Here is a 144179-nt window from a genome sequence, read left to right as displayed (position 1 = left end):
ATCTGAGAAACCCGAGTGTGAGAATGAAAACAGTCCCCTGACCCTGTTCAGGAAAGGATCACTGTGGCCACAATGTCAGTGCACAGTCTTGACTTCACCCCCATCCCCCGATCTGTTCCACTTTTCCTTTTTCATTCTCCAGTTATTGCCATGAACCAGAAACTTCCCACAGCATCTCACAGTGTTTTCTTGAAAATAACAATGCTATTAGAACACAGTAAATACATAAACAAATCAATGAAAGCAAAATGACAGAGTTTTGGATCATCGTGTCTAGGTGGCAGAAAAATTTCTCCTCATCCTTAAAAATATATAAAATGGAAGTTTATTGGAAGTTTGCAGGAAATTTTTTCAATTATGTGCTTTAAAACTCTTTTCAAGTAAAATTCTCTCTTAACAATGAAATTTATGAGAGATACTCACACACTTAGAGTAGACGAATGTGAAACTGGTAGGTCCTCATCATAGTTTGTCTTTACATCTGTGCATGTTTACATCTCATACCTAAATACTGATTTAAATTTTTCAACAAACGTAACACTTAAATTCCATTTATTATTTCTTGGAAATCTCAATATATAAACCAAATACAAGATGCACTCGGTTTATCTCTCATTTCTCTAATTACATATGCAATGGTGCCTATTTATCAGGCAGTGCCTGCTTGATCCGAACTTTCCAGTGGATTTTAGATCACTCTCAGTTACACAACCAGGCTAGTTCAAAGACAGCGAAAAGCGCTTGCATCCAAATGAAATCTATATTTGGTAATTCTTAAAATATCATTTTTCCATTGCTTTGTAGGGCATATTGCTTACTCAGATAATGTGCATGCCTTTCCAGTGAGGCAGTTTTTTGAAATGCGATCTTGGGTCACTTTATGTTAAACTTACTTACTCCACACATAGGATGAGTAATACCAGATAAAGTACTGTCATTAAAAGCATTTTTATTAAGGGGCTGGTAGAGAAAACCTTTAAGCAATGTTATCAAGCTCTTTGTTGAACCAGGTGGGACATCTATATGAATAGAATCTCTTCAGACCTAGACCTCAGCCACAGCACACCTGGCCTATGTTTGGAAAAGAAAGTCTCTCTTGTTTGGCTACATAGTCGGCTACAAAGAGCCAGGACAACTTTAATTTATCCGTTAAGAATGGAGGCCCATATTTAAGAGTCATCAGCAATAAAGGAAAATACACTGGATCATTTCAAGTGCATGCTAATCATTTAATGTAATAAATGGAGCAACTCTAATTATCTCCCGAGGAAATGATTTCACACTAAAAAAATGGGAATGAAGAGGTTACTTCAGGAGCATAATACCCAGCTGAAAATTACTCATATGAATCTGGAGATTTCTCTTGCATTTTGGGGGGAGGGGCTTTTCCCCCCATACCCCTAATTCTGTTGCCTCCTTAACGGGGTTAAAGATATTTAGCACCAACCCTGCCGTGTGCTTGTTTTGTAATCCCAAGCAAAGCTCTCACCGGGCTCAAGATCGGTGTCCTTCCTGACTGCTTTGAAAGCTGCTCCCTAATAAGAGGGTATCTGACTTCAATGCAGCAAAACAGATAAATTAGTCTAGAGACCACTGTAGCCTCCTCACTTCCTATTCCTTGCCTCCCCCAAAATGATCAATCTGCCACCTACACTAGCCATTGCAAAAGAATTTCCAGTGAAATGCTCGAAATCATTTTTCAAATGTTTCAATCTGTCGTGATCAATATTTTTAAAAATTTTAAGTACAGTTTTTTAAAGCTATTTCTGTTTACTTTTTGGCATCACAAAATTAAGGTTAAGAAATATAACGGAGGACTTGGGGAAGAATAAAATGTTTAATGATTTGGTTGCTACTCTTGCAAAAGACAGATTTCACCATGAGCTTAAAATGGTTTGCTAAATTCTATATCTCTGTTGCCTCATTGTTCTGTTTCTTTTGATGAAACACATAAAATGAACACTGTCTGTTTAGGCATTTTAAAAAACATATTCGCATTAAATAGAATAACTACAGTGGATGGGTACACAACCCCCTGAAAACTAGGTAGCAGAATCATTTTGACTTTTTCAAATCCTTCAAGTAAATCCAAATCTAAACAAACAAACAGACAGACAATACAGACGTGATTTTTGAATAGTTCTTCCCCCAATTTCTCATTGCTCTGGTTTTGGGAATAAGGAACACATTAGAAAAAGCTTTCTCTTCAGAAATAACAAAGAATTAGGAAATTGTGTCTGTTTAAGTTCTACATATAAGCTAAGACATTCTAAGTACATATTTATCGTTGTGAAAATAATAAATGTAAATAAATTCATAACTCTGTCTCTGTTTTGGTCATATTCAAAGGTATGTTGAATAAGGAATCAAATCCTCTTTAGATTGGAATTGATAAACACATTAGAGAACATGAAACAATTACATAAAATAGAAAACAACCCAATGCAAGACTGATTAATTCTCCAATTAGTGTAAAAACCATAAGCAGAAATCACAATTTTGAGGGAGAAGATTTGCATTTATTTAAAACCGACGTCCATATTTTATAAAAGGGAATGCTTTGACTTTCTTTTTACCTTAGTATCCCTGCTCTCTGTGTACATGAAAACAGCCAATATCAGATATGAAGTTAATTGGAATCAACTGTGCCCATCTTTACAGGAACACGCCGGAATGTGTACCATTCAGGCTCGGCTTACCATAATATTCTCTACGGAATAGTTGACCACAGGATTCTCATTCACAAACAGCCAGGTTAAACAGTTAAATGCTAGCAAATCCTGCATAGCCCTGTGGGAAATTTCACTTTAATCCCGAACTTATAAGAGGACAATCAAAGCCCAAAGCCTGGGTAACAAATCTGATCCTCTGTTGCAATCTGTGTCCTCATGGGAAGGAGAGAGGTGCTCTCTGTACAAGCCCTAGATGGATAAATACCTAAATGATGAGATAGATGGGGAATGCAGAAGAGGCGTCTGGCCTCAGCCATTCGCTTCCAATTCCATATTACACTGTGAGAGGCAATTCTTGTGCAGCTCAGGAGCAGCCAGTCCTGATTACTAGAAGTTGAAGTGTGGCTTAAGGAATGATTAATGACAGTGTCGGGAGGAAAACAAAGCACAATGAGAGTTATCTCTAATCCACCTGCTTGCAGATGCTATAGTAAGGGAATGAAAATGGCCCCGGTGAGCCATGATGATAAAAAAATCAAACTAGAAAGGTGCAAAGCTGTAGATGTGTATTAATCTGATATATAAAAACTAGGTCTTAGCTTGAATAAAGCATTAGGCATGAATGGAGCCCCATAGGTGATAGATACTAGGCCATAGTGGACTTCACATTGTCTGTATTTTTTAAATCAAACAGAACTGTTCCCTTCAGTATTGCCTTTGACATTAATAGGTTGGTATTTGAAAAGTCACAGTTCACTAGATGAGCAGGCTTGTGAGTGCAAGCTCATTAAACAAACCCCCTTTTCTTGTTGTTCTTAAAAAATATGATGACACCATACCACCACCTTGTGGTGTTGCTGTGCATGTACACACTACCCCCGGAGAGGTCTAAAATTCAACCACATTTTCCAAACATAGAAATCCAGGTGGAATGTAATTATAAGAGCAGTGGCGTACTTTATAAGCAAGTACGTTTATGAGTGGCTTTCACCTAAGACAACACGATGCCAATAAGATCACTGAAGTTTCATAATGTATTTTTGGATGTAATATGAGGTCTCAGCCTGGTCATTCCAATTATCTACTTTAATTTCAGGCCACCAATGCAATGAGATCAGAAGACATCAAATATCCATCCATGTGAAGAGAATGAACAAAAGTGTTTCACACACCTGTTCCCCGGCAAGTAGACACTGACTTCCAATATTCAACAAAGCCAAGTAACAACACTTTGAGCTTTTCATAATTTTTCTACGTGTGGAAAAGATTGTGAAGCAGTGAAATGTGTATGTGCTTTCTTCTAAAACAAAGAACATTTTACTCATGTCTCCATATCTATAGACAGAACTCTAAGCACCTTTAAGAGCTAAGTTTTTATGTTTGGGCATTTTGTTGATTTGTTGACTCGCTACACATTTGCCTTTTGATATGATCTTGATTCGATGGATGCAATAGCATTCCATAATTTCACCTGGTTAGCAATCATTCTTGCTAGGAGGTAGTGATGGACAATGATGCAGGCAGCCTCAGGATATTCACTTGTTCCCAGATTTGGGAAAGCTGCTTCTGCTTTTGTCCACAGTGCTAAGTGCCTATTGCATTCTCTCCCCTTTAATCTAGCTAGCAACAAGTTAGATGTTAATTCATATTTCATGCAAGATTTTTAATATTGAAAGTCTAATGAAGATTTAGCATTCCGTTTTTTAACAAGGCTGACGTTACTGTTGAAAGAAAGCAAATACATTATTTTAATTAATATCAATTCATAAGTGCTCCTGATTTATATATTAAACAAAGAGAGAAAGTGTCTTGTCATACACGACAATTGATTCTGTATTCACCCATCATTTGCTCAGAGCCCATTTCCCCCCTTCTTGCGTGGGAAATGCATGATGGAAGCCGCCATGTAGAATTGTGTGTCTCTCACACGCTGTTAATGCTGTGCTGTGATCACCTCACCCCTTATTTCCTTATGACGAGCTTCAAGTGAGTTCCAGCCAACTGCGCTTGTCTCCACCTGACATCTTCCCCTATCAAATAAGCAGCCTCTATTGTTTTAAGCTTAATGCCTTTGTGTATGGCACAGCCTTCCAATAATCGCAGAGGGCCTGACAATTCGTGTGCTATAAAGGCATAATGTTAGGCCAAAGGAGGTAATTAATAATAGCAGTTTAATGCAGCTGGGAGCAAGAATTGCCTTACAAACCAAAACATCTTCAGCCATTTAGCTAAGTACAGAATTAGCAAGATGGCAAAGACCTGAATGGAGAAACAAATGCCCTGCCTTATGTGTTACGACACAGTAGGCAGTTAAGAACATTCCAGAATTTTAGAAAATGCTCTGATCGCACCAGACCATTATTAAATTGAATATCAGCTATTAATTAAATTCTGGGGAATTTTCTTCTTTCTCCCTTTCATTCTTTCAATGGCAGCAAATTGTCTTCTTTTGAGTCAATGCCGTGATTTCCTCATGTGAAACCTCTACACCAAAGGAGGCAGTGTTCTGGTCCTGCTTCCCTACCTCTCTCCTCACACCCACCCCCACAGACATATACACTCTGTCAAGTAACTTATGTCAATTTCCAACAGCAGCAAAAAAGTAGACACTAGAGCACTTCACATTCTGTGCTTTAAATAAAAAATTTTTTCTCTGAGGTTTGTTGCTACATTCCTACCCCAGAAAGACCCCAGAGGTACAGGCAGAGCCCAGAAAGACATCCTGTGGGTGGGCCAGTGGGAAGGGGAGGAGCTGCAGTACTTATGTAGAATGTTTTCAAGCCAAAGAAAGGATTTTATTTCTCCTTAATTGTTAGGCTGTGTACAAGTTAGTAATTATTTTGTCGTCCTCCAGTACCATGACAAACACACACACACACAACACACACACACACAGGCACACTTAATGCTTCATGCCGGAATCACTCCAACCAATAATGCTGACTGGCTGCTGTTTGTGGGGAGAAAACATTCCAAAGCCCCAAGTCAAGATATTAATCCCACCCTGTTTTTAAGAGAAAAATAAATCATTTGTCAAGAGCAAGACAATTGGGACCACGAGAGAGGACCTGAGCTGGAAAGCCAGCCAGATTCCTGTCCAGTCTAACCCAGTCTCTTCATTCAATCAGTTTAAATCTAAAGGTATATTTGTCTTTCAGACTGTCTTTCTGGACTATATGGAGGCTCCATGCCCAGCAGTGGATGTGGCTTCGTCCTCCAACCTCCTGAGAAGTAGAAACGGCATGAGTGTTTCAGGCACACTTTATTACACTGCAGGGTCAGCTCGGACTTGGAAAGATGCTTTGGAAATCAACATGCGAAGGAACAGTCCACGCCAATAGGAATGAGAGTTACATTTATGCTCTATAAAATATCTCCCAATTTATTTACCCTGGCATGATTATTTATCTGGCATTATATTGCAGCAGTAATCCAGGGAGTTGCTGTGTAGTTACTCTGTTACTGCTCTTGTTTTGCAGTAACTCTGTAAATAACTTGTGTCACCCCTTCTATGTCCCAGTTCCAGACGGAAGATAAGACGTTATTTCTGCTTCAGTGCAAAATCTTAACAGCTGATGTAAGGAGGTGTTCAGATTCCTATCTAAATTACATGCCAGATATTCTGCATTAGCATTGTTAGGCGGGTTATTTGTCTACAACCTGAATATATTTCCAGGATATCAAATGATGACTTACAAGCTATCTCCTGTGATGTGATGTGCAAGCCTAGAGCAATGTAAGACAAATTTTAAAACCACCTCCACGGATGATCTTAGCTTAGAAAAACTGATTCAACGTTGTTCTATTTACCTTAATTAACACAAATCTTAGCCATATTTGTTTATAACACTGTGTGAGTAACTAAATAAAACCATTTTGAAGCTGCCTACAAGGCCACTGGGTATGCAAGGGAAACTACACAGTCATTACTACCCAGTAGAGGGCAAACACATTGTATTTTATTGCTGATTTGGACCAAATCCCTGTAATTTGGTGTTTAAAGATTGTGCATGGGTTATGAGCATACAGTTGTTGAATAAATGTACCATGGTATGTTTTTAATATCTATGGAGATTTTAATGGAATAATAGTCTCCTTTCTGTATGGCTTAATGTAATAAATTATGTATTTGGAAATTTGAGCAAGGTACACTGTTTGGAAAAGAAATCACAAAAGAAGATTTGCTTGTGCTGTCTAGAACTCCCTTACATTGCTAGAATCTAGAAAGGAAGAGCAGGATTGAAACAAAACAAAACAAAAAAACTACACTCAGGTGAAGAAATGTTTTTTCCACGTGATCTTTGGTTTCCCTTTGTTAGGAATAAAGCTCTTCATCTCTCCCCCACTCCAAGGTTGCTTTTCCTCCAAGTGGAAGGTAGTTTGGGCCAATATGTTGTGTTATTCCATTAGTTTATGTTTTAAGACTAAGAAGAGATACTTCTGTGTTATAAATTATTTATAGCACAAGAACAAAGGGAGGCCGTCAGGGCTGCTGCTACTTTGAGAAAATAAAACAGAAATGATGAATTTATGGAGAATCCAATTTAATAAAGAGGGAGGAGATGCAACTGCTAATTATTAACATCCATCTGCAGACAGAGACCTGAGAGTAAAGAATTAGATGGATACATTTACATCTGTCTGTCACCAAAAGAAATCTCACTAATGGTGTTCCACACTGTCACCAAACTCTCCCCATCCAGCTTCGAGAGCCTTGGAGACATGTGAAGATATTTTAATCAACAGCAGGGCATGGAAGACATGCAAAGAACTTTAGAAATGGGCACTGAAAAACACCACCACTTCCTCCTGCACTCTATTCCATTCTCAAAACACCAAATAATAAAATGTGGTGGGGACTTTATCTTTGTATCTAACTGACGTGGGGAGCAGTGAGTTTTGAAAACTTTTCTATTCAAGCAGTTGCAAGGCACCTCTCTGCTGACATCAGGCACAGTGTAGAGACTGAGGCATGAATGAATGAAGAATGTCCAGCAAAAAAGAGAAGAAATGGTTTATCGTGGGAGAATTTTTGTTGTTGTTGTTATTTTATTTTGATGCTGAACCTACCTCTTGTCTTCTGGACGTTGCTTTCATGAACGGGAGGGAATAGAAAATGGAATGCTTTGAAAACTCATGATCCTGAGCTGCTGCCTTCTTTTCTTAAAAGGAGCAGAAGAGAAGGATAAATATATTAAGAATTCGTCAAAGAAAAAGAAATGTTCCGTGGCTGTGTGAAGCTTGCTGATGGGGTGGGGGGCAGGGGGAAGCAGCCCTTCTCTCCTGAACATTAGTTTAAGTCTATAGACCCCTGAAAGGGGTCACAATTTCAACTTTGCCCTTGTCATCTTATTTTCAGTAGCAAGGTCATCTATACTTGGGAGGTTTCAAATCACCTTTGAAAAATTTAGGGCACTATTTTTATCTGTCACCCTTCTACACACAAGCCTTGGGCTGGTTCCCATATCTGCTATTCATAGATTTGGCAGTTTTTTAGCCTGAATTTTTGATGTGTTGTCCATCATGTGATTTTTCCCAGTTGGTCTGAATTAGCCAGACAGGGTATGGGAAGAGAGGTTTTTCCAATTCTCTGACTTTATCACATATTTTTAAATCAGGCAGAAGGAAAGAGTGGTGTGACTCTTTTCAAAATTTTGGAGATGCCACTTTATTTATAGTTTTCCGCGCTATCGACAAAGTAAGACTTTCTGACAAGATCACACAGCTATTAGTTCAAACCAGATTATTTTTCTTTAAACGTTCTTGTATATTTTGTTGAAATTTTCCCAGTTAATAAAACTGCCTTGCAAATTTTTATGAATGTATTTTAAAAGTTCAGGAAACATGGATTTAAAAAACTGGGAATAACTATCCAGTCCTAAGATTTCATAAATGTTTCATTCATTTAGTGTTTAGTGCAGGAAGTGTAATGACTATCCACAGGACACAATGACTAATGTCAGAGATGAAGACTAAATAAATAAGTAAATAAATAAATAAACCACAACCTTTGCTCTTTCTGGTTGGATACTACCCCCCAAAAAATGGGACAGGTAGAAAAACGGATAAATATTTCGCAATTATCTATGGGTTGATTTTGATCAAGTTATTTTCAAACATGTTATAATAATTTATGAAATGAAAATTTTAAAAAGTGTTTTCCCTCATTTTCACTTATCATTAAAGTCATTGGCTCTTACTGGGGAAATTAAATGCTGGAAATATGGCTGCAAATCTCTATAGAGTTCCATACAATGGAAAGCTGACCATGAATTTAATGGGGTCACATATGGTGAATTGGAATAGATGGGCCTGTTTTTAATAGCAATTTTGTTAGAAAGGTACAGAGAGGTCAGCCAATAAATCACTCTAAAATAAACTTTTGAGAATTGTTCATTTCTCATTTTTTTCCCAAATACTTTTCATTTATTATCTAGAATGTATAAGATGTACAGAAATTCCAGAAAAAGCTTTTCTAACATGGTTTACCAGATGTCAGGGTTACACTGGGAACCCTGGGGACTAGAGGCTCAGGAAATACTGTAGAGTGGATGGACCAGTGTGGGGACTCATGGCTAGAGAAGTGACACAAGATGGGGACCAATTAGTGTCTGGAGTATGACCCTTGCCTTCCAAAGGAACACACTCCCTGGTCTCTAAACCTGTAAAACTTCTACAGAGGAGAGGGAAATAATTGAGATTTGGGGGAGCTGTGAAAGAAAGGAAAGGAACAAAAGTAGATTAACAGAGAGCACTGAAAAGAAGGAACGATTATTCTGTGGGGTCTGTGCCCAAAAACATAGCAATTGAATCCAGCATCCCTTTATCTAGACAGCAGATGTCCAGAGGCCTATCTCAGGGACTCATTTTCACTTACACGTATCGCTTCTTGGCCTTTTGGCTAAGATCAATTGCACTTACATGTGAAATTCAGTTACTGAATTCTGATAAGTATGCCTCCCTGGGCTTAGAGAGAAGAAAGAAACCCTGGTCGGAAAGAAAGGATGTGACCAGAAAAGCAGAAATCCTGCCTCCACCACAAATTAGCTGGTGGATTGAGCAAACTACTTCCCATGAGTTTGGGCCTCTGTTTCTTCACCATCTATGTAAAGAACCTTGGTAACAGGCTTCTTGTAAGAAAGCTGATTACCGGGGGCTGAATTTAGGTGATGAAAGAAGAAGCTGGAAACAATTACCTCCTTTAGCTCTAGAAATTATATGTTCCTAGAATGTAGGCTAAGGATATTCTAATCTTATTCTCTCTCTCACCCATACATACACGCAAACACCTGAAGAATAACCTACATAGACTTCCTTTTGGTATAAATCATACCATGTATTACAGGAAGGTGAGCTTTCAACGTTTTTTTAATTTTCTTTTATCTAGATATATAAGTTTTACAAACTAAAAATAAAACCACAACCAAAGATTTACAAAGAACAAATTCTCCACTGTTTTCTTCATCTATTTTCAAGAGATCCAACCACCCATGCTTTTCTCAACAACGGAACTGTAGGCCTACAGAAGGCAGTGAGTTCTCAGTATGTCACACAGCACAATAAATGTTTGACGAAGGCACTTCAAGTCCAGAAGATGGGAATCATGGAGAGAGGAATGCACGCTCTTGTAAGAAATAACTCCAAATTTATAAGATTTGATCTTAAGATAGTAAGATAGATCAGTTAATCCTTTTATGCAAAACATTACTGAAAAAATTACTATGATTTAATCTTTATACTTACAGATTCTCCTCAACTTACGATGAGGCTATATCCCAATAAACCCATTGTACATTGAAAATGTCATCAAGTCAAAAATGTATTCAATACACTTAATCTACCAAACATCATAGCTTAGCCCTGCCTACCTTAAACGTGCTCGGAACACTTACATTAGCTGATAGTGGGTGAATCATTTGGCACAAGGCCTATTCTATAATAAAATGTTGACTATCTTATGTAATTTATTGAATACTGTGCTGAAAGTGAAAAACAGAATGGTTGTATTGTTACTTGAAGTATGGTTTCTACTGAACACACATCACTTTTGCACCATCGTAGTCAAAAAATCGTAAGTTGAACCATCCTAAGTTGAGGATGCCTGTACTTCTGTCTCATACCACACACCAAGCTTATCTGCTCCATACCTCCAGCACCCATTTCTTCACCTGCACTGTTCCTTGCCTCTACCAGTAGTGTTCCTTACTGATTCTCATTTTCCCCACACCCAGGTTCTATTCACTCCTCAAGACTTGGCTCCCATATACGGGGGTTCTATGTCTCTAGTTTCTCCCAAGACAGTTCTAGTGTACACTTAATGGCACCATATAAATATTAACAACTGTACCTTTTGCTTTCTGGTTTAGGGAGCAAATTATAGAGTTACTGTGCTAGTTATCAACTTACTGCTTCTCACTTCCTAATATTTCTTTGCTCAGCATTGTCATGGTACAGCTGGATCTTGTAAACTTTTTCCTTGCCAAATGGCACAATGCCAGGTTTTGTGTAGAGGATGCTGGAAGGACAAGACCAGGGGGCTTTTCTTCCTGGTTCTGTTTTTTATTTTATTTTATTTTTCTTGCCCAGACCATGCAGTGGCCAGCAGGTGGTTTCCTGGCCAGTGATGTGTAGGAACCCGGAAGTATACATCCTCCAACAAGTTCCACGGACACTCATGCATGTGGCATCTTGATGAGTTTTCATAGCATGCCAAGGCAGTTTCTTGCTCACCCACACCTCAGCAAACTTCACCATCAAGCTAAAAAAAGGAGAGTTTACAAACCCAGTTTCTGCCTTTTCCAAAAGAAGTATAAGACTGAGGCACTAGGCAGACACCTAACTGCCCCTATTCTGGGAAAATTGGTATGGGAGCTGACAAAGGTAAAGAAAAAACTTCAAGATACCATATTATGATGAGACAATGTTAACAAAATAACACCCCCTTGGAATAAGGAAATGTAATGTGACTTTTTTGTTTAATGAGTATTCCTGCATAATACAAAAACCTACAATTCAAAATCAAAACTATCTGGTGAACTCAGTGGGAAGAAGTTCTCCAGAGTGTGGAATTACAACATATATATGCTTGTATAGCTACCTAAATTTATGAGCCTTTAAACCATTGTAACTTTCCTTAAGCCAGGACTAGTACTTTAACTTGATTATTTTCTCCTAGTATGTGAGAAGAAAATATTGGTTGGAGAAGAGACATGCAAAATAGCACAGAAATCTTAGTAAGATGGGAATCTTTTTAATCTCAAACTATTTTTGTGAAGTCAACTACTAACTGATAAAGGGTAAGAAGTGAAAATTCCAATGGTCCTCTGAAGAAAGATGTGATCCCAACAAAATATTTCAGCTAAGTCTAAATTGCATTACTTTTTCATCGAATAGTCCACTTTTCCTCTTTGTGCCCTGATCCCTTGACCTCGTGGACATCATGCTTGGCCACGTAACTTTCTTGGGACATTGACAGGTAAGCAGTAATATGGGTCACTTCCAAGACAAATCTTTCAGAGCCAGGGTGTGGTTGGCCATTTCTCCTTTTACTGTTCCGTGAAATTCACCCCGTATCCACAAGGAATATGCCTCAGCCTGGGTCCCACAGCGACCACATGGAGCGGTCAACCCATGATGGACATACAAAACAATAAACGTTTGCAGTTGGAAGCCATGGAAAAGTTTAGGTTGTTACCAAAGCATAACCTGATTTATTCTAACTAATTTCAGACAGCAATTAATAACTGGAAATAAGGTAAAAAGGAAAAGGAAGACTCCAAGAAATGGGTTAGCAGCCTGAACGATAGGGAGAATACAGGAGCCTATGGAGATTGTAGTATTTTACTGAGAACATCTCCACAACATAACGCACATCCAGCCATCCTGTTCTGAGTGACTTTACTCTGGCTTCTAAATTGCTGTTTTTATTACAGATGTGGGAGCCCCTCCACACCTCCATCATTCTAATGAAGGCACAAAATATGTTAGATTCCACATATAAACCAAATATATGAGGGATAGATATGCATTAACAAGAGGACTGAGGCCAGGAAATACAAAAATTCAGTTAAAAATGTGCAAATGTGATGGTATGTTCATACCCTTAGATATCTACCCATGAAGGTAAGGTAAGGAACATCTTACTTTTCCCACAAAGTTTGTAGGGCTGTGTGTTAATAGGGGCTGATAGCTGAGTCTTAATAATGCTGGCAGACTGATCATATTGGACAAATTAGTATATCTACCTCAATCTTAAAGTGAGAAGAGTATTACACTCTAGCATACATAAAATATTATTGTAAATATGTATAAGAATACAAGAAACTCTCTATTATTTAGCACAATAAGGGGATTGGGTACTTAAGTTAATCAAATATTTCAGTCTTATATAGTTTGCCCATTTCTAAGCAATCAGAAAGCAAAAACCAGAAAAATATACTGAACACCCATACTATGTTGAACACAATTCTGTTTTGCAAAGATTCACATGACACCACAGGATCTTGCAATGCTTCATGATCATCATTTATTATGATCTTTAACAATGGGAAGATGCAGACATTGTATCCCATGAGACACTATAGAGTAATGAACAGAGTCAGGAGACCCAGAGACCAGTTCTCACTTTGTTGCTTATTAACAGGATGATCATACACTCTGATTTTCTCAGAACAGTCCTAGCTTGTGCTGTTGAACTGGCATGTTTATTAATGGTGTTCTCATTCACTCTCAAAACTATCCCCATTGAACAACAAATTATATGGTCACCCTACTTATATAAGACCTCAAAAGTCCATTTAAGATTTTAGAACTACAGCTTCCTCAATTATAGATCTGAGGATACAATTGAGATAATACACATAAAAGTGCTTTGTGAGCTTCTTAAGCACTACCTACATGTATGGTATCATTATCATCACTATTATTGGAAAAATTTAGTCAATAGAGCACCAAACAGTAAAGAGTTCTGTCTTAAAAATCACTGTGTCCTTTTCATTTCCATTATTCATTCAAAAAATATTTGTTAGCTTACTACTATGACCCAGAGACTGTTTAGTGCCAGGGATAGAGATGAAATAAACAAACAAATAAACAAAAAGTGACCCATACCCTCCCATTGCTTTTACACTAATGCCCCTGTGAAAATTAATCCTATTAGAAAAGACCAAATGAATAAGAGCAACTCTATTTTATCCATCTAATTGGGAGACAACTAAAGTGCAGAAAGGTGAGATTCTCAGGTCACTCTGCAACTCAGTCCATTTTGCACGAAGGCTAAAACTTGTGAATCCTAGTTCACATCCATGCTCTGGCCAGTTCATTATTTTGTTTTTAAAGGATTAATGGAAATTCTCACAGAGTCCTTGATCTTACCTCAAGAGATCTCCTAGATCATCCTGGCCTCTGGGCAGGATTGCCCTTAAAGGCAAAACAAGAATCCGGCTAATCCTCACAACTGTGCAGAGTTGGCCAGTCCTGTTTATACAAGCTCCACAAACCAACCTTCAGGATGTATTTTCAAGTTTAATGGCCCCATCCTCAGAACTTTACAAGCTGCCATAGTCCTATAGACCTCAAAACAATTCAACATTCTACACTGAGAATGGAGGACTTTGAAGAGAAATAAAAGGAAGGAGGGAAGTCTTCCATATTCAAATGTCCAAACAAATCACCACTGAACAGACCTTTGGCAAAGAGTCTACAAAGGTAAGTTTTCAGAGTGAATATAAATATTGGTCTTTTTCTGCAGTCATGAAGACAGCAGCTCCTCTTGACATTAGTATATCACTACTCTACAAATACACAGGGAATAAGATTATGATTCTCCAATATTAAATACACCTAAATAAATGCCTGTCTTCAGTTTCAGAAGGCCAAAGTCAGAGCCTAACAAACTGTGTCTTCAACATTCCTTCCAGGTTCCAAAACCATATTTTAATCAGATCTGTTCTATGGAAGTAGGAAAACATCCTTACAATCTGAGCCAAATGCCCTGCTCTCAACGCAGCTGTAACAGCTATTCAGAGAGCTCCAAGTGCCCTCTTTTGGCCAGTAGGGAGAATTGCAATCCCCTTCTGTTGTCAAAGAAGCCCTTTGGAAAAAGAATGTGTTTACAACAAAGCCCTTTACTTATGAGCAAACCACAATGATGACTAGACAAATGAAAGTTGCCTCTAGTCAAGGCACTTCTGCTTTCAGAAAGCCTCATTAAATGAGTTTCATTATACGTTATACGTTTCTCAATCCTGGTCGGCAAGCAAGGCTCATTCTTAACCCCCTCCAGTCGAACACTGAATTTTAAAAGCAATTCATCAGGGAGCACACGGCACTCCATGTTAGAAGCTGCCTCCGAGGATGAGTTGTGGCCAACAGTTACTGTCCTCTTCCTGTCTCTCCACTCGCATTTATTTCATCTTGTCCTATACCATATATATAGTTAGATATTTACAAAAGAGTTTGTCCATTCCTTGAGGGCATGAACTATATATTGTTTATTTTTACATCCCCAGAACCCGCCACAGTGCTTGGCATGTATTTGGGGCTCTCTGATGATTGAAAGAATCATGAGAGGCAGCAGAGCGCATTTGGAGAAAATATTCTGTTTCATCATTGTTGGAATAAATCTTCCTCCTTCAATCTATTTTGTTCTAATTTCCTGAAGAACCTTTCAGTAGCTTTCCTTTTAGGAACTTGAGCACAGCAATAAGAAGCCAATATGGCGGCAGAAATCTTCAAGGCAAATGGAGGAACTCAGTTTTATGGTCTCCTTAGTAGGTCACTACCTTTCAAAAATCTAATAAAATGTAGTAAAAAGTTAGTTGTAATTCTCAGACTTATACTTTGGCAAAGAGTTATACAGCTAGTTCTACTCAGGTAACAAGTTCAAAACCTGCTTGGTCAATATAAAACCTTATATTGTCATGGGAAATGTATCTTTCAGAAATATCCTCGAGCAACCATAACGTGTCTTTTTTTTTTTAAATAACATAATGTTAAGGGAAATTAAAAATTGGTAGTTTAGAAAGGGCTTCTATAAATTCAGTTTAATGCTGAAGTTATCATATAATTAACGGATCTGTTTTTTTTTCTTGAAAAGATAACTGATTTTATTTTTATTTTTTTTTATTATACTTTAAGTTATAGGGTAGATGTGCACAACATGCAGGTTTGTTACATATGTATACATGGAGCAACCATAATGTGTCTTAAGCAGTATCTTACAATAAACATTTTCTGAGGCAATCTGCATATCGGCTTCACCATTCTGATTAGCGCTACTGAGGGGTATAATGAATCGGTACTGGAGGTGCTTCCTTTACAAATTACAGTGAATTTTTAAAAATATAACATACACCTCAGATATTATATCATATCTTTATTGAATGTGAGTTTCTGAAATTCAAAACAATGAAGCAGAATATTCCTAAAATACATAGCACAATATAAGCTCCTAATGGCCACCTGCAAGACCAAATTAAGTTTCATCAGCAGTTGTCCCAAAAGAGTATTGAAGATTTACTGGGCATACTTGGATCAGACAGGTCCGTTCTTTGTCATGAGATAGCAATTAATGAAGAGCTGCCAAAGCCAAGATACCTTGGCAGCTGTCTCACTGTAAAGGCTAGCAAGGCAGTGGATGGTGCCAAGGACTATGGTTCCCACACAGTGGAACTCAGTCCACGTCAGTTGACAACAGAAAGTAGTTGAAACATGAGCCCAGTTAAAGGTACCCCAATATAAATGAGTAGAATAAAGCCTATTCCAGCACGATAGTAATGGATGACACATTCAAATCTACTTAATATCTGCCAGGATCATAGAAAACAAAATTAATCTTTTTAATGACATTTGTTGGAAGGGGTATGTAGAAGGTATAAACTACCTTCTCCTTTCCCTAGTTCAAGAAGGCTTTACAAAGTAGCTAAGACAGAAACATTGCTTCCAAGTAGGAGTTGTGGAAAAGGATCAAAAATAAAAGGTTAGTGGAGAGAAAGATACTTAGGGTAACACATAAATAGAACAGTATCTTTGCCAGTAACCAACAATTTGTTTTAAAAGTAAATTTTTAAAAATCCAAAGTTTTACCTCTTTTTTGTAATAATATTTGAGGAACTGATAAGTAAATTGCAATGTGACATAGAAAGACAATCTAATGAGATAAAAGTAATTAAATAGTGGATATTTTATACATTTTATAAATTATTTTTTAAAACACCGGTGGATAAGAGAGTGATTCATAAACAAGGAATACCAGTCTTTAAGGTAATGAGAAAATTTCATTTTAAGTCTTAGGTCTAAAGTATTAACATTAGTAACAATAGCTTAACTACACAACAGATAAAACCTTGATATCTATGTATTTCCATGTATGTATACATATAGAACTGTGTGTACAAATGTGTATGTGTGTGTGTGTGTGTGTGTGTATATATTCCCACATACATAATCATAAAACATAGTTGCTTGGAGAAATATTCAAATCAAGGGACAAAGTGATAAATCTCTTTTGCAGAAATTATTTGTTACCATTTCCTAAATACATACTGAATAAAGGAAATATGTTATTAAATACAATATGTTTATTAACATTTCCAAGATTGCTCCAGGTATAAATTCTCTCTCTGGGCTGAAGCATTTTGTAGTTGCTCATCATGAACAATCATTCAGTTATGCAGAAAAGAAGGTTTTGTGAAAAATATGCCCAGTCCTTTGTTATGGCTATAATCGTCAACAATTTCAGAGTATCCACTGTTGCTGGATCATCCTCTGCTTCATGAAAATAGGAGAGGCAAAGGAGGAAGTCTGTCTTTAAGGTGATAGTATCCATCTGTCTATGTATTTCTATTTATCTATCTATCTATTATTCTAGCTATAATTCCAAACATTACCTAATCCAGCATTCCTAAGCTTTTTTGTGCCGTAGACTCCTTTGACAGTCTGGTGAGATCTGTAGATAATTTCTGGGAAAAAATACGTTTAATGTATATAGTAAAATACAGATAATTACAAAGAAATCAATTATATCTAAATATATTTTAAATTTTCAAATTTGAAGGTATTGTTTACCTTTAAAATTTTAAAGATATTGTCCTATTATGTGTTACGCTATCTTTTTCTACCCTTTATTTTTGATCCTTTGGCACAATTCTTAAGTAAAATCTACATTTCTTTAACCTGTTACACATCAATATCTAGCAGTTGATTTAATAACTACCATAATTTAAAAATAGAGATGAGATGAGCATAAATGACATTTGTGAGATCTACAACACCTATAACGTGCTGTAAAAATGTCTGTGACTTCTATTGGTGACAAATTCCCAGGTATTGCTAAAACTAATGTGGTTTGTTGCCTTATTCCTAATTGAAAGAAATGTTCAATTTCAGTGACAGATTATTGAAAAGAAAGATGTAATTTTTTTCCCCATCAATGCTCATGGACTCCTGTATCTTAAAAATCTTTTAATGTGGTCTTACAGTACAGACATACAAGTCTTCAACGGTCTGATTTGGATAAAGCAATAGTGATATATATATTCCTTGTTTAGGAATAAAATGTGTCTACATCTCCTTCCCCTGTTATTGATACGACTTATGTAAATCTTTACAATGCTGAACTTAAACAGAAAAAGCAACGCTTAATGTTACACATTTTAAGATAATTCATGAAATTGTCAAGGGCAACAGTAAAGCAATGAATTGTAGACCTCGTGACACACAGGGAGAATATTAGAGAATTAAATGATAAAGGAATAAAAGAAAAGGGGCTTTGATATATATGGATATTTTAATGGAACAGGGAAGGCCAAATTAAATGATGATTATGCAGTGGTCTGGAGATTTCACATACAAAGATATTCACTACCCAGTTTCCAAATGTTGTTCTGTGGCTGCAGATCTGGAATTGTACAGCATGGACTACAGAATTAGATGTAGAAAGAGTCTGAAAAAGCTGGAGTGAAACAAATGTCTGAAAGAATAGAAGGAAAGCATTATTCAGGACCTTAGCTTGAGAGAAGAGTGGGAAGAATTAATAGAATCAAGTTGATGATGGTAAGGAGTGGAGTTCAGCATGAGAGAAAAAGAAGTCTGAAAACCTGAAACAAAATTGATGTTTCCCATTTCCTGGACATCAGTATCCACTGTCCTCTGGGTAGCAGTTGAGGCTTTATAATGCATTCCTTACTTCCAAGCAAAACTATTCATTATTTCCTAAATATATTCATGTACTTTCCCATCAGCATTACCTTTTTAATGCTCTTCGTTTAGTCTGGAATTTACTTTTCATTTCTACTTATAAAAACTTCACTTATTCTTCAAGGTGCAGCGGAAAAGTCAGCTTTTTGAAGTATCTTCTAATCAATAATGTTCAGTTAGAATAAATCTCTGCTCATCCAACTTTGGTCTTTCATCATAGGACTTACTATACTATGTCTTTTCATTGAGTTTGTCATATAAATAACTCATTAGAATGACTTGATCTTTATAGCAAATATCTTACATTCCTCATGCCTGGTGTTCTCTGCAGCAATGAGTATTATACGAAGACAATAGGTACCCAATAAATGTTTATGTACTATCAGTGACATCTCATCAACATGAACTGAATCAAATGATTCTGCACCATTCATAGAGCACTGTTGTTTCTGACAAATAGAAATGTCCAGGATAAAGACATAAACAGCTACTCATTAGATGTCAGCTCCGGAAATGACATTGCCAGCCATGTCTCCTTTGTTGTGTTTGTATGATGACAGAATTAGAGTTCAGAAAAATGTTCACTTGTTACCCAAGATCACAGAACCAAAACAATGATGCAGATTTCCCAATACCCAGTCCACTGATCTTTTTTGTTTCACCACAAAATCTATTAAGAAGAGAAGATAACAGAAAGTCTGGATTGAAATGCCATAATCTCTACCACATTAAATTTAGCTTTTAGGGAGTTTGAGTCATGCTCTTTTATTCAGTAGCTACAAATTTAAAGTAAGGGGAGCAATGAAGTACTATTCAGCCATAAAAAAGAATGAGATCCTGTCATTTGCAAGAGTGTGGATGGAACTGGAGGTCATTATGTTAAGTGAAATAAGCCAAGCACAGAAAAAAAACAGACTTTGCCTGTTTTCACTTGTTTTCAGGAGCTAAAAATGAAAACAATTGAACTTATGGAGATAGGGAACAGAATGATGGTTGCCAGAGGCTGGGAAGGGGATTGGGTTGGGGGAGGGGGAAGGAAGTGGAGATGGTTAATGGATACAAAAAAATAGTTAGAAAGAATGAATAAGATCTAGTATGTGATAGCACAACAGGGTGACTATAGTCAATAATAATTTAATTGTACATTAAAAAATAACTGAAGGAGTAGAATTGGATTGTTTATAGCACAGAGGGTAAATGTTTGAGACAATGGATACCCCCATTTACCCTGATGTAACTCTTATGTATTGTATGCCTGTATCAAAATATCTTATGTACCCCATAAGTATATACACGTACTATGTATGCACAAAAATTAAAAATAAAAAAATGGAAAAATAAACAAGATGGTAAATAATATGTTACAGGAAGAACTGGGACAATCTTGAGCTTGAAGGTGAAAGATACAAATGAACAAGTTATAAAGAGTTGAAGAAGGCAAAAGAAGCAATGTGAAGGCAGAAGCTAGAGAAAGGATGAAGAAAGGAGAAGCTGACATGTCTCTCTGATGTCTCCCATCATCACTGTGATTCTTTCATTTCCTCAGACCAAAAGCCTTGGAGTCATCCCTAATTCTTTCTTACCACCTCATCAGCAAATCTTGTTGGCTCTACCCTTAACATCCATTCAAATTTGACCATCTCTCACCATTCCCACAATCATCTCTTAACTAAATTATTGCAATATCCACCTAAATTATATGCAATTTTGTCTTTGCAATCTATTCTTATAGTAATTAAGGTGACCTATTAAATGTTTGTGAGATCACATAATTTCTCTGTTCAAAGCTCTCCAATGACTGTCCATCGGCATCAAGATAAGTCAATGTCCCTTTAACTCTCCAACCGCAACTCCTACTATCATGCTCATTCACTCAATTCCAGCCACATTGGCCTCCTCTCTATCCTCTCTAATCCAGATCCACTACTACCTCTAGTCCTTTGAATTTTCTCTTTTGAGGCAAGGAAGAGCCCGGCTGATTCCATATGGCTATTTCAAAATTTGAGTTCTCAGTGTGATCTTCCCTGGCCATGTTCTAGATTGAACGCCCCTTCTTCTCATGATTCATCTGCCTGCCCATGCTTTCTTTTTTCTCCTTAGGTTTTGGCACTAAATAATTTGCTCAGTTATCTTGTGCATAGTCTGATGCTCAAGTAAAATGTTAGCTCAATGAGAGATTTTTGCCTTTTCCTTTTCTTTTTTTTTTTTTTTTTTGGATCACTGATACATCCCCAGTGCCTGGAACACTGACTGATATGCAGTAGGTGCTGAACAAATATTTGTTGAATAAGTTAATGAATAAATGTGCAAATCACATTCTGCTTCCAAGGCCACCACCGAAATTTCTGTCCACACCTGTTTCCTTAGGGGCACTAATTTCTACCACCACATCTTCAAGTGGCCTTGCGCACTCTGTTTTGTGGATTTCTCCAATGCATACCCACCTACAGAGTGGTGAGATCATCAGACCAAGGGAAATACGATGCTTTTTACAAATAACAATTCAGTCTTTTCTTGACATATTCTTACTCATATCCTTGATATATTCTTACAGAGTGATTCCCAATGTTACATAGAGAAGGGCAGAGAAGCCCAGACTACCTGGTTGTCATCTGTCTCCATATGACTGTTTGGATAGGAACAGAAGAAGGATGTGTTAGGGGGAAACTCTCCATCTCTCTCCAGAACCACACTCTTCACCTAGAGTTGGCCCTCTTCCTGGACCAAGAGAAATTTCATTTTTGTAAAAATTTTATAAAATAGGTAAGATAATAAATTCACTGAAATAGTGATAACTAAACAGAATATTCTCATTAAGATTATGGGATTGAACTAAAGATGATAATTCACAATTGAAAATCAGAAACAGCCTCTCATAAGGAAGACATATTAAGTCTTGCTCCTAGATAAAGGAAAACTATACCCACACTCTAAACTCATTTAATACCAAGCAAATTCTCCAAAGGATAGTTGCAAATTTTTATTTTAGAGATAGATTGGACAACTTTCTACTGACTAAAGAACTACCTGCTTGGTCACTGGAATTTATCAAGCATACCAAATTACCAGATTATGCATAAAAAGAGGTATGTGTGCAAGAAAAAGGGACCAGAGTCACATATTTTGACTCTGAGAGAGGCCACTGTTCTTCAGACCAAAAGACTGCTAAAGCCATGATTGGCAGGTACCAAATCCTTTGGCTACCAAGAAACCAGAATAAAGGGTATGGCCAAAACTGGAGAATAAACTAAGGAAATCTCCAGAAAGGACAGAAACTACATCTAGAAGTCAGAAGTCATTCTTTTAAGCCTTTGGAACTTTCTGTATTTTATCTTTCCCCTAGTCTTTACTGCTTACTATGTCAGTATTTTCCATGATCATGAATTTTATTCATTTTGTCTATTTTATTATACAAATTCATACAGTTTTAAATCATATATGGAATAAGGCAAAAAAGATGGCTAGCTAAATATAGTAGATGTACATGTATAAAGACATATTATCCATATTTTACAGATGAGGAAACTGAAACTCAGAGAATTCAAATGAATATGTCCAAGGTAACATATCTCACAAAATTGTGGAGCTGAGACACATATAAGGATCATTCAACCCATGTCCCTTCTACCAAATCACACTTCCTTTCTGTGATATGCTATCAAACAAGTGTAATGCTTTGTCCAAAATGCTGATCTAGTATAAAACATATTACCTTGTATTGTGTTTGCTTGCACAAGGCTGTTCCCCCCAGCTATGGTACGAACTCTTCAAGTTTTCACATGTAAACATGGAGGGACCAGTCAGATTTGTCTCTCTGCACATAGCCCTGTGATAAGCCCAGTGCCAGCAAAGCAATATTCATCCTGGCTAGAAGCATGGTCATATGAGTGCACACACATTCACGTGAGCCTCAGTCTCTCCTAGTGCTCTGCCCTCTGCCCATTTCTGGCTCTCATCCAAGGTCGTTAATGTGCACACCAAGCTATTGTCCAAAGTAGTATGTTGGACATGAATGTAGGATTTGGGGCTGTCTCTCTTGTCATGTTGCAGTACCAATCATATAGTAGATTTTTAGTACGAGAAGTTGAATTACTTAAAATGATTACAATGTTAAACTGCGGGATCAATGAGTCGTACACGGACATTTATATTATATTCAATTTTTTTCTGGTCATAGTAACATTCTTAGCAACACTTAATCTATAATGACTGTGTGAACTCTCTTTAGAATCCATTTGCATCAGGAGGTTTCCCACCACAACCATTCAAGACAAGTGAGGGAGGTGTCAAGAAACCCCCTCAGAGACCTCAACATGCAACCCCTAGAATTTGGAGGGCACAGAGCCTGGAGACTGACTGCAGTCTGGAAAGAGTCCAAATGTGCAAGGCTTGCAGGAGTTATTGCCTTTTATGGTCAAGGAGAAGAGAAGGCTATGGTGAGAGCAGACGGCACTGCCAGAGTTTATGGGACAAAGAGCCAAATGGCTCCTTTTAGTCAGAATGGATGCCAGAAGGAAAGTAGCAGAACTCAAGTTGCCATCAAAGGGCCATGCCCAAGTGGCCATCCTTCAGAGTATGATGACTCCAACAGAAAGAATCAGGTCCTTGGGTCAGCCAGAGGGTGCATCTCCTCTGCCAGGGAACGAGGCTATAATAGGGGTCTCCAAGGAGCCCCCAAAATATCTCATCTGCCACCCAGAAGGCTGTGATATCATACGAATGACTGTTACTAATTAAGACTATTACTCCTCCTTCCCCTTCTCTCCCTCACCTCATCCTAACCTTGAAAAGTACGCAAAACAAGGTAAACACAGAAAGCAAAGACAGACTACACATCCTCTTTCCCCACTGCAGGTTTCTGAAACTGAGTGGGGCTGCGAGTTATGGGGCAGAGACAGGGAGAAGATCTAAACTGAATGAGAGGTTAAATATTTAACATTCCAGACACTGGCCTTCCAAGTTGTGTACTCTTTCTGCACATTGTGCTTACTCACAGCGGCTTCCTGTTTTTAGAAATACCTATTATACAGTATATATGTCGACCACACAGTACAGAGCTTAGGAGCTCTGGCTTATGGAAACAGAGGCCTGAACAAGTTACTTAACCTCTCTAAACCTCAGTTTCCTCGCATGCAGAAAAGAATAACAATAACAGTACTTGATAAGGTTATTGTGAAAAATGCATGTGATAAAACATGTGATGCAGTAAACAATTCATGCATTTAATTGATATTTATGGACTACATTAGTTTCCCAGGGCTGCTCTCACAGGTACCATAAGCTGGGTGGCTTAGAACAACAGCAATTTATTGTGTCATAGTTTTGGAGGTCAAAAGTCCAAAATCAAGGTATTGGCAGGGCCACGCTCCCTCTGAAAGTGATAGGGAAGGATGTGTTGACGCCTTTTTCCTAGCTCTTTACAATTTCTTGGCTTGGGGTGGCATAGCTCCCATCTTCACATGGCACCTTCCCTGTGTGTCTCTATCTTCACTTGGCCATCCTCTTATAAGGACACCAGTCACATTGGATTAGGAGCCCACCCTACTCCAGTATGCCTTCACCTTCACTAATTATATCTGCAACAACCCTATTTCCAAATGAGGTCACACTGTGAGGTACTAGGGATTAGTACCTCAATATATAAAATTCGGGGCTATGTAATTCAGCCCATAACACCTATTAGGCGTTAAACACTTCTAGTTACTGGCAGAACAGCAGTGAACAAACTGTACTTGGGGCATTTGTGTTCTAGTTGGGAAAGTCATACAGTAAACGCACACATAAATGAATAAGATAATTTCAGACATAGATAAGAACACTGAAGAAAGTAACATAATGGATTAGACCAGTGGTTCTGAAACTTTTTGGTCTCAGGATCCATTTACCTCTTGGACCCCAGGTTTGTGGCTATGTATAAAATGGTCAATATTTACCACTTTAGAAATATACCCCATTTTATTCGTTGCTTCAAATTTTAAAATTTGTGGTACGTGTTTAATGCTTCGCGTGGAAACACCAAGTTTAATACCAAAAAAGCTAAATAAATGTATGCTCATAAAAATCAAAAATTTAAGTGTGAACAGCTATAATTCAAAAAACATTTGTATACTGTTACAGAATGTTGGTTCCAGTGCTCACTCAAAAATCATGCTAGTCAAACCACACCTAGCTGAATACCTAAGCACTGTGTACATACTGGTAAGTAATTTATTGCCACTTACCTCTAAATTTGTAATTCTCAGGCTAGCTGCACCTTAGAATCACCTGGGCAGCTTAAACAAACTTGATGACTAGGCACCACCCCAAACCATTTAAATGTTTGGTCATGAGTTCTGCTGAGTATTAGTGTTACTTTTTTTATTTCATGATAGATATTTAAGCTACAATAGCTAGGAAGAATCGAAATCAAATGGACACAACTATTATACAGGTAGGTGACTCTAAGCCAGTATTGAGAACTACTGGTCTAGTTGAGATGAATATGAGCTCAGAGAGGCAGAGATTAGTAAAAATCAACCTCTCTCTCAAATATTTTAAGAGTCCTCAGCCTGACCTTGCTCTACTCCAGCTCCATTGAATCATTTGGATCCAACATAAATAGGATCAAGAATATGTACATTACATTAATTCCACCTGTATATAGATGGCCAAATAATTTCAATGCTGGAAGGAAAAGTTCAGCTCTTGCTACCTTGAAAAATGCCCAACAATCTGTCCTGCAAAAAGGTTGAAATGTCAAATTACCTTGCTTCCTACAAAAGTGAATTAGAGCGTGACCTCAAATGTTAATATATTCAGATCTTTCTTCTACCCTCAGAAGGTCAAGTATTCACAACAGCCATAAAATCTGCACTAATCTATCCTCTCAGGGTTTCTGAGTCTGTAGTAACAAATTATAAAACTAAAGAAAAAGAAATCGCTTATTGAAGGAAACTTATAGTCTAAGAAAAAGTAAGATTTTATGAAGATGCAGCTAACCAGAGAAAGATGTCATAATAACGGATTAATACCTAATTAATAAGTAATAATAGTTACATCAAGCTTTACAATTTATAAAACACTTTTGCACTTGTCACCTGATTCAATCCTTGTAATAGTTGTATTTGGTGACGATTACTTATATTTTCATTTTCTGTAAAGGGAAATAGAGATTATAAGAGTTTAAGTGACTCATCCAATGTTAATGGCATAGCTAAGACCCAAACTCGGGTCTTTTTCAGGAAATCTTGAGCCTTTCAACTGCCTTTTCCTATATGTGGGAAAGGGTCAGTGTTTCTTGAACATGTTTTCCTGTTAGATATTACTAGTAAAAACTTTCTTACCACACTAAGTAAATGCAAAAATCTATTTTAAATTTTATCAATACATTATACCACTTATGAATCAGAAAGATTTAATTCATTCACTGAAAGAATGTTTTTCACCAGAGATTACTGGGCATTTTCTATTCTTCATTATTATTAACAACAGTTAAAAACCAATAGTTACACAACAGAATCAGTTTGGGACAGAGTCCTTAAATACTAGATAGAATTCTTTTAAAACTTTTTTTTTGTCTCAATATTCTCTAAAGCAAGTCAAATACACTGTAATAACTCTGACAACTAACCAAATATACATGAATGCAATCATCTCCAGGAGGCAGTTCTAACTCAAGTAAAGAAACACAAGGCTAAAATAAAGAGCTCTCTAGCTTTTCACCTAAAAATCCAATTTAGCAAAGAACGTAGTAATGGTAACTCACATAAAAGGCAAAAGTTTGAGTAATAGTGATGAATATGAGACCCCGTCAATGTCTCATTTTAAATAACATCTGTGGCTCTTTGTAATCAATAAAAATAATAGTATGATTCTCTTTACTCTGTGTTACTGTGTAGAGGCTAAAGGAGAAATAGCTGTCAGCATAACAAGGTACCAGGGAGACCGTCCTCAGATTTTACAAAATCAAACAGCCAAAGCAAGGCTGGACGGAACAAGAGGCCAGGGGCCACAGAAAAACAGATGCCTTGGCATGAAGGCAGCCTATGAATGTGCGTTTCCCGGGATTTTGATAGCAGGAGTGTTTATCTTATTGAAAGCAGAGTCTAATTGAATAAAAGAGTTTTTTTAAATAGTGAGCCATTAATTAGGCGGCATGGGGTAAAGCACAGGCTTTAGTAATGTACAAGGCTTCTGGGAGCCACAGACTATGCTCATCAATTCTGTCAGAGTGCCAGAGGAATAAGAGAGCCGAATGTTTTGCCCCTTCTGGAAACCTACCTGATACATTTGGAAGTGGCTTCCTCATGCATTGCCTCTGTTCAAATCATCCCATAATTACTCTGGCACTGTAAGCTGCGAACTTGGCGGGCTCTGAGAGATATCAGATGTTTTTCTCATGCTTGCTGAACCTCTCTTAGACAAATTTTGCATTGTTTTTTGTGTCAGTTTTATCGTGGAACATCGTGTTGCCATCTGGGAAGAAAAACAACATGGCAGAGGAGCAGCTGGTGAATGGCAATGGCCAAATAAACATTGGCAGGCGCCTGCCATTAGGTGAGATAAGAGGGACGGGCAGCCGCCAACACCAACGAGCCCTCACCATTGGAACATCTCTCACTGTCTTCTTGTCTTGTCTTCATTCAAATTCACGGCAATTTTTTATTCTGAGGCTTAAGCTCTCCAAGTGTCAGGTGTCGGGCCTTCCCTCCTCTGTCCTGGAGGAAGAAGATAGATCTGTAAAGTCCTGGCTGATTGAATTTCTCTCCCTGGGCAGGACAATGGGCAAGGGGAAGCATCTGATACCTTAACAGAAGGACTCCCTTTTGGGATGAGAAGATACCAAACCTTTACCAAGCTTTCCAACCAATTTGTTGATCTTTTATTTTTCTCCCTCATACCTAACACCATCAGTATTCATGGATTTTAAACTCTTAAATCTTTTAAGGACTCCATGTGTTAAACACATAAAAATAATATAAACTTGCCATTGATAGCAGGGCAACAAGAGAAGGTAAATTACGTCAGATTAACAAAATTATACCCCATACCTTTTTGTTTCTAAGATATAATTTTTCCATCGTAACATTTCTAAAAGTGAGTTGCTCAGAATATATGTCTAAAAAAAAATTTGACAACATTCAGACAGCGGAATGAATTGTGACGTGCCAACAGTCCTTATTGCCTGCACGTGTGCAAACTAGTGAACATTTAAAGGTGAACATTTGCTCAACTACCTCTATTGCATTAATTCTATTGGTGGAGCCAACATAGTTGAGTTTTTAACTTAAGTTTGGATCCCAAGTTTAGGCTTAAAATATCAAAAAAGATTACACTGTGATATAGTATTAATTTCTTTAAATCGTTCAGTTTATAGAAATTTGCTTCATAATAGGCCATGTAATCAGAGACAATAAGAATTGCTGAATCAATCAAAATAATTCAAAACTTTCTATGTTAGTAGGCATTGGCATGATGAGTACATGTGTCCTGGAGACTGACCCTCGACGTAAAACATCTGTCTGACAAAGCCTTCCAACTGATTTTCAACATATAATTCAATTAAGGGGAAAATTCTCTCTCCCTGCCCCACTGCCTGTGTGTGCGTGTATGTGTGTGTGTGCGTGTGTGCGTGTGTGTGAATTTAACCAAAACAGAAATGGAAAAAAATGAAGTTACAAGCAAGAGGAGCAGTACTGTATACTACCATGTCATTTATAAAGGCCAGTGGCTGAGAACCTTTGAATGCTAAAGTGTAAAAAGCTTAAACACATATTTTGACTATGATCATTACAAAAATGACATCAAATTATATGCATTATTAGTTATTTTTTAAATGCACAAAACTGACGTACAGATAATAGATTGTTTCTTTCATGACCAAAAAAAATCATTGATGATGTTACAGGAATTATGCTAACTTTCAGAGTGGTTGAGAACCATCTAATTCATTCCTTTATTTTAAAAACTAAGAAACCTGGTCCTAAGATTCCACACCTCATTCAGGACAGAACTCATACAGAATTTATCAGCAAAGCAAGGGGACTTCTGAAAAAGGAGAATGTGAAATCATAAAATTGAATGCCTTGTCTCAGGGACAGGTCAAATTGGGACCAGGCAGTAACTCTCCTTAAACAACATTAGAACAAAAAAATCCCTGGAACTGAATCAATCCTCCTTTATACATCTATGATTAAACACAATCAAGACAATTGTTGGGGAAAATCTAAGAGAAACTAAATCATAAAGAAAACTTTTTAAAAGCCTTTTTAGATTCATTTCAACATTACTCATGAAAAAGTCAATCACTCTGAATGTTTCAATAAATTATAATTAATGTGCAGCAAACTTCTTACATCAATATTCTATTCATTCTTTTGACATCTGTCAGGTAAGTGCATGACAATGGTTCTTGCCTTGATTTGATCTCCAGTGAGATTAATCGTATTAGTCTCTTGTTATATTTTTAATTTAGAAAATTTGAGATTATAATCCATTAGTCTATGGTCCATAATCTCTCAATTTAATAAGGTTTTACCTATAGACCAGTCTTAATCAATATTTATAAGACCTTTTGTTCTAAAGTAGCAGGAAAATAGTTTCCAAAATAAACCCATAATTGTCACAAAGAAGCTACAAGCCTTTTCTTTTCTAAGCTCAAGCATTTAGTATGTATATAAACACCAGATATACTCTGTTGTGTAATGATGCCAAGAAAGGTGAGTCTTGGTCCCATTTTACTGATGAAGAAAGAAATTGAAGTCCAGAAATGGTACACAGCTTCCCCAAGGTCAAGCAGCTCAAAAACTTAGAGAATCTGACCCATAGGCCTGTGACTTTAACCACTGTGCTGTAATAGAAGGTGTTATATAATCACCAAATTAGCAGAATATAACTAGATGTTGTAACTTTTAAGTCAGTTACAGTAATCAGGTAGGCTTTCTGGAAGAGCTGGAAAATGATATAAGCTTGAGGGATAAATAAACTTGGTAAAGGTAGATGTTATCAAAGTAAATAAATAAATAAATACAACTGAAAAGAAACTAAAAATAAAAAGACAACAAGGAAGGGAAACTCAGAAGGGAATAGCTGAAATTTTGCAGAAGGCCTTCAGGAGAAAAAATTTGAGTTAGAATTAAATGCTGGCCAAGGCAGTGCAAATTAATTTGTAAACGATGGATGTCCCAGTTGGAAGGATTCCAGAGAGACACAGCAGTATGGGCAGGAAGTAGCCTCCCTGTGATGAGTAAGTCACCACCTTCCTGTGAAGGGTAATAGCCTCACCTCTCAGTGGGGCTCAGATGACAAAATGCAAGAAGGTGACAAAGCTAATATGATCATTGCATGATGAATTAGAACATATAATAACATGGAGATTTTTCACCCCCAAACATAACATCTTTTCACTTAATAAGATCAATGAAGAAAGAAGCATATCTTTTCACCATTGCAAATCACCCAGAGCAGCTTCGCCTCTGCAGTGTTGAGATGAGGTGATTTTGAGATAATTACAAGTTAGTCTTCTGATCAAGCAGAAAGTTCCTGTTAGCAACAACATTTCATAAAAATAGAATAAAATATAACCATTAAATAGTAAATGTCTTAGTCTGTTTGTGTAGCGATAACAAAATACCTAAGATTGGGCAATTTTCAAACAACAGAAATTTGTTTCTCACAGTTCTAGAGGCTACAAGTACAAAATCAAGGTGCTAGCCGGTTCAATGTCTGGTTATAATTGGGTCTCTGCCTCCAAGATGGTGTCTTGAATGCTGTATTCTCTGGAAGGGATGGTTGTTGTGTTTTCGCACGGCAGAAGAGATGGAAAGACAAAAAAAGGCCTAGCTGTTACAGTTCTCTTCAGCCCTTTTATCAGGCGCTTTTCCCATCCATGCAGTTGGCGCCATCGTGGCCTAAAGGCCCTGACTTTTAATACTGTTGCTTTGCGGATTAAGTTTCAACATGAATTGTGGAGGGACACAAACATTCAAACCATAACACCAAACATTCCAAGAGTTTAACAATAGGGCTATGTAAGTTAAAGTCCAGGCTTTGAAGGGCCCAGATTCAAGATTCTGAGGCGGGAAAATCTTGTCATATTAACCTCGGCAAAAAGGGCACATGGAGTTTGAAAAGATAAGCAAAGTATCCTGAGTAGAAATCAAATACGATTCTAACATTGCCTACTTTCAAATAGCCAGGCCTGGGATAAGGGGAAGCAGGTACTGGGGGTGTGAGTTCCTGCCAGTGAGTGCACATAGATGGGAACCCTGAAGCCTACAGGGTCTGTATAAATACGGAAGGCAATTTAATATGACCTCTAAATGGAGTGCTGGTATGCAATGTCAAGTGCATGAGACCCTCCAAGTGGGAATCCTTTTGGAAAGCAAGTGCTAGGAGCTAAGAAGTTCAACCTGACAATAAACTCCTTAAAAACATGACATGATATCTTCTTTATATTAAAATCCTTAGAGGCAAGCAGAATTCTCAGTACGTATTAAGAGTTCAATAAACATTTGATAAATAAACAGAGGCATGATGTCCCTTCTATGATGCTGTGAGCTGTAGTAGAGACAGAAGCGACCTTGCACAGGGATAAAATAGGATCACTTAGGAGATGTTATCTGAGAATCACAGGAGTCTCCTTCTTTCGCTGACCTCCAGAAGCGCTCATGGCAGGCTCAGATGTGATCACGAGAGGGTGATTTCTCAGCGTTAAGTATCACCCCTCTCCCTGCCAAATGGCCCTGGAAACGGCAAGTTCATGAAGTACTAATATCTAACTGATGTCATTCTCTGAAACATGAGTGGCATTGATAGCCTGATTTGGAGATGTCCAAAACAAGTAAAGAAAAAAAAAAAGAAAGAAAGAAAAGAAAAAGAAACGTGCTAAAGAAGAAGCTGCTCCCGTGGCAATTTGCCTTGAACTCCAAATGGAAAAGACCCCTCATCCTTTGAAACACCTACACACTGCCATACTTCAAAGCATTAGGCAATGTTTGGATTCTCTGCCCCTATGTCCCTCCTTTCTTTCTCTCTACTTCCTTTCAACTATTCAGTAACCTCAGTTCCAGGAAAGCCCATGTGTACAGGCAGTCTCCTCTGAGTAAAAACAGACCCACTGTGGTACATCAACCTCCCGGCACCAGGTCATTCTATGCCCTTTCATTCAAGCTACCTACCATGTACTTACCCTACCAAATATCAAAGTATATGAAACAGCTACAATAGCTACAATTCTATGGATCTGGATAAATACAGACAGAAAAAAAGGTCAATAGATGGCTTGGAAATAAACATTAGCATGTATTTTAAAAGATATATATATAGTAAATGTGATAACTTGAATTTGTTTCAGCAATAAGTGTTATTGAAATAAAACTATTTGGTTTTTAAATCCACTTAATTCCTAGTTTATTTAAAAAATTAAGTGAAAAAATCTAAATGTTAAAAAAGAAATAGAGAAAAATAAAAGCTAACTTTATCAATTCCCTGGCCTTTTAAACATTGAAGTTAGATAAGAAATTGCAAAAGAAAGCTAAATTTGACAACATATTACTTTAAGTCTTTATATAAGAAAACACCTTGAAATGACATTTTATAATAGACATCTAATTTATTTGGCAGCTGTGTCTTAATTTTCCTTAGGGCAAACAGTGTTCTCTCTTGGCTTAATTGTAAGTGTCTCCATTCCTCCAGTGGTGGACATTTGAGATCATTGTGACGAATCCCACATGCGACATCCCTATGCAGAATGACCATTTCAGAAATAAGCACATGAGCCATGCCTGAGACTCAGTTCAAGACGTTGTATTGAAACGCCTGGGAAAGAGAATCCTTTTTACACAGGGATGGCTGAGAAGGCCGAATTTCTGCCTGGTCATTTTGCTTCTAGATAGAAAAAAATGTCAATCCAGAGGAAATCCGAGTTGTGACAATGGACAGATTCTGAGCCTGAATGATGCTATTAAGTCCTTCAACTCAGCTCTCTGTAAAGGCAGTTCTCCAGAGCCTTCAGTGACGTGAGCCAATAAATTCTGATTTTTGTTAAGCTAGTTTGAAGTGGCTTTCTGTCTCCTGCAACTAAAAAATATTAAAATTCAAAATGAGAAAAAAAAGTAAACATTGCATAACAATGGTAATTTTCTGAATATATAAATTACTCATATAAATTGATAAGAACTTTGCCTCAAAAAGAAAATGAACAATTTAATAAATGGATAAAATAGCTAATTAAGAGAATTTAAAAATACACCATGTTAATAATCAAAGAAATTCAATTAAAGCATATCTTACCTAAACCATTTTTTACCTATGCAGTTTACCCAAAAAGTTGTAATAATTATCCAAAACAGAAGTGAAGTTGAGGAAAAACAAGCAACTCTCAAAAACTGTTTATAGGAATATAAATCTGTGCAAATATTTTTACAAAACTAAATTGGCCAATATATAGAGACACTTCAACATGCTAACACTTTGTTACTATCATCCTACATTTAGAAATCTATCCTGGCCAGGCGCGGTGGCTCACACCTGTAATCCCAGCACTTTGGGAGGCCAAGGCGGGCGGATCATGAGGTCAGCAGATTGAGACCATCCTGGCTAACATGGTGAAACTCCATCTCTACTAAAAAATACAGAAAAATTAGCCAGGTGTGGCAGCAGCCACCTGTAGTCCCAGCTACTGTGGAGGCTGAGGCAGGAGAATGGTGTGAACCCGGGAGGCGGAGCTTGCAGTGAGCGGAGATCGCACCACTGCACTCCAGCCTGGGCGAGAGTGAGACTCTGTCTCAAAAAAAAAAAAAAAAAAAAAAAAAAGAAAGAAAGAAAAGAAAAGAAAAGAAATCTATCCTAAGAAATTATCTGAATCAGAGAGAAAATATTACATATAAGAAATTTCAAAAATCATGTAATTAAAAATGACATTGACAAAAAGTTTTTTAATGCATAGTAAAATATTTTCATTATATCTCTAAATTATAAAGGCAATTTAAAAAACTTGTGTTTATAACTGTAACTGAAAAATTTGATAAACATGGGGAAAAATGAAAAAAGAGACACCAAGTGTTCACTGTAGCTATCACTGTGTTGTTGTGTATAGCATTCCTTTTCTTCTTACTACTTTCCTGAATTTTCCAAATTGCCTATAATAAGCATGATGGTGATAATCAATACGAATGTTTAAAATTCTTTCTAAAAAGTTACTTTCTCCTTTGTCTCATTTTCTCAGAAGTATATAGACTCTTTGAGGGTGCAGAATGTCACAGACTCAAAGGGTACACTAATTGGAAGGGATTTCGGAGGTGATGTGGATCAACATTTTCCCTAACACAGATATCACATTCACAGCTTCTGTGACAGGTAGTCATTCATTTTCTATTTGCAGACCTGCAGTGAGAGTGGGAGCGGCAAGGCTCAGAGCCCTTTCATATTCAAGAATGCTTCTGGCTCTAGGTGATGAAAAGTTCCTCCTGATATTGACTCAGCATCTTATGCTGAATTTTCTTATGTTGACTCTTCTCTGGGTAACTTTAAGTCATTGATCCTAGTTCTTCTCTCTGGAGCAATAGAGATCATGTTGTAGGAAGATCTCGGCTTATCATCAGTTAGATCACAGTTTGAATCTCCGCTGCACCACTGTATGTATGATGCTGTTGGACAGCAACTCTGAACCTCTGCTTCCTCACTTGTAAAATGGAGACAGTGATACCCATCTGTCAGAGAAGTAAAAGAGATTCCATGTATAATGTGCCTCTCGTAGTATACAGCAGAAGTTTATTGACTGTTAATTATCTGTCTTTCTATCCTGAGGGCTAGGCATGTTGCCCAAAATACATAAATCCAACATTTTTGTTGAGTGGATGGTTTTTCAAACAGCTGTGAATCCAAATAAGCAAACATTAATCTACCAGTGTTTTCCCCATCCTATCTTTGAGAATGCTATGAAAGAATATGAGGTGATCTATGAAATTTAGGATACATTATATTTCAATGTTACCTTGCATTACCAGACAAGGAAGAGATATGACTAGTCCAGCTACTGTTCTTCTTGAACTCATGTGTTGCTCTCAGTAATCATACTCCCCTCGTAACCACTCATGGTTTTATTTACTTACCAGTCTAGTCAAGAATTATGCTTAGAATAGACATCAAGATCACTAGGATAGAGTTTTCAAAATCCTTTTCCTTTCCTTTTATTTTTCTTAATTTGATATTTTGGCAGGTTCTGTGTGAATTTCAATAAACTTTCAAGAAAAAAAGGGATGCAACTAAAAAATAAGCTCTTCATGATAAGCAAAAGGTAATCAAATTTTTGTGGATTTCTTCGCACTCAGGATATAATATATTAGGGCCTGAAGATATGAACTTGCTTAAAACACATTGGTGCTCTCTGCTTGGCCCTAGTACTTGTGATTTGAGTCCATCTTTAGGTTTTCAGTTCTACTCTTTGCAGGAGAGAGATAAGGCACTCAGAGCCAATAGGAGCAAACTGTGACTTTTGTTTTGTGTTAACTGTTGATACTGCATCTGCCACACATGGACAGTGGCTCTCGCCTCCACTCCTTTTAGGATTTCTGGTAAGCGATCTCTCCTCTGGGCCAGGAATTTTTCCCAAATGGTTTATATTGGTTTCTGCCCATTTATCTTTGCTTATCTGACTCTGATTTCATTCTTTTAGGATAGGAACAGCTACAGTGATTTCATTTAATCTTCTCCTCCCTTTGTTTTTCCTCTGGATTCAAGCTAGATATAAAGTGGGAATTTTCCTGTTTTCCCAGAGCTGCATTTAAGATCAAAGTTGAAGACTAAAATATGCTAAGAACCCCCTCCATATTCTAATATATCAAACATCCCTAAAGAGTTTACTAAGAAGTTTGGCTTTTAAGAAAAGCCTTACTACCAACCACTGCCATCTCTCCATGGACAATATAAGAAGAGAACTTAGAGAGTAGTGAGGAGGATCACCTTTATAAAGAGAAACTATTACATGAGAGAAAAGGATAGTAGGTGATCATGCTACCTAAAATCAAAGGAAGAAAGCTTCAAGAGAATTCATTTTAATAATAAGAGGTGACTACATAAAGGCAAGATGGGCAATTCATTTTTCAGTTGGCAATCTGTTTGGCCAGCATACCTGGGCTACCTGAGCCAAAGGAAAGAGGATTAGAGAGCATGGTGAGGTTGAGAGAAGAGGCAGCAATGAAGCTCTGTGGCCCCATCATTTAACACTGCCTGAATAGATGACTTTCCTGAGAGTCGGTAGACACTAATAAATGTTGTTGAATTCTGACTGTCTTCTCAGACTTTACCAAGGGAACTGACCATCAGAAAAAGGGTCTTGGTGTTGTGGTGTGCAACTTCTGGAGGGATTAAGGGAGTGGCAAAGATATAGCAAATTTCTCATATTGGGAACTATGTACTAGGAAAGGAGGAATTTTGAAGACCCTCAGAAGAACCCATTTATGCAAGGACCAGCAACTGCATGCCTGCCACACAGAGGGAACTCATGATGACCTTGAGCCAAACAAGCAAGGACAACTAACCAAGTAGAGAACTCAACCTCATTACAAGAAGTTAAGTAGGGAGGCATTTGCCGTTGTCCCTCTTCTACATTGCCTGAACATGATTTTGAGAATTAAAAACAAAAAACAAAAAACAAACCTCCTGGCCATAAGATGGAGGAAAGAGAAGTCAATTATTTACATAATAAAAGGGAAAAAAGAACGTTGAATTTAATTTAAAAATTTTGAAATGACAACACTAGAGTATTCTAATAACTGAAAGTGACTGGAACCTTCTGCAATCTTCCAACATTTTATTATTTTATAGACTAGAGGTAGCACAACTGCTAAGTGAATAGTCTGTGATTTCACCCACAAGGATCTGGGAAATAAGCACAAACAAAATAGTCAAGGGCTTAAAATATAGCTGTGGGAAGTTTACTGCAGCTAAATAGAGAAAAAAACAGTTGATCTCAGGGGAAGCAAGTACATGGTAATGTAGGATGCAATAGAAAGCAGTGGCAAAGTAATTCACCACTACTGTTTGTCTCATCCAGTCATGCTGAGCAAAGGCAGCTGCAATGAGGGAATGGTCCTCTTTACTCCAGCATCTGGGGAATTCTGGGATTTTCAGCACAAAGACGCATCAGTTGAAGGGCAAAGTGACAGGGGATTCAGGGAGATTCACTGGCTAATGGACAGGGGAATAAATTCTCCCCAGAACATTCCCCATTCCAACCACTGGAAATGGAGTTGCCCTTCAGATAATCTGTATGCCTGTTTCTTTTTTCCATTTTCAATTTATAATAACAATAACGACCTAGGCATAGGACATTTCCTGGGCTTTAATGACTGTCTGAGGTTAATGGCCCTCAACTACACCTCAGGCCATCAACCCCTCCCAGCTGGTCATTAATCTCCAGGAAATATCCTGTTCCAGGGTCATTATTGTTTCAATATCAACTATACCTTAAAAGCTTTATGGATTCTGCAAATACAGATCTCTCACCAATAGAGGTTATAGAACCTGTTGAGAATTCTGAAATTATCTTGAGTTTGACCTCTCAGACACATTTTCTTCAAAACTAAAATTGGCCCAAGAAAGCACTCAACTTTGTTTTTGTTTATCTACTTACATTTTCTAAGGGAAGAGATCTGCTAGATATTACAAAAAACTCAAGCAAAATTCATGACAATTGGTGGGGGGAAGGTCTACTTTAAAGGGAAGCACCTTCTATCCTGAACAATAGCATAACTCAGCCTTTGAAAACATATGTTATTTGTGAAAAGAGCTCTCTACAATGATGTATGTGCTTAAATGTCATCAGATTTTATTACACGCATAGAATTTTCAAAATGTATCTAATTCTAAAGTCTCTTTTTCACTTTTATGAAATCTATACATTAATATTATTAAAACAAGCATTTCACCCACTACAGAATATCCCATAGGAGGAGAGGCTGAGACAAGAGTGAAATATAACTTCTGGACAGGGATGCTATTAAGATTCTGATTCAGCAGCAAAGGGGATGATGGTTGTCCAGGAAAACATTGCAATGTAGAGATCTAATACAGGCAAAGGAGGAGGACAGAGCAAAATCGTGTTTGGAACCAAAGAAATCCAACAAATGGTAATAGTGGCATTCCCAGGTAAACAGGAAGATCAGAGAAACAGGGTGACTTGTGCACGCAGGGCCTTAAAGAGATGTGGAAGCCCTGGATGGGCCCCAGCTTTGGGGAAGAATTTAGAGTGAAAGATTCATGCATGGAGGTTTTGACAAGAACAGTGTCTCAATGCAGATTGGCCAGGACTACATTTGCAGGTCAGGGTTTCAGACCCTGAAACTGAAAATTAAGGTAGGACATTGGTCACAGGAATGAAGCACAAGCTCAGGTACCAGACCAAGAGCACAGAGTCAGTGAAAACAGGAAGGCAAGCTATTTTCGTCTGCTCAAGCTGCTTTAACAACATACCATAGACTAGGTGATCTGAACAAAAGAATATGTTCCTCACAGTTCTGGGGGCTGGAAGTCCAAGGTCAAGATACCAGCCAATTCAGTTTCTGGTGAGGGCTCTCTTTCTGGTTTGCAGGCAGACAACCACCCTCTTCTCCCATGGGAGGGAGAGGGGAAGGAAGAGAGAGAAAAAGAGAGGGAGAGAGAGAGGGGGAGGGAGGGAAAAGGAGGGAGAGGGAGGGGGAGGAGAGAGAGAGAGAGAGAGGAGAGATCTCCTGTGTCTCTTTTTTTTCCATAGGTTATTGGGGTACAGGTGGTGTTTGGTTAACTGGGTAAGTTCTTTAGTAGTGATTTGTGAGATTTTGGTGCGTCCATCACCCGAGCAGTATACACTGCAGCATATTTGTATTCTTTTGTCCCTCACCCCCATCCCAACCTTGCCCCCAAGTCCCCAAAGTCCATTGTATCATTCTTATGCCTTTACGTCCTCATAGCTTGGCTCCCAGATATCAGTGAGAACATACACTGTTTGGTTTTCCATTCCTGAGTTACTTCACTTAAAATAATCGTCTTCAATCTCATCCAGGTCACTGTAAATGCCATTAATTCATTCCTTTTTATGGCTGAGTAGTATTCCATTGTATATATACATCAGTTTCTTTATCCACTTGTTGATTGATGGGCATTTGGGTTGGTTCCACGATTTTGCAATTGCAAATTGAGCTGCTATGAACATGCATGTGCCAGTATCTTTTTCATATAATGACTTCTTTTCCTCTGGGTAGATACCCAGTAGTGGGATTGCTGGATCAAATGGTAGTTCTACTTTTAGTTCTTCAAGGAATCTCTACTGTTTTCAAGGTGGCTGTACTAGTCTACATTCCCACCAGCAGTGTAGAAGTGTTCCCTGATCACGACATCCATGCCAACATCTCCTGTTTTTTTAAATTTTTTGATTATGGCCATTCTTGCAGGAGTAAGGTGGTATCACATTGTGGTTTTGATTTGCATTTCCCTGATTATTAGTGATCTTGATTATTTTTTCATATGTTTGTTGGCCATTTGTATATCTTCTTTTGAGAATTATCTATTCATGTTTTTAGCCGATTTTTCATGGGATTGTTTGTTATTTTCTTGCTGATTTGTTTAAGTTTGTTGTAGATTCTGAATATTAGTCCTTTGTCAGGTGTATAGATTGCGAAGATTTTCTCCCACTCTGTGGGTTGTCTGTTTACTCTGCTGACTGTTCCTTTTGCCATGCAAAAAGCTCTTTAGTTTAATTAAGTCCCAACTATTTACCTTTGTTTTTATTGCATTTGCTTTTGAGTTCTTGGTCATGAAATCCTTGCCTAACCCAATCTCTAGAAGGGTTTTTCCAATGTTATCTTCTAGAATTTTTATAGTTTCAGGTCTTAGATTTAAGTCCTTAATCCATCTTGAGTTGATTTTTGTGTAAGGCGAGAGATGAGGATCCAGTTTCACTCTCCTACATGTGGCTAGTCAATTATCCCAGCACCATTTGTTGAAAAGGGTGTCCTTTCCCCACATTATGTTTTTGTTTGCTTTGTTGAAGATCAGTTGGCTGTAAATATTTGAGTTTATTTCTGCATTCTCTATTCCATTCCATTGGTCTATGTGCCTATTTTTATACCAGTACCATGCCGTTTGGTGACTATGGCCTTACAGTATAGTTTGAAATCAGGTAGTGTGATGCCTCCAGATTTGTTCCTTCTCCTTAGTCTTGCTTTGGCTATGCAGGATCTTTTATGGTTCCATATGAATTTTAGAACCGTTTTTTTCTAAATCTGTGAAGAATGATGGGAGTATTTTGATGAGAATTGCATTGAAAATTGTGATTGCTTTTGACAGTATGGTCATTTACAATACTGATTCTACCCATCGATGGGCATGGGATGTGTTTCCATTTGTTTGTGTCATCTATGATTTCTTTCAGCAGTGTTTTGTAGTTTTACTTGTAGAAGTCTTTCACCTCCTTGGTTAGCTATGTTCCTCAGTATTTTTTTTTTTGCAGCTATTGTAAAGGGTGTTGAGTTCTTGATTTTATTCTCTGCTTGATCACTGCTGGTGTATAGAAGAGCTACTGATTTGTGTACATTAATTTTATATCCTGAAACTTTGCTGAATTTTTTTTATCAGTTCTAGGAGCTTTCTGGAGAAGTCTTTAGGGTTTTCAAGGCAAATGGTCATATCATCAGCAAACAGTGACAGTTTGACTTCCTCTTTGACGATTTGGATGCCGTTTATTTTTTTCTCTTGTCTACTTGCTCTGACTACTAGCTCTTCCAGTACTATGTTGAAGAGGAATGGTGAGAGTGGGCATACTTGTCTTGTTCCAGTTCTCAGGGGGAATGCTTTCAACTTTTCCCCATTCAGTATTAAGTTAGCTGAGGGTTTGTCATAGATGGCTTTCATTACATTGAGGTATGTCCCTTGTATGCTGATTTTGCTGAGAGTTTTAATCATATAGAGATCCTGGATTTTGTCAAATGCTGTTTCTGCAGCTATTGAGATGATCATGTGATCTTTATTTTTAATTCTGTTTATGTGGTGTCTCATATTTATTGACTTGTGTATATTAAACCATCCCTGCATCCCTGGTATGAAACCCACTTGATCATGGTGGATTATCTTTTTTATATGTTGTTGGATTCAGTTAGCTAGTATTTTGTTAAGGGTTTTAGCATCTATGTTCATCAAGGATATCCATCTGTAGTTTTCTTTTTTGGTTATGTCCTTTCCTGGTTTTGGTATTAGGGTGATGCTGGCATCATAGAATAAACTAGGGAGGGTTCCCTCTTTCTCTATCTTGTGGAACAGCATCAAAAGGATTGCTACCAATTCCTATTTGAATATCTGTTAGAATTCTGCTGTGAATCCACCTGGTCCTAGACTTTTTTTGTTGGTTTAATTGCCATTTCAATCTCACTGCTTGTTATTGGTCTGTTCAAGGTATCTAATTCTTCCTGATTTAAGCTAGGAAGGTTGTATCTTTCCAGGAATTTTCCATCTCTTCTATGTTTTCTAGTTTATGTGCATAAAGGTGTTCATAGTAGCCTTGAATGATCTTCTGTATTTCTGTGATGTCAGTTGTTATATCTCCCATCTCATTTCTTATTGAGGTTATTTGGATTTTCTCTCTCCTTTTCTTGTTTAATCTTACTAATGATCTATCAGTTTACCTTTTCAAAAAACCAGCTTTTTGTTTCATTTATCTTTTGTATTGTTTTTTGTTGTTGTTTCCATTTCATTTAGTTCTGCTCTGATCTTCGTTATTTCCTTTCTTCTGCTGAGTTTGAGTTTGATTTGTTCTTGTTTCTCTAGTTCCTTGAGGTATGGACTTAGATTGTCAGTTTGTTCTTTCAGTCTTTTCATGTAGGTGTTTAGGGCTGTGGACTTTCCTCTTAGGACTGCCTTTGCTGTATTGCAGAGGTTTTGATAGATTGTGTTACTATTGTTGTTCAGTTTGAAGAATTTTTTAAATTTCATTTTTGATCCAATCTTGATTTCATGTTTGATCCAATGCTCATTAAGGGGCAGGTTATTTAATTTCCATGTACTTGCATGGTTTTGAAGGTTCATTTTGGAGTTTATTTGCAGTTTTATTCCACTGTGGTCTGAGACAGTAGACAGTGCTTGATATAATTTCAGTTTTTTGTTTTTTTTTTTTTTGGAGACAGTTTTGCTCTTCTTGCCCAGGCTGGAGTGCAATGGAATGATCTTGGTTCACTGCAACCTCTGCCTCCCAGGTTCAAGCGATTCTCCTGTCTCAGCCTCCTGAGTAGCTTGGATTACAGGTGCCCACCACTATGCCCAGCTAATTTTTGGTATTTTTAGTTGAGACAGCGTTTCACCATGTTGGCCAGGCTGGTCTCAAACTCCTGACCTCAGGTGATCCACCCGCCTCGGCCTCCCAAACTGTTAGGATTTCAGGCATGAGCAACTGTGCCCAGCCATAATTTCAGTTTTCTTAAATTTATTGAGACTCATTTTGTGGCCTATCATATGGTCTATCTTGGAGAAAGTTCCATGCACTGTTGAATAGAATGTGTATTCTGTGATTGTTGCAAGGAATGTTCTGTATACATCTGTTAAGTCCGTTTGTTTCAAGGTATAGTTTAAATCCATTGTTTCTCTGTTGACTTTCTGTCTTGATTAACCTGTCTAGTGCTGTCAGTGGAATACTGAAGTCCCCCACTATTATTGTGTTGCTGTCTATCTCATTTCTTAGGTCTATAAGTAATTGTTTTCTAAATTTAGGAGCTTCAGTGTTAGATGCATATATGTTTAGGATTGTGATATTTTCCTGTTGGACAAGGCCTTTTACCATTATATAATGTCCCTCTTTGTCTTTTTTAACTGTTGTTTCTTTAAAGTTTGTTTTGTCTGATATAAGAATAGCTACTCTGGCTCACTTTTGGTGTCCATTTGCATGAAATGCTTTTTTCCCCCTTTAGTTTCAGTTTATATGAGTCCTTATGAGTTAGATGAGTCCCTTGACGGCAGCAGATAGTTGGTTGGTGAATTCTTATCAATTCTACAGTTCTGTATTTTTTAAGTGGCACATTTAGGCCATTTACATTTAATGTTAGTATTTGAGATGTGGGGTAGCATTCCATTTATCATGCTATTTGTTGCCTGTGTACCTTGGTTTTTAGTTTTTGTTTTGTTTTTTAAATGCATATTTTTATTTTATAGGTCCTGTGTGATTTATGCTTTAAAGAGGTTCTGTTTTGATGTGTTTCCAGGATTCGTTTCAAGATTTAGAGCTCCTTTTACAGGTCTGGTAGTGGTGGCTTGGTAGTGGCAAATTCTTTCAGCATTTGTTTTTCAGAAAAAGATTGTATCTTTCCTTTGTATATGATGCTTAGTTTCTCTGGATACAAAATTCTCAGCTGATAATTGTTTTGTTTGAGGAGGCTGAAGATTGGGCCCCAGTCACTTCTAGCTTGTAGGGTTTCTGCTGATAAATCTGTGGTTAATCTGATAGGTTTTTCCTTACAGGTTACCTGGTGCTTCTGTCTCACAGCTCTTATGATTCTTTTCTTCATCTTAAATTTAGATAACCTGATGACTGTGTGCCTAGGCGATGACCTTTTTTGTGATTAATTTCGCAGGTCTTCTTTGTGCTTTTTGTATTTGGATGTCTAGGTCTCTAGCAAGGCCAGGGAAGCTTTCCTCAATTATTCCCCCAAATATGTTTTCCAAACTTTTAGATTTCTCTTTTTCCTCAGGAACATGGATTATTCTTAGGTTTAGTCATTTAACATAATCCCAGACTTCTTGGAGGCTTTGTTTATATTTTCTTATTCTTTTTTCCTCACCTTTGTTGGATTGTGTTAATTCAAATACCTTGTCTTTGAAGTCTGAATTTCTTTCTTCTACCTGTTCAATTCTATTGCTAAGACTTTCCAGAGCATTTTGCATTGCTATACATGTGTCCAATGTTTCCTGAAGTTTTTAATGTTTTTATTTATGCTATATATTTCATTGAATATTTTTCACCCTTTTTTTTTTTTTTTGATTTCCTTGTATCATTTTTTTGATTTCCTTGCATTTGGCTTCACCTTTCTCTGGTGCCTCCATGATTAGCTTAATAATTAACCTCCTGAATTATTTTTCAGGTAAATCAAGGATTTCTTCTTGGTTGGGATCCATTGCTAGTGAGCTAGTGTGATTTTTGCGGAGTATTAAAGAGCCTCATTTTGTCGTATTATTAGAGTTGGTTTTCTGGTTCCTTCTCATTTGGGTAGGCTCTGTCAGAGGGACGGTCTAGGGCTGAAGGCTGTTGTTCAAATTCTTTTGTCTCAAGGGGTGTTCCATTGATTAGTACTCTCCACCTTTTCCTATGGATGTGGCTTCCTGAGTGCCAAGCTGTAGCTATTGTTATCTCTCTTCTGGGTCTAGCCACCCAGCAAATCTACCAGGCTCCAGGCTGGTACTGGGGGTTGTCTGCACAGAGTCCTGTGATGTGAACCATCTACGAATCTCTCAGCTGTGGATACCAGCACCTGTTTAGGTGAAAATGGCAGGGAGGTAAAATGGACTCTGTGAGAGTTCTTAGCTTTGGTGGTTTAATGCTCTATGTGTATTTTTGTGCTGGCTGGCCTCCTGCCAGGAGGTGTTGCTTTCCAGAGAGCATCAGCTGTAGTAGTATGGAGAGGAACTAGTGGTGGGCAGGGCCCTAGAACTCCTGAGTATATGCCCTTTGTGTTCAGTTCCAGGGTGGGTAGAAAAGGACCATCAGGTGGGAGGCAGGACTAGGCATGTCTGAGCTCAGACTCTCCTTGGGCAGGTCTTGCTGCGGCTGCTGTGAGGGATGCGGGCGAGGTTCCCAGGTCAATGGAGTTATGTACCTAGGAAGATTATGGCTGCCTCTGCTGAGTCATGCAGGTTGTCAGGGAAGTGGGGGAAAGCCAGCAGCCACAGACCTCACCCACTTCCCACACAATCCAAAGGGCTGGTCTCACTCCCACCATGCCTGCCCCCTCCCCGCTCCCCACCCCCAACGGCACTAAGTCTATTTCCAGGCAGTGGGCAAGCGGGGCTGAGAATTTGCTGCAAGCTACCTGCCTCCCAACTACAAAAGAAAGTAGGGCTTTAGTTCTTCCCCATCCTCTGGAGTCTGCATGCCAGATTCATGCCTTCCCTTGAGTTCTGGCCAGGTTTCTTGACCAGTTCAAACTGTTACAAAATTCAGCTGGAGGTTTTGTTCTCCCTGTGGCATTTTCCCTGTACCTCTGGCCACCCTCTGGAAGGATCCCTGTAGTGCCAAGCAGGAATGACCCACTTGGGGACCCAGCAAGCTCACAGGGCCTTTCCCATTGCTTACTCTATCCCTGTATTGTGCCCAGTTCTCTACATTGGCTCAGCTCCAGGTAAGGTCAGAATCTTCTCCTGTAAACTAGACCTCCAGTTTTCCCAGTGGGGGTGTGTATTTGGGGGTGGAAGATCTCCATTTTCAACTTCCACAGTTTGGGCACTCACAGTATTTGGGGTGTCTCCCGGGTCCTGCAGGAGCAATCCACTTCCTTCAGAGGGTCTGTGGATCCTCTCAGGTTTCCTGATTTATTCCTGCAGTCGTGCTGGAGCTAAAATTCATGATGTGGTCCTCCACATGCTGCTCTGTCCATCCGAGTCAGAGCTGCAATCTAGTTCTGCCTCTTGTCCAGCATGATGGAAAACTATGCCTATCTCTTCTTGTAAGAGTATTAATTCCTGCATGGGCACTTCACCTGCAGGAACTTGTCTAAACCTAATCAGCTCCCAAAGGTCTCACCTCCAAATACCATCACACTGGGGGTTAGAGATTCAACATATGAATTTTAGGGGGCACAAACATTCAGTCCCTAGCACAAGCTGACTGGATTCTACCTTAATTAGACTCCCTATGATGAATGATAGAGCTTGGCACAGAGCTGAATCTGCAGCTGTATGAATGTGGGGCAGAAAATCAAACAGGTCACACCGAGTTATCTACTCCAATATTCTATTTCCAAAGGGGGAAAAAACTTACATGAGATGCCACTGAATATTTTAAACTAGGTCATATAAATGTTAAAACTGCAAGGTATCAGGATGCAAAGCAGGGAGTAGAAGTCGACAGCAACTTCCCTGAATTTTCAAAATAAACTCTTAATCAGAGGGAAATGAATCTTTTAACTTACAGAATATGAAATGATGTATTATTGTTTTTCTACATGACTGCTATTATAACACTTTCTGTAAGCACTAAAGTTGACATACTAATTGCTATTGGAATATTTTAACTATGAAATTAGAAAAGCGTAAAACAAAAGATGAATGTGAAAAACACTGAGACAAGGACTTGAGTGTAAATAAGTTTATTTGGAAAACTGTTTAGAATTCAGAATAATCATTTTAAAGAAGTTCAGGGAACTACCAGAAAATACTAATAGAAAATTAAATAAAATTTAGGTAATAATTTATGAAAAAAATTAAAGGTTTGACAAAGAAATAGAAACAATAAAAATCATTAATTCTAAAGATAAAGAACATGATAACTGAACTGAAAAATACAATTAAAAACTTCAATAGCAGACTTCATCAAGCAGAAGGCTCAGTGAGCTTGAAGACAGGACATTTAAAGTTCTCCAGTTAGAGGAGTAATAAGAAAAACAAGGGAAAAGAATGATGAACTCAGGAATTATGGGACACCATCAAGCAAACTAACCTTTACATAATAGGAGTTACTAGAAGAGAAGAGAGAGAAGAGGCCTGATAATGATATTTAAGGAAGTAATGGGTGACAATTTCCCAAATCTGGTGAAAGACAACATTCAGGTACAGAAAGCTCAGAGGTCATCAATCAAATTAAGGCCAAAAAAGAGTTAGCCAAGACACCTCATAACCATCATAACCAAATTATCAAAAATCAAATACAAAGAAAATTACCAAAAGTAGCAAGAGATAAGAAATGCCACATTCAAGGGAACCTTAATATGGCTTTCAGCAGATTTTTCAGCAGACACCTTACGGGCCAGGAGAGAGTAGGAGTACGATATATTAAAAGTGCTGAAGGAGATAATTGACAAATGGGATCTAATTAAACTGAAGAGCATCTGCACTGCAAATAAAACTATCATCAGAGTAAGCAGGCAACCTACAGAAGGGAGAAAATTTTGCAATCTATCCATCTGACAAAGGACTAACATGCAGAATATACAAAGAACTTGAACAAATTTACAAGAAAAAAAACAAACAACTGCATCAAAAATTGGGCAAAGGATTTGAACAGACACTTCTCAAAAGAAGACATTTACGCAGCCAACAAACATGAAAAAGAGCTCATCATCACTGGTTATTAGAGAAATGCAAATCAAAACCACAATGAGATACCATCTCACACCAGTTAGAATGGTGATCATTAAAAAGTTAGGAAACAACAGATGCTGGAGAGAATGTGAAGAAATATGAACACTTTTACACTGTTGGTGGGAGTGTAAATTAGTTCCACCATTGTGGAAGACAATTTGGTGATTCCTCAAGGATCTAGAACCAGAAATATCATTTGACCCAGCAATCCCATTACTGGGTATATTCCTAAAGGATTACAAATCATTCTACTGTAAAGACACATGCACACATTTGTTTATTGCAGCACCCTTCACAATAGCAAAGACTTGGAACCAACCCAAATGCCCATCAATGATAGACTGGATTAAGAAAACGTGGCACATATACATCATGGAATATGATGCTGCCATAAAAAAGGATGAGTTCATGTTCTTTGCAGGGACATGGATGAAGCTGGAAACCATTATTCTCAGTAAACTAACACAGGAACAGAAAACCAAACACCACATGTTCTCACTCATAAGTGGGAGTTGAATAATGAGAACACATGGACACAGGGAGGGGAACATCACACACCAGGGCCTGTGAGGGGGTCGGTGGCTAAGGGGGGGATAAGATTAGGAGAAATACCTAATGTAGATGACAGGTTGATAGGTGCAGCAAACCATCATGGCACGTGTATACCTATGTAACAAACCTGCACGTTCTGATACATGTATCCCAGAACTTAAAGTATAGAAAAAAAAAGTGTTGAAGGAAAATAACATGCCAACACGATTTTTTTTACTCACAAAAGCTGGCCTTCAGAAATGAGAGGGAAATTAAAATTTCCCAGAAAACAACAACAACAACAAAAAAATTAAGAGAGTTCATCACAATTAGGCCTGTTTTACAGGAATTACTAAAGGGAGTTCTTTGGTTCTTTAAGTTGAAATGAAAATCTGCTAATTAATAACAAAAAACATATAAAGTAAAAGAAAATCTCTATGGTATAAGTAATACATATCCATACTCAGAATTCTCTTATTCCGTAAGAATGTGTGTAAACAATTTTATCCCTACTAGGAGGTTTAAAAGACAGAAGTATTAATAACAGCTGTAGCTACCACAAGTTGTAAAGGAGTGGAAATTACAAAAACAAATGTATATTTTGACATCAAAATCATAAAAGGTAGGGAACAGTGAAAGTGTTAGAGTTTTTTATTGTGATTAAAGACAAGTAGTTGTCATCTTAAACTAGCTTGCTTTAAGGATAAGATATTTTAGGTAAGCCTCACAGTAACCACAAAGCAAAACCTATAGTAGTCACACAAAATAGAAAAGGAAAGGATTCAAAGCACATCGACATGGAAAATTATCACACCACACAGGAAGACAGCAAGAGAGGAAGAGAAAAAACGATCTACAACAGAATCAGAAAACAAATTACAAAATGGCAGTACTATGTTCTTACTTATCAGTAATTACCTTGAATGAAATTAGATTAAACTCTCTAATAAAAAGACCAAATGGCTAAATAGATTTTTTTAAAATTCCAACCATATGCTGTCTACAAAAGACCTACTTTACTAGTAAGAACACAGACTGAAAGTAAAGAGATGGAAAATGATATTCCACACAAATAGAAACCAAAAGAGAGTAGGGGGAGCTATACTTATATCAAAGTAGAGTTTAAGTAAGAAACCATAAAAAGAGGCAAAAAAGGTTATTACACACAATGAAGGTGTTAGTTCACCTTCATTGTGTGTAATGAACACATAACAATTGTAAATATATAGGCACCCAACATCATAGCACCTAAATATATAAAGCAATTATTGAATGATCTGAAGGGAAAGATAGATTTCAATACTTTAATAGTAGGGGGCCTCAATATCCTAGTTTCAAAAATAGACAGATCATCTTGACAGAAAATCAGGAAAGAAGATTGGACTTGAATTGCACGTTAGATCAAACAGACCTAACAGACATACACAGAACATTCCATCCAACAGCAGCAAAACACACATTTTTCTCAAGTGCACATGGAACATTCTCCAGGATAGGTCATATGCTAGTCCACAAAACAAATCTGAACAAATATAAGATGATTTAAATCATACTAAATATCTTTTTAGATCACAATGGCATAAAACTAGAAATCAGTAACAGGAGAAATCTTGGAAGATACACAAATATGTGGAACTTAAACAACATGCTCCTAAACAAACAATAGGTCACAGAACAAATAAAAAATGAAATCACTATTACCATGAGACAAACTAAACTGGAAACACAACATACCAAAACATTTGAGATGGAGCAAAAGCATTTCTAAGAAAGAAATTTATGGTGATAAACATCTATATCAAAAAAAGAAGGGGCCAGGTGCAGTGGCTCACACCTATAATCCCAGCACTTGGAGAGGCCAAGGCTGGTGGATTGCTTGAGCCCAGGAGTTTGAGACTAATCTGGGCAACATGGCAAAACCCCACCTCTATCAAAAATACAAAAATTACCTGGGCATGGTGGTGTGTGCCCTATAGTCCCAGCTACTTGGGAGGCTGAGGTGAAAGGATCACTTGAACCTGGGAGCTTGAGGTTGCAATGAGTCAAAATTGTGCCACTGCACTCCAGCCTGGGCAACAGAGTGAGGTGTCTCAGGAAAAAAAAAAAAGATCACAAATAAACAATCTTAGATTTAACATTACACTTCAAGGAACTAGCAAAAGGAAGAACGAACTAAACCCAAAATTAGCATAAGGAAGGAAATAACCAAGATCAGAGAATAAATAAATAAAATAGAGATCAGGAAAACAATAGAAAAAAAATTAATGAAGCTTTGAGTTAGGATTTTTTTTTTTGGAAAAGATAAACACAATTGACAAACCTTTAGCTATACTAACTAGGAAGTTAAGATAGAAATTAGAAATGAAAGAGGAGACATTACAACTGATGCCACCAAAATATAAATGATCATAAGAAACTACCATGAATAATTTTATACTAACAAATATTATAACCTAGAAGAAACAGATAAATTCTTAGACACATACAAGCTACCACAACTGAGTCATGAGAAAATAGAAGATCTGAACAGACCAGCACACACACACAAAGAAAGACAATAAAAAATGCGCAGAAGATGTGAACATGCATTTCTCAAAAGAAGACTTAAAAATGGTCAATAAGTGCATGAGAAAATGCTCAGCATTACTCCTCATTAGGGAAATGCAAATAAGAATCACCCTACACCTGTTAGAATGGCTTTTATCAAAAACATAAGAGATACACACTGAAGAGGGTGCAGAGAAACAGAAACTTCTAAATATTATTGGCGAGAAATGTAAATTAGTACAGTTATTGTGGAAAACAGTATCAAAGTTTCTCAAAAAACTAAAAATAGAACTACTATATTATCCATAACCCCATGTGTGGGTATATAGCCAAAGGAACTGAAATCAATATATTAAAGGGATATTTGTACTACTCCATGTTCATTGCAGCACTATTCCGAAAAGCCAAATTATGGAAACAACCTAAGTGTCTATCAACAGATGACTGGATAAAGAAAATGTTATACACACACACACACACACACACACACACAAAATGAGACATTATTCAGCCTTAAAAAAGAAGGAAACCTTGTCATTTTCAACAACATAGATGAATCCATAGGACATTTTGCTGAGTGAAACAAGTCAGGACAGAAAGACTAATACCACATGATCTCCCTTACATGTGAAATTTGATAAAGTTGAACTCACAGAATTGGAGAGTAGAATGATGGTTACCAGAGGCTGGGGGTGGGAAAAGAGGGAATAGGAAGTTGTTGATTAAAGAGTACAAAGTTTCAGATAGACAGGAGAAATATATTTTGAGATTTATTGCACAGTAGGGTGACTATAGTCAATAGTAATATATACTACAAAATAACTAAGAGACTCCATTTTAGATGTGTCACTATAAAAAATGACAGGTAAGCGAGGTGATGGATAAGCTAATCAGTTTGACTTAATCACATCACATTATATAAATACATCAAAACATCACATTGTACCTCATAAATGTATACAATTATGATTTATCAATCAAAAATATATTTTTTTAAAAATGTAATAAACAAAGTTGAGCCAAGATTAGAAGAGCAATCTCTTCAGAGGGCTGTGCTGTGACTCTATAGGCCCAAAGGGAAAGGTGCAAGGGCTACCCCTGCAAACCTAGAGAGACAAGAGGACCAAAAGGAAGGATGGGAGACCTGCTCTCCCTATGCAAGGTAAGTGAGGTAGGCTAAGTAATGAGCTTCTAAACATGTTTACATCCTAATCTTCACAGCCTATAAATATACCTTGCATGGTAAAAAGAGTCTCTGCAGATGTGATTAAGCATCTTTAAAGGCAGAGATTGTACTAGATTATCCAGATGGACCAGATATAATCATAAAGGTTTTTATAAGAGGGAGGCAGGAGGGTCAGAGTGAGAGAAGCAATATGCCAATGTATGTAAAGTTGAGACAGTCCCAGAGAGATCTGAAGATTCCATACTCCTGGCTGCAAAGATGAATGACAGGGCCACACACTAGGAATGCAGGTGGCCTTTAGAAGCTATAACTGGCAAGAAAATAGATTCTTTCCTAGAGCCTCCAGAAGGAACGCAGCTCTGCCAACACCTTGATTTTACCCCAGTATTTTAGTCTGTTTTCACACTGCTATTAAAAACCACCTGAGACTGGGTAATTTATAAAGGATAGAGGTTTAATTGGCTCACAGTCCAGCATGGCTGGGGAGGCTTCAGGAACTTACAGTCATGGCAGAAGGCAAAGGGGAAGCAAGGCACCTTCTTCACAAGGCGGCAGGAAGGAGAAGTGCTGAGTGAAGGGGGAAGAACCCCTTGTAAAACCATCAGATCTCATGAGAACTCCCTCGCTATCACAAGAACAGCATGGGGGAAATAGCCCCTATGATTCTATTACCTCCATTCATTCTCTCCCTTGACACGTGGGGATTATGGGGATTACAATTCAAGATGAGATTCTGGTGAGGCCAAAAAGCCTAATCATATCACCCAGTGACAGCCATCTCAGACTTCTGACCTCCAAAACTGTACAATAGTAGATTTGCATTGTGCTAAGTCACAAGACTTGTAGTAATTTGTCATAGTGGCATAGAAAACTAATACAAGATAATAGGTTTTAGAAAGCCCACTAGGACATCTTACTATATTTCCTCTAAATCCCAGTGAACCCTGGGTACTGCTATCTGACTCTCCTCTGAAAAGTCCGAGGGCTTGATACAGATTAGCTAACAGCTTTGACTTCAGAGTGAAAAACTGGGAATTGGTCTGCATTCCAGAGCCTGTTTAGAGACAAAGAATATGTGAGTGTGCCTTTCCTGCAAAGGACTGTCAAGGTCTTATTCATGAAACCCACCTGCAGGGCCAACTTCATGGACACGGAACTTGTGCAGCTACACAGGGACCTACATTCAAAAGGAATCTCTGCTTAATTTAATGTTCTGTTTTCCCTAGCTTGAAATTCTTAATCATTTCTGAGCAAGGGGCCCTGCAATTTTATTTTGCACTGGGTCTTGAAAATTATGTGGCCAATCATGGTCACCTAAAAGGGCAAGAGACCAGCAAAGGGATGCTGACAAAATGACAAAAGTCTTGCGGTTAGCAGAGAAGCAAGTGAAGAGCTAGATTAGACATGCTACTGCCCAGGTCAAGGCTACAGATCCCAGTTACACCAAGATACTTGTTGGGCAATCTCCAAAACATCTATAAGAGCAAGTAAGAACTTTAAGTCCCCTTCCCTCTCCTGTGTAGTAGGTATATGTTCATCATCATAGCCAGCTTGGTGGGAGGGAAGAGCAGATGTGCTCCATGTGGAAAGAGATAAATAAACAAAGCCCCCTTCCTCAGTTACAGCTTTTCTGCCTATAGTACACCTCAGCTGCCAGAGGGTTGAATACTCAACTCTATACCAAGTTCAGAGTTTTGATTACTACATGATATCAGATTTCTTGATTATTGAACTGGAACATTGCTCTGTGACTGGAAGCAACCAGAAAATGTCATGGGATTTCCAAGTTTCCATTTGGAGGAAGAATTAGTCCCAGTGGAAAAAATAAATAAATTTAAAGAACAATGGGAGACCAAACAATCTATGGACAAGCACTTGTTCAGCCAATGATTATATAATCAGGTCAAAGTCAGGGAGTCAGACGTAAAAACTCACTGACAGTTTGACAGACCTTGTGCATGTAGAAAAACACTCAGTATTGCCTTTAAAAACCAACCAGAGTATAAATAATATAAAGGGGGAAAACTTCCAATATATTATTTTCAATAGGAAAAAATCCATGGTAAAAACTTGTATACATGTATAGAATTATTATGTGTCAATTAAAAACAAAGGAAAAAAAAGAAAAGATAACAAACAAAAATAAATTCCCAAAATACTCTTTTTGGTTGGAAGAAAGAAAAAAAACTTGAGCCTCCATTATAAATGGAAATAAATGTAATACATCTCCCCTCAGACATCTAATCTGAATGCATAGCATAGACAACCACGGGGATAAGGAGAGGACTCCTTCCTTATATCCATCCTTCACTGCCCCTGAGTTATCTTTCTCAAAGACAATGATTTTACCACTCTTTTCTTAGAAGTCTCAAATGCCTCTTCAGGAGCTTTCAAGGTGAAACCTAAAGCCTGCAGCACACACACGTGGTGCTTCTCAGCCAACATAGCTGTTTCTTCCCCACCATGCCATACCACATACAGTCTTGGAGCTATTTCCCAGACTTCAGCCACTCACACACCACCTTCACAGTGTTTGCTACATTCACGTTCCCCCAGAATTGCTATCAACTTAATATTTTTCTACAAACCAAGTAATGGTTTTACTTAAAATTATCCTCATGCTAAGCAATGTCTTTTAGTCAAGTTTTAATGTGCTACTTTCAATTTTACTAAATATTTGACTATTACTCTTGAAATTAACTTTTTAAAATTAAAAAGTTGATCTCTGTGTCATGTTACACCACTAGTTGTTCACGTAACACATATTGGTATGCACTGCTCTAGACAGAAACTACAGTGACTTCTTTATTGTACACTGAGCATACTGTGCCTTTGAACCTGTCGTTTTCCTCCTCTTACTGTGTCCTTTGCATTATCTGGTAAAGTTATTCCCTTCCTTTAGGATTAACTTAACCCAAAATTGCCTTCCCATGGAAGCTTCCCCAAATCACTTAAAGCTAGATGTTTCTTCTCTGTATTCCAAAGCACTTTTTACCTACTTTCTACCTTTCTTCAGTATGACATTTATCACATTGTAGGGACATACTGTGTACATGTCTGTCTCCCTTATGAAACTGAGTAGTCATCCATGGTTTATCCCATTATCTAGGTCAGTACATAATAGATGCTCAATAAAAATATTTGTTAAACAAAAGAATGATAGGTATGTAGCTAAAGCTAAGTTGATGATGTCATTTATAGCACGACTGTCTCAGCACAATATTACTTTCATTGAACAAAAGATGCCCCAAAGTCTCAATGTAAGGAAGATTCTCTACAATTATCAAATAAGACTAATAAAAAATAAAATGATTGTGTTTTCTATATATGGCAGAAAGAACACAGAGCTGGAAGACTTGAGAAAAGAGTACAAAGTTACATTGGAAGTCAGTGTAAATTTTTTATAAGACTTTGCATGTAAGTTATTCTGGTTATTCTTGTTTAGGAATCCTACATTTAATTATTACTAACTAATTGCCAATTTTAAAGATAAAAGTTAGGGAAGCAAATTTAAAATAAAGCAAAGGGTGATTAAAGCAGCGACCAAGCATTGGTTACCTCTGATGAAATGACCTCATCGAAAACAAATTAAAAAACAGTCACTAATATGAATCATACATAAATAACTGCTCCATAGTAGCATCTCCATGTTATAATCCAGAAAATTCCCTTTTCCTATTGCACTTTTCCAGCCTTCCAGAAAAATGAGTCAGGAAATGTTCTGGGTACAGTCATACGTATGGGAGATTTTTTAATATTGCCTTTTAATCCCAGTGAGATAGTTATTCCCTCTTGTCCTTATTTTTCTTATATTTTTTATTTTGAATACTGATTTATAAAGGGTCAAAATATAAGTTTTTTTATATTTTGCTTATACTGAAAATTATAATACTTATACAAATAAAATCTTTGAATGCTTTTATAGGCATGGGGTCTCTCAGCAACTCCACAGAATGGGGCAAAGCATGGCACCGAAAAGTTAATACGGCAAAAACAGCCGCTCTAAAGCTGCCCGGGGTGTTAAACAAACCATCTCCCGAATAGCGGGAAGGCTTATATCAAACACCTTAATTTGCCCCCAAGGCCCTGTTTTTACCTTGATTTAATAATTCCCAGTGATAGCAATCTGTTGTCCTCATCCCACACAAGGCCTCAAGCTTGGGGTTCTGCCGCTCATACCAGCTTGCCTTCGGTAGCCCCTCAAGGAGAAAACTCCCCAGGAAGGAGATCGAGCTTTATTTTTATCCCAGTTAAAGTCCCTGTCCAATCCATTAACAGCTTCGATAACCTTGGTCCAGGGCATTTCCTGCAGAAGCTATAACCAGCTGGGGTTAATGAACTCTCCCTACCATTAATTCCTGGGAGAGGCCATTGGCCTGAATTGTTACTTAATTACTCTTCTGTGTACAGCTTCATAAAGCAATGAAATGCCTTCTTTCAGGAAGAAGGGAGATGGTAATGGGGGTCATCAGAGGCCATTAATTTTACAAATAGTTTATTGGAAACTACAGTATGTTAAGAAGTCACTCTGGCTCACAGATCAACTCAATGTGGTCCTTACTAAGTAGAGATCCAAAACTTCACAAGTTTCCGTGACTTGCATACACAAAAAGCTACAAACGGTACAGAATCTCATCAAAGGTACATAGCTTCAGGTATGCAGAACTATATTCTTTAGATTCTGCAACTGATAATACCTTCCCCTCCAGCTCTTGTTCCTAAAATTGGCAGAAAAGACTCAATAAAGCCAGTTTGAGATATCATAAAATTTTCCAATTTAAAATTCTCTTTCAGGTAATTTCTCAGTCTTTTAAGGAGATTCTCCCTCTCCAGAATGCTGCTCTTTCCTAAGATGGTGGCAGGTACAAGGAAAAGCTATGTACTCAGGAAGCATCACAGGAAAAGCTTTGGGTTTTCATGCCTCCCCTACATGCTCCTAGATCTGCTGGACTCTGTGTCCACCTCAGCACAACTGAAGGGCTTCTCTTGCCCACCAAGCCTCTTACCACATCTACACCCCACTTACAGGTCTGAGAATGCTCAGTCGCTTTTTCTGTGCCACCGTAATTATACCTGCAGCAACCTCCCCACCATACACAAAACACATATACACACTGCATTCGCTCTTACCTCCTTCACCTGTTTATGTTTCCTCATGGCAGTGTTACCAAGCAAAAGGGGCTCACTGCCCAATGTTCTGCAAGCCAATACTATGACGCAAGGTTTTTGAGAAAAAAAAAAAAACACCTTTTTACTGTAGGTCTACTAACAAGGACACAGGAATCCAACTCAAATCTGTCTCCCTGTGCTGACTTTCAGGCAGTACTTTTATTAGAAAAGGTTTAGGGAGTGGATTCCGGAATTAGCAAATGACTGGTAGAAGAAAAGGGAAGGTCTGGGAAGTCCTCAGGCATGCACGATTATCTCTTCATGCCTCCTTATGGGTCCCATGTGCAAATTCAGGGGAAATTAGTATAAAACATGCAGTGGAAATTCAAGCTGTGACATCAGTAAGCTTGTTCTGCACAGACTCCAGTTGGCCTTATCGGTTCCAATCGATTTCAGCCAGGTTTTTTGTTTTGAAATCTCTCAAATAGAGGGAGTTTCAGCATTTCAGCAAGTTGTTTATTGTCTTATCTGCTATTCTGCAAGCTCAAGAATTTCTGTTAGTCACTGGTTTCTTTAACTCTTTGGGGTATAGTTTCAGCCAGACCTCCTTTATCATATCAAGTAAAAATAATTTTATTTTATTGATTGTGTTACCAGTCCCCCCTACACACACGCGCACGCACACACACACACACATCTTAGAATATAAACTTCATGAGGTCAAGGGCTTTTGGCTGCTTTGTTCACTCTTTCCCTCCGGTGCTTAGAACAGAGCCTAGAAGATACACATCGTGCTCATTCAGGGTTTCATTGTTTGTTGAATGAATGAGTAGTTAGTTGGCTACATGATGAAATTAGACTGCTGGCCAAAGGACCTAGACTTCTCATTTTAGTCACACGGAGGCAGGAAGAGAGCTTTATCTGCCAGAGAAATAAAAGATAGAGGCTGCCCCTTCAAACGGCCCAGAAATCAAATCCATTGAACCTACTGCTACCTAGGGCAGACTTGGCCATGAAATCCACCTACTTATCTAGGCTCTGGACTCCACACAAATGATGAGAAACCATTGCCACCCACCCCACTATGACATGTTGCCCCGCCCATCCTATGTCAAAAGAAAAGTCATGACCTCTCAGAATGTTCTGAGATTCTATTGGATAGTTCCAGTGGAGAAAGATTAGACTCCTCAGAAGCTAATTGACTAGGGAAGGATCAGGAAGACAAGACACACCAAAAGGGGGAGGTAGAGTTTGTAGAAGAAATAAAGGGGAAAAAAAGAAACTAAGGGGAAGGGAGAGACAAATGATTTACATATACTTGGTTTTCTGAGCCTTCTTTAATACTAAAGATCTTAATATCTGGAAATTCTGGCATAAGCAAAGATAGAGAGCAAAGATTGTTTTTCAGGGATATTGTAAACCTACATCCATGCCCATGGGGCTTTATGGAAAGCAACTGGCCTAGAGCAAAAAGAAACTTATTGATTACCTCTATTTCTTTATATTGTCTTGTATAAACTTCCACAGGGTTTCATGTTGATAAACCATCTCTGACTATGTCTATTAATAGGATGTATATTCCAGCATTATCTCTGTATCCTGACTGTATCTTTAATAGGGTATAATCAGATCATGGGCAGAAGAATCAAAGGGCTGAGTTTTGTCATGGTTAAAATGTGGGGATTAGAGGGAGAAAATGAGTTAACTTAATTTGATTTCTACTTTTTGGGACTCTTCCCTAGTTACTCTATTCATAAATGAACCCATTTTTCCAATTCATTAGACACATCTCTGTTGGCATTTTAGGGAATCTACAATGGAATGACACAAGAAAGATCAGCTGGATTAAGTAGTCATGATTATGCAAAGCCATATACAGAGACCAAGGTGTAAAGCAGGTTTGCTATTGACCCCTTTCTTCATCTTCCAGCCTCCTTCTCGCCTTCTACTCCTGTTATGCACCCACCTCCGCACCCTACCCCAAGCATGCCATACCCTCCTGAAGTGATTACTGTAAATCCCCCATCCAAGCAAGCCCTTCCAAGATAGGACTTAACTTTCCAATATTATCCTTCATTCCTATCTAAAACAAAAGCCCCTGTGCCTCACTACACTAATTGTGGTTAATCAATTCAAACATAAACCAATGAAGTAATTTACATTAGAAGAAAAAGAAAAATATATCAACAGCCTCCCATGTACCCTTTCTAAAATACTCTAGAGTTACCATTATTTCATTTTAATTTACTTCACAAAGGATGTTTGCATTTTTTGAAAGCTATGCTTAGAACCTATGTGGGTGTGCTCAATGGAATGACTGTCATGGCAAAAATTTCAAACTTTGTAGCAGGCAAGTGAGGGAGAGGTGTTGAGATGGGAGGAGGAGGGGAAAAACTGAAGCCCTATCATGCGGTGGGAACCCCTTGTGGCTCTGCAGAAAGCCAGGCCCAACCAGAAGTGACGTGCCAGGTGCTTAGATAAAGGTGTTCAATAAATGTGTACTGTATGAGCAGGTTTTGTGAATAGTTTATCTAACAAAAGATTGCCAAGAGAAACATTTCTCTTCAATGCAAGGGGTTATTTAAAGAAGCAAAGCTTCTCATGAAACCAGAGCAAAGGTGCACGATTAGATTGAGCACTTTGGAGAGAAAGCCTGGGAAAGACCCTTGCCGACTGACCTGAGAATTATCGAAACAGTTGTAGAGCATGATCAAGAAATGTAATTTTTCAAGAATGAAAATGGTATGCCCCCAGAGAGAGCAAGGTTAATAAACTAGATGTCTTCTAAATACCCTTTTTGGCCTAATGATTACTGATCTTGAGATAACTGGCCCTTATTCATTTGGGGGGCTGAGTCTATAGGTCGGAGAAAATGGAAATCAAGATTGGCTCAGTCAAAAAGAAACATTATCAGTTTGAACATGGACCTTGAAAGGGATATGCAGAGAATAGATGAAGCAAATCAGAAACTTCTTCTCAAGATCCAAGAGAGAGAAGATAAGATTCAGAGGTGAGTATTAAGGTTTCATGAGGGAAATTCCCAATCCAAAGAAGGGGTGGAGGACCAAAACCAAAACTGAATTTTCCTGCTTGCTCTAGAGACCTCTATCTTGTGTGGCAAAAAGTTAATTCTTCATTCTTTGACATTTCTCTTGAACACTGAAGCACAGCAAGTTTCAAATAGATTCCTAAAAGATGGAGTTGAGAAAACACTGGGGTGTTTGGCTTAGGAATCAGGCAGGTCTTCCTTCTTTATGGATTCAGTAAGGAAGAATTTTCAGCTTGAGATTCATGTACACTGTCCCTGAAGTTCCCTTATATCTGATATCTGTGTTTTATCAGTTCTGAAACTGCCAAGCATGGGTCCTCATGGCATGTGCTTGTGTTGTCCAGGCTGGAAAGTGAGATCATTCAGACGGGGGACCTGGTAGAAGATGAAGAGTGGGAGAAGGAGAACCGCACCACGATGGAAAGGGAAAGAGCCTTGCAGGAGCTGGAGGAAGAAACAGCCAGACTTGTAAGCAAGAAGTTGGGAAGAACCGTTTAATAGGTTGCATTCCTCATTCCATCCTTCATCAGTTATCAGATAAGCTTGTCTCTCCTTTTTATACATGAAGAGTAGCCACCCCAAAAGTCATGACAGAATTTGTCCATGCATGGAAGGGGATGTGTCTGGCTTCTTGGGCAATGTTTAATCATTGGGAAGCCCTGCAGATGGGCATCTATATCCCTGTATTTCACCTGTGGTTTGATTTCAATATACACATGACATTATGCAAATAAGGTCAAGCTACTGCAGGAAAATATAGCTGGGGTGAAATGGACAGCAATCAACTGAATAAGAACAGATGGGCCGGGCGTGGTGGCTCACGCCTATCCCAGCACTTTGGGAGGCTGAGGCGGGCGGATCACGAGGTCAGGAGATTGAGACCATCCTGGCTAACATGGTGAAACCCCGTCTCTTCCAAAAAATACAAAAAAATTAGCCAGCCATGGTGGCAGGCGCCTGTAGTCCCAGCTACTCGGGAGGCTGAGGCAGGAGAATGGCGTGAACCTGGGAGGCGGAGCTTGCGGTGAGCCGAGATCACACCACTGCACTCCAGCCTGGGTGACAAAGTGAGACTCCATCTCAAAAAAAAAAAAAAAAAATAGAGTACAGAGGTAGACTTACACTGTTATTTCTCTCTTACAGGAAAGGAAGAATAAGACATTGGTCCACAGTATAACAGAACTTCAACAAAAGGTGAGGTAGGGTTCTTGTGTTCTCCAGTGCCTCCACAATAGCCCCATTCATCAAAGAGGCAAGGCTTGGGGGAAGTGATGATAGAGGAACCCATAAGTCAGAGAGGCCTGTATGTGGAGTGCCTACTACTCTCTAATCCACTCCCCTGAGGCCAAGGTTCATGACCTAAATATTATGGATTTTCTCTGTAAGCATGAGGGGAAAGGAATTGATAGAATATTTAGTAATCTCATGGGTTCTTCATTCTATCACCAGAAAATGGATTCCAACAGATACTCTGTTGAAGTCATTGACTGGAACCTTTGGGTGAGAGGTTAATTTTACTTTCAACAGAGACCTTTTAAACAACAACAACAATAATTAACTTAATCCCCAAGGATTTCCTTTTTCTTATCTAGCCATTTCCAATACCTCAATACCTCCTCAGATTACAGTGGGCTTCCAATGATTACCCTACTCTCTGACCCGTGAGTAGAAAGTAGCCTTCTACTGTAGAGGGCTGTATCCCTGAGTAACCCAGCATGAATTAGGGGTTCAGGAAAGTACTCCTGCCTTGAGTGGACTCTAGCACCAGTGGCCAAGACTAGTGAGAAGAAGATGGAGGTAGAACAAAGATGCTTCCACAGGTCACCAAATATCTCCCAAAGGACCATGTCCTAGAAAGTTTTATAAAGGCCATAGTTACTAATCTCCACACTCAAGAGAAAGTCTTTGCCTTCTACACCTTTTAATTTAGTATATTTTTTATTTGAAACTATAGCTTACAAGGAAATCACAAAAGATAACCAATTGTGAACAAAGCAGTCCAGATGGAGCCCTAGAAGAGACAAAGGTAAATGAAAAAGCAATCCTAAATGCGGTTGGGCTATGTAACCAGGAAACGAGCTGTTAAGTTGGAAATCATTGTCAACGTTGTGACAAATCCTTGGTAGTTTTCCCCCATGTCAAGCTTAAGCTTGAGCCACTGAGTGCTGAATTCTTCTCTGCCCTTAGTAAGGAATGTCACTCTTAAGTATTATTTATTGTTCTCTCTTCTGTTAGGAAGAGCAGGGCGCAAATGCATATGTAACATTTGGGGCAGTTAAAGTCCCCAGTTTAAAGCCACAGCACATAATTTGGTGTATGAAGTTGGGTAATTTAATTGCTTCCTCTCAGCCTCAGTTTCAAGATTAAATGAAATTGTGTATATAAAATATTCTCTCCTTTTTTGGATGGCTGCAACTTCAAAAAGTTGCATAAGTTTTACGTTATTATTTACAAGTCTTGCTGAGGTGCACGTATGAATTCATAGAGGCAGAACTAGGATTTGTAAGTCTACTGAGTGCTTGGCAATTTATGTACCCTGTCATGGATTCCAATCTAGAAAAGGGTTCAGTTAGTCACTCAAGTATTTAATGTGACCACTACCTGCTAAGCACATCATTCTCTGCTTGGCATATCTTTAACTGTGTTCCAGAGCTAAGAACCTGAGACCAACCACAACCTATTTGATGAGAGAGAGAGAGAAATTTTTTTGTGTGTATTCATGGGGTACAAGTGCCATTTTGCCAACACTGACATATTGTGTTGTGGAGACTTTATTTTTCTTCAGAGAGCAGATAAATTTTTTTATTATTATACTTTAAGTTCTAGGGTACATGTGCACAACGTGCAGGTTTATTACATATATACACATGTGCCATGTTGGTGTGCCGCACCCATTAACTCATCATTTGATTTTTTTGACACCTTCTATAGAATTACATCTTTGTCCTTGCCTTATCTAACTTCTGTTTACCCTCTAAAGCCTACACTTGGTTGTGTATATGAAGCCTCTGAAGATTTGGATACATAGAAAATAGAAATAGAAAACGAAAGTATGGAGAATTACTCCCCTATCTTCTCCTGGCCAATTTAGTTTTGATGACCACAAAAATAGGAAGTCCAAAGCCACCAAATAAGCTTACTTGGCTGTGCTCATTCAGGTAAGTTATCTGGAAAGAGAGAAATCAGGAAGAAATTGGAGCCAAAATTAGGAAGAGCTATAAAGACCCCTGGCTGCACTTGCCATATGATTGCAGTGGTCAGGACACTGATTTTCTTCCAAGATCACTTCTTTTTCCCAGAAAATAAGCCCAGCCAGAATTGAGTGGTGACACTTTAAGTCTGGCTGTGCTCACTATTTCAGGTGATAGAGAATAGAGTCTAGTGTTAGTCAGAATAATGGCCATTATTTTGCTGGCTAGCCCTAAAGAGTTCTAGAGTACTGTTTAATCCTTTGAACCACTCTTTGCCCACCTATTTTATTGAATTATCAGATGATATCTCTAATTCTGTGAAACGTACAGAATCTCTTTTGCTTCTGTTCCTCTGGCATGCTAGTAATCAGTGCAGCAGCTAATAGGGTGCCTAATTCAACCCTTTGTGACTCACACCATTGGCTTGAAACTATATATCCCTTAGCACATTTGGCTAACTGGTCCTGGATGTAACTGACTGAAGAGTGAAGCAACTCTCAGAAGAATCTGGATGTGAAATAATGGCACCTAGATGAAAGTGGGAACAGCAGAGCCGAAAAGGGAAGGAAGAATTGTCATGTCTGCTCTTCCGCCAAATTATCTCCCAGATGCATCCATTCCTCTCTACCACTTCTGTTACTACTGTCCTTTTGCAAGCCACCATAACCCCTTACCTGGACAACAGGAGTCACCTCTCAACCAGTCTCCCTGCTTCTACTCTCACACCCAAACAACCATTTTTTTAGACACAGAAAAGGCTATTCTCTAAAAACATGAATCAGATTTTGTCTTTAGACTTCAAGCCTCTCCTGCCTTCTCACTGCAGTTAGAACAAAGAACCGAAATCCTTTTAGAAGCCACAAGGCCCTGCACAATCTAGCCCCTGTCTACCTTATCCCACATTGTCTTGTACCTACCAATTTCTCTTATGTTCTGGCCACACATCTCCTTCATAAAAGGGAAATCTGTAATAACCTCATGGTCTTGGCCCTTGCCATACCCTTCACAGAGAACATATTTCTTGCAAATCTCCATTTAGCTAGCATTTATCATTTAGGCTTTAGCTCAAGTATCATTACATCAGAGAGGCCTTTGCCAACCACCTACCACCTCCTCTCACCCCACCACTACCATCACTATCTTTAAACATTAATGTTTTTGTTTCCTTCATAGCACATACCATTATCATGTAGATGTATTTGTTGTGTCTCCCTACTACAATGCCAGCTCTGCGAGGGTGGAGAGCTGGTCTATCCTGTCTACTACTGTATCCTAAGTACTACCCCCTGACACACATGCTTCACTCCAGGATAGCAGCTGATACAGAATGGTCTTTTGCCAAGTATTGAAGGAAATCAAAGGGCAAGCAAGGCATACAGGGAGGGAGAAAGGAGTGAACAAACACCTTAGAGTCTGACCGACTATATTAAAAGGAAGAGTGAAGTTTTTCAAAACTGGTATTATTTTTAAGAGAAATGGCTAAGTAAGAGTAGGAAGCTCAGAATTGAAGTTTAGGGGTGAAGGTAGCATCAAATGAAGACTGAAAGTTAAGGAGTATAAAAGAGCAAGTTTACCAAGCAGCTGCAAAGGGTGCTGGGTGGTTTAACTCCTCCATCAGGAGACGTGTGAAGTCATGGCCCTGAGGCTCCTCACAGCTTGTGAGGCCACCTTGGTGACAGCATTTCATTCCTGCACAGCTTTTACCTTGCCGAGTTAGCAGTCTCTTTTGCTTTCTTTAGGCTAAGTTACAACAGCTGGAAGCTTCCTATGCACGCCAAGAGAAGGAGCTGCTCAAGGTAACAGCAGGAACTTCAATGTGACTTCTCCCCAAAAAGGGAAATGTGGTCTTTGGTCAATCTATTTCTCAAATGATTGATTTACATTAAGGTTCCAGATCCAAAACCATGATGGGGCTAGGGAGGTGTAAAGAAAAGGAAGATAAGCACAATCCCTGAGGTTACTTTCTCTTCAAACTTTTTTTTACATAATACACTCTACAGTTTGTATCTCGCAAATATTAGTATCTATCTATTCCTCTCCCAACTGCCCCCAAATTCCACCTTTGACCAATAACTCCCATTTGGATTATTTACCCTTAAAAAAGGAAATACATTTATCTGTACAGCAAAATGAAAACATATTTACAACAATTAGAAAACCACATTTAGGAGCTGGGACCCAAGAGGAAACAAGTATGCTTATGTTCTTATAGCAATTTACTGAAATATATTTACAACCAAATTTTGATTTCCCAGGTAATGAAGGAGTATGCATTTGTGACCCAGCTCTGTGAAAATCAAGCCCTCTACATAAAGGTAGAGCTTCTTGGTAAAGGGATAGCAAAGAGTTTATTAAGGTACAGGATGAAATAGAACCAGGATTTTCAAAGAATACTGTCCAGAGCAATTTCAACAGTTCACGGTGGCACTACTAGGAGACTTTAAGGTCATCAGCACCCCACCTCACTACCAATATCACTCTATTTGTCTTTGTCTCCCTGGGAATTCCTGCCCTGCTCTCCCACTGTCTGTGCTGTTAAGTTAATAATACACACTTCTGCTCTTTATAATGTCAGTGATGCCCAGAAACCTATCCAGTGGTAAGGCATAGTGAGACATCAAGAGTAGTGGTAGGGTGAGGTTTATGAAAGCAGAGAAAGTGGCAGTGGGAATACCAAGCATTCATGGTATCATGTAACAACAAGTGCTTATTATGCTTCGAAAAATTATAAACTTTCTAAGTAGTAACTGTGGCTTCCTTTGTTTCTCTTTGAAGAAGTACCAGGACACACTGAAGAAAATAGAAGAAGAACTAGAGGCTTGGTTCCTTGAGAGAGAAGTGTGAGCTTTGGCAAAGGAACACCCTGGTTTTGGTAGAAACTCCATCTCAGCCTGAGTCAGAGCAAACAGTTCTCAGACCAATTTCTATTTGGAATTGAATGAGTCCCGACGCCACATATCTTTGCCCTCTGTTAGTGATCTGGTTGACCCCAGTAGATCACACCAACTTAAAACTTCCAGTCATTGTCTCATCCTTCTAAAAAGACCACAGAAACACATCTCCCTTCATAATTTTATCACATTATCACATTATTATTCAGGTTGATATTAAGAGTAAAAACAGAGTTGGTGGTCAGTCACCTTGATAAGTAGGGTATTCCTTATGTATCACAGAAAGGCCTTTTAATTAATACCATCCTCACTTCCCCCAACTATATGGACACCCAACCATATGGGATAGGCATGAAACTAATCTCTAGACTCATACTACAGCTACCACATTATATAAATCAGAACTGTACACTGTATTGAACTACGAACATTTAAAATTAGAGATTATAAAGGGAAAGCACTGCTCAAAATACACTGAGTTTGTCAAGAGTATAAATGGTGAGAAATCCAAACCAAAAACCTCATCTCCATTTCTTGATCCCCTTTGTAAGTTAAATCTTAATGCAGTCAAGAAGTATTTCTATTTATGAAATATTTTTAAATCCTTAGATCAAGAACAAGGGATCAAAACTGCATATAACCTCTCTCTCTATATATATATAGTCCAGGGTCCTAGGACTTGTAGATCCCTACCCCTAAAAGACACCTTCAAGTCACTCAAGATCCCTGCTGAACATTGGTTTATGGCTTAACTGTTAAGCCAAGATTCTAGAACAGGTTGCTCAGTAGAATTTTCTGTGCTAGTTAGTAGGTGAAACTAACTACATATGGCAATTGAGTACATAAAAGATGTACTCAACTGAGGAAATTAATTTTAACTTTAATTAATTTAAATAGCTATAGGTAGACAGTAGTTACAATATTGGACAGTACAGATTTAGAATATAAAGCTTTTTTTAAAATAACCATAGTGTAGTATGAATATTTTAGTGCACTTTTTTCAATTTCTGTCCTGGCTTTTATCTTCATAGATCAAAACTTGTGAGCATGAACTCTGTGGAAAAAGAGCATACCAGCCAAAATAATGAGGTAAACACTCCACTCTCTCTTCAGCTCCTCACAGTGTCATTGCCTTTCAAAGACATCTCCAGCAAACTATAAGTCACCAAATATATACCCAGTCTTGCCATGTGCATTTTCCAAGAACAGCACCAGCTATAATTACAGAGCACTCCAACCCTAAACAAACAAACTAGACTCTAAGGAACAATCTACTTTCTTCTCATTCAGCCATACAAATAACAGGCTCTCAAAAAACTAGCTGAAGACCTAAGAGAACTCAGAATGGAGGCAAGAAGCAAGAACCTTAATTGAGGGTATGCTTTATAGAAAGAGGCCAATACAGGGCACATACACCACCTCTTCCATCTCCTGCAATCACAGTACTCTTTCCTGATGATCTTGACATGGTCCCTAATCTCTCACAACACAGAGCACCCACCATCTGTCATCATCTAGTCAGAATTGGCCTGTGAGTTAAAACATAGAAAGCTATTGCTTCGTTATGACACTGTTTCAGTGTCTGTTCACATTTAACATAACGAAGCTACCAGCACACATGTAAAGGTCTGAAGGAAACAGAACAATTTCATACAGAGCACCAATCCTCTTGGCCTGCTTGATGTCTTGTGGCAGCAAGGATAAAAGGTTAAAGTTAAACTTTGGTTGGGTTTTAATTTTGTAATTTATATTGGCTTTAGAGTCCAGGTTGACAAACATCAGAAATTACAGATAGTCAAGATAAATACTCAGAAAAGAGAACTAATCACTTCCTTAAAAGCAAATATCAAATATTGGCCATTGTGCTTGGGTCATCCAAATGTTTGGATATATGTTAGGCCATGTCCATGGTTCTTAGGGTACTGAACAAGTCATTCTGGCCCCGAAGCTTGCATATTCTGCTTAGTAAACAAAATCCCAGAAATTAACTCGACCCACTCCTGTACAACCAAGTTTTTGACATCTCCAATGTGTCCTACCATCTCTCCCCACAGCTCATCAAAATATTCCTTCTAACTATGTATCAGAGGAAAAAAATAAAGTTGTCTACATCAAGCTTATCAGGGTCCCATGATGGTTCAATGACCTAGTGATGTCTGAGCAACTTTGGAGAGAGGATGCTTGAGAACTGACTGTTTGGCAGGCCATGTGATCTTACTCAAACTATAGATCAAAATTTGTAATCCTAAAAGTTTCTTTCTAATTCAAATTCTGTGAGCCTCATTTCCACAGCTCTAATTTTTTTTAGTAGAAAGATGAAGTCTCACTATGTTGTTCAGGCTGGTCTTGAACTCCTGGGCTCAAGGGTTCCTCCCACCTCAACCTCCCAAGTAGCTAGGACTACAGGCGCCCACCACCATGCCTGGCTTGCTCTAAAATGTGATCATAATTCCTCTTTTTATCTCATAAGGAAGGTTAAAGGACAATGAAATAACTAAGAAGATATTTTGAAACAAGAATGCCAACAGAAATACAGGACATAGCCTCATCTTTAGATTTTTTTTTTTTCTTCAACTTTTAAGTTCAGGGATACATGTGCAGGAAGTGCAGGTTTGTTACATAGGTAAACGTGTTCCAGGGTGGTTTGCTGCACAGATCATCCCATCACGTATGTATTAAGCCCAGCATCTATTAGCTATTCTTCCTGATGCTCTCCCTCCCACTACCTCAACCCCACTGACAAGCTCCAGTGTGTGTTGCTCCCCTGCATGTGTCCATGTGTTCTTATCATTCAGTTCCCACTTATAAGTGAGAACATGCAGTGTTTGGGTTTCGGTTCTTGGGTTAGTTGGCTGAGTAAAATGGCTTCCAATACTACCCATGTCCCTGCAAAGGACATGATATCATTCCTTTTTATGGCTGCATAGTATTCCATGATGCATATGTATCACACATTCTTTATCCAGTCTATCATTGATGGGCACTTAGGTTGATTCCATGTCTTTGCTATTGTGAACAGTGCTGCAATGATATTTGTGTGCATGTGTCTCTATGATAGAATGATTTATATTCCTTTGGGTATATACACAGTAATGACATTGCTGGGTCAAATGGTATTTCTGCCTCTAGGTCTCTCAGGAATTGCCACACTGTCTTCCACAATGGTTGAACTAATTTATACTCCCACCAACAGTGTAAAACCATGCCCTTTTCTCTGCAACCTCACCAGCATCTGTTGTTGTTTGACTTTCTAATAATAGCAATTCTGACTGGTATCAGATGGTATTGCATTGTGGGTTTGATTTGCATTTCTTTAATGATCAGTAATGTTGAACTTTTTTTGTATGTTTGTTGGCTATATGTATGTCTTCTTTTGAGAAGTGTCTGTTCATGTTCTTTGTCCACTTTTTAGTGAGGTTGTTTTTTTCTTGTAAATTTGTTTAAGTTCCTTATAGACTCTGGGTATTAGACATTTGTCAGATGCATAGTTTTCAAAAATTTTCTCCTATTCTGTAGGTTGTCTGCTCACTCTGATGACAGTTTATTTTCCTGTGCAGAAGCTCTTTAGTTTAAGTATATCCCACTTATCTAATTTTGCTTTTCTTGCAATTGCTTTTGGCATTTTCATCAAGAAATCTTTGCCCATGCCTATGTCCATGGTATTGCCTAGATTTTCTTCTAGAGTTTTTACTATTTTGGGTTTTACATTTAAGTCTATAGTCCATCTTGAGTTAATTTTTGTATATTATGTAAGAAAGCAGTCTAGTTTCAATTTTCTGCATATGGCTAGCCAGTTTTCCCAGCATCATTTATTGAATAGGGAGTCCTTTCCCCATTGTTTGTTTTTGTCAGGTTTGTTGAAGATCAGATGGTTGTAGGTGAACAGTCTTATTTCTGAGTTTTCTATTTCATTGGTCTATGTGTCTGTTTTTGTACTAGTACCATGCTATTTTGGTTACTGTAGCCTTGTAATACAGTTTGAAGTCAGGTAGCGTGATGCCTCCAGCTTTGTTTTTTTGCTTAGAATTGTCTTGGCTATTAGGGCTTATTTTTGGTTCCATATGAATTTTAAAAACATTTTTTTCTAATTCTGTGAAAAATGTCAATAGCAGTTTAATGTGAATAGCATTGAATCTAGAAATAACTTTGGACAGTATGGCCATTTTCATGATATTGATTCTTTCTATCCATGAACATGGAATGTTTTTCCATTTGTTTGAGTCCTCTCTGATTTCTTTCAGCGGTGGTTTGTAGTTCTCCTTGAAGGAGTCTTTCACTTCCCTTGTAAGCTGTATTCCTAGATATTTTATTTTTTTGTAGCAATTGTGAATGGGAGTTCATTCATGATTTGGCTCTCTGCTTGACTGTTGTTGGTGTATAGGAATGCTGTGACTTCTGCACATTGAGTTTGTAGCCTGAGACTTTGCTGAAGTTGCTCAAGATACTTTTGGGCTGAGATGATGGAGTTTTCTAGATATAGGATCATGTCACCTGCAAACAAAGATAATTTGACTTCCTCTCTTCCTATTTGAATACCCTTTATTTCTTTCTCTTTACTGATTGCCCTGGCCAGAACTTCCAATGCTATGTTGAATAGGAGTGGTGAGAGAGGGCATCCTTGTTTTGTGCCAGTTTTCAAGGGGAATGCTTCCAGCTTCCTCCTATTTAGTATGATATTGGCTGTGGATTTGTCATATATGGCCCTTATTATTTTGAGGTATGTTCTTTCAATACCTAGTTTATTGAGAGTTTTTAACATTAAGAGATGTTGAATTTTATCAGAGGTCTTTTCTGCATCTATTGAGATAATCATGGGTTTTTGTTTTTAGTTCTGTTTATGTGATGGATTACATTTCTTGATTTGTGTATGTTGAACCAACTTTGCATCCCAGGGATGAAGCCAAACTTGATCACTCATCTTTAGATTTTTATAGCTTTTAAGACTTATCTCTTAAGATATGTTTATATAGTTTTCTTAGCCTATAAGCTTCTCTAACAGTCACTGGCTGAGCAGAAGATAGAATGGTATAGTTGAGAGAGCCAAGAATGTGGAGTCAGAGAATCCAGGTTCCAGGCCCGATCCTGCCGCTAACTAGCTATGTGATCTTGGGCAACATACTTTGCCTTTCTGTGCCTTAGTTTAGTCATATAAATATGTAAAAAGGTAGGACAAATAATAATAATAATAAATATATTTTAAAATTTTGGCCTGAAAATTATATGTGCTTATGCATATAAAAAGAATTTGTTAAAGTTATCTAAATAACATATAACTAATGGCTCACTAAATATTATTGGACAATGATAATACCCTCCAGAAATTGCTTATTTATCAATATCCTTTCTTCTTCCAGGGTACTCCTACCCAAAAGACAGCAACGTTATTCAGTAAAAAGTAAGTAAAATATCTTCAAGTAAACTTCCTATAAAATTGGGAGCCTTATTTAGCTATCCTGGCAGAGGGAAAAGTCTAGACAAGGAGAACCTTGTATATGCATGTGCACACACACACACACACACACACACACAAGTCAGCAAACTAATGTCTTTGTATTTCTCAATTTTAATGTTATGACTTACTTGTTTAAAGGTAATTAATAATCTCAACGTTCCATTATTAAAAATCAACAGCCTTTTGGTATTAAGAAATAGAAATTTGATTATGTAAAAGAGATGTGGCAAATCTCTTATTTACTGCCTTTTCCCTTTAACAATTTGGATTAGCTTGATGTGTCTGGTTTCCTAGTAGCATTGGTAGATTAGAATGAAGACTGTCACATGCTAGTATACCACTGCCTAATAAGGGATAGAAGGGAGACAAGCATTATGAGAAAGAGCATCTAACAGTATCCAACACATAATGGTTGCTTGAAAATACTTGTTAAATTGGATAAAAATTTAAGATTCAAACACCTGAGGAGATATTCATCCTGAGGGAATCACCGTGATAGCAAAGTAAAATTGGTATTCATGAAGCTCCTACATTTTCAAGAAAAGGTCAAATTATATTCAATATAATCTGTTTAAGAAGGCATAAAGAAACATTTATTCAAAATGGTATGAAATATGATTTAGAGAGAGTTCCATCAAAATGTTTAACATAAAATTATTGGTGCTTAAAGGTCAGCTCCAATTGTCTAGAAAATTTGCTTAAGTAGAATACCCCTTCATACCAGATAAATGAAATATTACATATTTCAATATTCCTAAATACAATATTCCTGAAACAACTAGCAGAATTTTCTCTAGAACTCCTAGTTTGTTCTCTTATACCCCAACACAAGGGCCCACCATGGAATTGACTGTGTGGATTTCTAGAATAAGGACTGTCTGCCTAAAGAGACTTGGTATCCTGAAGGAAATCTTAGAAAAGAGATCCTGAAAGTCTAGCTAATCATGTCAAACTATAAATGTCTTTCCTCTCATTCTGCTTCAACATCTTGTGGGGCACTGGTACATTGGGCACTAACTCAAGAGACAAGAAAGCTAGGCTATTCCTAGGATTTTGCCTGGGAATGCAATCCCAGAACCTTCTCATGCATATTGGCTCAAATTTCATGGAGAGTGGTGGGAAGATTTGTCAAGGGCTTCTGATTCTAATTTTGACCAAGGTGTTGTACTGAAATGAGTGCTGGCTCCTGTCACCAAGATCAACCATAGCAGCAAACTTGAGAAAAGTAGAGGGGAAGGGGCTGTTTTTGACCTTTAAGGGTGAATAGTGAATTTGTCCTGGGGCAGAGGCATCCCAAAACAGCTGGGTAAGAATAATACAGGCAAGAAATGGGGAAGGTTTCCTCATGCAAATCATATTAAAGCCATAAGGCCTAAATAACTCATCAGTTGAAAGAAAAAAAAATCAAGACCACCATAAGAAGGTTTATAAAAAATTATTACAAAATATTACAGATAACATGAATGAAAGAAGACAATACAATCATGGATAGAAACTCATATCAAAAAAGTAAGAATTGCCTCCAAATGATTAATAAATTCAACTCAATTTCAATCAGACTCTCCAAATGGTTTTTCATGGAATTGAATAAAATAATTCTAAAATATACTCTATAAGGAAGAATAAAGGGTCAAGAATAACCTGGACAGTTTTAAAGAGCAGGGAGTGGGGAACATGCCCTTCCAGATATCAGGACTTACTATGACGCTATAGTAATTGTTATAGTGTGGTATTGGGACAGGAATAGGAAAACTACCTAGTGGAATGGAACAAAGAGTTCAGAAATTGTGCACATAGCAAACTTTGGTATGTGACAGTGATTGCATGTCAAAGGAAAAGGCAGAACGAACTGTTCAATAAGAACAGCAGGGAAAAAAATGGTTATCTATATGAGATTGGATCACTAAATACAGTATATACAAAAGGCAAGCCCAGATGTTTTAAAGATGTAAATGCTAAAAAAAATAAAAATCTTCAAAACTCTGTATTATTTTCTATGCTACATAATAAATTACCCCCCAAAACTTAGTGACTTCAAAGAACAAACATTTATTAGCACAGTTTCTGTGGGCCAAGGGGTATCAGCCAAATGGTTCTAGCTAGTATCTGTCAGGAAGTTGCAGTTAGGATGTTGATCAAAATTGCAGTCATTAGAAGGCTTGGCTGGAGCTAGAAGTTATATTTCCAAGGTAACTAACTCGCACATCTGGCAAGCTTTTTCTGGTAGTTGACACAAAGTTTCAGTTCCTCACTACGTAGACCCTTCCATAAGGCTGCTTGAGTGTCCTCACAACATGACTGCTGTCTTCCTCCAAAGGGTGTGCAGGAAACTGCAATACCTTTATGGTGTAATCTAGGAAGCTGCACTACATACTGTGACTTTCACCATATTCCATTCTTTAGAAGTAAGTTATTAAATCCAGCCCAAACTCCAATGGAGGGGAATACTCTTGAGGGGAGGAGTAACAAAGAATCTGTAGACATATTTTTAAACTAACATAGACTTTTAATAGAAAATATAAGTATCTTTCAGGTATTGGGATAGGGGATTTTTTTAAAAAGGACACAGAAAGCATTGATCCTAATTAAAGAAAAGATGGACAAACTAGACCCTATTAAAATTGAGAATTTTTTTCTTTAACATCTTAGAGCAAGTGAAAGTTATGAGGTTGGGAGGATACATAACAATACACATAATGGAAAAGGATTGATATCAAGAACATAAAACAAACTCTTACAAATCAACAAGAAAAGCTCAAACTACCTTGTAGATAAATGGGCAAGAAGAAACACATAAAACCAATAAACCTATAACAGATGTTCGCATCATTGTTCATCAGGGAAATGCATATTAAAGCCATAATGAGAGAATATTTTGCACCCATTTGATCAGCAAAAGTGTTTAAATCTGATAATATCAAGTGTTGGAGAGGATATGGGTCCACAGAAACCTATACCTTGCTAGAGGGTTATAAACCAATGAAACTGTTTTGAAAAACAACTTGCCAAACCAAAACCAAAAATAAACAAAACGAAAAATCAGAGAACAAAATTATTTTAGTGATAAATGCTACCAAGAAAATAAAACATGGTAATGGACAGAGAATAACCAATAGACCAGAACATGGGAGGGGGAGCTGCCATTATAAAGGGTTGTCAGGAAAGGGGGTGATAATCCATTTGAATATCAATTAGGAGCCAGATATGCATTCAGGTATGATTTATTTTTTGTTCCAAGTTTTCTAACCTTCTGGTTAACAGTTTAATGGCATTCTCTTTTTAGGATTTTTTGCTGTCTCTTTTTCATCACCCTATTTTTCATCAGACTGCTGAGCTACATGTTTTTTCATGTAAGATTCATAAATCCAGATCTCCTCATCAATGTACTGCCCAAGGTACTGAGCAGGAGCAGCTTGTGGAAGCTCAGATGCTTCTTCTTTCCATCTCTCACACTTGAGACAGAGGACATTTTACCCCACTGATTCCCCAAGAAATATCCTTGAGCAACAGAAGGGAAGCGGGATCCGAGCTTGTAGAAGGGAGGCATGAAACTTGTGGAGGAAAGAGATTTGCTTCAGTTTTTTCCTCACTGTTTGCCTGCTTGACTACCTTCTGTCACCACGTCATCTTTCCAGGATTAACCTTGACCAGTAAAACACTCTGTAATAGATTTATGTGGCTCTATGGATCGGCTGAATAGTACTTGATAGTAAACAAATTTGACCATTTGGGGAATTATATAGATGCTAAGAAAAGTTAATTGATAAATTATTCTAGTGAATCTCAAAAATCTGACACACTGGATTCCTGAAATACAGAAGATTGCTTATATTAGAACTCATAGGTTGTAAGTGACCTTACCTTAAGATAATTTATAGCAAATACATAAGTATTTATATTTACATATTTAAATATAAAATAAAAAGTCCATGAATAAATAAGCTAGGCAAGAAATCAGAAGACTCCACCAATTATCCCCCTTCAAGGACACCAATTTAACAACTATCTACATAAAGAAAGCACCTTTTTAAGAATCAAAAATCAGGTGAGCACTCACAGTCGGTAGTTTTAACTTCATATTGCTGAAAGAGACACTGAAGAGATAGGAAAAACAGTCTGGAATCGCCAATGCCACCCCTTCCCCATCCTCCAGCAGCAAGGGTGTGGTGTGGAGAGCATTTCTGTGTGGTGGGGAGAGAAAGATTGCAGCATTTGTGAGACATTGAACTCAGTGCTTCCCTATTATAACAGAAAACAAAACCAGACCAAACTCACTTGACACCTGCCCACAGAGGGATAATTTAAATCAGCCCTAGCTAGAGGAGAATTGCTGATCACAGCTGTCGGAATTTAAGTTTCTGCAAGCCTTGCCACTGCCAAGCTAAAGTACTCTGGAGGCTTAAATAAACTGGAAATTCCTAGGTGAGTACTAGTGCTGCACTAGGCCCAGACACAGTGGACTTGGAAGGGAGTGGGGGTGGTCACAGAGTGGCTAAGGGAGTGCTGGAATCACCCCTCCCCTAATCCCAGGCAGCACAGCTCATGGCTCCAAAAGAGACTGTTTCCCACTGCTCAAGGAGGACTCAAGTTGGGAGGACTTTGTCTTGCATCTTGAATAGCAGCTCAGCCACAGGAAGATAGGGCACCAGTCAGAGTAATCAGTCCCCCTTTCCAGGCCCTAGCTCCCAGATGACATTTCTAGACACACTCTGGGCCAGAAGGGAGCCTGCTACTTTGAAGCGGACTCAGTCCTGGAAGGACTCATCACCTGCTAACTGAAAAGCCTTTGGGCCCTGAATAACCAGCAGCGATACTTAGGTACTATGTGGAGGGCTTTAGGAGAGACCCTGAGAATTTCTGGCTTCAGGTGAGACTCAGCATAGTCCCAGCTATTGTGGCTATGGGTCAAGATTCCTTCTACTTGAGAAAAGCAGAGGAAAAAGCAAAGTGGACTTTGTCTTCCAGCTTGGTCACAGTGAGGTAGAGCACAGAGTGAGCCCTTGGGTACCCAATTTCAGGACTTGGCTCTTGGAATACGTTTGTGGAACTGCCCTAGGCCAGAGGGGATCCCACTGCCCTGAAGGGTGAGTCCCAGGCCAGGCAGCATTCACTACAAGCTGACTGAAGAGCCTTGGGGCCTTCTTTAAGGAAACATTAGTGGTAGTCTGGCAGTATTCCCCATAGGCCTGTGGTGGCAGTGGCCATGGTGTGAGGCATCTCTGCTTTTGTAAAGGGGAGGGAAGAGTGGGAAGAACTGAGTCTTTTGGTTTGAATGCCGGCTTATCTGCAGTACAATAGAATATCAGGTAGACTTCTAAAGCTCTTGACTCTAGACCCTGGCCCCTGAAAGCACCTCTGGACATGCACAGGGCCAGGGGTAACTCACCACCCTGAAGGGAAGGACACAAGCCTGGTTGCTTTGCCACCTGCTGATTGTAGAGCCCCGGGGCCTTGAGTGAACATAGGCCATAGCCAGGGAGTGATTACAGCAGGACTTGGGTAAGACCCAGTGCTGTGCTGGCTTCAGGTCTAACGGTTCAGCACAGTCCTAGTGGTTTTGGCCGCAGAGGTACTTGTGTTACACCACCCAGAGCTCCAGGTGACTCAGAAAAGAGAGAGACGCCATTCATTTGGGGGGAAGTAAGGAAAGAGAATAAGAACCTCTGCCTGATAATCCAAAGAATTCTTCCAGATTTTGCTTAAAACCATCAAGGTGGTACCTCTACAAGTTGGCAAGAACCACAGTATTACTGGGCTTAGGGTGTCCCCTAAAGCAGATATGGCTTAGATCACAATGTCAAAGTCCTTTTGAATATCTGGAAGGCCTTCCCAAGTAGAATGGGTACAAACAAGCCCAGACTGAGAAGACTACAATAAATGCCTAACTCTTCAATGCCCCAACACCAAACATCTACAGGCATCAAAAACATCCAGGAAAACATGACCTCACCAAACTAACCAAGTAAGCCACCAGGGACCAATCCTAGAGAAACAGAGATATGTGACCTTTCAGGCAGAAATTTAAAATATCTGTTTTGAGGAAACTCAAATTCAAGATAACACAGAGAAGAAACTCAGAATTCTATCAGAAAAATTTAACAAAGAGATTAAAGTAATTTAAAAGAATCAAGCAGAAACTCTGGAGTTAAAATGCATTTAGCATACTGAAGAATACACCAGAGTCTTTTAATAGCAGAATTGATCAAGCAGAAGAAAGAATTAGTGAGCTTAAAGACAAGCTAATTGAAAATACACAGTCAGAGGACATAAAAGGAAAAAATAAAATAAAATCAAAGCACACCTACATGATCTAGAAAGTAACCTCAAAAGTAAAAATCTAAGAGTTACTGGCCTTAAAGGGGAGATAAAGAGATAGGCATAGAAAGTTTACTTGAAGGAATAATAACAAAGAACTTCCCAAACTTAGAGAAAAATATCAATATCCAAACATAGAACACCTACAGATTTAACCCAAAGAAGACTATGTCGAGGCATTTAATAATCAAACTCCCAAAGGTCAAGGATAAAGAAAGGATCATAAATGCAGCAAGAGAAAAGAAAAAAATAATACACAATGGAGCTCTAATATATCTGGCAGCAGACATTTCAATGCAAATCTTACAGACCAGGAGAGACTGCCATGATATATTTGAAGTGCTAGAGGAAATAAACATTTATGCTGCTATAGTATTCTGGTGAAAATGTCCTTCAAACATGAAGGAGAAATACAGGCTTTCCTAGACAAACAAAATCTGAGGGACTTCATCAACACCAGACCTATCCTACAAGAAATGCTAATGGGAGTACATTAGTCAGAAAGAAAAGGACAGTAATGAGCAATAAGAAATTATCTGAAGGTACAAAACTACTGCTAATAGTAAGTACACAGAAAACCACAACATTATAACATTGTAACTGTGGTATGTATACTACTCTTAAGTAGGAAAACTAAACAATGAACCAATCAAAAATAATAACTACAACTTTTCAAAACATAGACAGTATAATAAGATATAAATAGAAACAACAAGAAGTTAAAAAGTGTGGGTACAAAGTTAAGAAATAGAGCCTTTTTTTTCTTTTTTCATGTTTGTTTATGCAAGTAATGTTAAGTTGTTGTTAGCTTAAAATAATGGGTTATAAGTTAGTATTTGCTAACCACATAGTAATCTCAAAAAACATACAATGAATACTCAAAAAAATACAAAAGAAAAACTAAATTATATCACCAGATGGAATCACCTTTACTAGAAGGAAGACAGGAAGAAAAGAAAGAAGGAAGAGAAGACCACAGAACAACAAGGAAACAAGTAACAAAATGGCAGAAGTAAGTTTTTACTTATCAATAATAACATTGAATGTAAGTGGGCTAAACTCTCCAATCAAAGGACATAGACTGGCTGAAGGAATTTATAAACAGAACCCAACGATCTGTTGCCTAAAAGAAACACATTCAGGCAAGAATAACTATTCTTATCTAAGACAAAACAGATTTAAAGAGTAAAAATGTAAGAGACAAGGTCATAACATAATGATAAAGGAGTTAATTCAGCAAGAGGATACAACAATTTTAGATATATATGCACCCAACACTGGAGCACCCAGATATATATAGCAAATATTATTAAAGCTAAAGAGAGAGATAGACCTTAATACAATAATACCTGGAGACTTCAACACCCTACCTTCAGCTTTGGACAGATCTCCCAGACAGAAAATCAACAAACAAACATTGGATGTAATCTGCACTGTAGTCAAAATAAACCTAATAGATATTTACAGAACATTTCATCCAGCAGCTTCAGAATACACATTATTTTCCTTAGCACATAGATCACTCTCAAGAATAGACCATATTTTAGGTCACAAAACAGCATTCTCAAAAATTGAAATAATATCAACCATCTTCTCTGACCACAATGGAATAAAACTAGAAATCAATAATGAGGAATTTTGGAAAGTATAGAAATACATGGAAATTAAACAATATGCTCCTGAATGACTAGTAGGTCAATGAAGAAATTAAGAAGGAAATTTAAAAATTTCTTGAAACAAATGATAATGGAAACACAACAGAACAAAATCTATAGAATACAACAAAAGTAGTACTAAAAGAGAAATTTATAGCTGTAAGTGCCTATATCAAAAAAGAAGAAAAACTTTAAATAAACAACAAAATGATGCATCTTGAAGAACTAGAAAAGCAAGAGCAAAACAAACCCAAAATTAGTAGAAGAGAAACATAAATATGAGAGCAGAAATAAATGAAATCAAAATGAAGAAAACAATACAAAAGATCAATGAAACAAAATGTTGCTTTTTTGAAAAGTTAAACAACATTGAAAAACCTGCAGCCAGACTAAGAAAAAGAGAGAGGTGATCCAAATAAATGAAATAGAGGTGAAAAAAGTAGACATTGCAACTGGTCCTGCAGAAATTCAAAGGATTTATTAGTGGCTACTATGAGCAACTATAGGCCAATAAATTGGAAAATCTAGAAGAAATTAACAAATTTCCAAACAAAAACAACTTAACAAGATTGAACCATGAAGAAATCCAAACCTGAAAAGACCAATAACAAGTAATGAGATCAAAGCCGTAATAAATAGTCTCCCAGTAAAGAAAAGCTCAGACCTGATGACTTCACTCCTGAATTCTATCAAACATTTAAAGATGAACTACAGGGGTTGCAATCCTAGTCTCTGATAAAACAAACTTTAAATGGTTACAAACATCAAAAGAGACAAAGAAGGGCATTACATAATGGTAAAGGGATCAATGCAACATGAAAAGCTAAATATCCTAAATACACATGCACCCAATACAGGAGTACGCAGATTCATAAAGCAAGTTCTCAGAGACCTACAAAGAGACTTAGACTCCCACACAATAATAGTGAAAGTCTTTAACACCCCACTGTCAATATTAGACAGACCAACAAGGCAGAAAATTAACAAGAATATCCAGGACTTGAACTCAGCTCTGGACCAAGCAGATCTAATAGACATCTACAGAACTCTCCACCCCAAATCAACAGAATATACATTCTTCTCAGCACCACATTGCACTTATTCCAAAATTGACCACATAATTGGAAGTAAAACACTCCTCAGCAAATGCAAAAGAATGGAAATCATAACAAACAGCCTCTCAGACCACAGTGCAATCAAATTAGAACTCAGGATTAAGAAACTCACTCAAAACCACACAACTACATGGAAACTAAACAACCTGCTCCTGAATGACTACTGGGTAAATAATGAAATGAAGGCAGAAATAAACAAGTTCTTTGAAAGCAATGAGACCAAAGACACAATGTACCAGAATCTTGGGGACACATTTAAAGCAGTGTGTAGAGGGAAATTTATAGCACTAAATGCCCACAAGAGAAAGGAGGAAAGATCTAAAATCAACACCCTAACATCACAATTAAAAGAACTAGAGAAGCAAGAGCAAACAAATTCAAAAGCTAGCAGAAGGCAAGAAATAACTAAGATCAGAACAGAACTGAAGGAGATACAGACACGAAAAACCCTTTAAAAAAATCAGTGAATCCAGGAGCTGGTTTTTTGAAATGATCAACAAAATAGATAGACCACTAGCCAGACTAATAAAGAAGAAAACAGAGAATCAAATAGATGCAATAATAATGATGAAGGGGTTATCACCACTAATCCCACAGAAATATAAACTACATCAAAGAATACTATAAACACCTCTATGCAAATAAACTAGAAAATCTAGAAGAAATGAATAAGTTCCTGGATAGATACACCCTCCCAAGACTAAACCAGGATGAAGTCGAATCCCTGAATAGACCAATAACAAGTTCTGAAATTGAGACAGCAATTAATAGCCTACCAACCGAAAAAAGTCCAGGACCAGACGGATTCCCAGCCAAATTCTACCAGAGGTACAAAGAGTAGCTGGCACCATTCCTTCTGAAACTATTCCAAACAATAGAAAAAGGGAATCCTCCCTAACTCATTTTATGAGGGCAGCATCATCCTGATACCAAAACCTGGCAGAGACACAACAAAATAAGAAAATTTCAGGCCAGTATCCCTAATGAACATCGATTTGAAAATCCTCAATAAAATACTGGCAAACCGAATCCAGCAGCACATCAAAAAGCTTGTCCACCACGATCAAGTTGGCTTCATCCCTGGGATGCAAGGCTGGTTCAACGTATGCCAATCAATATATGTAATCCATCACATAAACAGAACCAATGACAAAAACCACATGATTATCTCAATAGATGCAGAAAAGCCTTCGACAAAATTCAACAGCCCTTCGCGCTAAAAACTCTCAATAAACTAGGTATTGATGGAACATTTCTCAAAATAATGAGAGCTATTTATGACAAACCCACAGCCAATATCATACTGAATGGGCAAAAGCTGGAGGCATTCCCTTTGAATACTGGCACAAGACAAGGATGCCCTCTCTCACCACTCCTATTCAACATAGTATTGGAAGTTCTGGCCAGGGCAATCAAGCAAGAGAAAGAAATAAAAGGTATTCAGTTCTGAAAAGAGGGAGTCAAATTGTCTGTGTTTGCAGATGACATGACTGTATATTTAGAAAACCCCATCATCTCAGCCCCAAATCTCCTTAAGCTGATAAGCAACTTCAGCAAAGTCTCAGGATACAAAATCAATGTGCAAAAATCACAAGCATTCCTATACACCAATAATAGACAGAAAGCCAAATCATGAGTGAACTCCCATTCACAATTGCTACAAAGAGAATTAATATACCTAGGAATACAACTTACAAGGGATGTGAAGGACTTCTTCAAGGAGAACTACAAACCACTCCTCAAGGAAATAAGAGAGGATACAAACAAATGGAAAAACATTCCATGCTCATGGATAGGAATAATCAATGTCAGGAAAATGGCCATACTGCCCAAAGTAATTCATAGATTCGGTGCTATCCCCATCAAGCTACCATTGACTTTCTTCAAAGAATCAGAAAAAACTACTTCAAATTTCATATGGAACCAAAAAAGAGCCCATATAGCCAAGACAATCCTAAGCAAAAAGAACAAAGCTGGAGGCATCATACTACCTGACTTCAAACTATACTACAAGGCTACAGTAACCAAAACAGCATGGTACTGGTACCAAAACAGATATATAGACTAATGGAACAGAACAGAAGCCTCAGAAATAATGCCACACATCTACAACCATTGATCTTTGACAAACCTGACAAAAACAAGCAATGGGGAAAGGATTCCCTATTTAATAAATGGTGTTGGGAAAACTGGCTAGCCATATGTAGAAAGCTGAAACTGGATCCCTTCCTTACACCTTATACAAAAATTAACTCAAGATGGATTAAAGACCTAAACATAAGACCTAAAACCAAGGCTGAGGCAGGAGAATGGTGTGAACCCCGGGGGGCGGAGCCTACAGTGAGCCAAGATCGCGCCACTGCACTCCAGCCTGGACGACAGCAAGACTGTCTCAAAAAAAAAAAAAAAAAAAAAAAAAAAGACCTAAAACCATAATAACACTAGAAGAAAACCTAGGCAATACCATTCAGGACATAGGCATGAGAAAATACTTCATGACTAAAACACCAAAAGCAAAGGCAACAAAAACCAAAATAGATAAATGGGATATACTTAAACTAAAGAGCTACTGCACAGCAAAAGAAACTATCATCAGAGTGAACAGGCAACCTACAGAATGGGAGAAAATTTTTGCAATCTATCCATCTGACAAAGGGCTAATATCCAGAATCTACAAAGAACCTAAAACAACTCCACCAAATAGTGGGCAAAGGATATGGACAGACACTTTCCAAAAGAAGACATTTATGCAGCCAACAAACATGAAAAAAAGTTCACCATCACTGGTCATTAGAGAAATGCAAATCAAAACCATGATGAGATACCATCTCACACCAGTTAGAATGGTGATCATTAAAAAGTCAGGAAACAACAGATGCTGGGGAGAATGTAGAGAAACAGGAATGCTTTTACACTGTTGGTGGGAGTGTAAATTAGTTCAACCATTGTGGGAGATCCTGTGGCATTTCCTCAAGGATCTAGAACTAGAAATATCATTTGACCCAGCAATCCCATTACTGGATATATCCCCAATGGATTATAAATCATTCTACTAAAAAGACACATGCACACGTATGTTTATTGTGGCACTGTTCACAATAGCAAAGACTTGGAACCAACCCAAATGCTCATCAATGATAGACTGGATAGAGGAAATGTGGCACATATACACCATGGACTACTATGCAGCCATAAAAAACGATGAGTTCATGTCCTTTGCAGGGCCATAGATGAAGCTGGAAACCATCATTCTCAGCAAACTAACACAGGAACAGAAAACCAAACACCACATGTTCTCACTCATAAGTGGGAGTTGAACAAGAGAACACATGGACACAGAGGGGAACATCACACAACAGGGCCTGTCAGGGGGTTGGGGGTTAGGTTAGGGGAGGGATAGCATTAGGAGAAATACCTAATGTAGATTATGGGTTGATGGGTGTAGTAAACCACCATGGCACGTGTGTACCTAGGTAACAAACCTGCACATTCTGCACATGTACCCCAGAACTTAAAGTATAATTAAAAAATAAATAAAGATGAACTAATGCCAATCCTATTCAAACTATTCCAAAATACAGAAGAGGAGGGAATACTTCCCAACTCATTCTATAAGGTCAATATTACCCTGACACCACAACCAGACAAAGACACATCAAAAAAGAAAACTACAGGCCAAAATATCTGATGAATATTGGTGCAAAATCCTCCACAAAATACTAGCAAACCAAATTAACGATACATTAAAAATATCATATATCATGACCTGGGATGCAGGGATAGTTCAACATACACAAATCAATCAATGTGATTGATTATATCAACAGAATGAAGGACAAAAACCATATGATCATTTCAATTGGTGCTGAAAAAGCAATTGATATAATTCAACAAGGCCTCATGATAAAAGCCCTCAAAGAACTGGAGATAGAAAAAACATAGCTCAACATAATAAAAGCCATATATGACAGACCCACAGCTAGTATCATACTGAATGAGGAAAAACTGAAGGCCTTTCCTCTAATATCTGGAACATGTCCACTTTCATAACTGTTATTCAATATAGTACTGGAAATCCTAGCTAGAGCAACCAGAAAAGAGAAAGAAATAAAGAACATCCAAATTGGAAAGAAAGAAGTCAAATTCTGCTTGTTTTCAGATGATACTATATATGGAAAAAAAATTAAAGAATCCCCCCAAAAAAACCTATTTAGAACCGATAAACAAATTCAGTAAAGTTGCAGGATACAAAATCAACATACAAAAATCAGTAACTTTTTTTTATAAGTTATTGGGGTACAGTTGGTATTTGGTTACATGAGTAAGTTCTTCAGTGGTGATTTGTGAGATTCTGGTGTACCTATCACCCCAGCAGTATACACTGCACTATATTTGTAGTCTTTTTAAAAATATTTTTGTCCCTACATTTTTGTCCCTCACCCCCTACCACTCTTCCCCTCAAGTCCCCAAAGTCCATTGTATCATTCTTAGGCCTTTGCGTCCTCATAGCTTAGCTCCCACATATCAATAATAATATATGATGTTTGGTTTTCCATTCCTGAGTTACTTCACTTAGAATAATGGCCTCCAATCTCATCCAGGTTGCTGCAAATGCCATTATTTCATTTCTTTTTATGGCTGAGTAGTATTCCATCATATAAATATACCATAATTTGTTTACCCATTAGTTGATTGATGGGCATTTGGGTTGGTTCCATGATTTTTCAATTGCAAATTGTGCTGCTATAAACATAAGTGTGTAAATATCTTTTTTGTATGATGACTTCTTCTCCTCCTGGTAGATATCCAGTAGTGGGATGGCTGGATCACATGGTAGTTCTACTTTTAGTTGTTTAAAAAATCTCCACACTGTCTTCCATAGTGTTTGTACTAGTTTACATTCCAACCAGCAGCGTAGAAGTGTTCCCTCTTCACCACATCCACGTCAACATCTACTGTTTTTTGATTTTTTGATTATGGCCATTCTTGCAAGAGGAAGGTAGTATCACACTGTGGTTTTGATTTGCATTTCCTTGATCAGTAGTGATACTGAGCATTTTTTCATATGTTTGTTGGCCATTTGTATATTTTGTTTTGAGAATTGTCTATTCGTGTCCTTAGCCTAATTTTTTATGGGATTGTTTGGTTTCTCTTGCTGACTTGTTTGAGTTTGTTGTAGATTCTGAATATAGATTCTGAATAGTCCCTTGTCAGATGTATAGATTGCAAAGATTTTCTGCCACTCTGTGGACTGTCTGTTTACTCTGCTGACTATTCCTTTTGCCATACAAAAGCTCTTTAGTTTAATTAAGTCTCAACTATTTATCTTTGTTTTTATTGCATTTGCTTTTGGGTTCTTGGTCAGGAAATCCTTGCCTAAGCCAATGTCTAAAAGGGTTTTTCCAATGTTATCTTCTAGAATTTTTATAGTTTCAGGTCTTAGATTTAAGTCCTTAATCCATCTGGAGTTGATTTTTGTATAAGGCAAGAGATGAGGATCCAGTTTCATTCTCCTACATGTGGCTATCCAATTATCCCAGCACTATTTGTTGAAAAGGGTGTCCTTTCCCCATATTATGTTTTTGTTTGCTTTGTTGAATATCAGTTGGCTATAAGTATTTGGGTTTATTTCTGAGTTCTCTATTCTGTTCCATTGGTCTATGTGCCTATTTTTATACCAGTATCATGCTGTTTTGGTGACTATGGCCTTATAGATTAGTTTGAAATCAGGTAGTGTCATGCCTCCAGATTTGTTCTTTTTGCTTAGTCTTGCTTTGGCTATGTGGGCTCTTTTTTTGTTTTTTATCAATTTTAGAATTGTTTTTTTCTAATTCTGTGAAGAATGATGACGGTATTTTGATGGGGATTGCATTCAATTTGTAGATTGCTTTTGGCAGTATGTCATTTTCACAATATTGATTCTACCCATCCATGAGCATGGGATGTGTTTCCATTTGTTTGTGTCATCTATGAATTCTTTCAGCAATGTTTTTCAGTTTTTCTTGTAGAGGTCTTTCACCTCCTTCTTTAGGTAAATTCTTAAATATTTTATTTTATTTTTGCAGCTACTGTAAAAGGGATTGAATTCTTGATTTGATTCTCCACTTGGTCACTGTTGGTATATAGAAGAGCTACTGATTTGTGTACATTAATCTCGTATCTGGAAACTTTGCTGAATTCTTCTATCAGTTCTAGGAGCCTTCTGGAGGAGTCTTTAGGGTTTTCAAGGTAAATGATCATATCATCAGCAAACAGTGACAGTTTGACTTCCTCTTTACTGATTTGGATGCCCTTTATTTTTTTATCTTGTCTGATTGCTCTGGCTAAGACTTACAGTACTATGTTGAAGAGGAGTAGTGAGAGTGGGCATCCTTGTCTTGTTCCAGTTCTCAGAGGGAATGCTTTCAACATTTTCCCATTGGCATTATATTGGCTGGTGATTTGTCATAGATGGCTTTTATTACATTGAGGTATCTCCCTTGTATGCCAATTTTGCTGAGAGTTTTAATCATAAAGGGATGCTGGATTTTGTCAAACGCTTTTTCTTCATCTATTGAGATGATCATGTGATTTTGGTTTTCATTCTGTTTATGTGGCATATAACCTTTATTGACTTGTGTACGTTAAACCATCCCTGCATCCCTGGTATGAAACCCACTTGATCGTGATGGATTATCTTTTTGATATGTTGTTGGATTCAGTTAGCTAGTATTTTGTTAAGGATTTTAGTATCTATCTTCATCAAGGATATCAATCTGTAGTTTTCTTTTTTGGTTGTGTCCTTTCCTGGTTTTAGTATTAGGGTGATGCTGGCTTCTCAGAATGAATTGGGGGGTGGGGGTTCCCTCTTTCTCTATCGTGTGGAATAGTGTCAAAATGATTGGTACCAATTCTTCTTTGAATGTCTTGTAGAATTCTTCTGTGAATCCGTCTGGTCCTGGACTTTTTTTGTTGTTGGTAATTTTTAAATTGCCATTTCTATATCGCTGCTTGTTATTGGTCTGTTCAGTGTATCTAATTCTTCCCAATTTAAGCTAGGAGGGCTGTATCTTTCCAGGAATTTATCCATCTCTTCTAGATTTTATCATTTATATGTGTAAAGGTGTTCATAATAACCTTGAATAATCTTTTGTATTTCTGTGGTGTCAGTTGTAATATCTCCTGTTTCATTTCTTAATGAGGTTATTTGGATTTTCTCTCTTCTTTTCTTTGTTTATATTGCTAATGATCTATCAATTTTATCTCTCTTTTCAAAGAACCAGCTTTTTGTTTCATTTATCTTTTGTATTTCTTTTGTTGTTGTTGTTTGTTTCAATTACATTTAGTTCTGCTCTGATCTTTGTTATTTCCTTTCTTCTGCTGGGTTTGGTGTGGTTTGTTCTTGTTTCTGTAGTTCCTTGAGGTGTGACCTTCGAATTCAGCTTGTGCTCTTTCAGTCTTTTTGATGTAGGGGTTCAGGGCTATAAACTTTCCTCTTAACACCACCTTTGCTGTATCCCAGATGTTTTGACAGGTTGTGTCATTATTGTCCTTCAGTTTGAATAATTTTTTAATTTCCATCTTCATTTCATTTTTGACCCAATGCTCATTCAGGAGCAGGTTATATAATGTCCATGTATTTGCATGGTTTTGAAGGTTCCTTTTGGTGTTGATTTCCAGTTTTATTCCACTGTGGTCTGAGATAGTGCTTGATATAATTTTGATTTTCTTAAATCTATTGAGCCTCATTTTATGGCCTATCATATGGTCTATCTTTGAGAAAGTTCCATGTGCTGTTGAATAGAATGTGTATTCTGCAGTTGTTGGATAAAATGTTCTGTATGTATCTGTTAAGTCCATTTGTTCCAAGATATAGTTTAAATCCATTGTTTCTTTGTTGACTTTCTGTGTGATGACCTATCTACTGCTGTCAGTGGAGTATTGAAGTCCCCCACTATTATCATGTTGCTGTCTATCTCATTTCTTAGGTCTATTAGGAATTGTTTTATAAATTACAGAGCTCCAATGTTAGGTGCATATATGTTTAGGATTGTGATATTTTCCCGTTGGACAAGGACTTTTGCCATTATACAATGTCCCTCTTTTTCTTTTTTAACTGCTGTTGCTTTAAAGTTTGTTTTGTCTGATATAAGAATAGCTACCTCTTCCTTGAATATTTCTCCCTTCACTTCTTGTTTCATTTTTTGGATTTCCTTGCACTGGGCTTTGCCTTTCTCTGGTGCCTCCCTGAGTCACTTAATAACTAACCTCCTGAATTCTTTTTCAGGTAAATCAGGGATTTTTTTTTTCTTGGTTTGAATCAACTGCTGGTGAACTAGTGTGATTTTGGGGGGTGTTAAAGAGCCTTGTTTTGTCGTATTACCAGAGTTGGTTTTCTGGTTCCTTCTCATTTGTGTAGGCCCTGTTAGAGGGAAGGTCTAGGGCTGAAGGCTGTTGTACAGATTCTTTTGTCCCATGGGGTGTTCCCTTGATGTAACACTCTCCCCCTTTTCCTAAGAATGTGGATTCCTGTGAGCAGAACTGCAGTGATTGTTGCCTCTCTTCTGGGTTTAGCTACCCAGCAAGTCTACCAGGTGCCAGGCTGGTACCAGGGGTTGTCTGCACAGAGTCCTGTCATATGAACTGTCTATGGATCTCTCAGCCATGGGTACCAACACAGCATTTGGGGTGTCTTCTGGGTCCTGCAGGAGCAGTCCACTTCCTTCAGAGGGTCTATAGGTCCTCTCAGAATTGCTGGTTTGTTCTTGAAGTTGATCTGGAGCTAAAATTCACAATGCAAGCCTCTGCATGCTTCTCTCTCTGTCTGAGTTGGAGCTGCCATCTAGTGCTGCCTCCCATCCACCAAGATGACCTGTCTCCACTTTGTGAAAATCAGTAGCAATTTCTATATGCCAACAGTGAACAATCTGAAAAGAAAATAAAAATAATTCCACTTATCATAGTCACAAATAAAATTAAATATCTAGGAATTAACCAAAGAAGTGAAAGATCTTTATAATAAAAAATGTAAAAAACTGATGAAAGAAATTGAAGAGGACACCAAAAAATGGAAAGTTATTCCAAGTTCATGGATTGGAAGAATTAATATTATTAAAATATCCATACTACCCAAAGCAATCTACAGATTTAGTGCAATTTTCATCAAAATACCAATGACATTCTTCACATAAATTTAAAAAAACTATTCTAAAACTTATAGGGAGCCATTAAAGACCCAGAATAGCTAAAACTATCCTAAGCAAAAAGAATAAAACAGGAGGAATCACATTACTTGACTTCAAATTATACTACAGAGCTATAGTGATCAAAGCAGCATGGTACTGGCATAAAAACAGACACATATACCAATGCAACATAATAGAGAACCCAGAAACAAATCTACACACCTGCAGTGAACTCATTGTTGACAAAAGTGCCAAGAACAAACATGGGCAAAAAGACAGTCTCTTCAATAAATGGTGCTGAGAAAACTGGATATCCACATGCAGAAAAATGAAATGAAATCCCTGTCTCTCAACATATACAAAAATCAAACCAAAATGGATTAAAGTCTTAAATCTAAGACCTCAGCCTATGAAACTAGCACAAGAAAACATCAGAGAAACTCTCCAGTACATTGGTCTGAGCAAAAATTTCTTGAGTAATACAAGCACAGGCAACCGAGACAAAAATGGACAAATGGGTTCTCATCAAGTTATAAAGCTCCTGCACAGCAAATGAAACAATCAACAAAGTGAAGAGACACCTCACAGAATGGGGGAAAATATTTGCAAACTACTCTTCTGACAAGGGATTGATAACCAGGGTATATAAGGAGCTCAAACAACTTATTTCCTTATTTATAGGAAATAAGTCTAATAATCTGATTTAAAATGGGCAAAATATTTGAATAGATATTTCTCAAAAGAATACATACAAATGGCAAACAGGCATGTGTGAAAGGTACTTGACATCATTGATCATCAGAGAAATGCAAATCAAAACTACAACGAGATATCATCTCACCCCAGTTAAAATGGCTTTATCCAAAAAGGCAATAACAAATACTGGCAAAGATATAGAGAAAAGGGAACACTCATATATTGTTAGTGGGAATGTAAGTTAGTACAGCCACTAAGGAGAACAGTTTGGAGGTTCCTCAAAAAACTAAAAATAGAGCTACCATATGATCCAGCAATCCCACTGCTGAGTATATACTCAAAACAAAGGAAATCAGTACATTGAACAGCTATCTACGCTTTCATGTTCATTGCAGCACTGTTCACAATAGCCAAAATTTGGAATCAACCTAAGTGCCCATCAACAGATGAATAAAGAAAATATGGTACATCTACACAATAGAGTGCTATTCAGCCATAAAAAGAAAATGAGATTCCGTCATTTGCATTGGAACTGGAGGCCATTATGCTAAGTAAAATTAGCCATGCACAGAAAGACACACATCACATGTTCTCATTTATTTGTGAAATCTAAAAATCAAAACAATTGAACTTATGAAGATAGTAGAATAATGGTTATCAGAGGTTGTGAAGGATGATGGCAGGGAGGTGAGAATGCTTAGCGGATTTTTTTTTTAAGTAAGACCTAGTATTTGATAGCAAAACAGGGTGACTATCATCAATAACAATTTAATTGTACATTTTTAAATAACTAAGTATAATTGGTTTGTAAATACAATGGATAAATGCTTGAGGAGATGGGTACATCATTTTACATGATGTGATTATTACTCATTGCATGCCTGTTTCAAAACATCTCATGTACCCCATAAATATACACACCTACTATGTACCCACAAAATTTTTTTCAGTGCACAAATAGACTTGGGGTTTTAGGCAAGGCTAGAGCAAGAAACCTCAAAACAATGTCTCGGGACATCATTTCTTTTTCTTCTCTCTTCAGATGGGCCTTCTCCTTTTAGTGGCAAGATGGCTGCCAACAACCTAGATCTCGTACTACCAGATTAGCAACCTTAGCAGAATAAAAGTCTTTTCCAACAGGTTCAGCAGTAAAGTCCAGAAAAGGTCATAAACTGGCCTATCTGAGGTCAATTGCCTACCCTGTCCCACAGTCAATGTGGCCAGAGGGATGGAGTACTCTGACTGGTCAAGCTTATGTCATATGTTCAGCCCCTTATTAAGGACTAAGAGCAGTAAAAGAAGAAGAACAAAGTAAGGGAATCACCTAAACTATATGGAATGCTTTTCTCCCAGTAAAAGGGGCTCAGTTCCTATGGAAGAGAAAAGGGATGCTGGACATGCAAAAGCAGAGGTCTACTTCATTGTTAAACTCTGTGTCTTCCTATAGCAAAAATTATAACTTCTAAAGATAGTAGATTAAGATGGTGAAAGCTTCTACAAAGAGCTCAGTTTAAGAACCATGTAAATAATCAGGTCACTAGGGCTAAAGTAAGCAACAATTCTAAAATAAGTAGAATATGACTGGTATAAATTGCTTCACCAACTCAAAGTAGCATATATATCACACCTCTTATTTTTCCAATTAATTGCTGAAACACTCACATGCCTTGCTAATAGGATATACTCTACATTATTTTCCAGTACAAGAGAAAATTATTTTAAATGGTAAGGTTTTAGGTCTAAAAATGTCTCAACTTTAAGAAAGCTGATATCAAGCAGGTCATATTTTCTAGGCATTGTGCAATGACTATAGAAATTATGAAAATGTGTAACCAACCAGTAATATCTAGCCACATGCAAATTTTATAAAAGATCCTTTTAATTAACTTCTGGATTAAATGGAAAATCCAAACTGAGATTAGTTTTATAGGGTCAGTTACATGCTAAGGAGGAAGCATAGAGAGTAGGAGAATGGTTACCAGAGGCTGTAACTTTCTTAATTTAAGGTAAAAAATTTTACCCTATTAGCTTAGTATTAGATGAAAACAGAAATTCTTGTCACATACAGGCACTATTCACTGCAGTGAAGTACATCTTTTCAGAAAGTTGCATAAAATCGAATAAAATACCATGTATTAAATTTAAAAAAAACTGGATACATTTGAACTCCTTCTTGAAGTTATTCCTCCCTCCTAAATTGTCACGAGCATTTATAGCTCTCAAGCCCAAGGGCAGGGAGGGGTCATTCTAGCATTCACACCAGCCAGGAGCCAACCTGGGACTCCTTGGTCCACTGCCATTGCTTTGTGAGAACGCATAATGTCACTGTTAAAAACTGATCCTACACAACGTGGTCAAGGAATTTATTGTACAAATTGAGACACTTGTGATAATAGAAAGGAATGCTGTTAATAATTATGCCAGGACTGTTTCAGAAAACCAGGATGTATGGTTACCTTCTATGTAATTCAAGATCTTGTTCACCCTATGTGGTTTGCTGAGGCAGGTGGATTTCATTCTTCAGTGTTAAGTGCAGATAACAGTATCCCATGCTTAGAATCTCAGTGCCAGACTCAAGGTGCACCTCTTCTTCCATTCAAATACTCAGCCCTCCTCAGCCCTCTGCTCCAAGGTCAAGCTCCTAGAGGATCAAGATGAACTCCGGTTTCTGCCTCCCTCACCCTTGCTTCTCCAGGATGCCCTTCAGGAAGTCAGGCTACTCTCTGGAGATCCGCCCCTTTGGAGGTCAGAATTCTTACCTTCCAAAGACTCACCACCCAAACGCAAAGAGCTCAATGATACACTCCAAGGAAAGCTCCAAGGTGCACACCTTTCCTTCCAGACACTTTCCACACTCCTTTGAAGGTTCTGCATCTGGAGAAGAGAAACAGTTTACTAAAAGCCAGCGTTAGAGACACCATTCGTTTCTACGGTCAAATCTGAGTTTTCTGAGCTGTTATCAACTGGCCTGTTTAGGCAACATCTCTACACTTCTACGTTTCTTTTTTTTTTTTTTTTAGATGGAGTCTCACCCTGTTGCCCAGGATGGAATAATGACATGATCTCAGCTCACTGCAACTTCCACCGCCCAGGTTCAAATGATTCTCCTGCCTCAGCCTCCCAAGTAGCTGGGGTTACAGGCGCCCACCACCACGCCCGGCTAATTTTTGTATTTCTAGTAGAGACAAGATTTCACCACATTGGCCAGGCTATTTCAAACTCCTGACCTCGTGATCTGCCCACCTCAGCCTCCCAAAGTGTTGGGATTACAGGCGTGAGCCACTGTGCCCGGCCTACTTCTACATTTCAAAATAATAATTTATCAGAATGATGAGTTCATATTGCTCATGATTTGAGGAGAAAAGGGAAAGGAAGAAAAAGAGTATTTGTTAAATCCCTAGTACTGTGTAGTGTTGGGAATATATGGATGAAGAAGACATATATGGTTTTGAGAAGGTGGGAAGGAGAGACAGATATAGCACATGTGTATATATGATAAGTCCTATAACAGAAACATAGAAGAAGGAGTAATTCTCCATGTCTACATCCAATAAGAGGTGACATTAAATCTGTGAATCATGCTAGACTTAGAAGAAAAATGACATGCCACATATTAGATAAGCTGACCATGTGTTAGCAAAGCCATTCTTTACTGAAGGACTAAAAACATTTTCCATCCTAGATGAATAACTTAAATGGAAGTACCAAATAGATGTATCCCCCAAAATGAGCAACTTAGTCTATCAAGTTGTCTGGAGTTGGTAAATTCTTTATAACACTAGGCTTCAGAGAAAAGCAAACCCTCTTCTACTGGCAATTATTAGAGTAGTGCACAAATACCCACATTCTGATAATGCTAGTAACTCTGAGATATTTACTCAAGACCCTATCACCCTAAATGAGAATACCCAACACTATGTCACTGCCTTGAGGGTTTCCAATAAAGTTCTGCATTTTGTGTACAGCTTTTTATAAAACTTCTATTTTAGGTTCAGGGGTACATGCACTGGTTTGTTATATAGGTAAATTGCATGTCACAGGGGTTTGTTATACAGATTATTTCATCACCGAGGTAATAATCTTACTATCCAATAGGTGGTTTTTAGGTCCTCTTCCTCCTCCACCTTCCACCCTCAAGTACACTTGTGTTCATGTGTTGTTGATATTTGCTCCCATTTATAAGCAAGAACATGCAGTATTTGGTTTTCTCTTCCTGAGTTAGTTTGCTTATGATAATGGCCTCAAACTCCATTCATGTTGCTGCAAAGGACATAATCTTGTTCTTTTTTATGGTTGCATAGTATTCCATCGTGTATATATACCACATTTTATTTATCCTGTCTACCATTGGTGGGCATTTAGGTTGATTCCATGTCTTTGCTATTGTGAGTAGTGCTGTGATAACTATATGCATGTATGTGTCTTTATAGTGGAATGGCTTATATTCCTTTGAGTATACACCCAATCATGGGACTGCTGGTTTGAATGGTAATTCTGTTTTAAGTTCTTTGAGAAATTGCCACACTGCTTTCCACTATGGCTGAACTAATTTACAGTCTGTATTATTCTGTTTTCACACTGCTGATGAAGACATACCTGAGACTGGGCAATTTACAAAAGAAAGAGGCTTATTGGACTTACATTTCTGCATGGCTAGGGAGGCTTCACAATCATAATGGAAGGTGAAAGTCATGTCTCACATGGTGGCAGACAAGAGAAGAGAGCTTGTGTAGGAAAACTCTCATTTGTAAAACCATCAGCTCTCCTGAGATTTATTGAGTATTACAAGAACAGCACAAGAAAGACCTGCCCCCATGATTCAACTATCCCCCACCAGGTCCCTCCCACAATACATGGGAATTCAAGATGAGATTTGGGTGGGGACACAGCCAAACCATATCATTCTGCCTCTGGCCCCTCCCAAATCTTATTTCTTCACATTTTAAAACCAATCATGCCTTTCCTTCAGTCCCCCAAAGTCTTAAATCATTTCTGCATTAACTCAAAAGTCCACAGTCCAAAGTCTCATTGGAGACAAGGCAAGTCCCTTCTGCCTATGAGACTGTAAAATCAAAAGCAATTTAGTTACTTCCTAAAGACAATGGGGGTACAGGCATTGAGTAAATATGGCCATTCCAAATGGGAGACATTAACCTAAACAAAGGGGCTACAGACCCCATACAAGTCCAAAATCCAGTGGGGCAGACAAATTTTAAAGCTCCAAAATGATCTCCTTTGATTGCATGTCTCATATCCAGGTCATGCTGATGCAAGAGATGGGTTCCCATGGTCTTGGGCAGCTCTGCCCCTGTGGCTTTGCAGGATATAGCCCCCCTCCTGGGTGCTTTCATGGCCTGGCATTGAGTGTCTGTGGCGTTTCCAGGCACCTCGTGCAAGCTGTCAGTGGATCTACCATTCTGGGATCTGGAGGATGGTTGCCTGCTTCTCACAGCTCCACTAGGCAGTGCCCCAGTAGGGATTCTGTGTGGGGGCTCTGACCCCACATTTCCCTTGCATACTGCACTAGCAGAGGTTCTCCATGAGGACCCTGCCCCTGCAGCAAACTTCTGCCTGGGCATCCAAGCAGTTCCATACATCCTCTGAAATCTAGGCAGAGGTTCTCAAACCTCCATTCTTGACTTCTGTGCACCTGTAGCCTCAACACCATGTGGAAGCTGCCAAGGCTTGGGGCTTCCACCCTCTGAAGCAACAGACTGAGCTGCACCTTGGCTGCCTTTGGTCACAGCTAGAGTGGCTGGAACACAAGGCACCAAGTCTCTAGACTGCACACAGCAAAGAGACTTCGGGCCCAGCCCACAAAGCCATTTTTTCCTTCTAGGCCTCCATGCCTGTGATTGGAGGGGCTGCCATGAAGACCTCTGACATGCCTTGGAGACATTTTCCCCATTGTCTTGGGGATTAAGTAATTCCTGATTACTAGGCAAATTTCTGCAGCTGCTTTGAATTTCTCCTCAGAAAATGGGATTTTCTTTTCTATCACATTGTCAGGCTGCTAATTTTCCAAACTTTTATGCTATTTCCCTTTTAAAAAAATGTTTTTAACAGCACCCAAGTCATATCTTTAATGCTTTGCTGCCTAGAAATTTCTTCCACCAGATACCCTAAATCATCTCTCTCAATTTCAAAGTTACACAAATCTCCAGGGCAGGACCAAAATGCTGCCAGTCTCTTTGCTAAAACATAACAAGAGTTACTTTTGCTCCACTTCCCAACAAGCTCTTCATCTCCATCTGAGACCACCTCAGCCTGGATTTCATTGTTCATATCATTATCGGCATTTTGTTCAAAGCCATTTAACAAGTCTCTAGGGAATTCCAAACTTCCCCACATTTTCCTGTCTTCTTCTGAGCCCTCCAAACTGTTCCAACCTCTGCGTGTTACCAAGTTCCAAAGTTGTTTCTACATTTTTGAGTATCTTTTCAGCAGCACCCCACTCTACTGGTACCAATTTACTGTATTAGTCTGTTTTCACACTGCTGATGAAGACATACCTGAGACTGGGCAATTTACATAAGAAAGAGGTTTATTGGACCTACAGTTCCACGTGGCTGGGGAGGCCTCACAATTATGGCAGAAGGTAAAAAGCACATCTCACATCACAGCAGACAAGAGAGCTTGTTCAGGGAAACTGCCATTTCTAAAACCATCTCCTGAGACTTATTCACTATCATGAGGACAGCATGGAAAAGACCTGCCCCCATGATTCAATTACCTCCCACCAGGTCCCTCCCACAACACGTGGGAATTCAAGATGAGATTTGGGTGGGGACACAGCCAAACCATATCACAGTCCCACCAACAATGTATATGCATTTTCTTTTCTCTGCAACTTTATCAGCATGTGTTATTTTTTGAGTTTTTAATAATAGCCATTTTGAGCGGTGTGAGATGTTATCTCATTGTGGTTTTGATTTGCATTTCTCTGATGATTAGTGATGTTGAGCATTTTTTCATATGCTTCTTCACCACATGTACGTCTTCTTTTGAAAAGTGTCTGTTCATGTTCTTTGCTCGCTTTTTAATGGGGTTGTTTGTTTCTTGTAAATTTAAGTTCCTTATAGATTCTGGATATTCAACATTTATTGGCTATATAGCTTGCATACATTTTCTCCCATTCTGTAGGCTGTCTGTTTACTCTGTTGATAATTTCTCTTGCTGTGCAGAAGCTCTTTGCTTTAATCAGATTCCATTTGACAATTTTTGGGTTTTGTTGCAATTGTTTTTGGCAGTTTCATCATGAAATCTTTGCCAGGACATATGTCTACAGTGACATTTTTTAGGTTGTCTTCTGGGTTTTTATAGTTGTAGGTTTTACATATAAGTCTCTAACCTAGCTTGCATTGATTTTTGTGTATGGTGTAAGGAAGGAGTTCAGTTTTAATCTTCTTCATAGGGCTAACCAGTTATTCCAGTTCTATTTATTGAATAGGGTGTCCTTCTCCCATTGCCTGTTTTGTCAACTTTGTCAAAGATCAGACTGTTGTAGGTATGTGGTTTTATTTCTGGGGTCTCTATTCTGTTCCATCAATCTATGTGTTTTTTTATTTTATTTTATTTTTTGTACCATGCTGTTTTGGTTACCGTAACCTTGTAGTATAGTTTGACGTCAGGTAATGTGATGTCTCCAGCTTTGTTCTTTGTGCTTAGTATTGCCTTGGCTATTGGGGCTCTCTTTTGGTTCCATATGAATTTTAAAATAGTTTTTTATAATTATGTGAAGAATGCCATTGATAGTTTATACGAATAGCATTGAATCTATAAATTGCTTTGGGCAGTATGGCCATTTTAACAATATTGATTCTTCCTATCCATCAGCATTGAATCTTTATGTCATCTCTGATTTCTTTGAGCAGGGTTTTGTAATTCTCATTGTAGAAATTTTTCACCTCCTTGGTTAGCTGTATTCCCAGTTATTTTATTCCTTTCCTGGCACTTGTGAATGTGATTCATTCCTGATTTGGCTCTCAGCTTGGCTATTGTTGGTGTATAGAAATGCCAGTGATTTTTGTGCATTGATTTTGTATCCTGAAACTTTGCTGAAGTTGTTCATCAGCTGAAGGAGCTTCTGGCTGAGACTATGGGGTTTTCCAGATACAGAATTATTTTGTCTACAGACGAAGACAGTTTAACTTCCTCTCTTCCTATTTCTATGTCTTTAGTTTCTTTCTCTTGTCTGATTGCTCTGTCTAGGATATCCAGTACAATGCTGAATATGAGTGGTGAAAGTGGGCATCCTTGTCTTGTTCCAATTCTCAAGTGTTTCCAGCTTTTGACCATTCAGTATGATGTTTGCTGTGGGTTTGTTTCATATGGCTCTTATTATTTTGAGGTATGTTCCTTCATTGCCTAGTGTATCAAGGGTTTTTAAAATGAAAAGATTTTGCATTTTACCAAAGGCCTTTCCTGTGTCTATTGAAATGATCATGTGGTTTTGGTTTTAATTCTGTTTATGTGATGAATCACATTTATTGCTTCATGTATGTTGAACAAACCTTGCATCCCAGAGATAAATCCTACTTGATTGTGGTGGATTAATTTTTTGATGTCTTGCTGGATTTTGCTTGCTGATATTTTGTTGAGGAATTTTGCATCTATGTTTTTATTTATCAAGAATATTGTCCTGAGGCTTTCCTTTTGTTCTGTCTCTGCCACGTTTTGGTATCAGGAAGATGCTGGCCTCATATAATGAGTTAGGGAGGAGTCCCTCCTCCTCAATTTTTTGAAATAGTTTCAATAGGAATGGTACCAGCTTTCCTTTATACATGTGATAGAATTTAGTTGTGACTTCATCTGATCCTGGGCTTTTTATGATTGGTAGGCTTTTGATTACTGATTCAATTTCAGAACTCATTATTGGTTTGTTCAGGGATTCCATTTCTTCCTGGTTCAAACTTGGGAGGTGTAGGTTTCCAAGAATTTATCCATTTATTCTAGGTTTTCTAGTTTTTGTGCTTAAAGGTATTAGTAGTAGTCTCTGAGCATTGTTTGTATTTCTGTGGGTTGGTGGTAATGTCCTCTTTGTTATTTCTGATTGTGTTTACTTGGATCTTCTCTCTTTTTTTCTTTATTTGTCTAGCTAGTGATCTACTAATCTTATTTGTTCTTTCAAAAAACCAACTCCTGATGTGTCGATCTTTTGTATGGTTTTTCACATCTCAATTTCCTTCAGTTTGCCTCTGATTTTGGTTATTTCTTGTCTTCTGCTAGCTCTGGGGTTGGTTTGCTCTTGTTTCTCTATTTACTCTAGGTGTTATGTTAGTTGCTAATTTAAGATCTTTCTATTTGATGTGGGCATTTAATGCTATAAATTTTTCTCTTAACACTGCTATAGCTGTGTCCCAGAGCTTCTGGTATGTTGTATCTTTGTCCTCATTAGTTTCAAAGTATTTCTTGATGTCTACCTTAGTTTCATTGTTTACGCAAAAGTTACTTAGGAGCAGGTTGTTTAATTTCCATGTAACTGTGTGCTTTTGAGCAGTTTTCTTAGTATTGATTTCTATTTTTATTGTACTGTGATCCAAGAGTGTATTTGGTATAATTTGGATTTTTTTAATTTGCTGAGGATTGTTTTATGGCCAGTTGTGTGGTCGATTTTGGTGTATGTGCCCATGCAAAGGAGAAAAATGAATATTCTGTTGTTTTTGGATAGAGAGTTCTGTAGGTGTATGTTAGGCCCATTTTGTCAAGTGTTGAGTTCAGGTCCCAAATATCTTTGTTAGTTTTCTGCCTCAATTATCTAATACTGTCAGTGCGGTGTTGAAGTCTCCCACTATTACTGTTTGGTTATCTAAGCCTCTTTGTAGGTCTTTAAGAAATTGCTTTATAAATCTGGGTGTTCCTGTGTTGCATGCATATATATTTAGGACAGTCAGATCTTCTTGTTGAATTAAACTCTTTACCATTATATAATGTCCTTCTGCGTCTTTTTTGATTACCATTGGTTTAAAGTCTGTTTTGTCTGAAATCAGAACAGCAACCCCTGCTTTTTCCTGTTTTCCATTTACTTGGTAGATTTTTCTCCATCCCTTTACTTTAAGTCTATGGGTGTCATTACATGTCAGATGATTCTCTTGAAGACAGCATAGAGTTGGGTCTTGCTTTCTTTATTCAGCTTGCCATTCTTTGCCTTTTAATTGGGGCATTTAGCCAATTTACATTCAAGGTTAATATTGATCAGTTGAGGTTTGATTTTAGCTGGTTATTATTCAGACTTGATTGCTATACTGCTTTATAGTGTTAATGGTCTATGTACTTAAGTGTGTTTTTGCGGTGGACAATATTAGTCTTTCCTTTCTATATTTAGCACTCCCTTAAGGACCTCTTGTAAGACAGTCTACTGGTAAGAATTCCCTTAGCATTTGCTTGTCTGAAAAATATCTTGGTCAGGCATGGGGGCTCACGCCTGCAATCCCAGCACTTTGGGAGACCAAGGTGGGTGGATCACCTGAGGTCAGGAGTTTGAGACTAGCCTGGCCAACATGGTGAAACCCTGTGTCTACCAGTAATACAAAAATTAGCCAGGCATGGTGGTGCACACCTGTAATCTCAGCTACTCGGGACACCGAGGCAGGATAATTACTTGAACCCGCGAGGTGGAAGTTGTAGTGAGCCAAGATCGCACCACCGCACTCCAGCCTGGGTGACAGAGCAAGACTCCATCTTAAAAAAAAAAAAAAAAGGATCTTATTTTTGCCTCACGTTAGTCTGGTACAGTTCCCTTTTTAGTGATCTGCTCCTTCTTTCTAGATGCCTTTAAAATCTTGTCTTTCATTTCAGACTTGGAAATCTGATTACTGTGTGTCTCGGGGATAGTCATCTTGTACAGTATCTTGCAGGGGTTCTCTGTATTTCTTGAATTTGAATGTTGGCCTCTCTAACAAGGTTAGGGAAATTTTCGTGGATGATGTCTGTAACTATGTTTTCTAAGTTGCTTGCTTTCTCTCCCTCTCTTTCAGGTCCTAGCCAATGAGTCACAGGTTTGGTCTCTTTTCATAATCCCATGTATCTCAGAAGTTTTGTCAATTCTTTTTTGTTTCTTCTTTACTTTTGTCTGATTGAGTTACTTCAGAGAACTGGTTTTTGAGCTCTGAAATTCTTTCCTCAGCTTGGTTGATCCTGCTGTTAATACTTGTACTATGAAATTCTTGAAGTGAGTTTTTCAGCTCTATCAGATCAGTTTGGTTTCTTTCTTTCTTTTTTTTTTTTTTTTTTTTTGACAGAGTCTCACTCTGTCGCCCAGGCAATGGCACAATCTCGGCTCATTACAACCTCCGCCTCCCAGGTTCAAAGAATTCCTCTGCCTCAGCCTCCCGAGTAGCTGGGATTACAGTGCCTGCCACCTTGCCCATTTTTAATAGAGACAGGGTTTCACTATGTTGACCAGCCTGGTCTCAAACTCCTGTCTTAAAGTGACCTGCCCACCTTGGCCTCCCAAAGTGCTGGGATTACAGGCATGAGCCACTGCATCCAGCCTGGTTCTTTCTTAAAATGACCATTTTGCCTTTTATCTCCTCTATCATTTTATTGTATTCCTTAGATTCCTCGGATTGGGTTTCAACTTTCTCCTGAATATTGATGATCTTTGTTCCTATCCATATTCTGAATTCTATTTCTGTCATTTCAGCCATTTCAGCCTGGTGAAGAACCATTTTTGGGGAACTAGTGCAGTTGTTTGGAGGTAAGAAGACACTCTGGCTTTTTGAGCGGCCAGAGTTCTTGTGCTGGTTCTTATTTGTTTGGGTTAGTGTTCCTTTAATTGTGGTGTAATTTGAGTATAGTCTGTTGTCTTCATTTCTGGATGTTTTCAGCAGGCTGAGGCTTCGTGCAGGGTCTTTTGTAGCTTAATTCTTGTCCTTGATTTCATGGGGTGTATATTAGCAAAGTATTTTTGAAGTTTGGGTTGTGATCCAGTAGATGGCACTTAAGTGTAATAGCCAGTAGATGGGCTGTTGCTCAGCCACGTGGCTTTTCTGTATTTCCTTGTGTTTGCAGCCATGCTCCATCTCAGTGCTTTGAGAGTGTGGACTTCTCTCCCACTCAAATGTTGACTGCAGATCTCAGTTTGGCACTCCTGGGTTGCACATCCACAGCCCTGGGGCAAGCTCAGCCTTCATGTTGCCTGCCTGGCTTGGGGGCAGCAGGGGCAGGGACTTCGGCAGTGGCAATGGCAAAAGGTCTTTCAGTTGTCTCTTACGGCTCTACCCTCAGAGAAATGCAGGGCCCTTACCAATCTGGGCGATTGGCCTGGAGTGGAGCAGCTGTGTGGGCTTAACCTGGGGGCCCTGTCTGGCAACAAATAGTGGGGGCAGGGAGTTCATGGGGAAGACAGACTGGCCTCTTCTCCTTATGGCAGCTGCAGCATGCTAGAGGTGTAAGGCACTCAGGGTCTTTGTTCCTTCCCAGTCTGAAGTCAGCAAGGGCAGTACCCCTACAGTGGCAGTAGCAGTGGCAGAGGTGCTCTCAGTTGCCTCTGGGAGCTCCACCCCAGAGAAACACAGCCACTGCCAACGGGAATGTTAAGGCAGGGGTTGGGTCAACTGTACTGTGGGCCTGAGCCAGGGCCCCTGCTTCGTAAAGAGCAGGGTGTCAGGGCTCACAGGGATGAGAGAATGAGCTCCTTTCCTTATGGTTACTGTTGCGTGCTGGAGCACAAATAAAGCCCTCAGACTCTTTGTTCCTTCTTCAGTCCAAGAGGAACAAGGGCAAAACTGCTGCAGTGGCAATGGCAGAGAGATTGTCAGTTGCCACCCGGAGCTCAGTCCTAGGGAAACCCAGAGCTACTACCAGTGGGAATGCTCAGCCGGGGGGTGGGGCAGCTGCTCCGTGGCCCCCAGCCGAGGACCCTGCCTGGTGAAGACTAGGGAGTGGGGGCTCACAGGAAAAAGAGTCTGAGCTCCTCTCCATAGGGTGGCTGTGACATGCTGGAGGTGCCAGCAATGTGACCAGGCCCTTTGTTCCTCCCCCTGCCCAAGGGTAGTAAGGGTGGTAGCACCAGAGCCGCAATGCGAGAGGGTCTGAGGGTTATCTCTGGGATTTCCTTCCCGGGGAAATGAAGAGCCACCACCGATTGATGTGTTCAGGCACAGGCGAGGTGGTTGTGCTGGGGTGCCCTGTGTGAGAGGCTGTATTAGTCCATTCTTGTACTGTTATAAATAAATACCTGATAGTAGGTAATTTATAAAGAAAAGAGGTTTAACTGGGTCACGGTTCTGCCGGCTGTACAGGAAGCATGGCAGCATCTGCTTCCGGGGAGGCCTCAGGGCGCTTTGACTCATGGTGGAAGGCAAAGCAGGAGCAGGCATCTTAATGGCAGGAGCAGGACCAGGGTGGGTCGAGGGGCAGTGCCACACACTTTTTAAAAGCCAGATCTAGTGAGAACTCACTATCATGACAGAGTACCAAGGGGGAAATCCACCCCCATGATCCAATCACCTCCCACCAGGCCCCACCTCCCCATGATCCAATCACCTCCCACCAGGCCCCACCTCCAATACCGGGGATTACAATTTAACATGAGATTTGGGAAGGGACACAGATCCTAACTATGTCAAAGGCCCCGCCCAGTGAGGAGTAACAGGACCTGCCTGGAACACAGTCTGGTTGCTTTTCCATAAGGCAGCAGTGCTGTGCTGGAGGTCCTCCTTAGTTCTTAGTCTTTTTGCTCCCTCCCAAGCCTGAGGGCAGCAGGAGCAGGAGCTGTAGAGAACAAAAATAGCAGGTCTGCCCACTATTGCTGGGAGTTCTGTCCCAGCGCAGTGCAAGGCTGCCAATGCTACATGAAACTGGACTTCATTCTTGGCAGAATGTGGTAGGCTCCCATTTACCAGCACCCTGCCACATGACAGATCAAGAAATCCACACCCTCTAAACCCATGAAACTGAAAATTGGCATCATAAAAAAGTACTTTCACACACTGTGGGTTTAGAACCTGCCTGAGCACCCAAGTGGGGATGGGGTGAGTGGGGACCCAGGTTATGAGGCCCTGCCCAGTAAGGAGTAGCAGGGACAACGAACCATGAGGAAAACAGAGTGGCCACTTTTCTTTAAGGTGGCTGTGCTCGGTGGAGGGCTGCATTAGTCCTTCGTCTTTTCACTCTCTCCGAAGCCTGAGGGCAGCAAGGGCAGGAGCTCCAGAGCAGCCAAAATGACAGGCCTGTCTGCCACCACTGGGAGCTCCATCACAAGGCAGTGCAGAGCTGCTACCAGCACCCCAGGAGGGGTGAGGTGGCTGGGGTCCCATGTTGGGAGGCCCTGCCCACTGAGGGTAAGTGGGGGCAGTGACTCACATGGAAAACAGTCTGGCCGCTTTTTCATAAGACAGCTGCACTGTGCTGGAGGCTGTGTTAGTCTTTAATTGCTTTGCTCCCTCCTGAGTCTGAGGGCAGCGGGAGCTGGGAGCTGCAGAGCCGGAAAACTAAGGGGCCTGCCTGCCACCACTGGAAACTCCATCCCAAGGAAGTGCAGAGGCCAGAGAGTTCAGGCGGTACTGGGGGCTGCACTAGGGTCCTAGGCCAGTGGGCCTACTCTGGTGGGGTACAGTGGAGGTAAGGCCTGCGGTCCGTCCACTCCTCGGCCCTGTCGATTCGGCCTCTATCCCAGGGACGTGTGAAGGAGTCTCGCTGCCGCCATCACCAGAGCTGCAATAGCTGGTGCCAGGGTGCCCAGGGGTCTAAGGTCCTCAGGAAGCCACGTGCGCCTGAGTGGTGGCTCTGCGCAGGCTCTAAGCAGCTCTTCATGTCAGTCCGGAGGCCCGTTTCCCGGCAGTGGGGAGACTCTCCTGGCTCCGTCCGATCCTGGGTGGGTAGCTGTCCCGTCTCCCTCTTCTCCCTTCTCCATGAGTTGCGTTGCTTCCCCAGTGAATCCCAACTTGTCCACCTGGATGATCCAGTTGAAGAGCTAATGTTTATTCGCCACTCTCTCCTCCCTGTGAGAGTGGCGCACACCAGCTGCTTCTAGTCAGCCATCTTGGCAAAAAAAAAAAAAAAAAAAAAATCAAGTTTCTTTCTACACTGAATGGCAGTGGAACTCTAAGATTCAGTGGAACCTGGCAGTTTGTTCCCAACTGGGTGGCCAGTGCTACATCAAACTGGACTTCATTCTTGTCAAAATGTGGTAGGCTCCCATTTACCAGCACCCTGCCACATGATAACGCAACAAATCCACACCCTCTAAACCCATGAATCTGAAAGTTGGCATCATAAAAAAGTACTTTCACACATTGTGGTTTTAGAATCAATTTATTTTAAGAAAACTTTTTTAAAAATTTTTCTTTCATGAATATTTCATTATTCATCACTCTATTTTCTCTGCTGTAGCTAAGCAGAATAATGCTGAGAAAACAGTTCAAAAGTTATTGTAGAGGATTCAAATCTCCACTGCCAGCTTAAAATCTACAACATTTTCCCTTTTGTTGTTTAAAGTGAAGGTAAATGTTGACTGCATTCTTTGGAATCATACCCAGAATATAGTTGCTGAGGGTGAGAATACAAAGTACAAATGTCTGCCCAGAAGGTAAAGAAAGCCAGCAAAAAAAAAAAAAAAAAACTGCTCCCAGAAGGCGGAGCAAGCCAGCAAAATAGTTTTGCCATGTAACAGTATTACTGTAGAAGGAGATTCAGTGGTATTTTAAATGGTTTTATTTTAAAAGATAAGAAAGGGAGAAAGAAAGATTCCTCGCCAGTGTAAACTTTTGACAGTGAACAGCTGCCACTTTACGTGCTTTTATTTTACTGTAGCTATTAACTGTGCTTCCTTAAAATGATTTAAAATTTTTGATTTTATAATAATCAAAAACAGAAACAGAGGTCTTAAAGGCAACACTCAATGGTTAAAATCATTGCTTTAAAAAAACCTTTCTAGCTGGGCACAGTGACAAGCGCATGTAGCCTCAGCTACTCAGGAGACTGGGCTTGGGAGGATCACTTGAGCCCAGGATTTCAAGGCTAGCCAGGGAAACATGGCAGGACCCTGTCTCTGAAAATATAAAAAACAAAATACATTTCTGATAATGAGCAAAACTAATAGCTGCTTTTCTGTGTTTACAGTGCAGACCTGGGAAGGTAACATTTTTATGTAGCATGAGGTCACAGCCTGATGGAACTATTGTAGGGGAGATAAACGGCTGTTGGCTGGCTGGCTTGCTTCTCCTGATGAATATTTACAGCAGAGACTGGCTATAGATGCCAGCAGCTGGCCTTCCCAACAGTGTCTTAATCATTACAGACAACGGAGCAGCCTGCATTGGCCTTTGAAGCAGTGTCTTGCCTTACGATTTGACCACGGTAGCCTGTTTCCCTCATGAACAGTAGAGGCCACTATTCCATGACACTTGCAAGATCTCTTCAGAAGCTAGTCATTCATGTAAGTAAATTATATTCCTGCTAGATGCGGAACAGATAGACCAAGGTCCAAGATAACAGCAAACTTGTCCCATTTTTCACAGATATGTAGGCTCTAGCCAGATTTGAGCTTCAGGAGAATAGATGTGGAAAACAGATAGATGTGGATGATAAAGTATTTGAGTATCAATCCCAAGGGCTGAGTCACTACCTACCATTTTAATCCACCTTAAATCTTCAGAATATGCATCCTCAGTGAATTTCTTTATGAGGTCTCTGTCCTTACACCTATGTGCACACTGAAGCAGGACTTCACACTTTGACAAGTGCCAGAGATAGATCTGACTCCACAATGCCACGTATATTAGGTTACAATAATCTTATGTCTTTATAATTCTGTATCTTATATATTACAATTATATAAAAATATATATAACACCTATTATATGATAGGTATTTTATGTATTATATATTATCTATATATAATAGATATTATATATTATGATACATAATTGTTTATATATTATATAATATAATATATTATATTATATATACTATAATTTGTAATATATAATTATATATTATATCTAATATATAATATAGATATATAGTAGGTATATATTATATATCAGATATAATTTATTAACACATATGTTATATATTATATGATATATATTTATAATTATATAAATATCTATAATATATAAATATGATATATAAATAATATATAAATATATAATATATAAATATATTGGGTTATATTATATAACAGACATATAATAGATATATTTCATATGTGTGTGTGTATATATCTATATATTTATATATGATTCATGGAGAACAAAGGCAAAGGATGCCTGTCAGTCATCATACTGCAGAAACTGAATCATCCCCTTGGACATGTTTATTTTTTCTATTCGTAGTCCTCTCTCTTCCCATCTCTTTAATCAATCTACCTTTCCCTTCCTCATCGTAGCCTAAAATAAATTGCTGCCTAGAACCATTCAGCTCTCTCTCTTAACTTTTATTTTCTACTCAGTAAAACTAAAGTTTGGGAGCTGTCCCTACAGTAAGCTGAGTTCATTCTACCATATACATGCAAGTGTGTCAGCAGACCCAGAAAGAGCATGTCACGTGCTTGCCATGACACTCACCTTTCCCCCTTATACAGACATGATCATGTTCCATTCATGGGCACTTATGATGTGCTAGGCACTTCACTTTAGTGCTTCATGTGCATCACTGTTTTACACAATCTTCTAAGGTAGATATCATTATGCACAGTTTCAGTTCACAAATAAGCCAGGTTCACTGAGTAAACAGCACAACCTAGGTTCTGAGTTGAAAAAAAAAAAAACAGGATATATGCCTGTATCTGGCCCCAAAGCTTGGCCTGTCTGTAAAACCTCTATTGCTCCTGACAAAGGGCATTGAGCAGATGGCTGGCCAGGGAGATGTTGGGGCACAGCCCAGGGTAGGGGAAAGTTCACCTACCTGTGAAGGGAGAAATCTCAACCTTGACTACATTTATAGAAGAACTAGGCACCAGAGGGACTCTCAAATCACAGACTCATAGAATTGGCAAGAAATTTAGAGATTATTTCTCAGGTACCATGAGGTACTTTCCCAAGATCACACAATTAACTAGTGACAGAGCTAGAATAAGAACCCAGTCTTGTGAGTCCCTTTTTTCTTTTTTTTTAACTTTCTTTTTTTTTTTTTTTGAGATGGAGTTTCACTCTTGTTGCCCAGGCTGGAGTGCAATGGCATGATCTCGGCTCACTGCAACCTCCGCTTCCCAGGTTCAAGTGATTCTCCTGCCTCAGCCTCCCAAGTAGCTGGAATTACAGGTGGCTGCCACCACACCCAGCTAATTTTTGTATTTTTAGTAGAGACGGGACTTCACCGTGTTGGTCAGGCTGGTCTCGAACTCCTGACCTCAGGTGATCCACCCACCTCGGTCTCCCAAAGTGCTGGGATTGTCAACTACACTTACGTCTTCTGAGGGCATGAGAGGATACATGTTGCTCTTTTAACTCTTCTAAGTCTTATGTATTCTAAGTGTTGCCTCTGGGGAAATAAAGCTTCATATTCCTCTCCCTGCTTCTGTAGAAAGTAAGGGGGGCAGGGTAGAGAAGAAAGGGTAACACTTGAAATACATGAAGCTTTTTTTTAGCAAAGCACATTAATAAATCTTAAGCTGTGCAAAGTGTGAATGAGGGAGGAGGTGGTAAGTGCTAGAGCTAAAATGCTCTTCATAATAAGGATTTTTTTTTATTATCACAACTGGGAGACAGAGAAGCAGTAGGAGAGAAAGCTGAACAATGTCATGAGACTCTGAAATCTAAGTTGGTGGAAATGGAGAAGGGACTTTCAGAGGACCAGAAAAGCTAATATTCAATATTAGAATATTTTCTAAACAATGCTGCAACATGAGTACATGATTACCTCAACATCCAGTAAAATCTGCCACACATAGTTGTAGATATTTGCTTGTGCAAGTTGCTTCTTGTTGACTGGTTGTTATGGTTTGAATGCATGTGTACTTTCAAACTTCAAATATTGAAACCTATCACCAAGGCAATGGAGTTACAAGGCAGGGCCTTTGGGAGGTGATTAATGTCCTTAAAAAAGAGGCTGCAGAGAACATTTGTCTTTTTTTTTTTTTTTTTTTTTTTTGCCTTTCCACTCTTCCACCTTGTGAGGACACAGCAACAAGGTGCCCTCTTGGAAGCAGAAAGCAGCTCTCACCAGACATCAAATCTGCCAGCACATTGATCTCGGAGTAGCCACCCTTCAGAACTGTGAGACATTTCTGTTGTTTATAACTCACCCTGTCTATGGTATTTTGTTATAGCAGGAGAAATGGACTAAAATACTCTCACAAGTGAATTTTGGAAGAAAGAAAGAGTCATGTCTGAACTTTAGGTCAATGCTGGATTGGAGATAAACAAATAGCCATTAGTTATAGAATGAGGTATTCCACAAATACTAGAAGAAACTATTTGTAGAAATGTTCAGGGAAAAAAACAACCCAACAGAACAGAACATAGAATGGGGGATGGAGCAAGGCAATCTTAGAATCAAAGAGTGGGTGGCTTCTTCTGACATCTAGATTATAGAAGATTCTTCAACAGTGTTATCTTCTTTCCTCTTCATTCTCTCAAAGGAGTCAATAAAAGCTCCCTCTCACTTTCCCACCACACAAGAGGCAAACCAAGTGGAAGGTTATAGAATTCCACCAGATTTTAATTGTGAGGTTGTAGGGTAGGTAAGTGTTAATTTTTCTCCTAAAATTAGAATGATTTTCCCTGGGTTGTTTTATTGGATTCCATGCTCTGCTGTAAGAATATTTTAATGCAAATGAACTAAAATTGTATAATTTTTTGCTGTCATCTTTCATCCAAAGCACATAAAATTCCTAAGTTTCACTCAAATTTCTAGCAGTACATTGTAAATTTCTTAAAGTACTGTGGATAACTATAGAAAATGTTGTACTTAACTATGCTAAGAAAATATTTTTTTAAACAAAATTTTCTGTTTATTCTATTTTTAGAAAATAATCAGTTAAATTGACTTTCTCACCTCTAGACGCTTCTCAGAGAACCATGAAAACAAATTCAAGGCGGAATAGTGACCTTCCTTGAGTCCCTTTAATTCATCATCTGCATCTGCATCTCCATTCTGATGCAAGTAGACGGAGGTTTTGCCTTGGTCATTCCTGTTAATTGAAAACACTCTGTTATCTTTTCTAAAAACAAGTTATGTTCTTGAGAGTGTATTTATTTTAAAAAATTCTGAAACTCAATTTCTCACTAATTTATATTAGCTTTTCTTTCATATTAGCTTTTTTTTTTTAAATTAACTTGTACTCTATTCTCTGTAGAGTTAATATCTTGGTTGGAACCTTTCTACTCAAGAAATAAATGGTCCAGTGAAGAAAGTAATGTGCCATTATCATCCTTATGCTTTGAAAATCTGTAGAATTTTGGAACTAGAAAAAAACAACTGAGACAATTGAGTTCTAGAGAAGTTAAGTGACTTACCTTGGGTTACACAGATAACTAGTACTAGAAGGCAGAACACACAGAATCGTAGAAACTTGAGTTTGTAAGAGATTTTGAAGGGCAGTTAGTTCAATCTCTCAAATATATTTTTAAAGAGAGGCTTGCACATAGTGAACATTCAACAAATAGAAATTAAATGAATGTAGAAATGTACATACTGACCAGCCTAGTGATTACTCAGCTTCTCCTTAGAAGCCATAAAGAAAAACCCCATTAAAAGCATTTTCAAATTTGAAACATAACTGAATAAAAATCTTTCTGATGGAAGCGAAAAAAGAGCCAAGGGGGGTAAGGGATAGGGTGTGTGTGTGTGTGTGTGTGTGTGTGTGTGTGTGTGTTCAAATCAAGCATTTTTATTGTGGTAAAAAACACATACAAAATTTTTCATCTTAATCATTTTTAAGTGTACAGTTCAGCAGCATTAAGTACATTCACAGTTTTGTGTAACCATCACTGCCATCCATCTCCAGAGGTCTTTTTATCTTGCAAAGCTGATACTCTGTACCCATTAAACAATAACTCCCCATTTCTCTTTCTCCCAGTCCCTGGAAAACACCAATTTACTTTCTATGAATTTGACTACTTTAGGTACCTCATATAAATGGAATTACACAGTATTGGTCTTTTCATGACTGGTTTATTTCACTTTATATGTCTTCAAGGTTCATCCATGTTGCAGCATACAACAAGATTCCCTTTCTTTTTAAGACTGAATAATTCATCTGTTAATGGACACATATTGCTTCCACATTTTAGCTATTGTGAATAATGCTGCTGTGAACATGGGAGTACAGATATCTCTTCAAGATTTTGCTTTCAATTCTGGCTATATATCCAGAAGGAGAATTGTTGAATCACATAATTCTATTTTGAATTTTTTAAGGAACCACCATACTGTTTTCCATACAGTAGCTTTACATTTTGACCAATAGAGCACAGAAGTTCCAATATCTCCACACCTTCATCAACATATATTTTTTGTATTTTTGATAGTAGTCATCCTAATGGGTGTAAGGTGATATCTCACTATGTTTTTTATTTTTACTTTTCTAATAATTAGTGATGTTGAGCATCCTTTCATGCGCTTACTGACCATTTGTTTATATTGTTTTTGAAGCAATGTCTATTCAAATCATTTGCCTATTTTTAATCAAGTTGTTTGTTGTTATTGTTGAGTTCTATCTATATTCTGGATATTAATCCCTTATCAGATATATTCTTTGCAAATATTTTCTCTCATTTTGTGGGTTGCCTTTTTTCTCTGTCAGTTAAGTCTTTTGAGGCCAAAGGTTTTTAATTTTTATGAAGATCAATTTGTTGTTGTTTCTGTTTTGTTGCTTAGGCCTTTGGTGTTATATCTAAAAAATTGCCAAATCTAGTGTTATAAAGACTTTGTCCTGTGTCATATTTTATGTTTAGGCTTTTGATCCATTTTGAGTTAATTTTTGCATATGGTGTTATGTAAAAGTCAAAATTCATTCTTTTGCAATGCAGTCATACAGTTTATCCAGGACTGTATGTTGAAAATACTAACCTTTCCCCCACTGAATTGTCTTGGCATCCTTATCAAAACTCATTTGGCCATCTATGTGAGGATTTATTTTTGGGCTCTCTATTCTGTTCCATTGGCCTATATGTCTGTCTTTATGCCAGCACCACTCTGGTTTGATTACTGTGGCTTTTTAGTACGTTTTGAAATCAGGAAGTATAAGCCTCCCACCTTCTTTTTAAAGATTATTTTAGCTATTTATTGTCTCTTAAGATTCCGTGTAAATTTTAGGATAAACTTTTCTATTTCTGCCCAAAAAAAAGTCATTGGGATTTTGATAGGGATTGCATCGAATTTGTATACCACTTTGGGTAACATTGACATCTTAGCAATTTTAAGTCTCCCAATCCATGAATGTAAAATGTCTTTCTATTTGTTTATTCTTTAATTTATTTCAGCAATGTTTCATAATTTTCTTTGTTTCTCTTTTACTTACTAGGTTAATACTTAAGCATTTTATAATTTTTGAAGCTATTGTAAATGAAATTTTATTAATTTCCTCTTCAGATTGTTTATTGTTAGTGTGTAGAAATGCAAGTGATTTTTGTTTATTTTTGTTTCCTGCTACTTTGCTGAATTCATTTATTATTTTAACAATTTTATTAGGTGAAATCTTTAGAGTTTTCCATGTATAAAATCATGCCATCTGTAAACAGAGATACTTTTACTTTTTCCTTTCCAATTTAAATGCCTTTTTACTTCTTTTTCTTGCCTTACTGGTCTGGCTAGAACTTCCAGTACTATGTTGAATAGAAATGGCAAACATGGGCATCCTTTCCTTGTTTCTGATCTGAGAGGAAAAGCTTTTAGTCTTTCACCATTGAGTATGATGTTTGCTGTGAGTTTTTTCATATATGGCTTTTATTATGTTGAGGTAGTTTTCTTATATTCCTAGTTTGTTGAGTGTTTTTAAAATCACTTTATATTTTGTTAAAGGCCCTTTCTGCGTCAATTGAGATAACTGTGTAATTTTGCCTTTATTCCGTTAATGTGGTGTATTACACTGATCAATTTTCACATGTTGGACCATCCTTGCATTCCAGGAATAAATTCCACTTGGTCATGGTGTATAATCTCATTAATATGCTGTTAAATTTAGTTTGCTAGTATTTTATTAAAGATTTTGCGTCAATGTTCATAAGGGATATTGTTTTGTAGTTTTCTTTTCTTGCAGTGTTTTTGTCTGGCTTTTGTATCAGGACAATGCTGGCCTCATAGAATTAGTTAGGATGTAATTCCTCCTGTATGATATTTTTCAAAAGTTTGAGAATTGGTATTAGTTCTTCTCTAAATGTTTGGTACATTTCTCCAGTAATGCCATCAGGCCCAGGGTTTTCTTTATTGGGATTTTTTATTGCTAAGCCAGTCTTCATACTACTTATAGGTATATTCAGGTTTTCTAATTCTTCATGCTTCAGTCTTGGTAGGTTTTGTGTTTCTAGGAATTTATAAATTTCTTCCAGGTTATTCAATCTGTTAAAATTATTCAAAGTACTCTCTTATAATCCTTTTAATTTCTGTAGCATCAATAATAATCCTTTAATTTCTGATTTTAGTAATTTGAGTCTTCTTTTTCTTAGTTTATCTAGCCAAAGTTTTGTCAGTTTGTTGGTACCTTTGAAGAACCACCTTTTGGTTATGCTAATTTTCTCTATTATTAAACAAAAAATGTTCTGCTCTAATCTTTATTATTTGTTTCTTTCTGCTAGCTTTGGGTTCAGTGTGTTCTTTTCTTACTTTCTTAAACTATTATACACTTAAGTTGTTTATTTGAGATTTTTCTCAAATATAGGTGTTTATATCTACAAATTTCCCCCTCAGCACTGTTTTTGCTGCATTCAATAAGTTTTGGTATGTTGTGTTTTCATTTTCATTTGTCCCAAGATATTTTCTAATTTCCCTTGTAATTTCTTCTTGGATGCATTGGTTGTTTAAGTGTGTTTCTCCACAAATTCATGAATTTTCCAATTTTCTCTGTTATTGATTTCTTCCTTCATCCCACTATAGTTAGGGAAGAGCCTCTCTTAATACCTTTGTGCTGCTATAACAGAATACCACAGACTGAGTAATCTACAAAGAACAGTTTTGGAAGGTGGGAAGTCCAATATCAAAGTGCCAGAATCTTATGAATGTCTTCTTGCTACATTCTAACATGGTGGAAGAGGGAAGCACAAAGGTGGATGAACACTGTCCTCACACAGCATAGGAGCAGAAGAAAACCCACTCCTGCACGCCATTTTTGTAACAGCATTAATCCATTCATGAGGGGAGAGTTCTCCCAAAAGCCCCACTTCTCAACACTGCCAAGTTCCTAACACATAAATCTGGAGAACATATTCAGACCACAGCAGACACTTTATATTATATCTCTCTTCTTAAATCTATTGAGACTTAATTTCTGATCTGTCATAGGTCTGTCCTGAAGAATGTTCCATATGAATCTGAGAAGAACATTAATTCTGCTGTTGTTGAATAAAGTGTTCAGTATATGTCTGTTAGATCTAATCGGCTAATTGTGTTGTTCAAGTCTTCTATTTTCTTATTCATCTTCTGTCTGATTGTTCTATCCATTACTGACAGTGAGCTATTAAAGTCTTCAACCATTACTGTAAATCTACTTCTCCCTCCAATTCTGTTTTTGTTTCATATATGTTGATGGTCTGTTAGTAGGTGTAAAATTATTATATCTTTTTGCTGTATAGAAACTTCTATTAAAATATAATGACCTTCTTTATTCCTTGTGATTGTTTTAATCTGAAGTCAGTTTTGCCAGATATTAGTATAGCCACTCCCGCTCTCTTGTGGTTACAAGTTGTATGGAATATCTTTTTCCATCATTTTACTGTTAACTTATTGATATCTCTGGATCTAAAGTGAATTGCTTGATGATAGCATATAGTTGGATCATGTGTGTGGGGGATTTTTTTAAATTTATTCTGCCAATCTCTGTCTTTTGATTGGAGAGTTTAATCTATTTATATTTAAAGCACTTACTAATAACGATAAACTGATTTTGGTCATTTTGCTATATTTTTCTATATACCTTTTATCTTTTTCACCCTCATTTCCTGCATTACTGTCTTCTTTTGTGTTTAGTTGATTTTTATATTGAAACACTGTAATTTCCTTCTAATTTCCTTTTGTATATATTCTATAGCCATTTTTATGATTACTATGGGGATTACATTTAACATCCTCAAGTTATAATGTTCTCATTTGAATTTATATCAGCCTAACTTTACTAACATACAAAACCTCTGGTCGTATACAGCTCCATCCTCACATCCTTTCAGTTATTGATCACAAATTACGTCTTTATACGTTTTGTGTCCAAAAGCATAAATAATTGTTTTATGCATCAATTTTATAAACTATATAAAAAAACAAAATGTAGAGTTACAAATCAAAGTTTCCATAATACTAGCTTTTAGAATAATAATTTTTAAAAATGTTAGTCTCTTAAATCATGTAGAAAACAAAAAGTAGAGTTACAAACCAAAGTTACGATAATACTAGCTTTTATAATTGCCCAGATATTTACCTTTGCTGAGATCTTTATTTCTCCATAGAGCTTCCAGTTACTGTCTTGAATATTCTCAAGTGCATATAGAACATTTCATCTCAACCTACAGGACTCCTTTTAGTTTTTCTTGTGGGACATGTCTAGTGGTAATGAATTCTCTCAGCTTTTATCTGGAAACATCTTCATTTCTCTCTCACTTTTGAAGAACAGTTTCAAATGTTTCTGAAGGACTTTGGCTTCTCACAGTTTGATTATAATGTGTCTCAGTGTGGGTCTCTTTGACTTCCTACTAGGAACTTTTTTGAGCTTGATAAATGTTTACATTTATGTCTTTTATCAAATTTGGAAAGTTTTCAGCTATTCTTTCTCTGAATATTCTCTGCTTCTCTTTCTCTCCTTCTAGGACTTCCACAACATGTATGCTGGTCTGATGGTGTCCCACAGGTCCCTTAGGACCTTTTCACTTTTCTTCCAATGGTCTTCAAGTTCCTCGACTGTTTCTTAGGCTTGCTCAACTCTGTTTTTGAATCCCTTCAATAAATTTTTTATTTCATCCAATCTTTGACAAAGCTGACAAAAACAAGCAATGGGGAAAGGACTTCCTATTCAATAAATGGTGCTGGGATAACGGGCTAGCCATATGCAGAAGATTGAAACTGAACCCGTTGCTTACACCATGTACAAAAACCAACTTAAGATGGATTAAAGACTTAAATGTAAAACCCAAATATATAAAAAAACCCTGGAAAACAATCTAGGCAACAGTATTTTGGCCATAGGAACTGGCAAAGATTTCATGATGAAGACTCCAAAAGCAATTGCAGCAAAAGTAAAACTTGACAAATGGGATCTAATCAAACTAAAGAGTTTCTGCACATCAAAAGTAACTATCAATAAACAGACAGCCTACAGAATGGGAGAAATTATTTGCAAAACTACGCATCTGACAAAGGTCTAATATCCAGCATCTATGAAGAACTTAAACAAATTTACAAGAAAAAAACAACCTCATTAAAAGGTGGGCAAAGGACATGAACAGACACTTTTTTAAAGAAGACATACATGCGGCCAACAAGTATATTTTTTAAAAGTTCGATATCACTGATCATTAGAGAAATGCAAATCAAAACCACAGTAAGGTACCATCTCACACCAGTCAGAATGGTTATTATTAAAAGTCAAAAAATAACAGATGCTGGAGAGGTTGCAAAGGAACAGGAACTTATACACTGTTGGTGGGAGTGCAAATTAGTTCAACTATTGTGGAAAGCAGAGTGGTGATTCCTCAAAGAACTAAAAACAGAAATACCATTTGACCCAGAAATCCCATTACTGGGTATATACCCAAAGGAATATAAATCATTCTATCATAAGGACACATGCACATATATGTTCACTGCAGTACTAGTCACAATAGCAAAGACATGGAATCAATCTAAATGCCTATCAATGGTAGATTAGATTTTTAAGATGTAGTATATATACACTGTGGAATATTATGCAGCCATAAAAAAGAACTAGATCATGTTCTTCGAAGGAACATGGGTGGAGTTAAAGGCCATCGTCCTTAGCAAATTAACATAAGAACAAGAACTCAAATACTGCATGTTCTCACTTATAAGTGGGAGCTAAATTATGAGAACACATGGACACACAAAAGGGGAACATCGGACACTGGGGACTACCTGAGAGTGGAGGATGGGAAGAGGGAGAGGAGCAGAAACAAATAACTATTTTGTACTAGCTTTATTACCTGGGTGGTAAAATAATCTGTACAACAAACCCCAATGACACAGATTTACCTATATAACAAACTTGCACAAGTACCCCTGAACCTAAAATAAAAGTTTTTAAAAAATTAAAATATTTTCATTTCAGTTACGATACTTTTTAGCTCCAAAATTTCTTTTTAGTTTATTTTTTTACATTTTCTATTTATCAATATTTTCATTCTGTTCATACATTGTTGTGTTTACTTTTTCTAGATCTTTTAAGTCCTTGAGCATCTTTATGAGAGTTGCTTTAAAGTATTTGTCTAGCAAGTTCACCATCTGGATTTTCTTAGGGTTTCTGTTTTTTTAATGGGGGCCACATTTTACCATTTTTTAATATGCTTGGTGATGTTTCTTGTTGAAAATTGAGTATCTGGATTATAATGAAGTAATTCGGAAAAGAAGTTTCTCCTCCTTCCCCAGGGTTTGCTAATTTGGGGTTTGTTTTTTTATTTTTGATTGTTATAGACTGTCTGCGAGGGATGAGCCTGAGGTGTTAGCGTCTTCTCAGGTCTTTTGAGCCTGCATGCACAAAAGGGTCTACTGTCCCTGGGCATGCACAGTAACTCTCTGAATTTCTCTGTATATATGGTTACTTTTGAATGTCTTAGATTTTAAATATCTGGCTCCCAAAACCAGATTACAATGAAGGGATAGGAGATTGGGGGTAGAATATCAAAAGAGTGCTGACCTTTAAATCCTCTGAAAGTTAATTCAGCTTTGGGGGAGAGCCTTGCAATGGTGTGGGGAGGGTGTAACAATGGCTGCCTACCTATGTGTCTGCATCTCCAAGATCAAAAATAGCAATCATGGATCAGATCATAGATCCCCAATTTATGAAGGACAGGGCTTTGAGGCTTACCCGGCTCCCACAATGGGTATGGATGTGTTGCTTGCCCTTGGGGTGGGGCATGGGAGATGGGTAGCTGCTACTCTGCTAAAAGCTGAACTTACCCACAGTTTGTCATCCAAACCTTCCCCTGGAAGTTGTAAGCCTTCAAATAGATTCTAGATCAGACAGGTTTTGCCAGTGCAGTTGTTGTCTAGGTAGGAAGACAGATTCCTGGTGCTTCCTGCTCTACCATCTTCCCAGAATCCTCAACTTAATCCAGTTTTATAAAATTGGGGAACCAACCTTAACTCAAAAAAAGAATTTAAACCTCTCCTCCATCCAGTCTTTCTCTGTAGAGCAGAAGATCCACTGTTGGTGTCCCTGTGGCCCAGCTGGAAGGTGAGGGAAGTAATACAGTGACAGAGAGGGAGAAGTCTACAGTGAAAGCATAGTGACCCCAGAGAAAAGGGCCCAAGAGGCTCCCAGGCCTCCATTAGCAGGCTTCCAAATTAAAACAGAGTTCAATAAAAAGGACAATGCAAGATCCGGCTAAAAGAGTCAGGAGCTAGAGGAGGAGAAGCATGACAAGATTTTCCAGTGGCTAGTAGGAAACAAGGCTCAAATATTCCCTGAGCTGGAGTCTCACTGTTCTCATGGCTTTTTACCTGGTGCCCCTACCCTCAGATATGGATGTAAGGAAAGAGTTAGAAAAGATTACGTTAAAAGGATACCAAATATACTAAATATACGACTTGATAGTCATTGCAATTAGTTGCGCTTTTGATTCAACCTCTCATTCCAGCTGCTTGATAATCTCTGGGATCCTGCATCTGCACTTACCATGTCAGCCGGTCCACCCAGCTTCCTATCACACTTCAGTTCCATAAATGGCTGCCTACAGAGGAAAGCTTCACATGTGCCTAAAAACTCCCTCTAGATCGTCATCAGCCCATACTCAACCACAAGAAGGTCTTGCAATCTGAAACTCCAGAGATATTAATATCTATCGCTGTACAAGCCAGCCCAGTTCTGGGAAGGAAGGAAGGGACGGGAATGTGTGAAGACAAGAGCGAGTGGTGGGTGGGGAGGACTGTTCTGTACATGTTCCTATCACTTTAGTAGCTCATCAAAGAGAGCAAACGTCAGCACCTCTTGATTTGGTTTTGACTCCCCCAGATTTCTACAGTTTCAGATTCTTGTTTTAAGTGCTGGTAAAACCTTTTCCCTTGGGGCTAGGGAACTGTGCAAAGGAAATAATAATACTGGCAGAGTGATTTGTTAGGTGTTCAGTGGTGCTAAATCCTTATAAGCAAAAGCTCTCCCTACCTCCACCTATTTGTGCCCTCCCTACGCCCACATACCAGCCAATCTGGAAATCAGGAAAAACACTGCAAAAGAGGAGAGGCACTCAGCCCCTCTGTAAGGACCTTGATGCCAGCTACAAAGGAAAGGCCACTACAGAGGTAAAAAAAAAAAAAAAACTTGGCTAACACGGTGAAACCCCGTCTCTACTAAAAATACAAAAAATTCTCTGGGCGTGGTGGCGGGCGCCTGTAGTCCCAGCTACTCCGGAGGCTGAGGCAGGAGAATGGCGTGAGCCCGGGAGGCGGAGCTTGCAGCGAGCGGAGATCGCAACGCTGCACTCCAGCCTGGGTGACAGAGCGAGACTCCGTCTCAAAAAAAAAAAAAAAAAAAAATTTCACCTATCTTTGCCACCCACTCCCCCATCATGCTCTTAAGACTTAAAGCCACAAGTCAACAGAGCTTCTCCACATTGTTCTTTTTCCCTTTTCATTTGGATTCCAAAATAATCAGAGAAACTCCACCTTACTTGCTCACTCCACAGGAAATGAACCATGCAGTTTGGTAAAATTCTTTTGCATCCTGCAATCAGATTTTTATTTCTCCTCTTTTCCTCTGATGCAGCTTGCATTTCTTGGACAATAATGGTTAGAAAGTTGCCTCAGTAACAGGCCTTGGCGTTTCTCACAAAGTCCAAATTGGTAACTTCCACCAAAGAGCCCAGTGGCTAATCCCAAATGTGCTCTCTAATTTATGCTCTGTCTGATCCAAAACTGCTCTGTGAATTTCCCACTGTCATGTTCCTGCAGTTCAGTCAGTCATTTTGTAGAAGCACATGATCCTTGGGATCCCAGCAGTATATGGCGCTGCTGCAAAAATTATTTTTATCTCTGGCTGCTCCGTGATGACTCAGAAAAGATATAAGAAATAGATGAGAAGATAATAAAATTGCGTTTCCAGAGGTATATTAGAGTGGACTGTTATGCAATCCCCTCCAAAAAAAAAAAAACAAAACCTGTATTCACTTTATCCACACGATGGTGCTAACCTCAAAAAAATTGCCCTTCTCAGTCTTGCAAGAAGAATGAAAACAGTTCCACTTTCCTCTCATTAATGGCAAAGCTGTATACTGTAGCCAAGGCATCACTTATCTAGGGGGACGTTAATTCTGTAAATAAGCACCTAAAATAGATGAGTTCATCCTAATCCCCTTCCCCACCCCACTTCCCAGGAAGATAAAAAAGAGCAAAATCACTGTTCTTTTCAACTCACTGATTCAATCATTTTAGCAACCCTGGGGCGTAAGAGTGATTCATGCTGGGCTTTTGGATGTGTGCAATCTTGGCACAGACCCTTACTACGCCTTAGAGGGAGCTGAGTGACTTGGGAGTATGTGGGGGAGCGCTAGTCAACCAGCAGTCTAAGTCTCCTCGTTGGGTTCTAATAAGTGCTGCTGGGAATGAAAGAAGATGGGAGCACCAGACATTTCACTAGGGTCACTGAATGAAAGAAGTGGATTCAAGGTGGGAGCCTTCCAGGCTAACGGGCAAAGAAAACTAGGAAGTCTGTTTGGGGCTTCTCAACTCAAAAATATGCTCTCCACCTGTCTAATGACCAAGTTTCGCCAGCTGCCTCTTCTTTTTATGGAATTTAAATCTTTCACTTAAATGTTTCAAAAGCTCAGGGTAATCTTGTTAAGCATGCTAAATAGTGCTTAGGTAACATTAAGATGCCAAATGGAACCAATTACCAGGTGTATAAACAAATAATTTTTAAAAGCAGGAAACCTGTCAAAACCAAAAAGCACTCTCAACTTTAGAAAGGGAGAACCAACTGAAGCTCTTTAATGGCTCTAAGTAAGCCCTTACCTGAAGCTGATACTAATAACAATGATAACCAGGAGCAGTGATATAGATCCAAAATGTCTTCAGACTTGGCCCTGGACGCTGGCAGCTTGATGACGCCTGTGATTTGGGAACTAGCACAAGGCACCACTTACCATTACACCCAAACATCCCCCTGTGGACTGCCATGTACTTTTGACCCTTTTATATGTTTAAACCCTCCAACTTTAGACCAGCTGCGAAGAATATTATTTCTATAACTTCTATCTTAAAATATACATTCTAACTGAGAAGGAAGAAACGACTGAAGGAAAAAATTCTCATTAGGATGAATGAGTTCATTAGATTGGCTCATTTATCCTTAGAATAACAAGGAGGTGGAACGTGAGGAGATGGCATGTAGGATAACTAAATGTCAACAGAGAACAAACAGTTTGACAGTCATACGTTCCGGGAGAAAAATGACCTGGGAGACAGCAACAATGAGTTTGAAAGGACTTTTCTATTTATCACAGATCAGACATAAAAATGATGATTCACAAATTCAAAAGATTTTACAGATGCACTCACTTCAGCTCTCACCGTGTTTTTTGTTTTAATGTGTAGTTGTTGCAAATATTTTAAATTCTGAAAATGTCATTTACAGCCCAGATTTAGGGCTTCTCTTTAAAAAGTAAAAAGGTTTTTTCCCATAAGTTCAACTGTTTTAATTTTTAACTCCCAAAATAAATGAAAATGTGGTTTGTCTTTCCCTCCTTGGCTTATTTCACTTAATGTCCTTCAGTTCCACCCGTGTTGTTGCAAATGACAGGATCTTGTTCTTTTTCATGGCTGAATAGTACTCCATAGTGTATATGTATCACATTTTCTTTATCAGTTTGTCTGTGGATGGACACTTAGGCTGCTTCCAAATCTTGGCTATTGTGAATAGTGTTGCAATAAACATAAGAGTGCAGGTATTTCTTCAATACACTCATTCCTTTTCTTGTGGGTATATATACCTAGCATGGGATTACTGGGTCATATGGTAGTTCTATTTTTAGCGTTTTGAGAAACTTCCAAACTGTTCTCCATAGTGGGTGTACTAATACACATTCCCACCAGCAGTGTACCACGGTTCTTTTTTCTCCATATCGTCGCCAGCATTTGTTATTGTCTGTCATTTGAATAACTGGGGTGAGATTATATTTCATTGTAGTTTTGATTTGCAGTTCTCTGATGATCAGTTATGTTGAGTACCTTTTCATAAGCCTGTTTGTCATTTGTATGTCTTCTTCTGAGAAATGTTTATTCATATATTTTGCCCATTTTTAATCAGATTGTTAAAATTTTTTCCTATAGAGTTGTTTGAGCTCCTTATATATTCCACCTATTAATTGCTTGTCAGATGAGTAGCTTACAAATGTTTTCCCCCATTCCATGGGTTGTGTCTTCACTTTGCTGAATATTTCCTTTGCTCTGTAGAAGTTTTTTAACTTGACGTGATCCCATTTGTCCACTTTTGCTTTAGTTGCATGTGCTTGTGGGATATTACTCAAGAAATTTTTGCCCAGACAAATGTCCTGGAGAGTTCCCTAATGTTTTCTTTTAGGAGTTTCATAGTTTGAGGTTTTAGATTTAGGACTTTAATCCATTTTGATTTGATTTGATTTTTATAGATAGCAAGAGATAGGGATCTAGTTTTATTCTTCTGAACATGGATATCCAGTTTTCCCAGCACCGTTTATGAAGAGACTGTCTTTTCCCCCCTTGGTCATTATGTTCTTGGCACCTTTGTCAAAAATGAGTTCACTGTAGAGGTATGGGTTGGATGTATTTCCGGGGTCTCTATTTGATTCCATTGCTCTGTGTGTCTGTTTTTATGCCAGTATCATACAGTTTAGTTACTATAGCTCTGTAGTATAATTTGAAGTCAAGTAATGAAATTCCTCCAGTTTTGTTCTTTTTGCCTAGGATGGCTTTGACCGTTCTGGGTCTTTTGTGGTTCCATATAAATTTTAGGATTTTTTTTTTTTATTTCTGTGGTGAATGTCATTGGTATTTTGATAGAGATTGCATGGAATCTGTAGATTGCTTTAGGTAGTATGGACATTTTAACAATATTGATTCTTCCAATCCATGAACATGGAATAACTTTCCAATTTTTTGTGTCCTCTTCAACTTATTTAATCAGTATCGTATAGTTTTCTTTTTCTTTTCTTTTCTTTTTTTTTTTGAGATGGAGTTTTGCTCTTGTTGCCCAGGCTGGAGTACAATGGCGTAATCTCAGCTCACCGCAACCTCCACCTCCCAGGCTGAAGCGATTCTCCTGTCTCAGGCTCCCTAGTAGCTGGAATTACAGGCATGCGCCACCACGCCCAGCTAATTTGGTATTTTTAGTAGAGATAGAGTTTCTCCATGTTGGTCAGGCTGCTCTTGACCTCCCGACCTCAGGTAATCTGCCTGCCTCAGCCTCCCAAAGTGCTGGGATTACAGGCGTGAGCCACCACACCCGGCCCAATCAGTGTTGTATAGTTTTAATTATCAATATCTTTCTCTTCTTTGGTTAAGTTTATATCGAGGTATTTTATTTTATTTGTAGTTATTGTAAATGGAATTGCTTTCTCGATTTCCTTTTCAGATTGTTCACTGTTGGCATATAGAAATGCTACTGATTCTTGTAGGTTGATTTTGTAGTCTGTACCTTTAATGAATTTGTTTTAGTTCTAACAGATCTTTTGGCAGATTTTTTAGGTTTTTCCAAATATGAGATTACATTACCCACAGACAAGCAGAATTTGACTTCTTCCTTTCAAATTTGCAGGCCCTTTATTTCCTTCTCTTGTCTGATTGCTCTAACTAGGATTTCTAGTACTATGTTGAGTAACAATAGTGAAAGTGACGTCCTTATCATGTTCCAGATCTTAGAGGAAAGATTGCGGTTTTTCCTCATTCAGTGTTATACTAGCTGTGGATCTATCATATATGGCCTTTATTGTGTTGAGGTATTTTCTTCTATACCCAGTTTTTTAAGGGTTTTTTTTGTAAAGGGATGTTGAATTTTATCAAATGCTTTTTCAGCATCAATTGAAATGATCATGATTTTGTCCTTCATTCTGTTGATATAATGTATCATGCTGATTGATTTGCATACGTTGAACCATCTTTGCATCCCTGGAATAAATCCCACTTGGTCATACTCAATGATCTGTCTAATGTGTTGTTGAATTTGATTTGCTAGTATTTTGTTGAGGATTTTTACATCACTGTTCATCAGCGATATTGGCCTGTAGTTTTCTTTTTTTGATGTGTCTTTGATTTTGGTATCAGGGTAATACTGGCCTTGTAGAATGAGTTTGGAAGTATTCCCCCTCCTCAATTTTTCAGAATAGTTTGAGTAGAATTGGTTTTAGATCATCTTTAAATGCTTGGTAGAATTCAGCAATGATGCCATCAGGTCCAAGGCTTTTCTCTGCTAGAAGACTTTTGATTATGGCTTCGACCTTGTTAAGTGTTATTGGTCTGTTCAGGTTTTGAATTTCTTCATGATTCAATCTGGGTAGGTTGTATTTGTCTGAGAATTTACCCATTTCTTTAGGTTTCCCATTTATTGGCATAAAGTTGCTCATGGTAGCCTGTAATTATCCTGTGAATTTCTGTGGTATTGGTTGTAATGTCTCCTTTTTCATCTCAGAATTTTTTTTTATTAGAGTCTTCTCTCTTTTTTTCTTAATCTGGCTAAAATTTTCTTGGTTTTGTTTATCTTTTCAAAAAACAAACTTTTCATTTCATTGATTTTTGTGTATTTTTATTTAAATTTCATTAGTTTCTGTCAAGATTTTTATTACTTCTTTTCTTATACTAATTTTGAATTTGATTTGCTCTTGTTTTTCCACTTCTTTAAAATGTATAATTGTGTTATTTATTTGAAGTTTTCTGATGAAGATGCTTATTGCTATATCCTTTCCTCTTAGTACTGCTCTTGCTGTACCCCAAAAGTTTTATGTTGTGTTTCCGTTATCATTTGTTTCAAGAAATCTTTCAATTTCCTTCTTAATTTCTTCATTGACTTGCTGGTCATTCAGGAACATACTGTTTACCAGTGTTTGTACAGTTTCCAACCTTCCTCTTGTTATTGATTTCTAGTTTTACTCCATGTGGTCAGATAAGATACTTGATATTTTTTTTTTTTTTGAATTTTTAAGACATTCTGTGTCCTAACATATGGCCTATCTTTGAAAATAATCCAATATGCTGAGTAAAAGAATGTGTATTCTGCAGCCATTGGATGAAATGTTCTGTAAATATCTATTAGGTGCACTTGGTCTATAGTGCAAATTAAGTCAGATGTCTGTTTGTTGATTTTCTGTCTAGGAGATATGTCCAATGCTGAAAGTTGGATGTTGAAGTCTCTGGCTATTATTGTATTGGGGTCTATCTCTCTCTTTAGCTCTAATAATATTTGTTATATATATCTGGATGCCCCAGTGTTGGGTGCATATACATTTAAAACTCTTATATATCCTCTTGCTGCATTGACCCCTTTATCAATATATAGTGACCTTCTTTGTCTCTTCTTACAGTTTTGTCTTGAAATCTATTTCGTATGATATAAATATGGCTACTCCTGCTCATTTCATGTCCATAGAATATAATTGTCCATCCCTTTATGTTCAGTCTATGTCACTTTATAGGTGATGAGTGTTTTTTATAGGCAACAGATCATTGGATATTATTTTGTTTTTTTTTTTTAAGAATTAGTCACTCTATGTCTTTTGGTTGGAGAGTTTAGTCCGTTTACATTCAATGTTATTATTGATAAGTAAAGACTTACTCCTGTCATGTTAAAATTTGTATCCTGATTGTTTTGCGGTCTTCTCTTTCTTCTTTCCTGTCTTCCTTTTAGTGAAGGTGATTTTCTCTGGTGGTATGTTTCAATTTCTTGCTTTTTGTTTTGTGTATATCTGTTGCATGTTTTTTGATTTGAGGTTACCATGAAGCTTACAAATAATATCTTATAACTCCTTATTTTATACTAAGTGCAACTTAACACTGATTGCTTAAACAAACTAACAAGCAAGCAAAGAGAGAACTAATACAAACTCTACACTTTAAATTCATCCCCCACTTTTTAACTTTTTGTTGTTCCTATTTATATCTTATTATATTGTCTATATTTTGAAAAATCGTAGTTACTATTTTTGATAGGTTCATCTTTTAGTCTTTGTACTCAAGATATGAGTAGTTTACATACCATAATTATCGTGTTATAATATTCTGTGTCTTTCTGTGTACCCACTATTACCAGTGAGTTTTGTATCTTCAGATGATTTCCTAACGCACACTAATGTCCTTTTCTTTCAGACTGAAGAACTGGCTTTAGCATTTCTTGTAGGACAGGTCTAGTATTGATGAAATCCCTCAACTTTTGTTTGTCTGGGAAAGTCTTTATTTCTCCTTCATGTTTGAAGGATATTTTCACAGGGTATGCTACTTTAGGGTAAAAGGTTTTCTTTTTCCTTCTGCATGTTATTTATTTATTTTCTCTTGCTGCTTTCTTTATCATTGACCTTTGAGAGCTTGATTATTAAATGTCTTGAGGTAGTCTCATTTGGATTATATCTGCTTGGTGTTCTATCACCTTCTTGTACTTAAATATTGATATCTTTCCCTAGGTTTGGGAAGTTCTGTTATTTTCTCTTTAAATATACTTTCCACTCTGATATCTCTCTCTCTCTCTCTTTCTCTCCCTCTCTTTCCTCTTTAAGGCCAATAACTTTTAGGTTTGCCCTTTTGAGGCTATTTTCTAGATCTTGAATTTATGCTTCATTCTTTTTTTATTCTTTTTTTCTTTTGTCTCCTCTGGTTGTGTATTTTCAAATAGTCTGTCTTCAAGTTCACTAATTCTTCTGCTTCATCAAGTCTACTGTTAAGAGGCTCTGATGTGTTCTTTAGTATGTCAATTGCATTTTTCAGCTCCAGAATTTCTGCTTGATTCTTTTTTTAAAATTATTTCAATCTCTTCATTAATTTCATCTGATAGGATTCTAAATTCTTTCTCTGTGTTATCTTAAATTTTGTTGAGACTCCTCAAAACAGCTATTTTGAGTTTCCTGTCTGAAAGGTCACATATCTCTGTGTCTTTGGTACTGGTCACAGGTGCTTATTTCATTCATTTGGTGAAGCCATTTTCTGGGTAGTCTTGATGCCTGTAGATGTTTGTGGGTGTCTGGGTGTTGAAGAGTTAGGTATTTATTATAGTCTTCTCAGTCTGAGCTTGTTTGTGCCCATCCTTCTTGGGAAGGCTTTCCGAGTCCTTTTTCAAAGAGATTTGGGCACTGTGATCTAAGTCTTTGGTCACTGCAGTTGCATGTGCATTAGGGGGCACCCTAAGCGCAATGATGCTGTGGCTCTTGCAGGCTTGTAGAGGTACTTCCTTGATGTCTTGAGTGAGACCTGAGAGAATTATCTGGATTATCCAGCAGAGACCCTTGTTCTCTTCCCTGACTTTCTCCCAAACAGAGTCTCTCTCTCTCTCTCTCTCTTTCTCTGTCTCTCTGTCTCCCCCCATCGCTCTCTCTCTTCTTGAAGTAGGGGAGGAGTGACAGAAGCACTCCTGTGGCCACCACAACTGGGATTGTGCTGGGTCAGACCCAAAGCCAGCACTGGGGTCTCACTCAAGGCCCGCAGTTACCACTGCTTGGCTATCACCTATGTTCATCAAGGCCTAAGGGCTCTATAACCAGCAGGTGGCAAATCTAGCCAAGCTCGTGTCCTTCCTTTCAATGCAGTGAGTTCTCCTTGGCCCATGGTGGGTGTGGGTCCAGAGATGTCATCCAGGAGCCAGGACCTGGAGTCAAGAACCTTAGGGATCTACTTGGTGCTTTATTCTACTACTGCTGGGCTGGCACCCAAGCCTTAAGAGAAAGTCCTTCTCACTCTTCCCTCCTCTTTTCTCAAGCAGATGAGTCTCTCCCCATGGTCACCACTGCCCCAGGCCCACAACAAGCAGTACCTGGCTACCACCATGTTCACTCAAGGCCCAAGGACTCTTCAGTCAGCTTGTGGTGCACACTACCAGGCCTTGGATTCTCTTTTCAGGGAAGTAGGCTCCTCTGTGGCCTAGGAAGGATCAAGAAATGCTGTCCAGGAGCCAAGGCCTGCAATCAGGAACCCCAGGAGCCCACTTGGTACTCTACACCGCTGTGTAGAGCTGGTGGTACCCAAGCTTTAAAACCAAGTCCCCTTACTCTTCTTACCTCTTCTTTCCTTAAGCAAAAGGAGTCTCTTTTTGTAAGGCCTACAGCTGGGAATGTGCTGGGTCACACATGAAGCCAGCATGGCTCTGAGTCTCACCCAAGGCCCAAGGTGAATACTGCTTGGTTGCTACTATTGATGATTCAGGACCCAAGGGCTCCTTAATCAGTAGGTGATAAATTCTGCCAGAACTGAGTCCTTCCCTTCAAGACAGCAGGTTTCCTTCTAGCCCAGAGTGCACCTAGAAATGTCATCTGGGAGCTAGGGCCTAGAAAAGAGGCCTCAGGACTCTGCCTGGTGCCCCATTCTACTATGGCTGAGTGGATATCCAAGTTCCAAGACAAAGTCCTCTTTACTCTTCCCTCTCTTCTCCTCAAGCAGAAGGAAGAAGTTTCTCTCTGTGCTGCCTGGGGTTGGAGGAGAGGTGACCTTCCCCTGGCCACCCCATCTGGTCATGTGTGCCCCAAGTCCACTGGCTCTGAGCCAAGCACTGCACTGAGATTTGCCCAGGAATTGCAGTGCTTGTGGCTTAGACTGCCTTTCAAGTTTATTTTGAACCCCACAGCAGTTTAGCCAACAGTGGTGCTGGTGAGGCTTGCTAGAACTCAGGTTCCAACAGCCGGGATAAGTGATTCTCCTCTGGCAAGGGCTGGTCTAAATGCTCCCTCTGTGGGTGCCAACTGAGTTCCGCCTTCTGTTGCTTTCCACCATGATAGGACAACCCTGAGGTCATGTGTAAAATTCCACAGTTACTGCATTCACCCTCCCCAAAGTGCACAGATTCTCTGTGAGCCAAATGGGTTAAGGAAGAAGTGATGGAGGTGATTCAAAGCTGTCTTTCCTACCCTCTTCAGTACCTCTTCTAGTGATGTGAAGTTAAAACCAGGTATTATGATTGCTCACCTGAATTTTCAATTTTATGAAGGTGCTTTTCTTGTGTTGCTTAATTTGTTGTTCCTGTTGGGGGGTATAATTGCTGGAGGCTTCTATTTGGCCGTCTTGCTCTCCCTTCTGTTGAAAAGTAAAATGATTTGTCACCATTAGACAGAATTCTCATGTGACAATAATTGCTCAAACAGAAATAACAGCTATTAACAGAGTATAGGTCTGTTTCTTTACAATGGTTTCCATCGCCCCTATTACATTATGCCCAGTCTATTTTACTCATTTGTGCCACCACTATGCCCCTGTAGGTCCTAATCAACCTTTATTCCTAAGGGCACCTAGAGAGAGGATCCTTAAAAGGGAAATGACAGTGCCAATTGTTTGGGGAGGTGCCGAAAGATAGATAACTTTTGGAAAACAGTATTTGACAGAAAAAAAAAAAAAAGGAAACACCAGACCGGGCGCAATGGCTTATGCCTATAATCCCAGTTCATTGGGAAGCTGAGCCCAGGTGTTTGAGAACAGCCTGAGTACCATAGCAAGACCCCATCTCTACCCGAAAAAAAAAAAAAAAAGCTAGGCATGGTGGTGCACACCTGTAGTCCAAGCTATTTAAGAGGGTGAGACAAGAGTCAGGGGAGGATCCCTCGAGCCCATGAGTTTGGGCTGCAGTGAGCTATGATCACACCATTGCACTCTAGCCTAGGTGACAGAGTAAGACCCTGTCTCTAAAAATACATTAATTAATTAAATAAAAAATAAAAAATTGTAAAACGGAAACAACTTAGAGCAAAGTTAATACAGTACAGCTCCTACTGGGCTAAGTAGAAAGCACAAGTGGTTCCGGTGATTTAGAGCAGTGTGAGGAAAAAAGACCATTGAAAACTGTATGATGAAAAAGTTTTCCTGAATCTCAGCTTTTGATTTATAAGAAGGCAAACCAGGAGTCTTCTTAACAGGCCATATGAACTTTAGAAATAGGCAAAGACTCCCTGTGCAGCAGGGATGTAGCCTTAAGTACTTTCTTTTTCACAGTTCATAGATGAGGACCGAAGGAACTGAACAGCAATAACGGAGGTTTGGCTTAGGCTGAACATTAGGAACAAACCCCATTCCAGTATTATATATGTTAAATCTGAGATAACTGCACAGAATGATAAGTTATTTGCACTTAAGTGATTTGTGCCCAGTCTTAATTTATTGCTGGGGAGTGAGTGATGATATGAAGAGGTCAAGGCCATTGAAAGAATAATTTGTTGTTACTCACAGTTCCCCTAGAAACAAGAGGCACAGCACACCATGCAAGGCCACATGGGGAAGCAGCAGAGTAGATCAGGAGGCAGAAGCAGGAAGGAGCATGGCCTAGAGCCTTTATTGTGTTTTCTTCATGAGAGGCAAGGTGGGACAGGAGAAACAGCTTAGTACTGGCTAGTTTTAATAATGTCTGTGGGCTCTGATATAGCATAGGAGTGGTGTCTAGTTGCCTGGTATGATTTAGAGCAGGGAAAGTATTGAAATGGTGTTTGGGAGTTAGAGAAATGAGGTGGGTGAGCTTATGGATTCAGGATTGGTTGGAGAATTTGTAATATGATTTTGAGCACCTGCAAAAGCTTTTTCACAGGAGATATGTAAACAACTTTGCCCTCTATGATCAATACACTATATTGACTTATGCAGATAATGCAATTCCATTCATGTATTGGAAATCTAAAGCAGGGATTAGCAAACTTTTTTTGTAAAAAATCACCTAGTAAATATTTTGTATTAATGCTAATATTTATATTATTTTAATATTTATATTAATATTTTTGTAACAAGTCACCTAGTAAATATTTCCAAGTCATACAGTCTCTGTCACAACAACTCAAATCTGCCATTGTAGCACTAAAGCAGCTGTAGACAATGGATTAAAAAAAATGGGTGTGGCCATGTCCCACTAAAATTTTATTCAGCAATGCTAAAATTTAAATTTCATATTAATTTTCATATGTCATGAAATATTAATTTAAAATTTATTTTCAATCATTAAAAAATGCCATAACTATTCTTAGCTTGTGGGCTATATACAAAGACAGCAGGCTGAGTTTTGCCCGTGAACAATAGTTTACTGACCCTTGGGCTAAAGAATTTGTGTGTACACTTCCTATGTAATCTCAGATGATTGACCCAAATGAGAGTTCAACACTCCAGGCCTTTATTTCTCCATTGATAAAATGAGATAAATACACTATAAGGTCCCTTGTGGACCTGTGGCCTTGAGGTTTTTGCAAAGGATACTCAAACACAAAAATGGGCTGTAGACTCTCTTTTATGGGAAGCTCTTCAGAATACTTCTACCTGTAATATCTCCAGGAACCACAGCAATTCAGGAACTACAGTGTGAAGAACATTAGATACACAGAATGTCAAAGTTAAAAAAGATCTGTGGGATGATATTTAGGAAACACGATAAGAAACATTTCTGTACTTCTCAAAGCTACTATAAATTAGGAGTACCCAAAGAATTGGAGAAGGTCCCCTAAAACACACTCTCAAAGACTTGAGTGCAGGTAGTTAATGTCAAAGGCAAAAATAAGAGACACAAATGAGACAGGGAAAATTGAGATAGGGAAACGAGTAAACAATAAGATTGTGTTAGTGAACAAGTTAGTGCCATGAGTAACTAGAGGTCAGTTCTGCTGGAAACTGTCTAAGAAACTATGACGTGGCTTTGAATTGTTTCACAGAGGGTGGGGAGGCCTAGGCATTTATCTATCAAGTCCAGTTTTTCAATGATTGAGGGTTGTTCTGAGGGTGTAAACTCACCCACACTTTCTTTTTTTTTTTTTTTTTTTTTTGAGACGGAGTCTCGCTCTGTTGCCCAGGCTGGAGTGCAGTGGCACGATCTCGGCTCACTGCAAGCTCTGCCTCCCGGGTTCATGCCATTCTCTTGCCTCAGCCTCCTGGGTAGCTGGGACTACAGGCGCCTCCCACCATGCCCATCTAATTTTTCATATTTTTAGTAGAGATGGGGTTTCACTGTGTTAGCCAGGATGGTCTGGATCTCCTGACCTCGTGATCTGCCCACCTCGGCCTCCCAAAGTGCTGGGATTACAGGCGTGAGGCACCGTGCCCAGCCAAACTCACCCACACTTTCAGATTTTACTTGCAAGAGCGCACTCTCCCAGATTGCTGAAGAAATTCCTCAGGCAAAGAAAAGTACCTGGATGAAAGTGGGAAATATAAAAATGCCAGAAATACCTACCGTGGTACTCAGAGGGGAGCTGAAGAGATAAGGTGTGGTTGTCAATATTTTAGCTGCAGGGATGATAGAGGGAAGGGGGAAATCAACATTTTCTAAAGTCATTTGACCTCAAAACACTTTTTTCTATGAAGCATCCCAACTTAGTTGACTCTAGAACTCCTTCATTCATAAAGCATCGGTCCTTGGGAAGATACTGCAATAAGTTAGATGGGATAATCTTAGTAAAATTAGAAGAACTCTTCAGGCTCTATTTTCTAGGATCAAAATGACAAAGCATTCACTAAATACCAATAAGCCTCTGATATCCCTGGGGCAGAAAGTAGGCCAATTCATTCCACACAGTGCCAGGCACGAGGTCAACTCCAACATGAAAAGCACAGTGAAAAACAATTTACCTCCAAACGAGGTTGCCATCTGAAGTGAGACATGTCAGAGGAGGGACAGAATGTTCAAAGTGTGGTTGTAATCAAGACAAGGCATGACCATCTGCCATCCAAGTCTCATCTTCTGAATCGTTTAGCCACCTGCACACCTGTGCAGGCATGTCACATTGAGGAAGGGATGGCCATGCCATCATAATGAGACAGCAATAAAAACAAAAGCTCAAGAAATCACTCTTAGGCCTCTGATACCATTACTTTCCTAAATTTAGAATCTGCCCCCAAGAAGAAACATATGGAAAAAGAGATCCATAAGCCTAAAGCCTAAATCTAAACAAGACTGAAGTTTCTGTGTGATCTGAATTTTTAGACTACCGGGTCATATGTGGAAAATCAGCAAGCTGTTGAAGGAATAGCATAGCAAATGCTGAACAGATCCTAATCTGGAATCCATTATGTATCTTCTCATTTTGAACTTTGATCAACAGAAGAATCACCTCTTCTCTAACCTCATTCAGATTTCACCTCTAGATCTACTTTTCCCAGGAAAACCAAATAAATCCATCCAAAACTAATTACAGAGAAGTGCCTCTAAGTGCTCAAAGCAATCGGTTCCCCTAAAGAGCTTTGCACAAAAGAGCGCAACTTGCCTATTCTAGTTCTTTAGACCTTCAACACCAGAGATTGGGTTTATGTAAATGTGATGTGCTTGTCTAGGATCCATTATGTGAGAAATGTTATTTACTTGGTCTATACTCTCTAGGCAACAGTATTTTTATTCTAACTGCTAGATAAGGTCCTCCCAGTTCAAGTGCCTCTCCTTAAAAGACGTTTCAATTTGGGAACTCTCAAGATACCAAAAGTCACACCATTAGTAAGAACTCAGCAAATATATTATATCCAGGAAAATAGATATGCCCTTTGCTAATTAGTTAGCTTAAGCATATAATGGGAAAGCAACACAGCAGAGCAGTTAGATATTCAAACTCGGAGGTCAGATTGCCTGGGTTCACCCTGGCTTCACCACTAAATAGCTGTGTGACCTGAGTCAAGTCACTCAAGCTCTCTGAGACTCCATTTCTGTATATATAAATGAGGCATGGTAACATATGTAAGTGAAATGCACGTAAGTGAAAATGCATATAAAGTGTTTAGCATTGTATCTGGAGCATAATGAGCTTTAAAACAGTAGGTATTTATGGTAGGCTGAGAATGCCCCCCCAAAAACTATTCATGTCCTAACTGCTGGACTTTGTAAATGTCACCTTCTATAGAACAAGCACCTCTGCAGATGTGATGAAGGTAAGGATCTTGAGATGAAGAGATGATCTGGATAATTAATAGAGTGGACCCTAAATGCAATTGCAGTTATCTTTATAAGAGGGAGGCAGGGCTGGGCACGGTGGCTCATGCCTGTAATCCCAGCACTCTGGGAGGCCGAGGCGGGCGGATCACCAGGTCAGGAGATCGAGACCAACCTGGCTAACACAGTGAAACCCTGTCTCTACTAAAAAAAAAAAAAAAAAAAAAAAAAATTAGCCGGGCATGGTGGCGGGAGCATGTAGTCCCAGCTACTCGAGAGGCTAAGGCAGGAGAATGGCGTGAACCCGGGAGGCGGAGCTTGGGTGAGCCAAGATCGCGCCACTGAACTCCAGCACTCCAGCCTGGGTGACAGAGCAAGACTCTGTCTCAAAAAAAAAAAAAAAAAAAAAAAAAAAAAAAGAGGGAGGCAGAGGGAGATCACACACACACACACACACGAAGGGACCATGTGAAGATGGGGGTAGACAGAGATTCAAAAGTGCCATCCACGAAGGCTACAATGATGTTATCACAAGCCAAGGAATGTCAGCAACTGGCAGGGGGAACCTGCAGAGGGAGTGTGGTCCTGCTAACACCATGATTTCAGCCTAGTGATACTGATTTTGGACATCTGGCCTCCATAACCATGAGAAAATAAATTTCTGTGGTTTTAACCCACCAACTTTGTGGTAGTTTGTTACAGCAGCCACAGAAAACCAGTGTAACAATACTCTTTATTTATTTATTTACTTACTTATTTATTTATTTTTGAGACAGTCTCACTCTGCCACCCAGGCTAGAGTGCAGTGGCTCGATCTTGGCTCACTGCAACCTCCGTCCTCTGGGTTCAAGTGATTCTTGTGCCTTAGCCTCCCAAGTAGCTGGGAGGCACGTGCCACCATGCCCAGCTAATTTTTGTATTTTTGTAGAGACAGGGTTTCGCCTTGTCAGCCAGGCTGGTCTCAAACTCCTGGCATGAAGTGATCTGCCCACCTCGTCCTCCCAAAGCGCTGGGATCACAGGCATGAGCCACTGCACCCAGCATCTTTTATGTATTTGTACTGATTATCTATTGCTGTGTAACAAAACTTAGTTACTTAAACAGCAAATGTGTTATCCCACAGTATCTGTGGGTCAGGAACCTGGGCACAGCTTAGTTTGGTGTCTGTGCCTCAAGGTGTCTCACAAGGTTGGAATCAAGATATCAGCAGAGGCTGTGGTCTCATCTCAAGGCTTGAGTGAAGAAGGAACTAAGGAAGATTCAGTGCTGCATAATAGTAGACTGAGGGCCTCAAATCTTGCTGAGTGTGGACAGAAGCTACTCTCAGTTTCTTGTCACATGTGCCCCTTCATACAACAGCTTACAACACAGCAGCTGACTTCATCAGAATGAGCATGACAGTGATCGAGAGAGAGAGAGAGTGTGTGCAATGGTGGAAGTCAACACCTTTTTAAACTTAATCTCAGAAATGATAGCCCATCACTTTTGCTGCAGTGTCTTTGTTAGAAGTGAGTCACTAGGTCTAAGGACATTAACTATCCAGAATAGTTACCTGCACAAAGTCTTTTCATTTGACAGCTGCCCTGGCTCTTTATCACCTGCCAACCTTTTTTTTGAATACTAACCTAATCTAATTCACATTGGTCTGTTTATTATAGAATGCAGGACTGTTAATAGAAAAAGTTCCCAGTCGTTCAATCTGCAAATGCCCAAAATTCAAACTTTAAAGTAAAAATCTACCATGTCTATGTAGATTTATGGTTTTACATTTGCTTCCATGTGTTTCTGTGTATCTTTTCCTGCTCTGAAAAATATGTCTGCTATGTAGTTGCCTAAGAATGGCTTCTTCTGGCCAGGCATGGTGGCTCATGCCTGTAATCCCAACACTTTGGGAGCCCAAGGCAGGCAGATCACCAGGTCAGGAGATCGAGACCATCCTGGCTAACATGGTGAAATCCCATCTCTACTAAAAATACAAAAAATTAGCCAGGCGCGGTGCTGGACACCTGTAGTCCCAGCTATTCAGGAGGCTGAAAGAGGAGAATGACGTGAACCCGGGAGGCAGAGGATGCAGTGAGCCGAGATCGCCCCACTGCACTCCAGCCTGGGCAACAGAGCGAGACTCCGTCTCAAAAAAAAAAAAAAAAAAAAAAAAGGCTTCTTCTATGCGGTGAGAGGGTTTTCGTAGATTTCCCTGCATTTGGCACAAAGAGAACAACTTCCAGCCCAGAACATCTTTCCTAGTTCTCAATGGTCACTCCATATGTCTCTCACTGTGCCTCTCACCAGCCCCAGAATCCATGGCTAAACTTCAAAACCGTCCTTTTGTTTCACTAACATTTTGCTGTTTGACATTCACATCACTCAAATCAAATTTTATAGATTTTTTGAGCAGAAAATATCTTCAATTTATCTCCTCAAGCCTCAAAGAGGAAAGCTCAGAGGGCTTTCTCTCTGATATTCTCAGTGCTAGTTAAGGACACAGTTGATGTTGAAACCTATTGTCTCAACTCCCTGTGGGAGTAGTTGTGTGTGTGCACACACACGTGTATGTGTGTTGCTCATTTAGCACTGCTTTTAGATGTTATGATTAGTTCTCAAATACACAATATGTACTCAGAAAATGTTTGTAAGCAACATCAAAATCCATGCTAGAACAAAAATGATATCTAAAAGAAGCATAAAATTGTGATGAGGAGGCTGATGAGAAGTGATGTTCATGTGTGAGCTTGGTCCCATGTAGAACACTAATTCTTTCTTTGGCTTCCTGTCCTAGTATCAGTCAAAGTCAGGAGACAGAAAGAACACAGTAATTTAAGAGGAACTGTTAATGTAAAGAATTATTAATCATTTATAGGGGATTAGCTACCAAGAAGGGATAATAGAGAAATCTAAAGATTACCTGAGGTCTGAATGAGAGAACCCAAAGAAGGAACGAACTTGGAAGGGGGCCTCTTCCTCAGGACTGGGACACAGATCACAATAAAGGGACTGTGGCTTCAGCCTGTAGGATAGCAGAGAAGTCACAGTTGGTCCATAGTCTGCAGGCCAAGGGTGGCAGGCAAAGAACCACCATTGGGTGCCAATGAAACTCCCAAGGAAGCTGTCAGCAGAGGCTGCTGATGAATTCACTGAAGGCTGTCAAAAGTTACCTACAGAACTCACCCAGAAGCCACCCACAAAGATGTTGCTAAGATCACAAAGAAGCCACCTTTCCAGGAAGCTGCCTGTGGCTAGTACCATTCAAACTTGCCAGGGGTCATCTCCACTGGGTATCCTGCATAGGCTGGCCAAGCACCACAGGAAGGAGGGAAAAGGACAGCTAAAGCAGGAAAACAAGTCCCTCCTCCCTCTAGTGTTCCTCTATTGCCATCTACTAAAAAACTTGACATGGTGCCAAGAGGTAAAGAAGAAATGTTTACGAGATCCATCTTGGCTATCAAGCACAAGATTAAAGGGTGGATTTGGAGCTGAGAGACAGTAATTCAAAAACAGGCACACTCTTGTCATCAGTGATGCGATATGAGCTCTAATCTCAGCTCTGCTAATGTGCTAACACCTAGGGACTTCTTAAACAGATGATTCCCTGCATGTCACCTTAGTATTGCTTCACTTTTCTTAATCCAATCTATGGAACGTTTTGAGTTTGATAGACCCAATGAGCCACTCTATTACTTCAATATGCGATAATTTAAAATAGCAAATAATTTTTTCTATTTTATTTTTCCTGATACCAATCACTAAGATAATCTGGATTCAATTTATACTGTTACTATAGCAAATTATCATAAATTTAGTGGCTTAAAACTATATACAAATTTATTTTCCTACAGCTCTGGAGGTCAGAAATCTAAAATGGGTCTGCTGGGCTGCATTCCTTCTGCAGGCTCTAGGGAAGAATCCATTTCTATTTTCAGCTTCTAAAGGTGAACTGCATTTCTTGGCTCATGCCTCCTTCTTTCATCTCCAAAGCTAGCAGTGTATCATCTTCTCTGCTCTCTGACCCCTGCTTCTGTCCTCACATGATCTGACTTTGTTCATTTTGCCTCCCTCTAAGGACTGTTGCAATTACACTGGGTCCATGAGGATCATCTAGAATAATTCCCCCACCTCAAGATTGTTAATTTAATCATACCTGCAACATATTTTTTTGCCATGTAAGGTAATATATTCATAGGTTCTAGATATTAAGGCATAGATATCTTTGGGAGGCCATTATTCTTTCTATCATATACTCCTTCCTAAAATTAAAGTCTCTTGGATATTACCTAGTTTTGCTTTGTGTACATTTTCTCATTTGAAAGAATTTCAAAACCTCCCTGCTCTGACCCTGGCTTTCAAGACGCCAAGATGCCATCGATTACGAACACTTGATTTCCCTTCAGCTCCCCATTCTTAATTTCAAGAAAATTTTGTTTCCTCAACTTTAACCCTCCTTCTTATTTCTTTAAAAATAAAATGGAAATACTTTAGCTTATGAATTTGCTAGAACTAATGACATAAGCTTCCTGCAAACCATTAGGTATACCAATCTCTCTGTAGCTACTTCAATTGTCTTCCAAGAGTTAGAGGGATTTCTGAATTGATAGAGAGAGGTGAAAATGGCATTCAGTGCTTGTGTACACACATATTCTACCCTGCAAGTTCTACCCCACAAGACTAAAATTGTTTAATGTGTTTCCCTTCCTTTCTATGTTCCCTGTACTCTCCTTCTGCCTCTCAGTATATGGCAGTAGAGAAAGTTGAATGCATAATTAATTCTAAGTCACTTAAAGATCCTAAAGGAAAAGATACTGTATTAGTCAAGGTTCTCTTAGAGGGACAGAACTAATAGGAGAAAGATATATATATACATATATGAGTTTATGAAGCTTAACTTACACAATCGTAAGGTCCCACAATAGGTCATCTGCAAGCTGAGGAGCAAGGAGAGCCAGTCCAAGTCCCAAAACTAAAGAACTTGGAGTCTGATGTTAGAGGACAGGAAGCATCCAGTATGAGAAAGATGCAGACTGTGAGGCTAGGCCTGTCGCTCTTTTTGTGTTTTTCTGCCTGCTTTATATTTGCTGGCAGCTGATTCAATTGTGTCCACCAGATTAAGGGTGGATCTGCCTTCCCCAGCTCACTGACTCAAATGTTAATCTCTTTTGGCAACACCCTCATAGACACACCCAGGATCAATGCTTTGCATCCTTCAATCCAATCAAGTTGACAGTATTAACCATCACAGATACTTTCCAATTAGAGGACAGAAAGTCAAATGTAACTAGCAAACAATAAGATACGAATACCTACTAAGTACCATTTAATGATATTAAATTAATACCATTAAAATTGCCAAAACTCAAAACACTGACAATACCAAGTGCTAAAAGATGTGGAACAACAGGAACTGTATTCATTGCTGGTGGGAAAGCAAAATGGTACAGCCATTCTGGAATATGCTTTGGCAGTTTCTTATAAAACTAAGCATACCCTAATCATACAATCTAGAAATCATATTATTTGGTATTTACTCAAAAATTTGAACACTTATGTCCACACAAAAGGTGTTTTCACGTAGATGTTTGTCACAGCATTATTCTTAATGGTCAAAGCTTGGAAGCAACCAAGATGGCCTTCAGTAGGTAAATGTATAAATAAACTATGGTACATCCAGACAATGGAATATTTATTATTCAGTGATAAAAATAAATGAGCTATCAAGCCATAAAAAGGCATGGAGGAATCTTCAACATATATTACCAAGTGAAAGAAGCCCAACTGAAAAGGCTATATACTATATGATTTCAACTATATGGCATTCTAGAAAAAGCAAAACTATGAAGAAAGTAAAAGCATCAGTGGCTGCCCAGGGTTGGGGGAAGGAAGGGATGAATACGCAGAGCATAGAGGATTTTTAGGGCAGTGAAATTATTCTGCATGATACTATAACAGTAGATGTGTGTCATTTTATATATTCATCCAAACCCATAGAATGTACAATACCAAGGGTTAACCCAAATGTAAACTAGGGACTTCGGATGATACTGGGACTTCAATGTAGGTTCATCAGTTGTAACAAATGCACCTCTATAGTGGGGAGTGTTGATAATGGAGGAGGCTATGTGTGTATGGAGGCAGGGGCTATATGGGGAATCTCTGCACCTTCTGCTCAATGTTGCTGTGAACCTAAAACTGCTCTAAAAAATAAAGTCTATTTTTTAATGGGATTATGAAGAAATGAAAAAGGAATTTATATTAGCCCATTGCCAATAACAGTGAAAAGTGAAGATTAAGACCAGTAAGAATATTTGTGCCACTTATGAGTAATCGAAAACCTGTCAGTGTAGCCACTGTATCAGGCTCTATGGGCAATGGGGACTCCTCATGAACTCCTAAGGTAACTTGAAAGTAAATTAACCAGCCTAAGACAGATAATCCAGTGGTCCTAAAAGATGGATGATTTGAGGGGTGCTGATTTGGTGCAAGACTAAACAGCAAAGAAGTGCAATCTCTGCTCAAACACTAGTGAATACATGAGCCATCTTGGGATCAAGCACCTATGGTAACTTCCAGGGCTGCAGAAATGAGCAGTGGTCAGTTATACTTTCAGCCTGGGCAAAGTCTAGTTCCCAAGTACAAAGGAAAGGTATACAATAAGGTCTAAGTTATAATGGAAATTACAGAACTTTCCTGCTTTAAATTTTTGGAAATATCACCCTATAATCCTCCCTTTCTGACCACTGTGTCCTCTGCCCCTTGCCTTAACACTGTCAAAAAGTTTATCTGGGTTTATTCACACCCATAACTACTTGTAGGAGAAAAGAATAAAGTTTGTTGTTGCTGTTGTTGTCATACCATAGGGGTTAGACACCCCGACCCAGGCTTTTTTTTCCAACTATTTAAACCTCTAAAGAACAGATTATGAATACTGGATCATAAAGACAGAGTGCAAGAAAGAGAGACACAGAATGAGAGACAGAGAGAGAGAGGATATGGCTGTATTTATACGGCCAAGGGTCTTCCACTGAAGATAGTGGACTGAGTTCATGTTTTTTTGTTTGCATTGCTTCCACTAAAATTTCGCTGACATAAAAAAAAATACTAATAAATATACAGCACCTGTGAAAGCAATGAAATCTTCTGCAGATGACCAGAAACTTGAGGAATTTCTAGATATTATAAAAGCATATAGAATCAAATTAATTTCTAAGTTAATTGCCAAAACTTCTGCCTTCTAATACAAGTTAAGAAGGAGGGGTGATGGAGGAGTACATAGTTTGGTTTCCTAACAGAGTTCAGAAAAGTTTAAATCTCCGAGAAGCAGGAGTGGGTCGTGGAAGCATGGGAGTGGGTGGGGTCTTAGAAATATGGCAGGAGCTGGGCCAGAATCCTGTTCTGTGCAAAGCAACTCCCTAACAAAAATTGTAACCTGCCTGCCAGAGAGGAGCCAGAGAAATGGCTGTGCCTTGTTCAAATTTAGATCGGTATAATGGAAGAAAAGGAAAAGGAAAAAAACACTCAGTGGTACAGGAAAGGCTTTTAAAGCATTGTCTTCATCATAAGAAGTTCCTGCTTCCTCAGTTGAGGGGCTCCTATTCTGTCAGTGTGCTTACTATTAAAACATCCTAGAGGAAAACACAGCTTTTAGAAGTGCCCGCTGGGTGCGGTGGCTCACGCTTGTAATCCCAGCACTTTGGGAGGCTGAGGCGGGCGGATCATGAGGTCAGGAGATCGAGACCACGGTGAAACCCCGTCTCTATTAAAAATACAAAAAATTAGCCGGGCGCGGTGGCGGGCGCCTGTAGTCCCAGCTACTCAGAGAGGCTGAGGCAGGAGAATGGCGTGAACCCAGGAGGCGGAGCTTGCAGTGAGCCGAGATTGCGCCACTGCACTCCAGCCTGGGCGACAGAGCGAGACTCCGTCTCAAAAAAAAAAAGAAGTGCCCACCTACTCACTGCATCTGGGTAAGGGTACTCAGAGGGCACTGCAGGCAGTCATCCGAAAAGCAAGGAGGCCGGCAGATATGATTTGTGTCTGTGTCCCCACCCAAATCTTATCTCCAATTATAGTCCCTGTGTGTTGGGGGCAGGGCCTGGCAAGAGGTGATTGAAGCATGAGAGTGGACTTCCCCCTTGCTGTTCTTGTGATCGTGAGTGAGCTCTCATGAGATCTGGTTGTTTGAAAGCGTGTGACACTTCCCCTTTCACTCTCTCTCTCTCTTGCTCTGCCATGGGAAGATGTGCCTTTCTTCCCCTTTGCCTTTTGCCACAACTGTAAGTTTCGTGAGGCCTCCCCAGCCATGCAGAGCTATAAGTCAAACCTCTTTTCTTCATAAGTCACCCAGTCTCAGGTAGTTTTTTATAGCAGTGCGAAAATGGACTAATACACCTGCTTAGGGGTGTGCATCAGTGACACTCACAAATTCTGAAGAAACCCACACTCGATACCATTGTTAATCAATGCAAGCCTTTACTGGTAAACAGTAATAGACAACAAAGAAGAAAGTCAACAGGCTAAGAGAAGGGCACCAACATAACTAAGCTGAAGACTTGACTCTAAGTAAAGAGCATTAAAGCAAGAAATAGGAGACAACTTTAAGAAATTTTTTAATTATTGTCCTCAGAGAGAGTTAAGTGCCCATTAATTAGTAAAATGAAGAAATCTGGTTTCAAAAAAGAAAGCCATTGGAGAACAAGGGCATTCTAGAAATTAAAAACATGATTATAAAAGTAAAATTTCAGTGGGAGGCAAAATAGTAGAATGAAAATAGATTAATAAAAATTGTTGTCTTGTAAAAACAAGTAATAGAATTCGACCCAACTGGCAAAAAAAAAAGAGATGTAAAGGATTAAAGATAAATGATATGGAAGATAGGTCTAAAAAATTCCACATATAGTAACAGGAGATGAAGAAGGAAAAAAATAGAGAAAATGAATGAAAGCAATAATCAAAGAAATAATAAAAGAAAATTTCCCTGACCTAAAGTTTTCTATCTTCAGATTAAAAGGGTTCAGTAAGTGAAGAGCAGGAATATTAATTTTTTTATAAATACAGATTTCAAAATCCAGGATTAAAATTAGAATATTTTAATTTTCCAGAGAAACACAACAATTTATGCATAAGAAATGAAAATTAGATGGGCATGGAACTTCTTAAATGTACAACACTAGATATTAAAAGACAATGGAGCACTGTTTATGAAGTTCTGTGGAAAAGTAGTTTAAACCTTAAATTCAATATGCAATCAAAATTATCACTAAGTATGGAGGTAAAGAATATTTTCAGATATGCAATGACTCAGATAGTATACCACCCATATATTCTGAGAGAGAAATAAAAAAGCGCCCAGAATGACTTCTGTAAAATGAAAAATAAATCATAGTGAAGAATTCAAGAAAGAGGAAGATGTGAAACTAAACCAATAAAATAGTAGTGGGCAAAGAAATCAGTAAAATCCTTGAGTCAAAATGATTGCAGATAATATTGTGAAACTTAATGGCACTGTTAGGAAAAAGATGACTAAAATAGAAGTTAATAATATTTCTAAAACTGAAGCAATCTGGAAGTAAAATTCTTAGTAATTTCAATCTCAAGTAACAAGGAAAAGGGAAGTAAAAGCTAACTAGAATATTTATTTTGTATAGATGGGATAATAAAAATTCTGGTTAATTCTTCTAAGGAAAATATAGGTCAGTGTATCAGAAGTTTCCATTTTGCCTTTTTTTGTAAATAGATTTTACATTTTAGAACAGGTTTAGGTTTGTAACAAAATTGAGTTGAAAGTACAGAGAAGTCACATATTCCTCCTACCCATTCACATTCACAACCTCCCCCACTGTTA

General features: G+C 38.5%; 1 protein-coding gene across 4 annotated transcripts; it reads left to right on the top strand.

The window, feature by feature from the left end:
• Nucleotides 1-57685: 57685 nt before the first annotated feature.
• TMCO5A (transmembrane and coiled-coil domains 5A) lies at nucleotides 57686-119431 on the top strand. Of its 4 annotated transcripts, XM_030813809.1 has the most exons (14): nucleotides 57719-57773; nucleotides 58336-58427; nucleotides 59392-59539; nucleotides 59923-60046; nucleotides 60722-60772; nucleotides 61533-61604; nucleotides 64509-64565; nucleotides 65025-65084; nucleotides 65545-65609; nucleotides 66692-66749; nucleotides 71015-71055; nucleotides 74396-74462; nucleotides 117796-117880; nucleotides 118962-119431. In XM_030813809.1, the coding sequence occupies exons 2-13, from the start codon at nucleotides 58385-58387 to the stop codon at nucleotides 117811-117813; spliced, it is 804 nt and encodes a 267-aa protein (XP_030669669.1). In that variant the 5' UTR covers nucleotides 57719-57773; nucleotides 58336-58384; the 3' UTR covers nucleotides 117814-117880; nucleotides 118962-119431. The 4 variants fall into 4 exon arrangements, with proteins under 4 accessions (XP_012362643.1, XP_003272862.2, XP_030669669.1 ...); XM_012507189.2 differs by lacking the exons at nucleotides 74396-74462; nucleotides 117796-117880; nucleotides 118962-119431 and adding an exon at nucleotides 91100-92199 and having other exon boundaries at nucleotides 57686-57773; XM_003272814.3 differs by lacking the exons at nucleotides 117796-117880; nucleotides 118962-119431 and having other exon boundaries at nucleotides 57686-57773; nucleotides 74396-74782.
• The last annotated feature ends 24748 nt before the right edge of the window (nucleotides 119432-144179 follow it).

The sequence above is a fragment of the Nomascus leucogenys genome, chromosome 6 (assembly GCF_006542625.1).
Source record: "Nomascus leucogenys isolate Asia chromosome 6, Asia_NLE_v1, whole genome shotgun sequence".
NCBI classification, from domain to species: Eukaryota; Metazoa; Chordata; class Mammalia; order Primates; family Hylobatidae; genus Nomascus; species Nomascus leucogenys.
The sequence above is the reverse complement of the archived record's forward strand: the minus strand, read 5'-3'. Positions and strand labels throughout refer to the sequence as shown.

Bases quoted from the DNA above. Each gene is read 5' to 3' on its own strand.
- TMCO5A (XM_003272814.3), top strand. From the start codon at position 58,385: ATGATTATGCAAAGCCATATACAGAGACCAAGGTGTAAAGCAG. The intron at 59,540-59,922 runs GTGAGTATTAAG...TGTGTTGTCCAG, and splicing joins AGAGAAGATAAGATTCAGAG to GCTGGAAAGTGAGATCATTC. The intron at 71,056-74,395 runs GTAAGTAAAATA...TTCTCTTTTTAG, and splicing joins GCAACGTTATTCAGTAAAAA to GATTTTTTGCTGTCTCTTTT.